Source organism: Oratosquilla oratoria, chromosome 33 (genome assembly GCF_046742065.1).
Source record: "Oratosquilla oratoria isolate Oo_2021 chromosome 33, ASM4674206v1, whole genome shotgun sequence".
Classification (NCBI taxonomy): Eukaryota; Metazoa; Arthropoda; class Malacostraca; order Stomatopoda; family Squillidae; genus Oratosquilla; species Oratosquilla oratoria.
This window is the reverse complement of record NC_134809.1, coordinates 46,943,109-47,087,287: the sequence shown is the minus strand read 5'-3', so window position 1 is coordinate 47,087,287 and position 144,179 is coordinate 46,943,109. Positions and strand designations below refer to the sequence as shown.

Here is a 144,179-nt window from a genome sequence, read left to right as displayed (position 1 = left end):
CATTTTGTCATCGACAACAGACTAGGCATAAAAAAATACTGTTACATTTTATTAATTGCAAAACATAAAAATACAAAATGTAAGGCAAAATTAGGATTCTTTTTATTTCAACAAAACACATTCTTTTCGTTTAAGTACTGTACCGAACATATTGTAATCGACAACAAACTAGCCTTGGCATAAAAAGTTTGTTATATTTTATTAATTGCAAAACATACAAAAATACAAAATGCAATGCAAAATTAGGAAACATTTTACTTCAAACAAACAAAATTAAAGAATATTTAGCTGGCTGGGATGCTGATGCTGCCGGCAGCCTGCCAAAACTATCGTATTCGCGTCTCGCAGCGTGCGGAGTAATGTACTGCACTGCCAGGCATAACATTGCAATTCTATTACTCTATTAAATGTTAGATATTATTGCACCATCTCGTGGTCGTAAAGTCGATCAGTCGTAAGTCGCATAGGTCGTAAGTCGACGACTACCTGTACCGGTATATACTGTACCCTAGGTAGTTTTTGCAGCTTGCATGATGGTAATGTAGACCTAAGCTTCAGAACACTTTACCTCACAGCTAATATCCACCGTACAAATTCATCTATAACATCATACAAATTTGCCTCAGCCAACATATCATACATGACGTCGTAACTTCGGGAGATTTACGTTAAACGAATATTGGTCTGTCTTAAGCCCGTCGCTACTCCGCGTTGTCGTTAACCGAGTAGGTCGTTAAACGAGGAGTGGTTGTACTTATAAAATATCATACCCCAAAAGATACGTTTTTACCGCGTAGAAAAATTCTACGCTAAAGTTTCAGCTTTCTTTTAGCAATAATAATATAAAAAAATAATTTTTATATCTTACAGAATATGTTAGGGCATGGGGGCCTTATATACATTCAAGAATAAAAAAAATTAGAACCAACATTTTGTCAAAGTTTGACAACTATATCTTGCTATGAAAGTCTGCACACGCTCAAGAAAAATGTATGCCCTGGTATGGCAACACTCCCATTCTACAAGGCAGTGTAGAAAACGCGGCAACCCTGGCTGCCACCACTGTCCTGCGTGCATACCTTCCGACATTTACAGTGAACGTAATAAAAAATACAGTAATGTACATTTACATGCCTGTATTACAGTTATTACAGAATTATTAGTATTATAGCATTATTATTACAGTGTTAGAGTATTATTTTTGTGTTTCTATGCCATATACATTACCTATATGTATACCATTACGAAAATCTACGGGTGTTAGGGCGATATTTTCGATGACCGGACTTTTGGCATGACCGGACCACCCTTCCCCCCAATTAGTCCGGGCTTTCGAGGTTCGACTGTATATATAAATGATATGGACCATGGACTAAAATCTACTGTTTCCAAATTTGCTGATGATACAAAACTGTGCAGAATTGCAAATGATCACTTAAACCAATTAGATATTCAAGAAGATTTAGATAAATTACAGAAATGGTCTGAAAAGTGGCTAATGCAGCCTTGCAACACTGCCTCTGATCCAGGGCAGTGGACAAGGTGCAGGGATGACCCATCATCCAGTAGGTGCTAAGATAAGAGGAAGGGTGGAGGGGAGTGGAGTGTATTTAGGGATGGAATGGGTGGGAATGATTTTATGCCTTTTTCTTTTTGGCTACCTCCCTTGTAAGGGGGAAAAAGCTTTTGGTATATGTATGTAAATGCAAGGTGCACATATGTAAAAATAACAGTAAGTACGATTACAAGTTATTTGGAAATTCATTAACAAAAGTGGATAGTGAAAAAGATCTCGGCGTAATTATCTCAAATCATCCAAGCAGTGTATTTCAGCCTCTGAGAAAGCAAATAAGATTGTAGGACCGATTGCGCGATCTTTTGACTTCAAAAGTCCATCACTCATTAACATACATATACCAAAGGCTTTTTACCCCTTACAAGGGAGGTAGCCAAAAAGAAAAGTCATTAAAACCATTCCCACCCATTCCATTCCATCCCTAACACACTCCACTCCCCTCTACCTTCTACCCTCCCTCTTATCTTGGCTCCTCCTGGATGACAGGTCATCCCTGTATCTTGTCCACCACCCTGGGTCAGAGGCAGTGTCTCCACTCACCTCTGTCCTCTCCCTTCCTTCCTCAACAGACATTCCCCTCTTCCCCAAAGCCCCCTTCACCCCATCCATCCACCTCATCCTAGGACCCCTCATGTTCACTCCCTCCACATCTGCCTTCCATACCTCTTTTACTAGTCTTTCTTCACTCATTCTTTCCATGTGTCCAAACCATCCTAATATTCTTTCATCAACCCTATCTCCCAAATCCTTTTTCACCCCTGTTCTCCTCATTTCTCACTCTATCCAGCCTAGTAACCCCCACCATACTTCTCAGACACCTCATCTCAAACACATTCAAACTCCTTCTCTCTTCTTCTCTTATGTTCCACGTTTCTGCACCATACAGTGCTGTTGGCACAATCACTCCTTCATATAGTCTCCTCTTCGCATCCATTCCCAAATGTCTATTCCTCATTACACTCTTTAAACCACCAAGGCATTTACTCGCTTCTCTCAATCTACATTCTACCTCCACCTTCACTCCACCTTTTCCTGCTACACTTGCACCCAAGTATCTAAAACTATCCACTTCCTCCAGTCGCTCTCCCTTAATGTTCACTTCCAGTCTACTGCCACTTTCACCCCTTGTACATCTCATCACCTTACTTTTACCCACATTTATCTTTAGCTTTCTTCTATCACATACTCTCCCAAACTCTGCCACCAGCTTCCTCAATCCCTCCTCTGACCCTGCCACAAGCGCAGTGTCGTCCGCAAACAACAGCTGGCTCACCTCCCACTTTTCTCCATTTTCTTTAACCATCTCCAATCCCTGACCCACTACCCTAGCATTCACCTCTCGCACCACCCCATCCATGTATAAGTTGAACAGCCAGGGCGACATAACGCATCCTTGACGAAGTCCCACCTTTACTTCAAACCACTCACTCTCTCCATTTCTAATCCTGACACATGCTCTACTACTCTCATAAAAACTCTTGACAGCTCCCAAAAGCTTTCCTCCTATCCCATAAATCTGCATAACCTCCCACAATGCCTTTCTGTCTACCCTATCATAAGCCTTTTCCAGATCCATAAAAGCCCAAAAAACATCCTTCCCCTTTCCTATAGCTTTCTCACATATCTGTCTTACCTGTAGCCCCTATGCATTTATTTATTATTTACATTATTATAGTTTTTATTCATTCATTTATTTATTTATCATTATTATGATTTTTTTGCAACTACCCTAGATATGGACCAAAAGGACTCCTGTCGACATGCTCTGGCTTTGTAATCCCTTTGTATTATTTGTCAACAACACCTTCTATGTACTACGACTACGACAAACAAGAGTAAGTATCAGAGAATCTCAATATGTCGAGTAGGCATTTTTGGCAGCAAATGCACAGTTGTATCATCACCAATGATTTCAAAGTTGCTCATTTCCAGGAGAAAAGAGGCTAAAGAACACAAACATCACATTAAATAGTTCATATATTGGTTCCTTACAATTAGATTTCCACTCAGAAAACTAATTTCCAATGGCTAATATAAAAATTTGCGTTTAAATTGGTGAAAATCAATATAGTTTTGAAGAACTGGGCAAACATTTGCAGAGCAGCAAGACAATTTGAAAATCCTGCACATGTGCTGAGCATTACAAGCATTTAAACTGAGGCATACCAATTCAAACGGGTAGCAAGAAATGGTGGGGAAAACAATACACCTGCAATGGTGGCACCATCCGTGGTTTCCCATGTACTTATCTTTTCTCTAATTTGCAACACAAGATAATTTTCCCCTGATTAGCCCTGAGCGCTGGGCAAGGAAACAGTGTTTGTGGGCAGGTCCTCAAGATTCCTGTGCCCATCCGAACAATGTTGATTTCTTTATGATAAGAATATTATAAAGAAGGCCCCTCATTATTTCAACAAGTTTGGAGAGGTGCATTTAACTGAGGAAAAAAAATATTTAACTATATTATCCTGACCATTTACCAGTACCATAATCTGTCTTCTGTAATGACTACATCCAAGGCTTGGTCCAAGGCAAATAGGGGCAGTTACCTGGCCAATTTTCCCGTTGGTATTGAGTGATGGGCGATGACCCTAGGCCTAGAGGTGGGCTTTTGACTTTATATGCTTGGTAAATTTTTACATATATAAAGCATATTTATGCATTAAAATCATGGTTATACAATAAAATGCAAGCACTCATGGCTTGTATCATTATCATACAACCTGTATTATACAGGTATGATAATGATAGTGTATAGTCAGTGAAGTGTATGTCTACAGTGCTCTTTGAAGTCTTTCAAGGCCGTTTTGTCTTGAGAATGTTTTCAGTGGTTTATGCATCTCGAGACTTATTTTCTCTCCTTTATACTTAAAGGACTACCTGATTTAATACTGAAATTCATAATCCCATGAAAATTTTCAAAATCACCAATCTTAATTTATATAAATTCAAAACTATGTTGAACTGGAACATTATAACACATCATGATTTCCACCAAAACAACTAGACACCCACTTATATATGAGTTTGTTTTACATATTCACAGTTATTTCTTACCTATCTGGAACTGAATTTCTGCCTTTCCCCATTTCACCAGCTCACCAAAACGTCCTATGCTTCCACACGACAAAACGTATTTGAAACCGCCACGAATCTGTGCAAAATGTAAACATTGGTGGAACTATGTTGCCAATTATTGTATTTTATCGTTAGCCACTTTACTGATATGATCCACTACATAAAATAAGACAAATTAATTAGAGTTTACATTATTATACAAATAATAACCAAAATGATGATGAAAAAGTGGTATCACGACGAAAAACATGAAGAAATATAACCGAACAAGTCTAACTGATTACCAATGCACTTGTTCCTCAGCTGATCAGTGACGTATATTTAAAAATATATATGTATCACAAATATTTACCTTGAATCTAGATGCCAGTTATTTCCTCAGTTTCAAACATAGCATACAATTTCTTAATATTTGTTTTGGCTAAAGGTCCTATGGTATTCATATGCATTCCAATTAAATCACACGTTGAGAAAGGCATTTCCAGCCGTTGCATGAAGGATGCATTGACCCAACAGGTATAAATTTTGAACAAAACCATTTGTCCTTGAAATATAAACTAAGTTCCTTAACTATTCGTAACAATATAATGCAAAAGTGATGTTTACTGGCGATTATGTTTTACATTGGCATGTATTGATAATCATTTTACACATGTTTGAAAATTAATTGCAGGCTAGAGATGCCGTTACAGTAACGTTTCCATACGTACTTACCATGTGAATATTGCTATAGATTGCGCAGTAGAACCTTGGATATATCAAGTATTTGAGATTCTAATTTCTTTGGTCACATGATGTGTCTGATCTTTCATATTACATGTTGAAATAAAGTTATTTTTACACACATACATATACTTACATACATGCATATACGCAAAACAAATCACTAAGCACACGTGACAACAATACTTGCAGAAACCACTTGGAAAATAAAAGAAATGAATACCGAACGTTTTCGTCTATTCAAGACATCATCAGGGTGGCATGACTCAATTATGTTCCGTTCTACAATATTATGACATGATGTAATAACTTTTGTGTTTTCCCAGTCAATACTATGGGAGAGCTCTTTTTGGTGGACGAAAAGTCCGCTTGACATTTGACCCGTTCTTATGTTGTATTTATGTTGACTAATCCTTTAGTTTAAATATTTTCCTGTTTGGCTTATGTACTTTAAATCACACACTTTACAAGGTATACTGTAGATACATCCTTCTTTTTCATTTGGAGAATTCCTAATAAGATAGTTCTTAACAATATTGTTGTTATTAAATATCACCTGAATACCAAAGCTTTAAATATTTGAGGAAGGGTGATAAAATTTTCATGATATGGAATTGCTAAAATGTTCTTCAATTTAAATTCGTTTACTTGAGAGGTGTTAAAATATGTTCTTCTGTTTTTTTCTTGTGCTCTATCCATCAGATATTTTGGATATTTTAATTTTTGACCAATCTCATAAACAAATTTTACTTCATCTTCAAGATACTCAGGAGAACATACTCTAAACGCTCTCAAGAACATAGAAGATAAAACAGATAACTTCGTATTTTGATGATGGTATGAATAGAAATGAATATATGAGAGAACATTAGTTGGTATTCTGTAGATATTAAATTTAAAATACCTACCACATCGATGAATACTTACATCTAAGAAAGGCAATGTGTTGTTCTCTTCTGTCTCAAATGTGAATTTTATAGACGGAACCAAACTATTTAACTTTAACACAAACTCTTCCACAGGTTTATCACAAGGCCAAATACATAAAATGTCGTCAACATATCTGTACCATATTACATTAGATGGCAAAATATTAGGCAATAAATCTCTTTCGAAAACCTCCATATATAGATTACTTAAAACCGGAGACAGACAATTCCCCATAGCCATACCAAATGTTTGTAAAAATTCCCATTAAACTCAAATTTCGAGTCAACAACACATAACTTGATTAAACTAATAATTGTATGGGAAGAAAGTATGAGATCATATTTCTTTAATTCTTTTTCAAGAAAACTTACCAAGTCAAAAACCGGAACTCGAGTAAAAAGACTTGTTATATCAAAGCTAACCAATTTGAAGTCAAAGGAGATATTGTGTCCAAGTAGTTTGTCTTTCAAATCAACATCATCCTTAATATGCGAGTTTGAAATTGTCCCAACAAGAGGACTTAAAAGAGACACTAGCCATTTTGATAACTTATAGCTACACGATCCAATAGAACAAGTAATGGGCCTAACTGGATTGTTGATTTTATGGGTTTTTATTAATCTATACATGTATGGAAGTGACGGGGACACTGTAGAATTTTTTTTTATCAGTTCATTGTTACCTTTTAAAATGTTCTTAAGATTTTTGTTGAAATCACTATTTACACTATCTAAGGGGTTTTTGATAATCTCAACATAAGTTTCTTCATCACTTAACAACAAATCCATTTTCTCTAAGTAATCTTTCTTGTTCATAATAACTACACAATTGCTCTTATACGCCTTCGTGATGTGTAGTTCTTTGTCATTTTTAAGGTTCTTATATGCAGTCAGGAAACGTTTAGGCACACTTGATGGACAAGGCGTAGATAGAGCATTGTACACAAAACCTTTACATAAATTAATGTCTTGTGCTGACAAATCACTATTTTTGTCCAAATTACAAAAACTCTTGGCAATTCCTACATAGTTCACATTTTGATTGTTAAAAGCAAATTTCAATCCATATCTAAGCGCACATTTAACGTCATTACTCAAAGGTTTGTCCGAAAGGTTGAGCACGAACATGGAATTGGCATCTTTGTTCCAATCACTATGATTAATTAATTGTTTTAACTTCTTATTTAGTTTTTGTTCCAAAAACCCCTTAGATAGTGTAAATAGTGATTTCAACAAAAATCTTAAGAACATTTTAAAAGGTAACAATGAACTGATAAAAAAAAATTCTACAGTGTCCCCGGCACTTCCATACATCCCTGACGAAGTCCCACCTTTACCTCAAACCACTCACTCTCTCCATTTCTAATCCTGCCACAAGCTCTACTACTCTCATAAAAACTATTGACTGCTCTTAACAGCTTTCCTCCTATCCCATATGTCTGCAAAACCTCCCACAGTGCCTTCATGTCTACTCTGTCATAAGCCTTTTCCAGATCCATAAAAGCCCAAAAGACATCCTTACCTTTTCCTATAGCTTTCTCATATATCTGTCTTACCACAAAAATCTGATCTACACAACCCCTACCTGTCCTAAACCCACACTGTTCCTCACCAATTACTCCCTCTATTCCTCTTCTAATCCTCTCAATCAAGACCCTCCCATAAGCCTTCCCAACTACACTTAACAAGCTGATCCCTCTGAAACTACTACATTCACACTTGCCCCATTTTCCCTTGTAAAGTGGAACTATAAGGCACTCCTCCAGTCCTCCGGTACTCTACCCTCTCTTAAACAAACATTAAATAACCTCACCAGCCAGTCCACCATCAATGTACCTCCTTTTTTCAGACATTCTGCATAACACCCATCCAACCCAGGAGCCTTACCTGCTCTCATCATCAAAACAGCTGCCTTCACTTCATCCTTCCTTATTTCTCCTCCATTTTCCTCACTCATCACTGTCATCTTCTTAGCACTTCCCACTACAACTACCTTTCCCTCCCTATCCTCCTTCACATTTAGCAACTCCCTAAAATACCCTGTCCACCCTCCTCTCACTGCCTTCTCTTCCATTATCGTCTCATTATCTGCACCTTTTACCTTTTGTTCTCTACTTGAATCGCCTCCTCTTCCTCTATTAATTTCTTTCCAAAACATTTTTATTACTTTCAAAATTGTCTGTCATACTCTTACACCATTTCACATATTCATCTTATGCTTTACTTCTCTTCTCTTTACTTTGTACCTTTCATATGATTCCCTCGTTCTGATTTGTAACCAATCTATGAAAGCCTGCATCTTCTCTTCTACACCCTTGATTTTCTCTTTTTTACTTCAATACAGGGTCATGCATCATTCAGTTGTGATTCACTTAAGAAGGCTGCTGATCATCAATATTCTTAAATTATGCTAACTACCGCCAGAAGATTATATTCGGCTCAGGAAAAATCCTCTCGACATAAGTTAGGAGAGTGATGGATAGGATACTGATGAAAAAATACCCAATTTGTAGAGTCTACACTCGTAGAAATATGTCGCTCTCTATCCAATAATGGAGTAAATGTATTTATGTCGTCCGTATAAAAAAAATTCGTTATCTTTTATTCTAGAAATGAATGCATCCGCACGAGGAACTTTTATTCAACATATTCGTTAACAAATGTTTCATTTACTGTATGTCTACCTCCCCTAATGAGGATTTAAGTATTCTTCTCCGAAAACTTTTTTTTTTTTTTTTTTTACTATCCTGATTCAATATGTTGTCTGCAAAATCTAAGTTCGTTATTTATAGCAACTTTAAATATATACAAAAAGCCTTCTTCTTAACCCATTCAACTCCGATGACAAGATGTCTTGTCATTTGGTCAAATAAAACAAAAAATCATAAAACACCAAAATGTTTGATCAAACACCAGAAAAATATGACGTCAATCCTCGCTTCGCTGCGAGCGAAGCGAGGATTGACGTCATATTTTTCTGGTGTTTGATCAAACATTTTGGTGTTTTATGATTTTTTGTTTTATTTGACCAAATGACAAGACATCTTGTCATCGGAGTTGAATGGGTTAATGAGAGGAGCCCTTTGTCTCAACCGCCGACGCCGGCCACACCGGAAATGTCTGCTTTCCTGGTCGGTCCAACCCAGACTGATGACGTCACCAACGCGAGCGGAGGCGTATTCACTCGTCAATGTTCACAGCTCGCTTACGGAGACCACAGCCAAAGGGAAGGCGATCAATCGGAAGGCTTGACGTTCCGACGGGACCCGTCCGTGATCCTGCCACAGGGTTTATAAGAACGGCCTCTTGCCAACCGAAATTGCCAGGGATACCTGCTTTGAAAAAAAACAAACAAACAGGGAATGGTACAGTGAGGCCTCATCTCCATCGTCGAGCCCATCATCATCATCGGAGACCTCTGACGACAACGAGCACCATGGATAACATGCCTACAGTGCGCTCGATCACCCGGACTATTCGCTTTCTCCAATGGGACATCCTTGGATACAAAGCGAAACAGTCACTTCTGCAAGCCATCACAAGGCAAAAGGAAAAGCAAGTCATCCTCCTGCAATAGACCCTGGTAGGGGAGGAAGAGTTCAGGATCCCTGGGTACCACGTATTCGTGTTACCCCAAACGGACACAAGCAGAGGTTGTATGACCCAAGGTAAAACGAATACTATAAGGTGCGTTAGCGGGGGGGGGGGAGAGAGCCAGAAAACCTCTCCACTGTGCAGGTAGATTATGACGTCAACGGAAATATCGAGACCAGGGTTCCGCGGGTCGAGAGCTGTCAGTCACTCACACACCAGTGTGTGGAGCGAAGCTCTATCTTCTGATTAAAGGGGTAGCTAAGGCAGACAAATAACATATAAAAATGCCAACAGTTTGTATAGTGCATAAGTGCAATGCCGTTAGACTGAAAGGTGATAGAATATACATTTCTTTTTACTACCCAAAGATAAAGAACTTAGAAAGAAATGGATTGAATTATGTGGCACACACAATACTCGGTCATCTGGATATGTAAGCAGCCGTCATTTTGAAAGTAACTATTTATTAGCAACATTTCCTGAAATTTTCATTCAATTGCAAATAAACAGACTAAAGAATCCGGTTAAAACATAACTGAGCTTGGTGGAGATAAAGGTCTACATATAAATTGACATATCATCCCATCTAATAACTCGTCATAATAATATAATTCACCTAATGTGAAAGCATGGAAAACATTTTTATAACTTTTCTGGCGGTTATATCTCAGATACTGATAATTTGAGGATAAGAAAGTGATACTGCGTAATTTCAGTATTATGTGAACATCATAGTGTAATTTTAAAGTTTACCATACATGCAGATGGTTTTCTTTAAAGTTTACATTTTCTACTACCTCTCACTCTCTCCCCCTCTGAATTTCCTATGACGTCACGGTGGTGGTGCGCGGAGGGGGGGGGTGCTCAACGTACCTTATGGTATTCGTTTTACCTTGCCCATGCGTCCATCCCGTGTTCAAGAATAGACCCACCAAAAGAATGCGGGGAAGACGTGGAGGTGCTCGCAGTTCAATTGCACTTCTCCCACGTAACAGTCCACGTGTATAACACCTACAAGGCCCCTCGGCGTGGGCACTTGGACCTGGGGGAAGTATGCACCGTCGCAGAGGACGAGCAGTACATCATCGTAGTAAATTTCAATGCTCACCACCCCATATTACACTCAGTGGCACCTGCAAACACGTCAGAGCGACACGTCGAAGAAATCGTGAGCAACAACCCGGGTGTGGTCCTCCTGAACGACGGGTCGCCGACGCATGTTCGGCACGGGAGGCTCGATCTCTTCATCGTCTCCTTCTCATTGTTACATCGAATGTCGTGGCGCATCAACGACACGGCTACGAGCGATCACTTTGAAATAAACATGTCGCTCACCATAGTCCCACCACCTCCAATGGCCCACAGAGCAGGAAGGTGGAACCCGCGCAAAGCTAATTGGCCGCTGTTCAAAGACAGAATGACTCACTGGGTCACCGCTGACGCTCTGGACATGGATGAGTTGGATGATGCAGAGGCCTCCTTGGTCTCTGCCATTCATGCAGCAGCAGAGGAGGCAATTCCTAAGGCCGCCCCCAACAGGAGGAAACATCGTGATGGTTGGTTCTACAACCTGGAGATCAGAGATGCCAACAACAGGGTCAACGTCCTACGTAAGATAGTGCGCCGACATCACAACTCTGCCAACCTGGCTAACCTTCTGAGTGCCATCGAAGAGGCCAAAGGGATAGCTCGATGTTTGCGTAGCGAAAAGTGGCTGGAATGGTGTAAAAGCTTTGGCGAGTTCACCACGCTAAAGGAACGGTGGAGCAAACTCCACATAGCTACAAGCCGCGCTCCACCTCGGCGTGCTCTCCGGGCACCACAGTGCGAGGCAGAAAGTCTGGCGCAGGAGTTTGCCAGACGTACGCACCCGTCGAGCTGCAGCAGAGGCGGGCTATGTTACACCAGCCAAGAAAGGCCAGGGTACAAACGGCCATGGGTTGTCCGGGTGACACGGACACACCATTCATCGTCCATGACCTACAAGCCTCACATAGGAGATCCTCCGACACTGCTCCGGGGAGCGACATAGTGACACACTCTATGATTGCACACCTAAGTGAAGCAGGTGAACAAGCATTCCTCCAGATAGTAAATAGTAGTTGGACCTCTGAAAGGCTTCCATCCAACTGGAAGCAGGCCGACATCGTGACTATCCCCAAGCCCAGGGAACCCGGAAAATACCGCCCTATCCCCCTGACGAGCTGCCTGGGGAAAACCATGGAGAGGATGGTTCTCAGAAGACTACTATAGAAACTGGGACCACCATCGGAGAACCTCTATGGATTCACCGGAGGGGTAGGCACGGGTCAGTACATCTCGACGCTCTTGAACCATGGTCACACCATGGTCGTTTTCTTTGACTTGGAGAAGACATTCGAGCTTGCCAGTCCCGCTGCAATATTGGACAGTATTGTCGCCATAGGGATCCAGGGGAAGCTGTTACAGTGGATAGCGGACTACCTCTCCAATAGAACTGCCAGAGTCCATCTACAGGGAATGGAATCCTGCTATCACCCCCTGGAAAATGGTGCACCTCAGGGTGAGGTTATAAGTCCCATCTTGTTTAACGTGTTGATGGCGAAATTGATAGCCACCCCTCTACCTACAGGATGCTACCTGTTATCCTACGCAGGCGGTGTCATGCTGGAGTAGGAGGCAGAGGGACCAATGCCAGGAAGACGCAAAAGTGCCTGGACAGAATTTCATTAAAATGGGAATAGCTTGGCCTCAAGATTTCGCCACCAAAGTCCAAAGCCATGTGTTTTGGCACTAGCATGACACCGAGGACCAGGCTCCTGCTGCAGGGACACGAGGTAGAGTGGGTCAGTACGCAGATGTACCTTGGCGTCTGGCTTCACTCCAGGCTGCCTTTCCAGACAGAAGTGGCCTACATCCGCGGAAGGGCTCTTAGCTGGATCAACATTTTGAGGTTCTTGGCGATCAGAGAAGTAGGAGCCAACAGCGCTATCCTCCGGACATTTTACGTCAGCGCAATTCGACCACTGATAGACTCTGCCAGCAGTGGTCTGACTGGTTTATCCGAGTCACAGTTGGCCGGATTGGAGGCAGTGCATAACCAGGCGCTGCGTTGGGCTCTGATCGCCAATAGGCAGCAAGAAACGGGACTGCTGCCTATCAGTGGTAGCCTTCCCCACCAGTCATTCAGAGGGTACATGACTTGTTCTTACAGCGAAGGCCAATCAGCACCCTCCAACACAATCCTGATCTCTTCCCGCAGAAGAGGTGGCCAGCGAAGTTTGTACGCCGCATAAGGAACCTTTACCTGTATGACCTTATCCTTCAGAAAAGGAAAGATGTACTGGATGAAGGTCACGTGCAGTCTCCCCCCTCGGAGAGTCTGCCGGCCATAATCTCAATAATGGTGTCGAGGCGTGGTACGACGCTGCCGCGGCTGCGGGCGGACGCAGAGGACACGATGAGATCCGTCACCCCCGAAAACTATGTAGTGTATTACACTGATAGTTCGGTAGACACAGAATACAACGTGGCAGGTGTAGCGTTCGTTACGGAGGACGCACAACATGGAGTAAGGGTGTTGGGCACTCGCTGCTCAACGCAAGCAGAGGGTGTTGCAGTGGGTCTAGCACTGACCTATGCACTCAACACTCACCAGAGTAATGTAGTTGTACATACTGATAGCTTTACTTCAAATAGTTTCTAGAGATTATCATAATGACCACAGCTCAAGGCCCTCCGTCAGCAAGGGAGATTAGTCGTTCTGAATTGGGTGCCGGACCACATTGGAATCAAAGGCAATGAAGCGGCAGACAGGGAGGCTATAAGAACAGCAACAGAAGCCATGGACCGCGGAATTGGTGTCCTCCCGAGTCGGACAGAGATCTTGGCAATTGCAGCAAGAACAATGGCCAAGAGGGAGCTGCAAGCACACAGGAGGCTGACAGCCCCGAGGTCCTCAGCTCGTTGGTATCATGGTGCCACAGCGTATGAATGGTTGGCCTGGAGTGCGATGGCCCATGGCCCAGGAAGTCGTCCTTCACCGTCTCCGGCTCGGATATCGGTGCCTCTGGGAGGTGAAGGGACAACCGGAGGACTGCAAACACTGTGGAGCAGCGGGAGCCAACACGCTGAGCCATTATGTAGCTGTCTGCCCAGCGACCGGTTTCCTCCGTGCGGACCCCCGGACTTCGGCGGAGGGACTGATCCGTAGACTGACGAGAACGCTCACTTCGTATCAACTGGGATGCCTCCCTCAAGTGCCGCCCCCCAGATTGTTACGGACTGGTTTTGTATAGTTGTTTTTATTTGCACATTTTGATATATGACGATAATACGTCAGAATAAATCTATTGTCAAGGACTGATACCATCTGCTTTCAGCTTAGGTAACTGCGAAAGATGACCTGGACTGAACGGATAGGACGCAACGGACGCAGTGGAAACAACCTCGTCGGCAGGACCGAGAAGGCCCACAAGGACCATTTAGCTCGATGAGGAATCGGCAGAAGAATGTTTAATTAAATGCAATAGCACACATGACGTAATAACTAATGTAAAAGACATACTTGTATGCCTTCTTAGGATTAGTGGGTAGAGACCCACGCAAGTTATATCTGTACATCTTGTAATAACTAAAAACAACAACAACAACAAAAACGAGATCAGAACAGTCTCACCAACCGTCGCAGCAACAACTCGCCTTCAGCTCCAAGACCTTTTCTCTCCTAACATCGATGGAGGACCTCGAGCTCCAGATTTTAGGCTCGCCATATACTCATCTTATTCGGTGATTAAAAGAGATAAGGTTACCCACATTTATCATAAAGTTCCTCCTTCTTTGGTTGTCCATACCAGTTCACTACACCAGCCAAGGCATGGCCTTCTTTATGAAGGCCGGACGTTTTGGCCGCACGAAACTGTTGCAGTGTAATGTTCTGGTATGGACAACCAAGGAAGAAATCAATCTCCTGACTACACAATAATCTTCACCTCTTTTAATCACCAAATCAGGCGAGTACAGACAGATTTCATGTAACGTATCAGCTGCATTCTCAATGCACTTTTGCCAGCGATGAACGAGAACCTTGATGCCTCGGTCGTAAAAGTCAGCCCCTACCGAGGCGGTCCATTTTTTCACGGCTGCGATTACGGCGTTGTTGTTGGGGAAACGCTGCCCACGTAATGCGTCCTTCAGAGGTTCGAACAAGTGGAAGTCTGACGGTGCCAGGTCGGGTCTATACGGTGGGTGAGACAGCACCGTCCAGCCGAACTTTGTCACACATTCCGTGGTCTTCAAACTTGTGTGTGGCCTGGCGTTGTCGTGTTGCAAACGGAATGTTTTCCTTTTCTCCGGCCCACATCCAACGCTACACGCATTTCATTCACCGTCATCCGCCGATCAGCGCGGATGAGTTGATCGAGGCGCACTTTGTTTTCCGGGATGGTGGCTGTGCATGGGCGTCCGGAGCGCACTTTGTCACTCACATCTCTGTCACCACTCTGAAATCGACGAACCCATCTCCTAACTGTGCTGACATCAACTGCATCGGCTTCGTAAACGTTCACCAGGCGCCGGTGAATGTTGATTGGTTCAATTTTTTTCTGCATGGAGGAATTCAATGACGCATCTCTGCTTCTGACGCACGTCCATGACAGGGATTGCTTTCTTAGAGTGTCACACCATCAATATCTGCAACAGAGATGAAATTTTCAGGTCATGAGTGCATAAGTTCAGTCATCATAACAATGCAATTTGCAATCCCCTCGGATCCCTTCGGGCGGAATAATAATAACAATAATAATAATAATAATAATAATAATAATAATAATAATAATAATAATAATAATAATAATAATAATAATAATAATAATAATAATAATGATGATGATAATAATGATAATAATAATAATAATAATAATAATAATAAATAGGAGGCATTACTTAGAGGCATTACTTTTGGAACGACCCTCGTATTATGCCCATACCTACCTATAAATACATGGATCGCTGAGTAAATGCTATAATTTTGTTTACTTTAGCTGTAGTGAAGAAATATGAAAATGTGACCCCATACAAAATAAGCAGAGTATTTTTTTTTTTATAAAACTATTTATAGTGAAACTACAAATTCAGATATCAATATAAGAACCATTTATTTATAGTAATACTAAAAATACAAAATTTCAAATTCGTAATAAACTTACAGGTTTGAAAGGAAACGTAAGAGAGATGCCAGTCAGGAGAGCCACTCTTCAGTCAGAAGGAAACGGAATGTCGATACTGAGAGTATTTTTTATATTAACAATTCAGAAACTACAGTTGATACATTGTTCAATCATATGTTAATGGCAATCATTGGTGTCTGCAAATATACAGTAGACACTGGTTTTGTGCCTACTGCTTGGAGGCAAGCAAACGTTGTTCCTGTTTTTAAGAAGGGAGATAGATCGTCTATATGCAACTACAGGCCATTTTGACATCGGTTATAGGAAAAATGCTTGAATCAGTATTAGTAAATAGACTCAGAGAACACATCGAAAGACATAATTTAATTCGTGATTCACAGCATGGTTTCTCCAAGGGTAAGTCATGTGTGACTAATCTTTATCCTTTTACACTAAAGTATATAAAGCGTCAGATAACAATGATAATTACATTATTTACCTTGACTAGCAAAGCGCTCGACAGGGTGCCACACCAGAGACTACTAAATAAAATCAAAGCCCATGGCATAGGAGGAAAAGTGTTAGAATGGATTAGAGCTTGGATTAGTAACAGAAAACAGCGGGTCATCTTAAATGGAGTAAAATCTAGGTGGGGCAATGTTACTAGTGGGGTCCCCCAGGGCTCGGTTTTGGGTCCCTTGTTGTTCATTATGTACATAAATAACTAAGACGATGGGATAAATAGTGATGTTGGTAAGTTTGCGGACGACACTAAAATAGGACGCCTAATTAGGTCAGGAGAAGACGCAGAGATTCTGCAGGATGATCTTAACGAATTGTTCACATGGTATGTGAAATGGCAAGTGAACTTCAATTTTTCTATGTGAAGCGTGTTAAACGTAGGGCTACACAACCCCGACAATAGATACAGCTTAGATAACACGGTTTTAGATAAAACTGAGTGCGAGAGAGACTTGGGAGTTCTAGTGAGTCCGGAACTTAAAACCAGGAAACAGTGCATTAGCGCTAGGAATAAAGCAAACAGAGCATTAGGTTTCATTGCTAGGACGGTAACGAATAGAAGTGCAGAGGTAATTATCAAACTCTATCTAGCTATAGTTAGACCCATCCTTGACTATGCGGTACAGTTTTGGTCTCCGTCCTACAGAATGGACATCAATTCACTAGAATCAGTACAGAGAAGAATGACCAAAATGATATATGGACTCAGAAATTTGCCTTACGAAGAGAGGCTTAAGCACCTTAATTTATACTCTCTGGAAAGACGCAGAGTGCGGGGTGATCTTATAGAAATGTTCAGGTGGATCAAAGGCTTTAACAAGGGTGATGCAAACAAGGTCATCATATTAAAACAACAGGGCAGGACTCGCAGTAATGGTTATAAACTGGACAAATTTAGATTTAAAAGGGAAATAGGCAAGAATTGGTTTACTAATAATGTGGTCGACAAATGGAATAAACTTAGTAACCATGTAGTAAGCGCTGAAACTATCAGTTGTTTTAAGAAACGATTAGACAAGTTTATGGATGGGGATGACAGGTGGTTATGGATACGGAGCTGCCTAGTGTAGGCCTTGTGGTCTCTTGGAGTCTCCTTCATTCTTATGTTCTTATACACACTTTATGCACATATGTGTAAAAATACATAAAAGTATACAAAATAAGCTTAGATCTGTAGTTGCTAATCTCTGATCTCAAACAGTACTTACGAGACAACTTTAATTTTGCCAAGCATGCATCAAATTATCAAACCTAGATTAAATAACAATTGCTTTTTCTACATACTTTTTTGAACAACATATACATATGGTGGTTACTTGATATTCTTAATAGTCTAGGTGACAATTAACTAGAAAATCTATCAAAATGCATTGGAACATCACAAAGCACCTATACTTTGTTCAGGAGAGCATACCCCTGCCTCATCGAAATGTATACCTCAATTTCAACATCTCCGTTTCAATATCACATTACCCTAAATCTAAATTCAAAGAAAAAAAATTACAGCTTGGAACGTTGGTTTTAAAGTAACTTTATCAATTGATTAATTTAGATGACACCTTGCCGCAGTTCTTATTATGTGTATTTCAGACCAAGAACCAGACAAAGCCATGAAGACCGAATTTGAGGAGTTGAAACAGCAATATCACCACATTCATACAGATTTTGTACATTTCCGACAAGATTATTACTCACTCAGGGATGAAAATGTTGAGCTCAAGAAGCTGGATATGAATGAGTTCGGTTATCATTGTTTAAAAAACAGACAACAAATAAAAGTTTTTCCCAGGCTTGCCTAACATTGTACATTTCACTGGCTCTTGGAGATTTTCACACGTAACACACATTTAGTCAACAAGATCACTTGCTTGTACTGTTGTTGAAACTGAGATTGGGTATAAGCAATAAGGATATCGCTTACAGGTTCCATATATCTGTGTCTTCTGTGTCCAGAATATTACAAATTAATTTGCTAACCAATACTATCCGGTGTGTTGAAGCCACTAATTAGATGACCTAGTAATGAGGCAGTACAGAAGAATATGCCATTTGTGTTTAGGAAAACATTTCGCAGATGTCGGTGTATTAGAGATTGTACAAAAATTATCATTGGCCGCCCCACAAATCTAACTGCAAGGGCTCAAACATGGTTACATGGTCAAACTATAAGCATAATAACATTTAAATATTTGGTAGGTATTATCCCTGCTGGTGCTATTTCATTCTTATCCCCAGGATGGGGAGGCAGAGTTTCAAAGAAAGAACTGTGAAGTCAAGATTTGTGAACAAAATAAAAATGCCATTGTGAAGCCAATTAAGTTGAAATAAGACATCACTTGAAAAGGGTATATATGAATGGGGCCGAAACGTCCGAGCACGTTTCTTTATGTGGCATCCACCCATTTGTTTCCCTTCTAAGCTCACAAAAGAAATATATTGAGATATTTTTTAAACGATCTGAATATCAATAGCCGGATTATTGATCGAATTACATCTCCATAATCTGTTCTGTTTTTGATGGATGATATTTGTTTTTGATGCACTAAATACTACAGATTCATCATGAGTTCGTGTGCACTGTCCTTATTTGTGCATTTTATACATTTTCTTTGTCTTGCATTCAGAAAGCGTGTGACCTTAGGTACATTTTGTATATTTCTGTTCCTTAGTGGTTTCCTGTCCTGTTTCTGAGTTTTATGTGTTATAGATATACTAGATACATTATGTATCAGTAGATAATTGTAGGGTTTTTGCATATTTTTTATATTTGCCTTATATTCAGAAATTTTGAGAATATAGCCCCATCTTGCATGTTTCTGCTTATTAGTACAATTTCTGTTACTGTGTCGGAAACAACTGGCTCGGAAATGTTGAAAGACACAATTAGTGACATTGTCTTATACTACTAGGTCTCAGTGTAAATATTGTTTCTTTTCTTTCACTTTGCTTCATGAGTTATTTATTCTTTTATACACGCCTTAAACCCGTCTCAGACCACAGATTCTTGTCAACTGTTTAGAGTTCGTGTGGGTAGAAACGACTTCGGTTACAATCTCGCTTTTCCAATTCCCAAATGCTAACAAACGTGTCATACTTACTAACTTAGAAGCTGAAATACAAATTATACCTATACAAGTGTGTTGAAATAGTCATGGGAAATCTAGAATACTGTAAGCGAAGTCTTCTTTTAGATATTCAAATTCACAATAATCTATATGAATTTGATGTGGGCAGAAACAACTTCGTCAACCGTGTAGTTAATGAATGGAATAGACTTCCTGCAGAGGCAATGCAATGTAGTTCAGTTCGAAGCTTTGAGATTAGTTTAGATAAACATCTAAGCAAGATGCTGTAATGACTGACATTTATTTTATATTGTTTGTTTGTCATTGTCTTTATTATTTGCTTGATTTTCATTTATTATCATTCATCTGTCAATTTATTATTATTTACTCTCTACCTATTTGTTTATTAGTTAACTACCTATGCATTTATTTATTATTATTTATATTATATATTTGTTTTATTTAATTTTTTATCATTGTTATATTTTTTCGCATCCGACCTAGTTATGGACCAAAAGGTTTCCTGCCGGCATGCTCCGCCTTTGTAATCCTTTGGACCCAGTGTGAAATAGGTTCCCGCTCAAATCCACGAGTTACCTATATTCTCCGCTAGATAACACCACTGTGGCTGGCGCTGTCTATTTGAATGCAATGGATTACATCCTCCCTTTCTTCCAAAATATAACTCTACGTTTATTTTGATAATTGTATAATTATTCCTTATTTTCCCTTCCATGTAGTGGAAAACAATTTTTATGTTAGTCAATAGCTGTACATTTCGCCAGATATTCTGCTGATATGATTTATAAGGTGATAAGTTCTGTGACCAGTACCCCCAGATTTTTTCGCCTAATTGTTGTATACAGGAATGGAATAACGTTCGCTGGGTCCCGTCTTCTGCTCTCCAATTCATCATGTTTGTGTTTGTGTGTGTGTGTGAGCGCTTACCTGAGTTACTGGGTCCCGTCTTTGCCCCCACTTATCATAAAAAAAATTGTACATAGACATGGGGAAGGAAAGCACATGCCTCTCTATTCAAAACCTGGAGCACCCAGGACTCTTCTTCCCTCCGGAAAAAAAAAAAAAAAAAAAACGGCGCCAGAATATTTGTGTATGTGTGCGTGCGCGCGCGTGCACGACAGGTCTGTCTGGTGGAGTGCGTTGATCTCCCAACCACCTGTTGCGCGGGTACTTTGCAACAGTTCCACCATCTCGCCCTACAAGGATCACGTGGTTTCAGTCCATGTGGCGGTTTGTGTATTGCACACAAATTAGTGATTATATTGTTTGGAATGCCATTGTGATATTCACGACTTGTTTCAGGTCACGTGACGTTTCACCGATGCAGGACTTGTCACATCTCTTGCACGGAATATTTATAGACAAATATGGAGGAGGAAAAGGTTGAGGACATCGATGAAAAACGTCACGCGACCGAAAACATGCAAACATGCAACTTAGGTTTGCTCTCATTATGTAATTAATCTTGCTACAGTTATGTGAGCATTTGTCCTGGAGCATTTGACGTGGAATCGTGCGTCATGTGTGTGTATATCAGTGTTTATATGTATGTATGTCTTTATACGTGCGTAGCTTCTTGTGAACACTGTTTATCCAACTTGTATATCTACACCTTATATCTATATAACTTGTAAATGTATGTATGTCTTTATACGTGTGTAGCTACCTGTGAAGACTGTTTACCCAAATTGGATATCTACACCTTATATCTATATGATGATGATATGGTTTAACGTCACAAACTCCCCCCTATCGGAAGGCTAGGACGGTGCCCCTTACGGAGGACTTTGTAGCGTGGAATTTAATGAACCATGACCTTGGTTCAACTTCGCCGATGGCTGCTCCTACTGGTCACAAAAATATGTATATACTATTACTTTGTGATAAAATTTACTTTTCTGTGAACAAATATTGTAAATGCTTAAATACTTATATATAAACTATTAACGAAGAGCATTTTGTAAGCTATTACTTCCGCTCTCTCCTTTTCAACAAATTAATTTTCATATGTATGTACTGTATGTTTAGACCAGGAGTTCACGAGCCCCCAGGGCTTTGAGGGACGGTTTACTGGAATTACTTAGGGAAGCTCGCTGGTTAAACGAGTTAGGGCATCTTTACTTGCAGTGAAGGTCAAGGGGATGGTGGTTCGAATCCTGCCACTGGCGATGTTGAACCAAGGGCATAGTTCATTAAATTCCGCACTACAAAGACCTCTGTGAGGTGCACCGTCCTAGCCTTGCGGTAGGGGGGAGTTTGTGACGTTAAACCATATCATCACTTAGATGACTAGCGAAGGATTACATTTAAATCTGCGGAGAGAGATAATGACATATATGTGCGCACCGTATCATGTCATTATAATTTGAACCATTTGATATGCATTGCGGTACAATTTTATATTCAATTAGTCTTAATATATCATCCTTCTACATTCTTTGCCAGGGTAATGGGGATATGGGTCAATGGTCTGATGATTTCGGGGTACGTAACAAATCTGCGGAGAGAGATAATGACATATATGTGCGCACCGTATCATGTCATTATAATTTGAACCATTTGATATGCATTGCGGTACAATTTTATATTCAATTAGTCTTAATATATCATCCTTCTACATTCTTTGCCAGGGTAATGGGGATATGGGTCAATGGTCTGATGATTTCGGGGTACGTAACAAATTTAATAGTAGACAGGATTTCCATAAAATGGTGATAACAAAACTTATAACATTATATTATCTCTTCAGTATTCACACTACAGACTTTATACATTGGGCTTGTGTTAACGTAAGATACATAAACGGATTAACATTTTAATACTTTGACACAGTAGAAAGATACAATTTGCCTTACGATGTATAAGAGGAGAGGCTTTTTGAAACTTCACACCTATTTGGCAGATAAGGGCTACATAAAATAAAAACAAATCTAAGCAAAAGAGTATATCTACATTTTGCCAGGACACTATAGCAATGTGAAGAGGGTAATGATTATGGGGCACTCAAAAAATATTTACACAACTGTGAAATGCGCCATGGTTAACATGACGCATTTCACAGGAACCTCTAATCGCTTCAACCTGGAGTAATCCTATCGAGTCTGAGGAGAGTATCTGCTAGTAGAGGTATTTACAGGCCTGCCCAGGAGGTAGTGCAAGGAGTGAGCCACTACATCTGGTCTCACATAGACCTCATCCACTTTGGAACAGAGTGACGAGGAGGTTGTTGAGCGACTTGACGTCATCGCTACCAACCTTCTCCATAGCAGGTGGGATGATCTGGGCAGACTGACGAACTCCAGAAGTTTGCAGATAAAAAGATTGACCAAGAGTCCTAGGCGGATGGATACAGGATTGCCTACCACTGTATCCAGAGAATAGACACATGGGTATATACCAGTTAAATCATAATGAGTTTGCAGTGATCCGAGGAGTTCGGAGTTCGTCAAATTCTTGTCTGTTGGAGGAAAAGATACCTCATTTCGCCGGTCAGTACAAGATTGGGGGCTTTGCCTCGACAAAGAATGTCCGTCTTTATTGACCAATGACCAAACTCTAGGCATCCACGTGACTCTCCTACCAGTCAGAGCTGACAGAGGCCACTGGAATTTAAAACATGTTACTTGGGGAGTGAAGTAATTCGGATGTAAGCTGATTGTTTTCAAAGTTGGGTGGCAATAAGGTTGAAGATACGTTGCTGGCGTGTTGAAATCATCTATCTGATCGTGGACTTGCTTGGGGCCGTAAAGACCCACCCCCATCCCCACGACTTAAAACAGGTGTGTGGTCCTCTTTTATAGAGGGAGGATTTTCTGAGTCAACTACAGTAGTAGTATTTTGACTTCTCTTTGGGATAAAGAAATCTCGGTTTGGCGTGGGTACAGGTTTAATCAGATTACCTGGAATAGGTACTTATTACGTTGGTCAGCATAAGTCTAGGCTATAAGACATCTTGCATTCCTTGAAGGGCCCTGCATTGGCGATCACCGCAAAGGCGATCCCCCGGTTTGACTTATCAATGAACGCTCCTTTCAGTCTGGAGAATGAGGGCAGGTCTGGGTGAGGATAAAGGATCAGCAGGCATTTGTAGTCCGTTTGTTCCAGTCTAGGTGTGGAATCTAGGTCTGGTTGAGGTCACTGGATTTGAAACCAAATTACTGGGAGAAATTCGGACTTCCGCTACACGCTGATGGTTGTCAAAGCTAGGTGATGGACAAGGTGGTGAAGAACGGTACTGGCGTTCTGAAACCTTACAACTTGGATGTTGGTTTGTTTGAAGCAATTGGAACCTTTCCCCTTCAGTGAGACCAGGCGAGTAGTCATGTCCACTAGGATGAGGACTTGTCGAGCTAACTGTAGTAACAATGCCAGTAGTTCCCTGCCTTTTCCTCGAGTGGGTTCTATTTGAAGAGTGAACTGATGTCCTTGTTACTTCAGACTGGGGCAGGTTTCCAAGAGTATAAGGTTGAGCACTGCATAAGCTTTGGCCAGGTAAAGAAAAAGATACTCGGGCTCGCTGGAGAGTATAAATTTTGGGAGACTGAGATCTCAAACTTCTTGGAGAACTCTGCATCGGTGAATATTGCAAACGTCAAGTTGACTGGTCAGTGAACGCGGATCAGGCATCTGTGACCCAACTTCTCTGGTCTAGAAAGTGACGGCGGGGTTGGTTGAGGTTACCGGAATTGAAGTCACGATACAGGTGGACTGAAATGTTTCGGCTGCTTGCTGACGATTGTCCAAGTTAGGTGACGGCAAATGGACGAAGAAACACTAATGGCATAGATTTTTTTTTCCTAGCTGTGTATGGGCTTATTTGGGTCAGTGGAAAAATGTCTCCTTCAGTGACTGCTGGAAGGAAGCAGGCATGTCCAGTAGAGACTAGCGTTTCCGAATTGACGCTGTCTTTTTATGGAAAGAGAAGATAAACCTTCGTGTGGTGAGAGAACAGATGTCGAAGTCATTCCAGTAAGAGGCAGATTTCCTGGAATATTGCAATTGCGCTTCAATGAACGAACAATAAAGTATGAATTACTAGAATGGCGACTTCCTCGAGCCAGCAGTGCAAAATTCTCTCCTCTTGAAGGCGAATGTGCCATTTGGTCGGGCGTGAAATCTGGAAGAGGCCATGGTAGGTAACCAGTCTTCCTGCTTATATTCTGTAGTTTATTATAAAAAGAATTATATTTTAATGTCATATTTTGTAGTATGTAGTAATGCCACCCCGTTTATATCTTTTAGCTAATTGTAATATATTTCTATATTTTAGTGTCATATTTGGTAACATGTTTTAATGTCATTCTGTATATTTTGTAGTTTGCCATAAAAAGGCAGAACACATTAACTAAAAATGAGATTTTCGCAATTTTGGTATCTATGGAATCAGCAGATAAAAGGCGAACCTTATTCTTAAGGTGAGTTAATCATGTCTTACCATTATATTGAGGTCTCAACAAGCAGGCTGCATTAACTCTACATGTTTTCTACCTTATTAAAAGGCATAACGCATTGTGACCGTACTTACGTGTAAGAATGGATCAAATCCATAGTGTTAAGGACATGATGCATTCTGTCTAAAAATGTGATAAGTGTATGATGGATATTAGGCATTATGCTTTGAATCTGATTATGCTATGAAAACAACCCAGCTTAGTAACCCCTATCATACTTCTCAGACACCTCATCTCAAACACATTCAAATTCCTCTCTTATGTTTCATGTTTTTGTCCCGTACAGTGCTGTCGGCACAATCATTCCTTCATATAACCTCCTCTTAGCATCCATTCCCAAATTTCTATTTCTCATTACACTTTTTAATCCCCCAAGGCATTTACTCACTTCTCTCAATCTACATTCTACCTCCACCTCCACTCCTCCCTTTCCTGCCACATTTGCACCAAAGTATCTAAAATTATCCACTTCCTCCAGTCTCTCTCCCTTAATACTCACTCCTAGGCTGCTGCCACTTTTTCTCCTTGTACATCTCATCACCTTACTTTTACCCACATTTATCTTCAACTTCCTTCTTTTGCACATCTTCCCAAATTCTGTGACTAATTTCCTCAATCCCTCCTGCTACAAGTGCAGTGTCATCAGCAAAAATCAACTGGCTTATCTCCCACTTTTCTTCATTTTCTTTAACCATCTCCAATTCCTGACCCACTACCCTTGCATATATACTTACCTTTTCCTATAGCTTTCTCACATATCTGTCATACTACAAAAATCTGATCTACACAACCTCTACCTAAACCCTCACTGTTCCTCTCCTAATCCTCTCAATCAAAACCCTCCCAGAAGCTTTCCTAACTACATTTAACAAGCTAATCCCTCTGAAACTACTACATTCACACTTGTCCCCTTTTCCCTTGTAAAGTGGAACTATACAGGCACTCCTCCAGTCCTCTGGCCCTCTACCCTCTCTTAAACAAACATTAACCTCACCAGCCAGTCCACCATCACTGTACCTCCTTTTTTCAGACATTCTGCATGGTATCCATCTAACCCAGGTGCCTTACCTGCTCTCATCATCTTAACAACTGCCTTCACTTCATCTCTACTTATTTCTCCTCTATTTTCCTCACTCATCATGGTCATTTTCTTTGCACTTCCCACTGCAACTACCTTTCCCTATCTCCCTTCACATTTAGCAACTTCCTAAAATACTCTGCCCACCTTCCTCTCACTGCCTTCTCTTCCATTATCATCTCTCCATCTGCACCTTTTACCTTTTCTTCTCTACTTGATTCACCTCCTCTTACTCTCTTAATTTCTTTCCAAACATTTTTTATTACATCCAAAATTTTCTGTTATACTCTTACCCCATTTCACATCTGCTCTCCTCTTTGCCTCCTTTATCTTATGCTTTACTTCCCTTTACTTTGTACCTCTTATATTCCTTCCTAATTTGTAACCAATCTATGAAAACTTGCTTTTCTTCTACACCATTCCTTACTTCTTTATCCCACCACTCACTACCCTTCCTTCTATTCCTCCCTTCTTCCTTGTTCCACACACCATCTTTGCACACCTTATGACTCCCTCCTTGAACTATCCCCATTCCTCCTCCACTCCTAATTCTACTTTATCCTTCACTCCCTCCCACTCCTCTCTCAGCATCTTCTTATACTCCTCCTTTTCTCATTTAAGCAGTTCACTCTAAGTACCTCTCTACCTTCTGCCCTTTTCCTCTTTCTCCACTCTGAACTTACCTTCCAACAAAAAATGATCTGATATTCCCTCACTCTCTCCCATTAGAACACGTACATGCTTAACTCTTCCTAGTATACTCCTGGTTACCACTATATAGTCCATTAACACTGTATCTACTACCCTTCCATCCACTACCCTCTCCCATATATACTTATGCTTGACTTTCTTCTTAAACAATGCATTTGCTATCATCAACTCTCCTTCGAGACACATCTCCACCATCAACTCTCCACTACGATTTTTTCCTGGAACTCCACATTTCCCAACCACTCGGTCTATTGGTTCATTTCCTACTCTAGCATTAAGGTCTCCCAACACCACTACATTGACATTTCTCCCTAATCCCTCTATGCACTCATTTTAATTCATCCAAAAAGCCTCCTTTTCTCTACACTCTTCTCACTACCAGGCTGATATGCACTTACAAAAACCCACATCTCCCTTCCCAGCTTCACCTTCATCCACATTAACCTTGAAGAAATCTCCTTCACTCCACTACACACCTATCTCTTCACTTACTAGTATAGCTACCCCTTCTCTCCCTTGTCCTCTCTTTAATCCTGAGAACCTCCCAACTACACTCCCAAACTCACACTCGCCCCTCCCTCCCAACTTTGTTTCACTCAATGCCAACATCCATCTTCTCACAAACATACTGCCTATCTCTCCCCTTTTACTCTCATCTGTAACACACCCATGTGCATTAAAAGACCCAAACCTTAGGGTGCTGGTTGGAAAATTCCTAGACCCTTTACTTTTCTTTTTTCTTTTTTATTTTTTTATAGAAATGTCCCCTTTGGGGCTACAGGTAGCAGGACTCCTAGTCCTATCCCCATCCCATTTTTTGTCGCCTCGTACGACTCAAGTGGGAAGACTTGGTGACATCATTCTTTTCCCCCACCACAGGGTTAGGCAAAAAAAGGAAATGAATATTCAGAGAAATTGTACAGGACAGTAACAAGGGGTGGGGGGACAGCATAACGAAGGAACAGTCGCAGTATAATAAAAGTGTCATAATTTCTCTGTGAACAGAGATTTCCTCTATCACAGACAAAATGATGTGTGGTTCTGGTCCATAGGGGCACCCCATATAGACCCAAAAGTATCAGCTGCATGCTACTTTGCCATAATAACATGTAGCCAATACCCCAGTCCAATCAACTTTTGCAACTTCTTACAGAAACAATCAAAAACAAAAATCCCAAATTCATACACTATAATCCTACCTGTAAACGGATATCTCTATATTATAAAAATATATGTATTTACCAAAATTAACTAAAACTTACTATTATATTTAACATTACACATACTAACACATTCTTGTTAAAAACCAAGTAATATTGTTAGGATGTCATGTCTTCAGTAAACAAACTACATATAGAAAAGAGATCCCTGAACTAAAGTGACATCAATTCTCTTTGAACAGAGAAAGAATATAATCAGTGCAAGTGATAACAAAAATCTTCTCATTGGAAAGACAATGTATGTGTGTGGTGATTGGTGTGACAATGACAACATCACCACTGGTTGATACTAAAAAGTGTGATACTAATTTCTATCATTGCATTGCGCGCGGGGCCCCTTCTCGAGCCATAAAAACCTTCTCGAGTCATAAACACCATTTCATTCTTGCTGAGGTCAGGCTTTCTTAATGGACAACATGACACCTAGTGAATGAGGCTCTGTTTGAGGAAGGCATGGATGTCTACGAAGAGACATGTGTCCTATTGGCTAGATATAGTAAACAGAAGATTCAAGCCAATCAAAATTGGTTGTAGGTGGAGCCTATCTCTTCCAGAGGTTTCTTGTTGGCCAGCAGCAGTCTAGTTCAGTTCTTTCAGTTTAAGTAAAAGTATAAGAGTCAAAGCAACTCTCTTGTAGTCTACAAAGTCTTGAGTATCGAAAGCCAAGACTGGCCCGGAGTAACATAGAGAGGGTCGGTATTAATTAATAAGTCCAGCCTCCCTCACCCCACATACTCAATTTACACTTATTCATTAAAGTGCAAATAATAATAACAAATAAGTCATAGATAGGAGAAATTAGTCTCGTTCAACACAACCATTGTGAGATAAAAATGTGATACTAAAACTATATCAAATTGTTTGTGTTTCTCTGATCTAACCATCTTGGCCACAGCTACCACCACCTATTTATATATATGTAATCAGGGAGCATGACGATGTGCAAGTGAAATTTTTTTTACATAGCTTTATTGAACACATCCAAGATATGATGTACATAAACCCCCTTTTTTACTCGTTCAAATCAATTTTACAAGTCAATGTCTCCCACTAACAACTTGACAAATTATCACATCTTCATATTCTTTTTGCAATTTTGTATGCCAAACCCCACTGTCATGACCTTAACCCAAGGTACATACCTTAAAAAGTTGGGGAGGCAACCACACACATGCAACATGGTACTCATTTTTGGCAAGACCTCCAATCTTGCAGACTCACTGATTTCCAAATCTCAAAACACCTGGCTCATTAATGTAAAGTAAGATAATAGGATGCCCCTGCAGTGTCACAAGATGCCTAATGTCACCAGACCCATGGAATCCTTTCTCATACCTAACCCAATTACATTACCATAACTTAATATATATATATATATACATCATATCTAACCACATCCACCAACCATACAACTAACCACTATATAATGGAACTAACACCCATGCCTATATTTGATGACTAACACATCTCATATACAGCAACCCACAAAACCTATCCATCACCCCTTTACTACCAATGGCTGTGCTGCTGAGAGAGAAGAGTGCAGATGTCAAGGCCAAGCATGAGGAGTGCCTAGGTCACGTACCTAGCACTAGGGCTGCCTAGGTCAAGGACCTAGTTGTACATAATCTTCGTACCTGAGAATAAATCCAAGAAAGTCCAACCGGGGATTTACATCACTTGCTAAATCACCATTACATGTAGCAAAACATTTGTTTTGTCACATAGATCTCTCCAAACAGAAATACTGTGTATATATATATATATATAAATGAAAATTAAACCAATTAAAATCATAAATACAAATGAAAAACATACATATACCAAAGGCTTTTCCCCCCTACACGGGGGGGTAGCCAAAAAGAAAAAGGGATAGAAACCGCTCCCACCCATTCCATTTCCCATACATTCCACTCCCCTCCACCCTCCCTCCCATCTTGACACCTCCTGGATGACAGGTCATCCCTGCATCCTGTCCACTGCCCTGGGTCAGAAGCAGTGTAGGAAAGAATAATGTTATAGAAATTTCAAATTGGAAATAAAATAAAGAGACCGGGATGAGCAAAATCCAGGAAAATAAATTAGTGGTGAAATCTAGGACTAATACTCTTAATTTCAACTGAGGAAACATATTCAAACTCAAGAGAACAAAAATGTCCTTGTAGCTATCACAAAAGGATATTGTGAACATTAACATATACCAAGGGCTTTTCCCCCCTTACAAGGGAGATGGCCAAAGTCAAAAGGCATAAATCCATTCCCACCTCTTTCATCCCTACCCATTCACCACACTTCCCTCTCTCTCTCTTATCTTGGTTCCCCTTGTATCTCACCCCATTTGCTCTGGGTTAGTAGCAATACAGCGAGATACAGCACATCCACAGCAAGGCCACTTCATTTTATTGGTGACCCTCTTCTCTGTCCCCTCGTGCAGAAAAAGAGAAGATGAGGAGAAATCCCTTCAGGCTGCGTCAAAATACCACTTACACATAAACACCCCATCCCTTCCATTCATAACAGCATCATCCATACACAACCATTCTCCACTCACCCCTACTTTCTGTCTTCTCCCTTCCTTCTTCAACAGACACCCCCCTCTTTCTCAATGCCCCTTTTACCCCCCTCCATCCATCTCATCCTTGGTCACTCCCTCCATCTATCTCTGCCTTCCACACTTTTTACTAATCTTTCTTCTCTCATTCTTTCCATCTGTCCAAACCATCCCAATACTTTCATTATCCTCTACTTTCCACCTCCAGTTTCTTCACCTTGTTTCTCACTCTAACCCAGTAACTCCTACCAAACTTTGGACATTTAATTTCAAATGCATTTAAACTCTTCCTTTCTTATGTTCGATGTTTAAGACCTATGAAGTGCTGTTGGCACAATCCTCCTTCATACCATCTCTTAGCATCTATTCCCAAATGTCAATTTCTCATTACACTTTTTAATCCCCCAAGGCCTTTACTTGCTTCTCTCAATCTACAATCTACCTCCACTCCCACTCCCTTTCCCACCACATGAGACTCTAAGTATCTAAAACTATCCACTTCCTCCAGCCTCTCCCCTTTAATACTCATTTCCAAATACCTGCCATCCCTCCACTTGTACACTGTCACCTTACTTTTACCCACATTTACCTTCAACTTTCTCCTCTCACACACCTTCCCAAACTCTGTCACTAACTTCTGTAATCCTTCCTCTGGCCCTGCTACAAGCATATCATCAGCAAACAACTGACTTATCTCCCATTTTTCTCCATTATTTTTAACCATCTCTAACCCCGTCCATTACCTTTTCATTTACCTCCCGCACCATCCATGTGCACATTAAATAGCCATGGCAATATGATACATCCCTGGCGAAGTCCCACATTTACCTCAAACCACTTGTTCTTTCCATTTCTAACACAGGCTCTACTACTCTTGTAAAAATGCTTAACTACCCTTGAAAGTAAAACTTCCCACAGTGCCTTCCTGTCTACCATGTCATAAGCTTTTTCCAAATCCATAAAGGCCTGAAAAACATCCTTACCCTTTGCCAAAACTTTCTCACATATCTGTCTTACCACAAAAATCTGATCCTCACCCCATTATATTCCTCAGCAATTTCCCTCTGTTCCTCTCAATCAAAACCCTCCCAACAAACCGATCCCTCTGAAACTATTACACTCACATTTGTCCCCTTTTCCCACACAAAACTATACAGGCACTCCTCACTCCTCCAGCACTCTACCCTATTTTAGACAAACATTAAACAACCTCACCAGCCAGTCCACCATCAGTGTACCTCTCTTTTTAGACACTCTGCATAACACCCATCTAACCCAGGTGCCTTGCCTGCTCTCGTTTTAATAACTCCTTCCAACCTCATCTTTTCTTGTTTCTCCCCCATTTTCCTACATACAGTGAAAAATATAAGCACCCCCTTTTATTCACTTCAAGATATAGGAAAATGTGTTTAATATACATGATGATGATATGGTTTAACATCACAAATTCCCCCCTATCAGGAGGCTAGGACGGTGCCCATTTACAGAGGGCTTTGTAGCTTGTTATTTAATGAACCATGCCCTTGGTTCAACTTCGCTGGTGGTGGGGTTCGAATCGTCATCTCCTTGACCATCACCGCAAGTAACGATGCTCTAACCTGCTCGGCTAGCGAGCTTCCCCCATGAAAACAAATAAAAAAGGCTGACTATGGTTTTCACTCTCAGTCCACACCAAGACACACTAGAACACCTTGCTGCAGTATACTAAAAATATACATACATTTACCAAAGGCTTTTTCCCCCATACATGGGAGGTAGCCAAAAAGAAACAGGCATAAAATCATTCCCACCCATTTCATCCCTGAATACACTCCACTCCCCCTCTTATCTTAGCACCTCCTGGATGATGGGACATCCTTGCACCTTGTCCACTGCCCTGGGTCAGAAGCAGGGTTGCAAGACACAGCACATACACAGCAAGGCCGCTTCATTAAATCGGCAACCCCCCCTCTCCGTCACCTCATGTTTAAAAGGAGAAGACGGGGAGAAATCCCTTCGGGCTGCATCAAAATTTGCTCACACATACTACCTCACCCCTCATCCCCCCACCCATTCCACCTCATGCATCACAACATCATTCATATACAACCATTCTCCATTCACCCGTCTTTTGTCCTCTCCTGTCCTTCCTCAACAGACATTCCCCTCTTCCCCAAAGCCCCCTTCACCCCATCCATCCACCTCATCCTAGGACGTCCCCTCATGTTCACTCCCTCCACATCTGCCTTCCACACCTCTTTTACTAGTCTTTCTTCACTCATTCTTTCCATGTGCCCAAACCATCCTAATACTCTTTCATCAACCCTATCCCGTTCTCCTCATTTCTCACTCTATCTAGCCTAGTAACCCCCATCATACTTCTCAGACACCTCATCTCAAACACATTCAAACTCCTCTCTTATGTTCCATGTTTCTGCCCCATACAGTGCTATTGGCACAATCACTCCTTCATACAGTCTCCTCTTAGCATCCATTCCCAAATGTCTATTCCTCATTACACTTTTTAATCCACCAAGGCATTTACTCGCTTCTCTTAATCTACATTCTACCTCCACCTCCACTCCACCTTTTCCTGCCACATTTGCACCTAAGTATCTAAAACTATCCACTTCCTCCAGTTGCTCACTTCCAGTCTGCTGCCATTTTCATCCCTTGTACATCTCATCACCTTACTTTTACCCACACTAAAAATATATTATATATATGAAGAGTCTAGGGACCACTGTTGGTGACTATGGGTCTATGGACACTCAATGAATAAAATCAATCTATCAATCCAATGATTAGAGCAGGTAAGGCACCTGGGTTGGATGGATGTCATGCAGAATGTAAAAAAAAAAAAGTGCCTGTATAGTTCCACTTTACAAGGGAAAAGGGAACAAGTGTGAGTGTAGTAGTTTCTGAGGGATTAGCTTGTTAAGTGTAATTGGGAAGGGCTGGGTTCTTGAGAGGATTAAGAGAGGAACAGAGGGAGTAATTAGTGAGGAACAGTGTGGATTTAGGATTGCGTAGATCAGATTTTTGTTGTAAGACAGTTATGTGAGAAAACTTTAGGAAAAGGTAACAATGTCTTTTGGGCTTTTATGGATCTGGAAAAGGCTTATGACAGAGTAGACATGCAGGCACTGTGGGAGGTATTGCAGATATATGGAATAGGAGGAAAGCTTTGAAGAGCAGTCAAGAGTTTTTATGAGTAGCAGAGCTTGTGTTAGGATTAGAAATGGAGAGAGTGAGTGGTTTGAGGTAAAGGTGGGACTTCATCAGGGATGTGTTATGTTGCCTTGGCTGTTCAATTTATACATGGATGGGGTGGTGCGAGAGGTAAATGCAAGGGTAGTGGGTCAGGGATTGGAGATGGTTAAAGAAAATGGAGAAAAGTGGAAGATAAGCCATTATTGTTTGGTGATGACACGGCTTGTAGCAGGATCAGAGGGACTAAGGAAGTTAGTGAGAGAGTTTGGGAAGGTGTGCAAAAGAAAGGTGATTAGATGTACAGGGAGAAAGTGGCAGCAAACTGGATGGGAGTATTAAGGGAGCGAGACTGGAAGTGGATAGTTTTAGATACTTGGGTGCAAATGTGGCAGGAAAGGGAGGGGTGGAAGTAGATTAAAATGCATAGGTATAGTTAGATAATAAACAAACAGGTAAATGGTAAATAATAATAAATTGACATATAACTAATAATAAGTGAAAATCACAGACAAATGATAACAAAACAAAAACAAGACAAATGATAACAAAACAATTAGTTATATGTCAATTTATTATTATTTACTATTTACCTGTTTGTTTATTATTTAACTATACCTATGCATTTATGTATTTTATTTGTTATTTACATTATTATAGTTTTTATTTATTAATTTATTATCATTATGATTTTTTTTTTGCATCCGACCAAAAGGTCTCCTGTCGGCATGCTCCGCCTTTGTAATCCTTTGTAGAATATAGATTAAGAGAAGCAAGTAAATGCCTTGGGGGATTAAAAAATGTAATGAGAAATAGACATTTGGGAATAGATGCTAAGAGGAGATTGTATGAAGGAGTGTTTGTGCCAACAGCACTGTATGGGCCAGAAATATGGAACATAAATAGAGGAGTTTGAATGTGTTTGAGGTATGATAGGAGTTACTAGGCTGGATAGAGTGAGAAACAATGAGGTGAGGAGGAGAATGGGGGTGGAAAGGGAGTTGGAAGATAAAGTTGATGAAAGAGTATTGGGATGGTTTGATTGATTTATGGAATTTTTTACTCGAAGGCCAAGCGCCGGAGCCGGTAGGCCATTCAGCGCATATTTATCTTTTAGATAAAAATTCAAACAAAACGGTTAAAACAATAAACATTCATGAACACACATCAACAACATACACTCACAAGCATTCATATACACAATTTTAAATTTCATAAAATAAATTCATGTCTTTTAAAAACTTTAAAACATTCTTCACACGAATTTTCTCCCCTAAAATTTCTTTAAAAGATAAATCTGTTAAAAAATTTGCCCTGCGCTTATTAGAGAATGCAAGGCACTGAACTAAAATATGTTTAATTGTTAAAACTACTTGGCAAGTGGGACATTGGGGGGCCAGCCTTTCTGCTCCACTTGCCATAAAAAATCTATGAGTGATGTAGGAATGGCCAATTCTTAATCTTGTCAAGACAATACTTGACCTTCTGTCCAAAGGAGGACACTTCCAAGGGTTCACCAAGGGGTGAATCTCTTTTAGTTTATAATTGCCGTCCAGCCTTGTCCATTCTTCTTGCCACTTCCCCATTGTGTAACAATGAATCATTCCTTTGAAGTCCGTATGTGGGACTTTTCAGTCTGTTACATGGTTGTTGTTGTTGTCGTTCCCTAGACTGTCTGTCCGAGCAGTCCCGTCTCCCCAAGGAAGGCCACAGCCGAAACTGGGTTTTCCCACAAATCCTTTATAGAGTGTATGTTGTGTTGTTTGCGTGCATGATTGTGTATAATGCAGTCTTCCATTATGTGTTGTATGGTATGGGGTGAAGTGTTACATCCTGGGCAGCTGTTCACAACACTGTCGTCCAGCCTCTTCTGGTAGCTTAGAAGTGCTGGGTGGTGACCGCATCGCAGTCTGGCCAAGTGGACTCTGTCCTTTCGTGGGAGAGAGGATTCAGAAGGGTGGATATCAGGGGGTCTGGCATGCAGCAGTGTGTTGTCTTTCAGTGTGCTAATGGAGCGGTGAGTGATATGATTATGAATATGTTTCCGGAGGCTGGTATTTGGTGGTTGTGGAGGAAGAGAAGAGAGTATCTGTGCGTAATAAAGGTCTTTGGGTGTAGTTTTAATGTTTCTTGGTGTGTGTGGGTGTTCTGCTATGTAGTGTAGTGGGTGTGATGTGTTTGTGGTGGCTGCAGCAAGTGTTTGTGTGCCTCTCATGTCGAGGTGGTCCTTGACTTTGAGGACTTTTGTTTCATGGTGTAAATGGTCTGTAGGTGATGTATTTGTGCAGCCTGTAATTGTTTTTAGGGCTTTGTTTTGTATGATTTGAAGGGTGTTGTGGTGTGTCTCACTGAGATTAGGAGCCCATGCAGGACTCGCATAATTCATCACTGAGTGTATGCATTGTTTGTATATTGTTATATTAGTTTCTTTGTTTTGTCCAAATGTTGTTACATGGTTGTTACATGGTTGAGCCTAGTGGCGGCTTTGGCTGCAGCATCGGCCTGTTCATTTCCAGAGATACCCACATGGGACGGCACCCAGCAAAAGTTTACTTTTATTTTCTTTCTGTTGTTGATTAGAATTAACCAGTCCTGTATTTCTTGGATTAAAAAGTGAAGAGGCAAAAATGTATTTACAGAGGTTAAAATGCTCATGGAGTCTGTAAAAATAACAACGTTCTTGTTGCATGGAACAGAATTAAAAACAAATTTGAGGGCGTTGCTGACTGCCTGCAGTTCAGCCGTAAAAACAGAGCTAAAATGGGGCAATTTTCTCTTTAAAACTGTGCTATCAGATACAACAGCACAACCAACACCATCTTGGGATTTTGATCCATCTGTATAAATAAAAATTGCATCAGCATGTACTGATAAATGTTCTAAAAATTCACTTTTTAGCTCTACAGCAGTTCTATTTTTCTTCTTTTTAAGAGGACATATTTCAGTGGGGCATCGGTTCCAAGGAGGGAATTTGGGAGGCGTGATCTCAGCAATTGTATTAGGAACAAGTCCTACCTTCTCTGTCCCAACTTCACATCTCACTTCTAAAGGTTTTGGCAGAGTACTTTTCCTTGGAGCTCTGTCTACCGGCTGCTTTACAAATTTGAAGTTTGGATTCTGTTTGGATGTCAAGACACGAGATATATATCTAAGGCTTAATTCCTCCCTGCGAATATACAGGGGGTGAATTCCTGCGTCCACATACAAGCTATCCACTGGAGATGTTCTATAGGCTCCCGAACAGATCCGTAAAGCCATATTGTGGACTATATCAAGCTTCTTCAGTGAACTTTTACATGCCGATCCATAAATTTGACATCCGTAATCCATTTTGCTAAGGCACAATGTTTGGTAAAGCCTTATTAAAGTAACACGATCTGCTCCCCAGTTGAAACGAGACACTACCTTTAGTATATTAAGTCGCTGTTTAACAGTGTATACAACCTCGTTTATGTGATTTGTGAATGTCAACCTTTTATCCAAAACCAGACCCAAGTATTTTACTTCATCTTCATACGGTAATATGACACCCTCTAAGAATAGTGTTGGTATTTCTTCCTTGCGTCTTAGTCTGGAAAACCTTATGGCTTTGGTTTTTTCAGCAGAGAATCTGAAGCCCCTGCAATTAGCCCATGCTGTTGCTAAGTTAATAACCTCTTGAATCTTTTGGCCCGTTTCTAATGTTGTCGATTTGCTGCACACAATAGCGAAGTCATCAGCATAAGCCAATCCATGAACTCCTGTGGGAACTTGTTCTAATAAACTATTAATGGCTATGCTGAAGAGTGTAGGACTCAGAACACTTCCTTGGGGAATCCCTTCCTCTTGAAGATATGCACAAGAGAAAGAAGAGCCCACTCGGACTTTTAGATAACGGTCAGACAAGAAGTCCTTTAAACAATTGAACATATTACCCCCGATACCCCACTCTGCAACTTACTTCAGAATGCCTCCCCGCCAGGTAGTATCGTAGGCATTTTTCAAGTCAAAAAACACACCAATGCTAGAGTTCTCAATTGCGAAGGCATTCTGAATCTCACGAGTGATAAAAAGTAAGGGGTCCAGAGTGCACTTACTTCTTCTAAATCCAAACTGTCTGTTAGATAGGAGATTTTTAGATTCCAAAAACCAAATTAAACGTGTATTAACCATTCTTTCATAGATCTTACAAATGCAGCTAGTGAGAACAATAGGTCTGTAACTTTGTGGGTCATGAGAGTCTTTTCTTGCCTTTAAGATTCCTATGATGATTGAAGTCTTCCAAGATTTAGGAGAAGATCCAGAAGACCAAAATTTGTTCAGCACATTTAAAAGGAATTTCTTCGATGATATGGATAAGTGACCAACCATGGAATAAAGAATGTCATCCTCTCCAGGAGAGGTTGGGGAGGATAAAGATAAAGCATGATCCATTTCTTCCAAGGTGAAGAGAAGATTATATGCCTCCGAGTTCGTATTGGTAGGAGGAATAATCGTGGTCTTGGCTCTAATTCTTCTGAAATTATCTGAATAATGTAGTGGGCTTGAAATATCAGCATAATGTCTTCCAAAAGCCTCTGCTACTTCTCTTGTATCTGATATAAAAGAGTCATTTATCTTCAGAATGGGTAAAGGAGATGGAGTAAACTTTCCTTGTAATTTTCGAATCCTATTCCATACTAAGGTAGGGGAAGAGTCATATTTCAATTCGCTAATATATTTAATGAAGGATTCCCTCCTTTCTTTCTTGAAGATTTTCTTCTGCTTTGCTCGAGCTCTTCTGTACATTATCTTGTTGACTAGACAAGGGTATCTCCGATATCTCTTATAGCAAGTTCTTGTAATCTTTCTGCTTAAAGTACATTCATCGTTCCACCAGGGGACTACTGGGCGTTGAGGTTTACCAGCTGTCCTAGGAATGGAAGAGAAAGCACCAGAGAGTATCATGTCTACCAGGTAGTCATATGCATCAGAGTTACTACCAAAATCACTAGTCTTATAATTAATCTCTGTGGATCTCCATAATAATTCCCAATTAGCCTCTCCTGTCTTCCATTTAGGTAAGCAAGAGGAGGGAGTGTTCTTTAAATATTTGATATGGATAGGCCAGTGGTCGCTACCATGTAAATCTTCATCTATTGACCAACTGTAGTCTAATCTTAAGGCTGATGAACAAATAGTTAGGTCTATAGCAGAACTTGAGTTGTGAAAGACATCAAACCTAGTTTTGGAACAGTCATTCATCAAAATGACATCGTTATCAATAAATTCTTCAATTATATTGCCCCAGGGGTCACACCTTGGTTCACCCCATAGAGGATGCTTGGCGTTAAAGTCACCCATTAGAATAAAAGGCTCAGGGAGCTGGTCAACCAAAGATTGTAGGTCATTTAACTCAAACTGATGTGGGTGGTTATATATGTCTACGAGTCGATCTTCCAGTTCAGGTTCCAAATATAAAGAACATAAAGTGATCCATTTAGTGGTAAAGATTTGTACTGCACAAGCCTGCAACACCGAATGTAGCTGGACACTTCTGTGGTTTACAGATTTCTCAACAATGATACCAGTACCTCCATGGGCACGGCCCCCAATCATAGGAGGAGATCTGTAAAATTTATAATTAAGTCCAACATTAGGGGATAAATTTCCAAGCATAGTTTCTTGCAGACAAAAAACAGACATATCATGTTCTTTAAAGAGAATCCCAACCTGCTCTCGATGAGAATTAAAACCTTGAATATTCCATTGAATTATGGACATTATACCGTTTTCTTTTTTCTTTTTTGGGTCTACTGGTCTGGTAAGAGAAGTCTGGGAGAGAGAGGGTTTACAAGGTGGGTTCTTTTCTAATTTCTTTGCTTTCGTGGGTGGCATCCTCCTCTCTGACAATGGTCCGACTGACGATGTAGAGTCCGGGTTATTAGTTTCTTTCTTAGATTGCTTATCACGATTTGGGGAAGATGGAGATGAGGGTGGACTGTGGAGTCTTTTACTGCGCACAGCTTCAGACTACATAGCTTCGCTTCTGTGTGCCGCAACTGAGTGAGGCACATCAGTCCGTGATCCCTTTATTGGGGAGCCCCCCCGAGTTTGGAAGTTTGACTGATTGAGAGGAGGCTTTATTAGAGGAACCCTGTGGGGTCCCAGCAATGAGAACTTTAGGGGCCCCTCTAGATGGGGCAGGAGGCATTCCCTCAACTGGGGATGGGAGAACCTCCGCAGAGGAGGGTTGACGAGTACTACAATTTCCAACTTGTGGAGAAGAACGATTAGGTCTAGTAGTGACTCTTTCACGCTGAGGCTTGGGTTCAGCATTTCTTTGATCCTCATTGCTTCTGTGCACCTCTACTGAGTGAGGCACACTAGTCAGCAATCCCTCTACTGGGGAGTCCCCCAAGTCTGGAAGAGAGATTGCCTGAGAGGAGGCTTCATTAGAAGAAGCCTGTGAGGTTTCTACAATAGAAACCTTAGGTGCCCCTCAGATGGGGCAGGGGACACCCCTTCAACAAGGGGTGAGGAAACCTCTGCACAGGAGGCTTCAGAAGTACTAGAAATTCCTACTTGAGAAGAAGAAAGACCATTAGGTTTCATAGTAACACTTTACACTGAGGCTTGGGTTCAGTGTTAACAGAAGAATTCATATTGGCATTTTTATTTCTATTGCCTTCTACTGTTGGCTGATCCACTTTACTATTTGTTTTAACAACATCACTGTATCTTTTGGAATTACTTAATAGTCTTTTAGCATGTCCTACACTTATATGTTCTGCATAAGCTTTTAGTAGTATTTCCTGTTCCTTCTTATAAATTACACAGTTCTTATTTCTGGCATCATGCTCTTCTTTACAATTTATACAAACTGTTGGGCGGGAACAATCCCCATGTTCAGGCTGAGCACATATCAAACACACTTTGTCCCTTGCACATCTGCGGGAAGGATGGCCAAAACCATAGCAGTTAAAGCACTGAAGGGGACGGGGCTTAAACTGCTTCACATAAACAATCTCTTTTTCTATCTCTACATAATGAGGTAGATCTTCACCACAAAAACTTAGGATAATCATAGAAGAACGAGGGATTTTAGCAACCTTCCAAACATTAGTTGGGCACATTTCTAAAATTTCTTCTTCATCAAAGTCATACAGATCTCTATTAAAAATTACCCCTTTGGCATAACTAAAGGTATAGTGGGGTTTAACTTCCTTAATGTCCGATTTCTGTTTCAAGTTAAGCACCATGGCAGCTTGTTCATAAGATTTTACATGAATTAAGAAGGAATTTCTTCCAAATCGTGATACCTGTGAGTTATTCAAATTACCACAGCCAAGGTGACTCTTCAAGAATCTTCTAAACTCGAACAAGTTAGCACGTTCTTTTGCAAGAGTGATAATGAGCCACTTAGCTGGGTTGGGAGGTCTCTGCACACTTTCCTTCCTTTCCTCTACCGGGATTTCTGGATAAAAGATATCCAAGTTAGGTGGCACTCTACCAACAAGTTGGGCTGAAGATTCATTCTCATTACAATTATTATAATCCAAGCAGGCAGCAGCTGCATCCTGATTAGAAAGAAATGAGATTCAGACTAGCCAAGCTTTAAAGTTCAGTTAGTTAAACTCTGATCTCTTTAATTTGTCCAAATTTACGGAACTTTTCGTATAAGTCTGTATAACTCTTATCAAGAGAGACATATTGTAAATGTAAGATTCTATGACTTTTAGGGGCCGTATTTGATTGATTGATTTTATCGAAGTCCTTTTTCAAGCCGGAGTCGTCAACTGGGGTTTTTATTTTTGTCGAGTCAATATTGTCAACTTTAGGATTGGCAATATTAGGAGAGGGATCGGGGGGTTTAGGAGGAGGATCAGGTAGTGGTGGAGGTTTAGAACATTCAGTTTCAATAGCCACCATGATCGTGTATATTTATGAGGCCACACCATATATTAAGAAAGAAAGAGCAGTGCATGGAAGAAGATACTGCAGTTGCCTGATGCTGCACGCAATAAAAGAAAAGTCTCTGCAGAGTCGGGAAGTTCCAGAAACGACTATTTACACATGCAGGGCCTCGGAGGTGAGTTAGAGACTTTGTCAACCCGGGGTTTGTTCTCTTTTGTTTTGTCCCATTTAGGATGGGTCTGACGTAGTCACTCTGCATGTGTACTGGATAGGGAGAAAGGAAGTCTGCAGCCTAGTACCTACCTCACAAACATGCATTCCCCAGTCGGTGGGCTTTCGGCCCTCGCAGGGAGTAGTGACCTCGCGGTATACATCCCCACTTGACTGGGTTCAGACATGTAGCTTGGAAAGCACCAAGATACCAGAACCTTCCTTAACAAGTATTAGAGAAAGATGGTGAAAAGGAGAGTAGGGTAGCAAATATGAAGGATAGGGATAGGGGAATTCACAAAGGAAAAGGGTGAGGGACCCCCTATCTATTCACTACCCCAAAAACCTCATCCTAAAACAACTGTCATAGGATGAGGGCGACAAATCCTTCGAGTATTCCAGTCCATAATCAATACCAAGCTAGGGTCGTCAACAAAAAGACTTTTGGCTCAGTTTTCGTCTGGTAGCTCGGGGCTGACCTCTCCAGTATGGTTGCACCTGGCTGGCACAGCTCAGCCCGTCCTTACTAACACGGAAGCCCCCCCCCACTACATCAAAGTACTGGGCCTCGGGGGGGTATTGGGATGGTTTGGACACATGGAAAGAATGAGTGAAGAAATAGTAGTAAAAGAGGTGTGGAAGGCAGAGGTGGAAGGAGTGAACATGAGGGGTCGACCTAGGATGAGATGGATGGACAGGGTAAAAGGGGTATTGGGAAAGAGGGGAATATCTGTTGAGGAAGGACGGGAGAGGACAGAAGATAGTGATGAATGGAGAATGGTTGTGTATGGATGATACTGTGATGCATGAGGGGGAGTGGGTGGGGGATGGGGGTTGAGGGAGTATGTGAAAAATAAAATGATGCAACCTGAAGGGATTTCTCCCAGACTTCTTATATGCACAAGGGTAGGGGTTGTTGATTTAATGAAATGGCCTTGCTACAGATGTCCTGTCTTGCAACACTGCTGACCCAGGGCAGTGGGTGAGATGCAGGGATAACCCATCATCCAGGAGATACCAAGATAAGAGGGAGGGAAGGGGGTGGATGGGAGTGGAGTATGTTGGGGATGGAATGGGTGGGAGTGGTTTTTATGCCTTTGTTTTTTGGCTACCTCCCTTGTAATGGGGAAAAAGCCTTTGGTATATGCATCAATCCAATGCCCTTGGTCTCTCTTGCAGAAGACCCATGACCTTCAGGTAGCTAGCACCTTCCTCCAGGTGGGACTGTAAACCACTCAGGGAAGATATATTGTGTTGTTGTCTACATATTGTTAATGTAGGGCATTAGTAGTACAAGGTGTTTGGTGCCAAAAAGAAGTTATCATTCTTATGGGTACTTGTTGAGTGAGTGGGTTAATGCATTGCTACTTGTGACAACAGTTCAATCCCTACCACTGGTGAATTGGACGATGGGCACAGTACATTATATTTCACATTACAAAGTCCTCTGTAAGGGGCACCATCCTAGCATACTGATAGGAGGGAGTGGTAGGAGTTTTGCAACATTACTCATAAATTAAATCATCATTATTGTGCAACATTAAATCAAATCACCATTATAATATGTGGCATAGATATAAACACATGGAAAACAGATACAAAGTTTTATTTACTACCTTACATAGTTTGCACACCTTTCAGAAGTTATGATTGCCTGGCCTAAACTTTGACAGATTAAGAATTTTAAGTTTCCATGCCTTCCATGACCAAAGAAGGAAGCATACTTTAAAACTTGGGTTATATGGCCAAGTGCCAACATCATATTATAGTGAGGAAAAAAAAAAAGAAAAAAAAAAAAAAAAAAAAAATGTTGTTGTGCATAAAGTGGTAGCATTTTTTTTTCCTAATCAATGATCACTTAATTTTATTCTCATACCAGATACTATAGTGCTCGTCACAGCATTTTGCCAGGTGAGCCCTCCAGCATAACGCCATGACAAAAAACAATGGCCTACTGTACAGGGGGTCTTTTTCTGTCATGGCATTATGCCAGGTACCAGCCATTAGCATGACGTCACTGCCTCCCAACAAACTTCACATACTGACTCAGTGACAGTGTGGCTACTAAGGTGAGAGGAAGTGTTGTGCCTTTGTTCTCTTATTTGCTCCATCTTTTGTCTGGGTTCCCTTGGTTTCTGGGCTATACATTGATGACTATGGGTAAAAAGAAGTCATCAATGCCTGTAACTATAGCTCAGATAGGGTTTCACAAAACTGGACTCCAGACAAGAGAACAAGTGTCAAATGTTGGTGTGAGTGAGCAATCTGAGAGAAACTGGGTGAACCGTTTCAAGGCCAATGGTGGTGTCGAGTTACCGTCTGCTAAACCTCGGCCTGGCCTCTTCAAGAAGACATCTGTATGTACTTTGACCATGCTCAAAAAGCAGCTAGAGAATTGAAAAAAAAAAAAAAAAAGTCTGCTTCCTGAGGTGTCCATAAGAACAGTCAACAGGCGGGTCAAGCTGGGCTACAGTAGCTACTAGGAAGTTAAGAAATCCATCCTTATCAAGTGGCAGAAGAAATGTAGGCTGGATTTTGCACTTAAATATCATAATTGGACTCCTCAACATTGGTCTGAAGTACTTTGAAGTGACAAAACCACCTTCACCATCACCTGTAACTGTGGTGGACCTGTGTACAGGACCTGAGGTAGCAAACTAGACCCATGGTACACCTGTGTGACCACCAAACACCCAGACTGGCTCATGGTTTGGGGATGTTTCACTACTCAAGTGTTGGTGAACTCATAGTACTCCCCAAAAACCAGTATATGAACCCATATAATTATCTGGAAGTGTTGTGTGACAATTTACTTGATGCATTTGACAAGTGTGGCTACGGTATTTATGCAGGATGGCGCACGATGTCACACCACTAGATCTGTAGTTGGGTTGTTTAACCACTTCACTCCGGACTTAAATCTCGCGGGCAGCAGCCAATGCCAGCCGTACGACGTGTCGTAATAATACTCACATCATAAAATATAGTCACCGCTTATATCGATCGTTCTCTCTTTCACCCGCGAATTTTGAAAACCACAGAGAACGGGATTCAGGGCACATTTGGAAGAATGTAAAAACACAGGGGCGACTACAATAAATATAATCAAGACGCCGATATGGCAGCGTCGCGAATCCACTTGCTCCTCATGACGCCTACGTGTGTGGCACCGTATGGAAGGGGTTAAGGACTGTGATGTGAGCTTCTTTAACCCCTTCCATACGGTGACGCCTACGTAGGCGTCATGAGGAGCAAGTGGGTACGCAAGGATGCCGATGTCGGTGTCTTGATTATATTTATTGTAGTTGTACCTGCGTGACCCCCATACTCTGTAAACTGGCTTCATCATATTTTCTATCGTTATCAAAATTCCGGGTGAAAGAGAGAACGATCAATACAGCCGTGACTATTTTTTATAATGCGAGTATTATGACACAACATCGTACGTCTGGCAGCTAATGTTGCCCGCGAGATTTTGGCCCACAGTGAAGTGGTTAATGACTGGCCATGCAATTCCCCTGACCTGAACCCCATTGAAAACCTGTGATCAATAGTGAAATGAAGTTTGATGAGCAAAGATATTAGTTCTATTCCATGGCTCAAATCTGATGTACATGAGGCATGGATTAACATACCTCCCCAGACCCTCTTCCTAAACAGCTGAGGGATGTGGTGAAACATAAGGGAGGCAGCACTAAGTATTAGAACCTTTGCAAGTGTGCAAATATATTTTTATGGTATGTGTTTGTGTTTTGGTAAGTGCGAATGGGGTGGCCTGCATAATCCCGTGATGAGCACTGTAGATTTTTACAGTTGGTCATCATGGAATAAAATTGACAAGAAGAATGTAGAAAAACCAGTTGAAGGTTGACTAGGTATCGCTATATTAACACCTTTTGATGTGTGATGTTTGGGTGTGACATAATTTGATGTTGAGTCACTTGTATTATGTTGATGCTATGGCTATTTCTACCATGTCTGCATTTAAGACATCTGCCCAAACCTTAGCAATAATATAATTACAATGCCCATTCTAAATTCCAACTGAAAATTGCAGGTCAAATTTAAGCCAAATGTTAAAAATAATGTTAACAAAACAAATTAACATGGGACTAAAAGGGCAGCATTGTTTTCTTTTGTAAAAAAAAAAAAAAAAGATAAAAGGGAGAGAGAGGAGGGGGGGGGACCAGTGTATTTTAGGTACTCAAAGCAAACTGTTTTCAGTTCTAGGGTTTCCTTCCAAAATCTCAAAAAGGTCACACAAGTGTGAGTGATTAGCCTGAACTTTTAATCCTTATGAATATGACAACAATGGTAATTTGGCACTGTGTGCATATCACCAAATATGTAAAGCTAAGGAGAATTTAACAAAATAGTACAAAATAAGAGTAGCTTGATGCATTTCCTGTTCACATACAATAAATTATGACCCAAACTTGTTGTGTTTCAGGTTCCTTTAACGAGTCCAAGGGTATTCTTTGCCGTATTGCCTCTTGAGGTAGATTTGCTGTGCATCTCGTTCCAATTCTTGCAATTCATGTACTGCCGGAGCCAGCTGTTCCACATGGGTTTGGTAGTTTGAACCTAGATAAACAAAATTTCCATTGAGAAAATCAGAGGATTAAAATAAACATGGCCAAAGCTAGAATATGTGTGTATATATATTTTAGGCTTTTATAGATTTGGAAAAGACTTATGACAGGGTAGACAGGAAGGTACTGTGGGAGGTATTACAGATATATGGGAGAGGAGGAAAATTGTTGAGAGCAGTGTGAGAGGTAAATGCAAGGGTAGTAGGTTGGGGATTGGCGATGGTGAAAGAAAATGAAGAAAAGTGGGAGACATGCCAGTTGTTGTTTACTGATGATACTGTGCTTGTAGCAGGATCAGAGGAGGGATTGAGGAAGTTAGTGACAAAATTTGGGAGGGTATGCAAAAGAAGTTGAAGATAAATGTAAGGTGATGAGATGTGCAAGGGGAAAATGGCAGCAAACTGGAAGTATTAAGGGAGCGAGACTGGAGATAGTGTATAGTTTTAGATACTTGGATGCAAATGTGGCAGGAAAAGGAGGTATAGTAGAATGCTGATTGAGAGAAGCAATTAAATGCCATGGGGGATTAAAAAGTGTAATGAGAAATAGACATTTGGGAATGGATTCTAAAATGAGATAGTTGTTGTTGTTGTCGTTCCCTAGACTGTCTGTCCGAGCAGTCCCGTCTCCCCAAGGAAGGCCACAGCCGAAACTGGGTTTTCCCACAAATCCTTTATAGAGTGTATGTTGTGTTGTTTGCGTGCATGATTGTGTATAATGCAGTCTTCCATTATGAGATAGTATGCAGGAGTGATTGTGCCGACAGCACTGTATGGGACAGAAACATGGAACATAAAGAGAGGAAGAGAGGACAAGTTTGAATGTGTTCGAGATGAGGTGCCTGAGAAGTATGATAGGGGTTATTAGACTGGAGAGAGTGAGAAACGAGGAGGTGAGGAAGAGAATGGGGGTGGAAAGGGAATTGGGAGATAGGGTTGATGAAAGAGTATTGGGATGATTTGGACACATGAAAAGAATGAGTGAAGAAAGATTATTAAAAGGTGTGTGGAAAGCAGAGGTGGAATGAGTGAACATGAGGTGACAACCAAGGATGAGATGGATGGATGGGGTACAAGGGGCATTGGGAAAGAGGGGAACATCTGTTGAGGAAGGACGGGAGAGGACAAAAGATAGGGGTGAATGGAGAATGGCTGTGTATGGATGATGCTGTGATGCATGAGGGGGAGTGGGTGGGGGAATGAGGGGTGAGGGAGTATGCGTGAAAAATAAACTGATGCAGCCTGAAGAGATTTCTCCCTATCTTCTCCACATATGCATGAGGGAACAGAGAGGGGTGGTTGCCAATTTAATGAAGTGGCCTTGCTGTGGATGTGCTGTGTCTTGCAACACTGCTTCTGACCCTGGGCAGTGAGCGAGATGCAGGGATGACCAGTCATCCAGGAGGAGCCAAGATGGAGGGAAGGGGGTTGATGGGAGTGGAATATGTGGGGATGGAATGGTTGGGAGTGGTTTTTAGATGTTGTTTTTTTTTTTTTTTTTTTGCTACCTCCCTTGTAAGGGGAAAAAGCCTTTGGTGTATGTATGTGTGTGCGTGTGTGTGTATTTACCTAGTATTATACAGGAAGGGGAGCTATGCTCGTGGTGACCCGTTTTTGTATCTTGCAAGATCAAGTTTTTTCTTAAATTATTGTATCGTGTATGCACACACTATTTCTTCATCCAATTTGTTCCATATATCTATCACTCTGTGGGAAGCTGTTCTTTTTCAGGTCTCTTCTGTAGTTATCCTTTTTGAGTTTCATTGCATGTCCTCTTGTCCTCTGTCCCACTTTAATAAGTCTTCTCTATCAAGGCATTCTTTTCCTTTCATAATTCTGCAGATGTTTATTAGGTCCCCTTGTTCTCTCCTTTGTTCCAGGGTTGACAATTCCAGTTTGGCCAGTCTTTGTTCATATGTCAGGTTTGCAAATGTTGGGACCAACTTTGTTGTTGCTCTTTGTTTTCTTTCTAATTTTCTTATATATTTTTTTTTGTACTGGGTGACCATATCAGCACTGCATATTCCAGTTTTGGCCTTATCAGTGTTTGTAATATTTTCTTGATTATTTCCTTATCCAGGTATTTACAGGCCACCTTTGTTGATCAACAAATTGTATGTTTCTCCATTTTATTTATATGTTTATCTGGCGACATGTCTTTGGTGATTACTCCTAGGTCCCTTTCAGAATTTACTTTTTTTACTTCTTTTCCATCAATTTTATACTGTCCTGTTATTCTCATCTTGCTTTTTCCAAATTCAATTATACTGCACTTCTTGATATTGAATTCTACCTCCCATCTCTTGCTCAACTCTGAGACTTTGTTCAGATCACTCTGCAATGAGTCACAGTCTATTTCGGAGTTTATTCTCTTTAATAATTTTGCGTCACCTACAAAGCAGTTCATGTAACTTTCAATGCCTTTGTCCATGTCATTTACATATATAGCAAACATTATTAGAGCTAGTACTGACCCCTGTGGGATGCCACTATTCATTTCTTCCCATTTTGAATATTTGTCTCTGAGCACCACTCTCATTTTTCTTCCTTGAAGTCAGTCCTCCATCCATTTCAATAGTTATCCATGTATGCCTCCTATTGTTTCCAGCTTATATAGTAATTTTCTGTGCGGTACCTTATCAAATACCTTTTGTAGGTCTAGCAATGCACAGTCTGCCCAGCCATCCCTTTCTTGCAATATATCTATCAATCTTGAATTAAATGATTTTCTTTGTCTGAATCCAAATTGCCTCGGGTTTCAGTATATTATTCTCCTCCAGATATTTTGTCCATCTATCTTTGATGATTCACAAATTTTGACTATTGTACTTGTTAGGGACACCGGTCTATAATTTGTTGGGTCTTCCTTATTTCCCCCTTTATATATTGGCACTATATTGGCATTTTTCCAATCTCCTGGTAGTTTTCCTTCTATGAGAGAGCATTCTATTATTTTGTATATTTTTCCTGTTAGTTTGTCTATACATCCTTCAGTATCCATTTTGCAACTCTGTTCCATATGATTTGTTAATGTCGAGCTTTAGTATTTGATTCTTTATTTCTAAGTAATGTTTATTTTCTTCAGTGGAGGAAATCTTACTTCAATTTTTTTATCACAGTTTTGTAGATTTTCCTCCTCTTTGGTGAATACAGATTTGAAATGTTTGTTCATAATATCTGCCATATATCTTCTGTGTATTCTCTATTACCTTGACATAATTTGTGTATTTCCTGTTTATATTTTAGCTTGCCATTTACATATCTATAAAATAGTTTGGGTTGATCTTTACATTTATCTATTATGTCCTTTTCATAATTTCTTTTTTCTTCTCTACATAATCTTACATATTCATTTCTTAGTTTGGTATATATTTTCCATTTCACATTTTTTTTTTCTTCTTCCATCTTTTCCAGGCTTTATCTCTTCTGTATTTTGCCTCTGCACTTTTTATTACACGGATTTTATATATACCCTTTCATGTTTTTGTCTAGGTACATACTTATTCACACCCTCATTATAATTTCCTTCCAAATTGTCCATTTCTCTTCCACCTTTGTTTCTTCATTATTAAAATTCTTCCAATTTGCTTCTCAAAAGAATTTTCTAAGTTTCTCATAATCTGTTTTGTTGTACATTAATCTTCCTTTTCTTTGTTTTTCTTTAATTTCTATATTTGTTTCTTCATTCAATTCTAGTTCCATTAGTATGTGTCTTGTATTCAATTTTATCAACAATTTCGGGTTCTGATGTGAATATCAAATCCAATCTTGAGGGTTCATTGTTATTTCTATATCTGGTGTATTTCTTGACCCATTGCGTCAATGTGTAATCAATGGTCATTTCCAGTAATATGTTTCCCCAGTGATCTTCTTCACCTTTCACAGTCATATCTTCCCAACATATTTCTTTCGAGTTAAAATCACCCATAATTACCAGATTTCCTTCTTTTTTTTTTTTTAGTATTTCATTTAGTGTATTTCTTGTGTCTTCCAGCATTTTAGAGTGGTCACTTTCATTCCATGTGTGAGTTTTGGGTAGGACATAAATCACTGCATATTTTCTATTTTACATATATTTTTTCATCCTCAACTCTTATCATAATCAATTCCACAATGTTCTCTCCTTCTGTAATTTTTGTCACATCTAGGTCTTTCTCCTCCACCCTGCTTTGTTTCTCTATTTCTGTACCAACAATTATATACTCCTTGTCCTACACTATTTGGTGGTAATGATCCTTTCAATTTTGTCCCTGCAATCCCCATTATATCTGTTTTTTCTTGTTCTAGATAGTCATTCATCTCTTCCTGATATCAATATCAATCTGTATGTTGGTATATGATATCTTTAATTTTTTTCCCTTTTCTTCTTTCTCCTGCTTTTCCTTTTCTCTTATGTACCATTTCCTCAGTCTCAAGTCTATCACTCTCCAAAAAAACTCCTTCCTTTCTTTTTCCGTTCTCTTCCTTAGCTTCCTCCTTAAGTATTTTTCATTTTCTTTTTCCTCATCATTCAATTCCTTTTTTATCCCTAGATTTTTTATCCCATTATATCGTTTTTTCTTGTTCTAGATAGTCATTCATCTCTTCCTGATATCAATATCAATCTGTATGTTGGTATATGATATCTTTAATTTTTTCCCCTTTTCTTCTTTCTCCTGCTTTTCCTTTTCTCTTATGTACCATTTCCTCAGTCTCAAGTCTATCACTCTCCAAAAAAACTCCTTCCTTTCTTTTTCCGTTCTCTTCCTTAGCTTCCTTCTTAAGTATTTTTCCTTTTCTTTTTCCTCATCACTCAATTCCTTTTTTATCCCTAGATTTTTGTAGTTTTTACTTTTTGCTAGTTTCCCTATGTTTGTTAATATTTCTTCTGCTATTCTCTGTGAAAGCTAAAGATAAATGTGGGTAAAAGTAAGGTGATGAGATGTACAAGGGGTGAAAGTGGCAGAAGACTGGAAGTGAGCATTAAGGGAGAGCGACTGGAGGAAGTGGATAGTTTTAGATACTTGGGTGCAAATGTGGCAGGAAAAGGTGGAGTGAAGGTGGAGGTAGAATGTAGATTGAGAGAAGCGAGTAAATGCCTTGGTGGATTAAAGAGTGTAATAAGGAATACACATTTGGGAATGGATGATAAGAGGAGACTGTATGAAGGAGTGATTGTGCCAACAGCACTGTATGGGGCAGAAACATGGAACATAAGAGAAGAAGAGAGGAGTTTGAATGTGTTTGAAATGAGGTGTCTGAGAAGTATGATGGGGGTTACTAGGCTAGATAGAGTGAGAAATGAGGAGGTGAGGAGGAGAACAGGGGTGGAAATGGAGTTGGGAGATAGGGTTGATGAAAGAATATTAGGATGGTTTGGACACATGGAAAGAATGAGTGAAGAAAGACTAGTAAAAGAGGTATGGAAGGCAGATGAGGAGGGAGTGAACATGAGGGGACGTCCTAGTATGAGGTGGATGGATCGGGTGAAGGGGGCTTTGGGGAAGAGGGGATTGTCTGTTGAGGAAGGACGGGAGAGGACAGAAGACAGGGGTGAATGGAGAATGGTTGTATATGGATGATGATGTGATTGCATGAGGTGGAATGGGTGGGGGGATGGGGGGTGAGGTAGTATGTGTGAGCAAAATTTGACGCAGCCCGAAGGGATTTCTCCCCATCTTCTTCTTTTATGCAATCGGGGGACGGAGAGGGAGGGTCGCTGATTTAATGAAGGGGCCTTGCTGTGGATGTCCTGTGTCTTGCGACACTGTTTCTGACCCAGGGCAGTGGACAAGGTGCAGGGATGACCCATCATCCAGGAGGTGTCACTATATTCTTCTCTTTTCCCCTTTGGAACCTAATTAGACCATGCTATTCTTTGATACCATATATTAATTTTTTTTTTATCTATTGTGTCTGTCACCCAATCTCTTTTTTCTTTTATTACTTCTATTACTGTGTCCTTTGTACTTTAGTTCATTTGTTCTTTGATTTTTCTTTAAATATCAATATTATTTTTTTTTTGTTTTGTCTTCATTCATTTGGTTTTTAATTTCCATCACATTTGATTTTTTTTTATATATTTTCACCAACTTTACCTGCTTCTATTAATATTTTTTCATTAACTTCCTTCAACAAAGTTTCATTTTTAATTGTGTCTTCATTTTTCATCTTTTCATTATCATTTTTTACTTTAGCCAGTTCCTTTTTTATTTCTTCCAATTCCCTAACTAATAGTACATTTTCCTTCCTCAATTCACTCATCTCTTTATATAATTGTGTTCTCTTTTCCTTTCTACAATATCCCTTTTCATTTCAAGTATTTCTTGGCTTATTAATATATTTTTGAGGTCGAAACCTCTTTCTGCTTTGAATCCATGAAATGATTCGTCTTCATATCTGGGGCTATGTTACATAATTTCTTTCTAACTACTCCCAAAGGTGTTTCGTACTTACTCATATCCAATCTTCTTTTGGTTGTCTCTGCATAAGTTGGTTTATCATCCATTTTCCTTCGTTTTACTGTTCTTGTTACACTTAAATCACTTTTCTACATTTCGGTACCATTTGACATAGCCCCCCCTCCGATTTGTTTACAACTAGGTAATTCGTTCTTGGACACATCCGATCCGTTTGACTGTCTGTGTGTGTGTGATTGTGCTAGCAGCACAGTACAGGGCAGAAACATGGAACATAAGGGAGAAAGTGAGGAGTTTTTTTGTGTGTTTGTGATGAGGTACCTGAGAAGTATGATAGGTGTTACTAGGCTGGATAGGGCATGAAATGAGGAGGTGAGGAGGAGAACAGGGGTGGAAAGGGAGTTGGGAGATATGTTTGATAAAAGAGTATTGGGATGGTTTGGACACCTGGAAATAATGAGTGAAGAAAGATTAGTAAAAGAGGTGTGGAAGGCAGAGGTGGAAGGAGTGAACATGAGGGGTTGACCTGGGATGATATGAATGGATGGGGTAAAAGGGGCATTGGGAAAAAGTTATGTCTGCTGAGGAAGGATGGGAGAGGAAAGAAGATAGGGGCAAATAGAGAATGGTTGTGTATGGATGATGCTGTGATGGAATGAAGGGTGAGGGAGTCTGTATAACAAATAAATTGATGCAGCCCAAAAGGATTTCTCCCTGTCTTCTCCTTTTCTGGATGAGGGGATGGAGAGTGGGGATTACTGATTTAATGAAGCAGTCTTGCTGTGGATGTGTTGTGTCTTGTGGCACTGCTTCTGACCCAGGGCAGTGGACAAGATGCTGGGATGACCCGTCATCCAGGAGGTGCCAAGATAAAAGGGAGGGAAGAAGGTAGAGGGGAGTGGAGTATGTAGGGGATGGAATGAATGGTTTCATTGCTGGATATTACATATAAAAATGCAGAGGTAGTTATCAAACTATCTGGCATTAGTTTGACCCATCATTGCTCTTTGTCCTATAGAATATCAATTCACTAGAATTAGCACAGAGGAAAATGACCAAAATGATGCATGGGCTCAGAAATTTACCTTACATAAACAGGTTAAGGTACTTTAACTTGTGCTCTCTGAAAAGATGCAAAGTGCAGGGTGACCTAATAGAGGTGTTCAAGTGGATCACGGGCTTTAACAAGGGTGATGCAAACAAGGTCATCATATTGAGATAACAGGGTAGGATTTCCAGTACTGGATTTCAATTGGACAAATTTAAATTTAAGAAGGAAATAGGTAAGAATTGGTTTACCAATAGTGGTCAATGAATGGAATAGACTCTGTAACCATGTAGGAGTGCTGAAAATATTGGTTGTTTTAAGAAACTTTTAGACAACTTTATGGATGGGGAAGATAGGTGGTAATGGACATGGAACTACCTAATGCAGGCCTTATGGTCTCTTGCATTATCCTTCATTTCTATGTTCTTAAGTTTGCTCCATAAATATCAAGTGGATGAAGGGGGAGGGGTCACTGTGTCACAAGGCAGAAGGGGTAAACCTACACCAGCAGTCAGGCCCTGTATGAATGTGCTGTGTCTTCCTGCACTACCTGACCTGAGCAGTGTGGTATAGGACTGGGATGACCTTTTATTCACAGGGTGCTCTTCACAGGAGGGACATACATTGGGTTTTTGGGTAGGCGTGGGATGGGTGTAAGGTGGTGTATGCACTCTACCACTCCCTTATTGGGGGGAAAAGGTATTTTGTTGTATTATATGCTTTAAAATAAACAACTCTTCTTTTCACTTACCCATCTGAGCTCGTTTGGCACCATAGCTGACCTTGCCATCAAATTCGTCCAAAGGAACTTTCATGTCTTCATCCACTTGCTGGATTGTCACACCCAAGTGCTCCTCGATATCAGCAAGGTACTGCAGTTATTATAATCATCATTAAAGCAATAAATTGGTGTTATGTATATTAAGATACAAGACATAGTTACCTATCTTGATAAAATTAGTATTATCTTTTATTATTATTAATTTTCATCAATATCATAATATTTTTTCTTTATTATTTTTACCTCATCTGGGTTTTGGCTGCATGTTATTGTGCAGTATAAACTGCTCAGTAGCATGCAGCTGTTGCTTTTGGAACTATATGGAGTGGAATGGGTGCGAGTGGGTATGTGTCTGTTGACACGAATACTTCCCTTTTAAACTCTTTGATACAGTGATGCCTATGTAGGCATCACGAGGGTCGAGTGGGTATATGAGGATGCCAGCGATGGAGTCTTGATCAATTTATTTTGTAGTTGTAGCTGATTGATCCATGAATTCTGTGAACTGGTTGGATCATGTTTCTGTGTTTATTACTTAGAGTGAAAGAGAACTAGTAATACAGCAGTGACTTTATATATGTAGTGTGATGCAAATTACATTAGGCATCTAATACTGCACATCAGAATTTGAATTTTATTGAAGAAGTTATGAGGGAAAAAGCCCCAAGTATATACATACATATATATATGCCAATGGCTTTTTCACCCTTACAAGGGAGGTACCCAAAGTCAAAGGCAAAAATCCATTCCCATCCATTTCATCCCCACATACTCCACTCCCATTCACCACCCCTCCCTCCATCTTTTCTTGTTTCCTCCTAATGACAGCTCATCCCTGTATCTTGCCCACTGCCCTGGGTCAGAAACAATGTAGCAAGACACAGCACATCCACATCAAGGCCACTTAATTTAATCTGTGAATCCCCCTCTCTGTCCCCTCATGAAGAGAGAAAATGGGGAGAAATCCCTTCAGGCTGCATCAAAATATCATTCAAACTTCAAACATACTCCCTCATCCCCCCTTTCTTTACTCCCTTCCATGCATCACAGCATCATACACAAAAAATTATTCTCCACTCAGCCCTATCTTGTCCTCTCCCTTCCTTCCTCAACAGACATTCCCCTCTTACCTCATCCATCCATCTTATCCTTGGTTGCCCCCTCATGTTCACTTCCTCCTCCTCTGCCTTCCACACCTCTTTTATTAACCCTTCTTCATTCATTCTTTCCATTTGTCCAAACCATCCCAATACTCTTTCATCAAACCTATCTCTCAACTCTCTTTCCAACCCTGCTTTCCTCCTTACCTCCTCTTTTCTTACTCTACCCAGCCTAGTTACCCCTATCATACTTATCAGGTACCTAATCTCAAACACACGTAAACAAGACACCGAAGCGAAAGGAAGTGCAGCGATTGAGCTACGTTCTAGCGGTTTTGTTGCCGACATGAAGGAAACGACTAGTGTAGGATGTGTAGGATATGTTTCTCGTGTGACTGACAAAGTTAAATCGAGTTCTTGAAAGAAGTATAGTTGGCACAATGGAGAAGGAAAAAGATGAAAAAATATTGAATGAACTAACAAAGAGAGGCCTAGATATAAGGCTGAGTCACCAAGAATAAATCAAAGGTGGGAGAACAACAGTTTTTCAGGTTTTCAAAGAAATCCAGGAGAAATAGGTAAAGGCTTGGATATAGATAGAGAAGTTAGATATAGCAATGCATTAAGAAATTGTGAAATAAACAAATTCTTGGTAGAAATCATAGATTTAAAATTGGACTACTGAGCTGCACTTAGGGCATTGATTACTTTGCGTAGGAGTAATGAGCAAATGATTAGAGAATTAAGTGACCTAAAGAGCGAAATTGATATGTTCAAAAGAGAAAATGAAGGAATGAAAAATGAGGATAAAAATAAAAATGAAGAACTGAAAAAAGAGGTCCAAGAGCAATTACAGGTGGTGACCGGAAAGGTGGAAGAGTCAATCAAGGAAACAGACCTCCTTGAAATAATAAAATCAGTGGAAACAAGAACAGAAAAACAAAAAAATATCCTTTAGAGAAATAGTACAAAAGCAGATGGAGGAAAATACAAAAGAAACAGTTATGAAAGTAATTAAAGAAAATGAAAATTGGGTGAGAGATATAGTTGACAAAAGTAAATGCATTGTGGACCATGGCATCCAAGAAAAACACGATATGTATAAATACATACCTACATATATATCAAAGGCTTTTTCCCCCTTACAAGGGAGTTAGCCAAAAAACAAAGGCATAAAAACCATTCCCACCCATTCCATCCCTAATACACTCCACTCCCCTCCACCCTCTACCCTCCCTCTTATCTTGGCATCTCCTGCATTTTGTCATAAGAACATAAGAATAAAGGAGACTGCAAGAGAACATAAGGCCTACACTAGGCAGCTCCGTATCCATCACCACCTGTCGTCCCCATCCATAAAGTTGTCTAATCGTTTTTTAAAACAACTGATAGTTTCAGCGCTTACTACATGGTTGTCCACTGCCCTGGGTCAGTGTTGCAAGACACAGCACATCCACAGCAAGGCCGCTTCATTAAATCGGTGATCCCCCCCCACCTCTGTCCCCTCATGCAGAAAAGAAGACGAGGAAATATCCCTTCGGGCTGTGTCAAATTTTTTTCACACATACTACCTCATCCCCATCCCAAACCCATTCCACCTCATGCATCACATCATCATCCATATACAACCATTCTCCATTCACCCGTTTTCTGTCCTCCCCTGTCCTTCCTCAACAGACATTCTCCTCTTCCCCAGAGCGCCTTTCACCCCATCCATTCATCTCATCCTAGGTCACCCCCTTATGTTCACTCCCTCCACATCTGCCTTCCATATCTCTTTTACTCGTCTCATTCTTTCCACGTGTCCAAACCATCCCAATATTCTTTCATCCATTCTATCTCCCAATTCTCTTACCACCCCTGTTTTCCTCCTCACCTCCTCATTTCTCACTCTATCAAGCCTAGTAACCCCCATCATACTTCTTAGACACCATCTCAAACACATTAAAACTCCTTCTCTCTTCCTCTCTTATGTTCCATGTTTCTGTCCCATACAGTGCTGCTGGCACAATCACTCCTTCATACAATCTCCTCTCGTCCTCCATTCCCAAATGTCTATTCCTCATTACACTTTTTAATCCACCATGGCATTTATGCGCTTCTCTCAATCTACATTCTACCTACACCTCCACTTCACCCTTTCCTGCCACATTCACACCCAAGTATCTAAAACTATCCACTTCCTCCAGTCTCTCTCCCTTGTACATCTCATCACCTTATTTTTACCCACATTTATATTCCCTGTGGTGGGGGAAAAGAATACTGCCACCAAGTATTCCCACTTGGATCGTAAGAGGCGAGAAGAAAGGGACGGGGATTGGGACTAGGCATCCTTCTCCCTGTAGCCCCACGGGGCATATCTCCTAAAAATAAAAGTGAAGGCATAAGGGGTGCTGGAGGGCCTCGGACCAGCACCCTAAGGTTTGGGTCTTTTAATGTGCGTGGATGTGGTACAGATGAGAGTAAAAGGGAAGAGATAGGTAGTATGTTTGTGAGAAGAAAGATGGATGTGTTGGCTTTGAGTGAAACTAAGTTGAAAGGGAAGGGTGAGTGTAAGTGGGAGGTTATCAGGAGTGAAGAGAGGGCGAGGGAGGGAAGGGGTGGCTATTCTAGTAAGTGAGGAGATAGGTAAACAGGTAGTGGAGTGGAAGGAGGTTTCCTCAAGGATAATGTGGATGAAGGTGAAACTGGGAAAGGAGATGTGGGTCTTTGTAAGTGCATATGGGCCTGGCAGTGAGAAGAGCGTAGAAGAAAGGGAGGCCTTTTGGATAGATTTAAATGAGTGCTTAGAGGGTTTAGGAAGAAATGTCAATGTAATAGTACTGGGAGACCTTAATGCTAGGGTGGGAAATGGTCCCATCGATGGAGTGGTTGGGAAGTGTGGAGTTCCAGGAAAGAATGGTAGTGGAGAGTTGATGGTGGAAATGTGTCTAGAGAGTTGATGATAGCAAATACAGTGTTTCGGAAGAAAGTCAGCATAAGTACACATGGGAGAGGGTGGTGGAGGGAAGGGTGGTAGATAGAGTGCTAATGGATTATGTAGTGGTAAATAGGATTATGATAGGAAGAGTTAAGGATGTACATGTGCTAAGGGGAGAGGGTGGGGGAATATCAGATCATTTTTTGGTGGAAGGTAAGTTGAGAGTGGAGCATAGATGGAGAAAGAGGAAAGAGACAAAAGGTAGGGAGGTTCTTAGAGTGAACTCCTTGAATGAAAAGGAAAAGGAGAAGGAGTACGGAAAGAAGCTGAAGGAGGAGTGGGAGGGAGTAAAGGATGGAGTAGAGATGGGTGTGGAGGAGGAATGGGGATGGTTCAAGGAGGGAGTCATAAAGTGTGCAAGGATGGTGTGTGGAACAAAAAGGACAGGGGGAAATAGAAGAAAGGGTAGTGAATGGTGGGATGAGGAAACAAAGAAGGTTGTAGAAGAGAAGAAGCAAGCATTCACAGATTGGTTACAAAAGAGGACGAGGGAGTCATATGAGAGGTACAAAGAAAAGAAAAGAGAAGTAAAGCAAAAGGTAAAGGTTGCAAAGAGGAGAGCAGATGTGAAATGGGGTAAAAGTATGACAGAAAATTTTGAAAGTAATAAAAAGATGTTTTGGAAAGAAATTAAGAGAGGAAGAGGAGGCGAATCAAGTAGGGAAGAAAAGGTAAAAGGTGCAGATGGAGAGATGATAATGGAAGAGAAGGCAGTAAGGGGAAGATGCGCAGAATATTTTAGGGAGTTGCTAAATGTGAAGGAGGATAGGGAAGGAAAGATAGCTGCAGTGGGAAATGCGAAGAAAATGAGAGTGATGAGTGAGGAAAATGGAGGAGAAATAAGGAAGGATGAAGTGAAGGCAGTTGTTAAGATGATGAAAGCAGGTAAGGCACCTGGTCTGGTTGGATGCCATGCAGAATGTCTGAAAAAAGGAGGTCAAGTGATGGTGGACTGGTTGGTGAGGTTATTTAATGTTTGCTGGAGAGAGGGTAGAGTGCCGGAGGACTGGAGGAGTGCCTGTATAGTTCCTCTTTACAAGGGAAAAGGGGACAAGTGTGAATGTAGTAGTTTCAGAGGGATTAGCTTGTTAAGTGTAGTTGGGAAGGCTTATGGGAGGATCTTGATTGAGAGGATTAGGAGAGGAACAGAAGGAGTAATTGGTGAGGAACAGTGGATTTAGGACAGGTAGAGGTTGTGTTGATCAGATCTTTGTGGTAAGACAGATATGTGAGAAACCTTATAGGAAAGGGGAAGGATGTTTTTTGGGCTTTTATGGATCTGGAAAAGGCTTATGATAGGGTAGACAGAAAGGCACTGTGGGAGGTTATGCAGATATATGGGATAGGAGGAAAGCTTTTGGGAGCTGTCAAGAGTTTTTATGAGAGCAGTAGAGCTTGTGTCAGGACTGGAAATGGAGAGAGTGAGTGGTTTGAGGTAAAGGTGGGACTTCGTCAAGGATGCGTTATGTCTCCCTGGCTGTTCAACTTATACATGGATGGGGTGGTGGGAGAGGTGAATGCAAGGGTAGTGGGTCAGGGATTGGAGATGGTTAAAGAAAATGGAGAAAAGTGGGAGGTGAGCCAGCTGTTGTTTGCGGACGACACTGCGCTTGTGGCAGGATCGGAGGAGGGATTGAGGAAGCTGGTGGCAGAGTTTGGGAGAGTATGTGATAGAAGAAAGCTAAAGATAAATGTGGGTAAAAGTAAGGTGATGAGATGTACAAGGGGTGAAAGTGGCAGTAGACTGGAAGTGAACATTAAGGGAGATCGACTGGAGGAAGTGGATAGTTTTAGATACTTGGGTGCAAGTGTAGCAGGAAAAGGTGGAGTGAAGGTGGAGGTAGAATGTAGATTGAGAGAAGCGAGTAAATGCCTTGGTGGATTAAAGAGTGTAATGAGGAATAGACATTTAGGAATGGATGCGAAGAGGAGACTGTATGAAGGAGTGATTGTGCCAACAGCACTGTATGGGGCAGAAACGTGGAACATAAGAGAAGAAGAGAGAAGGAGTTTGAATGTGTTTAAAATGAGGTGTCTGAGAAGTATGGTGGGGGTTACTAGGCTAGATAGAGTGAGAAATGAGGTGGTGAGGAGGAGAACAGGGGTGAAAAAGGAGCTGGGAGATAGGGTTGATGAAAGAATATTAGGATGGTTTGGACACATGGAAAGAATGAGTGAAGAAAGACTAGTAAAATAGGTATGGAAGGCAGATGTGGAGGGAGTGAACATGAGGGGATGTCCTAGGATGAGGTGGATGGATGGGGTGAAGGGGGCTTTGGGGAAGAGGGGAATGTCTGTTGAGGAAGGGAGAGGACGGAAGACAGAGGTGAGTGGAGAATGGTTGTATATGGATGATGTTGTGATTGCATGAGGAGGAATGGGCAGGGGGGTGGGGGTGAGGTAGTATGTGTGAGCAAATTTTGACGCAGCCCGAAGGGATTTCTCCCCGTCCTCTCCTTATATGCAAGGGGGGACGGAGAGGGGGGGTCGCCGATTAAATGAAGCGGCCTTGCTGTGGATGTGCTGTGTCTTGCGACTCTGCTTCTGACCCAGGGCGGTGGGCAAGGTGCAGAGATGACCCGTCATCCGGGAGGTGCTCAGATGAGAGGGAGGGTGGGAGGGGTGTGGAGTGTTTTTATGCCTTTCCCTTTTTGGCTACCTCACTTGAAAGGGGGAAAAAGCCTTGGTATATGTATGTATGTATGTATGTACATTTATATTCAACTTTCTTCTTTCACACACTCTCCCAAACTGTCACCAACTTCGTCAATCGCTCCTCTGATCCTGCCACAAGTGCAGTGTCGTCCGAAAACAACAGTTGGCTCACCTCCCACTTTTCTCCATTTTCTTTAACCATCTCCAATCCCTGACCTACCACCCTTTTGCACCACCCCATCCATGTATAAGTTGAACAGCCAGGGTGACATAACACATTCCAGATGAAGTCCCACCTTTACCTCAAACCACTCACTCTCCAATTCTAATCCTGACACATGCTCTACTACTCTCGTAAAAACTCTTAACAGCTCCTAGAAGCTTTCCTCCTATCCCATATATCTGCAAAACTTCCCACAGTGCCTTTGTCTACCCTGTCATAAGCCTTTTCCAGATCCATAAAAGCCCAAAAAACATCCTTACCCTTTCCTATAGCTTTCTCACATATCTGTCTTACCACAAAAATCTGGGGCAGAAACATGGAGCATAAGAGAGGAGGAGAGGAGTTTGAATGTGTTCGAGATGAAATGCCTGAGGATAGGGATTACTAGGCTAGATAAAGTGAGAAATGAAGAGGTGAGGAGGAGAACAGGGGTGGAAAGGGAGTTGGGAGATAGGATTGATGAAAGAGAATTAGAATGGTTTGGACACATGGAAAGAATGAGTGAGGAAAGATTAGTAAAAGAGGTGTGGAAGGCAGAGGTGGAAGGAGTTAACATGAGAGGGCGTCCTAGGATGCGATGGATGGATGGGGGTAAAAGGGGTATTGGGAAAGAGAGGAATGTCTGTTGAGGAAGGACGGGAGAGGAGAGAAGGTGGGGTGAATGGAGAATGGTTGCGTATGGATGATGCTGTGATGCATGTGGGGGAGTGGGTAGGGGATGGGGGGTGATGGAGTATGTATGAGAAATAAACTGACACAGCCCAAAAGGGATTTCTCCCAGTTTTCTCTTTTTCTGCATGAGGGGACAGAGGGGGGGGGGGGGTCGCAGAATTAATGAAGTGGCCTTGCTGTGGATGTGCTGTGTCTTGCAATACTGCTTCTGACCCAGGGCAGTGGACAAGATGAAGGGATGACCTGTCATCCAGGAGGTGCCATGGTAAGAGGGAGGGAAGAGGGTAGAGGGGAGTGGAGTATGTAGGGGATAGAATGGGTGGGAGTGGTTTCTATGCCTTGTCTTTTTGGCTACCTCCTATGTAAGGGGGAAAAAAGCCTTTGGTATATGTCCTTTTCCTATTTATCAATCTATCCTCCACTATCAACTTACCTTCCAACAAAAAATAATCTGATATTCCCCCACTCTCTCCCCTTAGAACATGTACATCCAAAACTCTTCCTACCCATTTCCCGGTTACCACTATATAGTCCATTAAAGCTGTTTCAACTACCCTTTCATCCACCACCCTCTTCCATGTATACTTATGCTTTTCTTCCTAAACACTGTATTTGCTATCATCAACGCTCTTTCTAGACATATTGACACTATTATCTCTCCACTATGATTTTTCCCCAGAACTCCACAATTCCCAACCACTCCATCTATTGGTTCATCTCCTACCCTAGCATTGAGATCTAATACCACTACATTGACACTTCTCCATAAATCCTCCATGCATCTATTTAAATCTATCTAAAATGCTTCCCTTTCCTCAACACTTCTCACTACCAAACCCATATGCACTTGAAAGAATTGAATATGTAAACATACGCAGGAAAGAAAAAAAGAGAATATGAAAGGGATATCATAGACAAATGTAAGGATCAACCAAAACTCTTTTATAGATATATAAACGACAAACTAAAGGATAAGCATGATATTGTAAAATTGCGTGAGAGTAAAGAGTACATAGACGACACAGGGATGGCAGAAGTTATGATCAGACATTTCAGGTCTGTTTTTACAATTGAGAGCTCACAACCCTGCAAGGACGAACAACTAGAAAGTTCACCCATGATACATACATATACCAAGGCTTTTCCCCCTTACAAGGGAGGTAGCCAAAAAGGAAAAGGCATAAAATCATTCCCACCCATTCCATCCCTGAATACACTCCTCACCCCTCCACCCTCCCTCTTATCTTAGCACCTCCTGGATGACGGGTCATCCCTGCACCTTGTCCACTGCCCTGGGTCAGAAGCAGTGTCACAAGACACAGCAAGGCACCTTCATTAAATCGGCGACCCTCCCACTCCATCCCCCCCATGCATAAAAGGAGAAGACTGGGAGAAATCCCTTCGGGCTGCATCAAATTTTGCTCACACATACTACCTCACCACCCATCCCCCCCGCCCATTCCACCTTATGCATCACAACATCATCCATATACAACCATTCTCCATTCACCCCTGTCTTCTGTCCTCTCCCGTCCTTCCTCAACAGACATTCCCCTCTTCCCCAAAGCCCCCTTCACCCCATCCATCCACCTCATCCTAGGACGTCCCCTCATGTTCACTCCCTCCACATCTGCCTTCCATACCTATTTTACTAGTCTTTCTTCACTCATTCTTTCCATGTGTCCAAACCATCCTAATGCTCTTTCATCAACCCTATCATATCACTCACCGCTCCATTAACACACTGAAAGACAACACACTGCTGCATGCCAGACCCCCTGATATCCACCCTTCTGAATCCTCTCTCCCACGAAAGGACAGAGTCCACTTGGCCAGACTGCGATGCGGTCACCACCCAGCACTTCTAAGCTACCAGAGGAGGCTGGACGACCGTGTTGTGAACAGCTGCCCAGGATGTAACACTTCACCCCATACCATACAACACATAATGGAAGACTGCATTATACACAATCATGCACGCAAACAACACAACATACACTCTATAAAGGATTTGTGGGAAAACCCAGTTTCGGCTGTGGCCTTCCTTGGGGAGACGGGACTGCTCGGACAGACAGTCTAGGGAACGACAACAACAACAACAACCCTATCTCCCAACTCCCTTTCCACCCCCGTTCTTCTCCTCACCTCCTCATTTCTCACTCTATCTAACCTAGTAACCCCCATCATACTTCTCAGACACCTCATCTCAAACACATTCAAACTTCTTCTCTCTTCCTCTCTTATGTTCCATGTTTCTGCCCCATACAGTGCTGTCGGCACAATCACTTCTTCATACAGTCTCCTCTTAGCATCCATTCCCAAATGTCTATTCCTTATTACACTTTTTAATCCACCAAGGCATTTAATCGCTTCTCTCAACCTACATTCTACCTCCACCTTTTCCTGCCACATTTGCACCCAAGTATCTAAAACTATCCACTTCCTCCAGTCGCTCTCCCTTAATGCTCACTTCCAGTCTACTGCCACTTTCACCCCTTGTACATCTCATCACCTTACTTTTACCCACATTTATCTTTAGCTTTCTTCTATCACATACACTCCCAAACTCTGTCACCAACTTCCTCAATCCCTCCTCCAATCCCGCCACAAGCGCAGTGTCGTCAGCAAACAACAGCTGGCTTACCTCCCACTTTTCTCTATCTTCTTTAACCATCTCCAATCCTTGACCCACTACCCTTGCATTTACCTCTCGCACCACCCCATCCATGTATAAGTTGAACAGCCAGGGCGACATAACGCATCCTTGACGAAGTCCCACCTTTACCTCGAACCACTCACTCTCTCCATTTCTAATCCTGACACAAGCTCTACTACTCTCATAAAAACTCTTGACAGCTCCCAGAAGCTTTCCTCCTATCCCATATATCTGCATAACATCCTACAATGCCTTTCTGTCTACCCTATCCTAAGCCTTTTCCAGATCCATAAAAGCCCAAAAAACATCTTTCCCCTTTCCTATAGCTTTCTCACATATTTGTCTTACCACAAAGATCTGATCTACACAACCTCTACCCGTCCTAAATCCACACTGTTCCTCACCAATTACTCCCTCCGTTCCTCTCCTAATCCTCTCAATCAAGATCCTCCCATAAGCCTTCCCAACTACACTTAACAAGCTAATCCCTCTGAAACTACTACATTCACACTTGTCCCCTTTTCCCTTGTAAAGTGGAACTATACAGGCATTCCTCCAGTCCTCCGGCACTCTACCCTCTCTCCAGCAAACATTAAATAACCTCACCAGCCAGTCCACCGTCACTGTACCTCCTTTTTTTTTTAGACATTCTGCATGGCATCCATCCAGACCAGGTGCCTTACCTGCTTTCATCATCTTAACTACTGCCTTCACTTCATCCTTCCTTATTTCTCCTCCATTTTCCTCACTCATCACTCTCATTTTCTTAGCATTTCCCATTGCAACTATCTTTCACTCCCTACCCTCCTTCACATTTAGCAACTCCCTAAAATATTCTGCCCATCTTCCCCTTACTGCCTTCTCTTCCATTATCATCTCTCCATCAGCAAGGTGATGAGATGTACAAGGGGAGAGAGTGACAGCAGGCTGGAAGTGAGCATAAAGGGTGAAAGACTGGAGGAAGTGGATAATTTTTGGTGCGAATGTGACAGGAAAGGGAGGAGTGGGGGTGGAGGTGAAATGTAGATTGAGAGAAGCGAGTAAATGCCTTGGTGGATTGAAAAGTGTAATGAGAAATAGACATTTGGGAATGGATGCTAAGAGGAGGTTATATGAAGGAGTGATTGTGCCGACAGCACTGTATGGGGCAGAAACATGAAACATAAGAGAGGGAGAGAGAAGGAGTTTGAATGTTTGAGATGAAATGTCTGAGAAGTATGATAGGGGTTACTAGGCTGGATAGAGTGAGAAATGAGGAGGGAGAACAGGGGTGGAAAGGGAGTTGGGAGATAGGGTTGATGAAAGAGTATTGGATGGTTTGGACACATGGAAAGAATGAATGAAGAAAGATTAGTAAAAGAGGTGTGGAAGGCAGAGGTGGAAGGAGTGAACATGAGGAGGCGTCCTAGGATGAGATGGATGGATGGATGGGGTGAAAGGGGCATTACAAAAGAGAGGAATGTTTGTGGAGGAAGGACGTGAGAGGACAGAAGATAGGTGTGAATGGAGAAGGGTTGTGTATGGATGATGCTGTGATGTATGAGGGGGAGTGGGTAGGGGATGGTGGGTGAGGAAATATGTATGAGAAAAAATTTGATGCAGCCTGAAGGGATTTCTCCCAGTCTTCTCTTTTTCTGCATGAGGGGACGGAGAGGGTGGGTCGCCGAATTTATGAAGCGGCCTTGCTGTGGATGTGCTGTGTCTTGCGACACTGCTTCTGACCCAGGGCAATGGACAGGATGCAGGGATGACCCGTCATCCAGGAGCTGCCAAGATAAGAGGGAGGGAGGAGGGTGGAGGGGAGTGGAATATATAGGAAATAGAATGGGTGGGAGTGGTTTCTATGCCTTTTCCTTTTTGGCTACCCCCGTGTAAGGGGGAAAAATCCTTTGGTATATCTATGTATATACATAAATGATATGGATGAGTAAATTGTTACACAATTTTTTTTACAGACAATGCCAAATTACTTACGAGAGTGAAAACAGAAGAAGATTGCAGATCGCTACAAGATGACCTGGATAAAGTATGGGAATGGAGCCAGAAATAAGAGATGAATTTCAACATCAAGAAATGTAGCATAGGGTATGCATACCAATGGAGATGCACTTGCCCTATGCAGACACATTTGACACAAAAAAATTCTACCTGCCGATGGTGAATAGATAGGAGCATAATTATAGGCTCAAAAAATCACTTAACTATTCCCTGCATGCAATGGGAAGCAGTTTCTGATGCACAAGTGTACATAAAACCATGCACAAGCTACCTGCAAAAAATGGAATAAAAATCTGTTAAGGAACAGTAAAAAATTCTTAGGTTTTCGTAAGGATTCTTTCAAAAACAGTACTTTTTTTATTTCTTCTCCTGCAGTCACGTACCTATTTGGATTGGGAAGGTAAGACTATGTCACATTATGAGGGGATAGTTAAGTGATTTTTTGAGCCTATAATTATGCTCCTATCTATTCACCATCGGCAGGTAGAAGTTTTTTGTATCAAATGCGTCTGCATAGGGCAAGTGCGTCTCCATTGGTACGCCCCTAATGGAATTTGGAAGAGGCAAAAATAGAGTTTCGGGAAAATATACAATTGGAAACAAAGTAGTAAAGAAAGTGAACTCAGAGAGGGACCTAGGAGTAATCATCTCAAGTGACTTGACACCTGACAAACATGTAAATAAATTATTTGGAGAGACTTACAACTTATTAAGATCAATGAAAGTGGCCTTCGGCTACATGGATGAAGGGATGGTTACGAAAATAATTATTACATTGATAAGACCAAAACCAGAATATGCTATATCAATGTGGGCACCAAGCACACAGAAAAATACAAAGATATTAGAAAGAATCCAAAGAGTGGTGACAAAGATGGTACCCACACTATCAAATTTGACATATGAACAAAGATTGGAGAAATTACAGCTGTCAACATTAGAGCAGAGAAGGGAAAGAGGTGACTTGTTGACCATCTTCAGAATTATGAAAGGGATGAAGTTCTCGATAGAGATGACCTAATGATATGGGACAAGAGAGAAACAAGAGGACACGGTAAGAAGCTAAAGAAGGACAGTTACAGAAGAGACCTGAAAAAGAACAGTTTCCCACACAGAGTGATCGATGGCTGGAACAAACTAAACAGTGAATGCCAAAACTATACACATACATATACCAAGGCTTCTTCCCCCTTACAAGGGAGGTAGCCAAAAAGGAAAAGGCATAAAATCATTCCCAACCAATTCCATCCCTGAATACACTCCACACCCCTCCACCCTCCCTCTTATCTTAGCACCTCCTGGATGATGGGTCATCCCTGCACCTTGTCCACTGCCCTGGGTCAGAAGCAGTGTCGCAAGACACAGCACATCCACAGCAAGGCCGCTTCATTAAATCGGCGACCCCCCCTTTCCGTCCCCCCATGCATAAAAGGAGAAGACTGGGAGAAATCCCTTCTGCCTGCATCAAATTTTGCTCATACATACTACCTCACCCCCCATCTCCCCGCCCATTCCACCTCATGCATCACAACATCATCCATACACAACCATTCTCCATTCACCCCTGTCTTCTGTCCTTCCTCAACAGAAATTCCCCTCTTCCCCAAAGCCCCCTTCACCCCATCCATCCACCTCATCCTAGGACGTCCCCTCATGTTCACTCCCTCCACATCTGCCTTCCACACCTCTTTCACTAGTCTTTCCTCACCCACTCCTTCCATGTGTCCAAACCATCCCAACACCAATTCATCAACCCTATCTCCCAACTCCCTTTCCACCCCGTTCTTCTCCTCACCTCCCCATTTCTCACTCTATCTCGCCTAGCAACCCCCATCACACTTCTCAGACACCTCATCTCAAACACATTCAAACTCCTTCTCTCTTCCTCTCTTATGTTCCATGTTTCTGCTCCATACAGTACTGTTGGCACAATCACTCCTTCATACAGTCTCCTCTTAGCATCCATTCCCAAATGTCTATTCCTCATTACACTCTTCAATCCAGCAAGGCATTTACTCGCTTCTCTCAATCTACATTCTACCTCCACCTTTACTCCACCTTTTCCTGCCACATTTGCACCCAAGTATCTAAAACTATCCACTTCCTCCAGTTGCTCTCCCTTAATGCTCACTTCCAGTCTACTGCTACTTTCACCCCTTGTACATCTCATCAACTTACTTTTACCCACATTTATCATCAGCTTTCTTCTATCACATACTCTCCCAAACTCTGTCACCAACTTCCTCAGTCCCTCCTCCGATCCTGCCACAAGTGCAGTGTCAAAAGCAAACAGCTGGCTCACCTCCCACTTTTCTCCATTTTCTTTAATCATCTCCAATCCCTGACCCACTACCATTGCATTTACCTCTCACACTACCCCATTCATGTTTAACCACTTCACTCAGGGACTTAAATCGCGCGGGCAGCAGCCAATGCCAGCTGTACGACGTGTCGTAATAATACTCGCATCATAAAATATAGTCACCGCTTTATCGATCGTTCTCTTTCACCCGTGAATTTTGAAAACCATAGAGAATGTGATTAAGGGTAGATTAGGGAGAATGTCAAAACGCAGGGGCAACTACAATAGATATAATCAAGACGCCGATATGGCAGCGTCGCAAATCCACTTGCTCCTCATGACGCCTACGTGTGTGGCACCGTATGGTAGGGGTTAAGTTGAACAGCCAGGGCGACATAACGCATCCTTGACGAAGTCCCACCTTTACCTCGAACCACTCACTCTCTCCATTTCTAATCCTGACACAAGTTCTACTACTCTCATAAAAACTCTTGATAGCTCCCAGAAGCTTTCCTCCTATCCCATATATCTGCATAACCTCCTACAATGCCTTTCTGTCTACCCTATCATAAGCCTTTTCCAGATCCATAAAAGCCCAAAAAACATCTTTCCCCTTTCCTATAGCTTTCTCACATATTTGTCTTGCCACAAAGATCTGATCTACACAACTTCTACCCGTCCTAAATCCACACTGTTCCTCACCAATTACTCCCTCCGTTCCTCTCCTAATCCTCTCAATCAAGATCCTCCCATAAGCCTTCCCAACTACACTTAACAAGCTAATCCCTCTGAAACTACTACATTCACACTTGTCCCCTTTTCCCTTGTAAAGTGGAACTATACAGGCATTCCTCCAGTCCTCCGGCACTCTACCCTCTCTCCAGCAAACATTAAATAACCTCACCAGCCAGTCCACCATTACTGTACCTCCTTTTTTTAGACATTTTGCATGGCATCCATCCAGACCAGGTGCCTTACCTGCTTTCATCATTTTAACAACTGCCTTCACTTCATCCTTCCCTATTTCTCCTCCATTTTCCTCACTCATCACTCTTATTTTCTTAGCATTTCCCACTGCAACTATCTTTCCCTCCCTATCCTTCACATTTAGCAACTCCCTAAAATATTCTGCCCATCTTCCCCTTACTGCCTTCTTTTCCATTATCATCTCTCCATCTGCCCCCTTTACCTTTTCTTCTCTACTTGATTCGCCTCCTCTTCCTCTCTTAATTTCTTTCCAAAACATCTTTTTATTACTTTAAAAATTTTCTGTCATATTCTTACCCCACTTCACATCTGCTCTCCTCTTTGCCTCCTTTACCTTTTGCTTTACTTCTTTTTTCTTTCCTTTGTACCTCTCATATGACTCCCTCATCCTATTTTGTAACCAATCTGTGAAACTATACACGAGTTCAAGAATAAACTGGATGTGGAGAGATACGTAAACAGGTCACAATGAGCATAGCTCCTGTCCCATAAAATACAACTAGGTAAACACATCTCCCTTCCCAGGTTCACCTAAGTATATAGATAAGAATATTTCAAGGAGTAATTTACATAGGTCTGAAACATCTTATTGTTTTTGTCACTGTGGGAATAATTGAGTGAATGATGTAACACCATTCCTCACTTGACACTTTCCAATGCTCTCCTCAACAATTTGAAATTTAATATTTGAAGGTATCTCACAACATGCATAAGGTGACTGAATCCCTTCTTTTAAACTATTAGGGTATCAATTTCACCAAAAGCCTAATTCTTCTATATATGAAACCATATGATGCAATAACATGTACTCTCCTACTCATGTCCCAAAGATTTAAAATACCAATTGCTGACAAAATGGTCAGTTGTATACTTGAAAAAGCTTCACAAAGTGAAACACACATTTAATAGAGGTTTCCATTCTCACATGGTGTCTACTCTGACCAAGGCACATACTCATGCAATATTACATTGTAGTTTATATCATGCACAAAGCTGATCCTAACCTGAGGTTCATTGTACCAGACGCAGCAGCCACTTTCTGTGGTAAGACGTGTGTTGTGGCAGTTGCGGCCTCGTGTAGCACACCATTCCCCGTGGTACCAAACCTGTGCAAATCAAAGGTTTAGTAAACATTAAGTACAGCTTATTAACAGGTCTTTAAGCCTAGGGTATGCCATTTGTACAGAACCTCAAACAGCATCATTCACACCAAAACCTACAGAATACTTCCATATTTGAAAGGTTCAACCATTTTCTATCTATAAACCAAGGGCTTTTTTCCCCCCCTTTTTTTTGGGGGGAGAGGTAGGCAGCCATTGCATGCACCCACTCCCATCCATTCCAATCCTATTGTTTTGCTTTCATCTTAACTCCTCATGGATGAAAGGTCATCCCTATCACCTGCCCACTGTCCAGGTCATACAATACAGCAAGACACAGTACACCCAAGTCTCTTAATCCAACACTCACTGACCACCACTTGTGCAGACATTTGGGCCCAGGACATAAACCCTCTTCAGGAATAGGCCAACATAAAGCACCAATTCCAGAAGTGGGTTTATGTCCTGGGCCCAAATGTTTGCAAATGTGGTGGTTGGCGAGTGCTGGATTGAGACCTAGTGTACATTCGTGGCAGGACAGCTTAATTTACATAGCGACCCTCTTTCCATGTTGCCTCATGCAGAAAATGGAGAAGTGGAGAAATCCCTTCCAGCTGCATCAAAATATCATCCATACACAACCATTCTCCACTCACATCTATTTTTTGCCTTCTCCCTTCCCTGCTCAACAGATATTCCCCTCTTACTCAAAATCCTTTTCATCACATCCATCCATCTCATTTTGGTCATCCCCACAAGTTCACTCCATCTATGCTTTCCACACTTATTAGCTAATTTTTCTTCACCCATTTTTTCCATATAACCAAACCATCCCATTAACCTTTTTTTTGTCAGCTCCCTTTGTAGCCCCCACTCACCTGTTCATTTCTCACTCTATCCAACTTTATAATCCCTACCATACTTTTCAGACACTTCATCTCAAACACATTCAAACTTCTTTCTGCTTCTTTTAACTTCTTCAATACGAGTCAAGTTCTTGTGGGCAGCATCAACTGCCTGATGTACAATGATTCAATGAGGCATCACAATACTCGCATTATACATTACCAAAGGGATTTTTCCCTTACAAGGGTGGTAGCCAAAAAACAAAGGCATAAAATCCACTCCCTCCCAATAATCAGCAAAGTCTGAATATTAACAGAAAATATGATCAAGCCAGTTGACAGAATGTGGGGGTCACTCAGCTACAACTACAAAATCAATATAATCAAGACGCCAATGCTGGCATCCTCATATACCCACTCGTGCCTCATGACACCTATGCAGGTGTCATCTTCTCTTTGAATCCATTCCCAGATGTCTCTCATGACACTTTTCAATCACCCAAGACATTAACATTCTTCCTTCACTCTACAGTTTCCCTCCATCTCTACTCCTCCAATTCTTGACACAAATTTTACAAATTCAAAAGTACTTATTACCTTCTCAGGCACATCTGAAACAATGGAGATGGCAAGACCCATTCGCTCTGCTCGACCAACACGTCCAATACGATGCACATAATTGCTCTTCTCATCTGGTAAGGTGATGTTGATCATGAATGGAAGCCCTCCAACATCTGAAAATAAAAAGTAAAGAAAATTAAGCAGGTTTAACCTCTTCAGTACAGGCCTTAAGTCTCGCGGGCAGCAGCCGATGCCAGCCGTATGACGTGTCGTAATAATACTCGCATCATAAAATATAGTAACCGCTTATATCGATCGTTCTCTCTTTCACCCGTGAATTTTGAAAACCATAGAGAATGTGATTAAGGGCAGTTTATAGAGTGTCAAAACGCAGGGGCGACTACAATAAATATAATCAAGACGCCGATATGGCAGCCTCGCATATCCACTTGCTCCTCATGCCACCTACGTATGCGGCACCGTATGGAAGGGGTTAAGATCTTGCACACACCCTCTCTTTTTCTTTGAAAATAAAAAGTTTAGTTCCTTGCTTACCTATGCCTCTTGCTGCCACATCAGTACAGATGAGGAATTTGACTTCTTTCCTTTTAAAGCATTCCAAATTGGCCTTCCTTTCGTGTGGTTTACGGTCACCATGGAGACAGACGCAGGAGTAAGGGTTATTACGATTCTTGGGTCCTCCACCTACAGGTCAATATTAAAGTGTATATTACAAATATTCAAAATGTGAGATTCATTTGTATTCATTAGGTACAGTTATGTTGTGGTTTCCATTTTTTTTTTGGGGGGGGGGGCTATTATTATAGAAAATGGAGAAAAGTGGGAGATAAGCCAGTTGTTGTTTGCTGATGACACTGCACTTGTAGCAGGATCAGAGGAGGAATTAACCCATTCAACTCCGATGACAAGATGTCTTGTCATTTGGTCAAATAAAACAAAAAATCATAAAACACCAAAATGTTTGATCAAACACCAGAAAAATATGACGTCAGTCCTCCTCGCTTCGCTCGCGAGCGAAGCGAGGAGGACTGACGTCATATTTTTCTGGTGTTTGATCAAACATTTTGGTGTTTTATGATTTTTTGTTTTATTTGACCAAATGACAAGACATCTTGTCATCGGAGTTGAATGGGTTAAGGAAGTTAGACAGAGTTTGGGAAGATGTGCGAAAGAAGGAAGTTGAAGATTGCATTGGCTATTCAATTTATATATGGATTGGGTGATGTGAGAGGTAAATACAAGGGTAATGGGCCAGGGATTGGAGATGGTTAAAGAAAATGGAGAAAAATTGGAGATGAACCAGTTGTTGTTTGCTGATAACACTGTGTTTGTGGCAGGATCAGATGTGGGATGAAGGAAGTTAGTGACAGCTTGAAAAGGTGTGCGAAAGTAGAAAGTCGAAAATAAATAAGAACATAAGAATGAAGGAGACTGCAAGAGACCATAAGGCCTACACTGGGCACCTCCATATCCATTACCACCTATCATCCCCATCCATAAAGTTGTCTAATCGTTTCTTAAAACAACTGATAGTTTCAGCACTTACTACAAGGTTACCAAGTCTATTCCATTTGTTGACCACCCTATTAGTAAACCAATTTTTGCTTATTTCTTTCTTAAATCTAAATTTGTCCAGTTTAAAACCATTACTGCGAGTCCTGCCCTGTTGTTTTAATCCATTAAACTCCAATGACTGAAAAATATGACGTCAGGACTGACATATTTTTCTGGTGTTTGATAAAACATTTTGGTGTTTTATGATTTTTTGTTTTATTTGACCAAATGACAAGAATCTTGTCATCGGAGTTTAATGGGTTAATATGATGACCTTGTTTGCATCACCCTTGTTGAAGCCTTTGATCCACTTGGACACCTCTATTAGATCACCCCGCACTCTGCGTCTTTCCAGAGAGCATAAGTTAAGGTGCCTAAGCCTCTCTTCGTAAGGCAAATTTCTGAGTCCATGTATCATTTTGGTCATTCTTCTCTGTACTGATTCTAGTGAATTGATGTCCATTCTGTAGGACGGAGACCAAAACTGTACCGCATAGTCAAGGATGGGTCTAACTATTGCTATATAGAATTTTATAATTACCTCTGCGCTTCTATTTGTTACCGTCCTAGCAATGAAACCTGATGCTCTGTTTGCATTATTCCTGGCGCTAACGCACTGTTTCTTGGTTTTAAGGTCCGGACTCACTAGAACTCCCAAGTCTCTCTCGGTTTTCTCTAAAAGTATGTTATCTAAGCTGTATCTATTTTTGGGGCTTGTGTAGCATGCTACATTTAAAGATATTGAAGTTCATTTGCCATTTCAGTGACCAAGTGAACAATTTGTTAAGATCATCCTGCAGAATCTCTACGTCGTCTCCTGACCTAATTTGGTGTCCTACTTTAGTGTTGTCCGCAAATCTATCCCATTGTCTAAGTTGTTTGTGTACATAATGAACAACAAGGGACCCAAAACTGAGCCATGGGGGACCCCACTACTAACATTGCCCCACCTAAATTTTACTCCATTTATGGTGACCCGCTGTTTTCTGTTACTAATCCTATATCTAATCCATTCTAACACTTTTCCTCCTATGCCATGCGCTTTGATTTTATTTAGTAGTCTCTGGTGTGGCACCTTGTCAAACGCTTTGCTAAAGTCAAGGTAAATAACATCATAATCATTATTGTTATCCGACGCCATTAATGTGGGTAAAAGTTGATGAGATGTGCAAGGGGAGAATTTGGCAGCAAATTGAAAGTGATTATTAAAGGAGAGAGACTGAAGGAAGTGGATAGTTTTAGATACTTGGGTGTGAATGTGGCGGGAAAGGCAGGAGTGGAGGTAGAATGTACACAGAGAAGCAAGTAAATGCCTTGGGGGATTAAAATGCGTAACGAGAAATAGACATTTGGGGATGGATGCTAAGAGGAGATTATGCAGGAGTGATTGTGCCTACAGGACTGTATGGGGCAGAAACATGGAACATAGAGGAAGCGAGGAGTTTGAGATAAAGAAGTATGGTATTGGTTACTAGGCTGGATAAAGTGAGAAATGAGGTGAGGAGAACAGGGGTGGAAAGGGAGTTGGGAGACAGGGCTGATGAAAGAATATTGAAATGGTTTGGACACATGAATGATGAAAAATCAGTATAAGAAGTGTAGGAGGCAGAGGTGGAAGGAGTGAACATGAGGGGGTGACCAAGTATGGGATGGATGGAAGGGTGAAAGGAGTACTAATAAAGAGGGAAATGTCTGTTGAGGAAGGGAGATGACAGAAGATAGAGGTGAGTGGAGAATGGTTATGTATAGATGATGCTGTAATGCATTGAAAGGAGTGGTTGGGGGATGGGGGGTGGAAGAGTATGTGTGAATAATATTTTGATGCAGCCTGAAGGGATTTCTCCTCATCTTCTCTTTTTCTGCATGAGGGGCCAGAGTGGGGGGGTGCCAATGAAATTAAGTGGCCTTGCTGTGTGTTGCTACATTGCTTCTGACCCAGGGCAGTGGGCAAGATGCAGGGATGACCCATCATCTAGGAGGAGCCAAGATAAGAGGGAGGGAGAGGGGTGAATACGAGTATAGTATGTAGGGGATGGAAAGAGTGGGAGGGGATTTTATCCCTTTGTTTTTTGGTTACCTCTCTTCTAAAGGGTAAAAAGCCATTGGTGTATATATATATATATATATATATGTATATAAATTCTTTTATCAATAGAGGAATATATGTTTAGCAATAAAATGTAAAACTTGTACATATACCAATGGCGTTTTCACCCTTACAAGGGAGGTACCCAAAGTCAAAGGCATAAATCCACTCCCACCCATTTCATCCCCACATACACTCCCATTCACCACCCCTCCCTCTCTCTTTTCTTGGCTCCTCCTGGATGAGGGGTTATCACTGCAACTTGCCCACTGCCCTGGGTCAGAGGCAATGAAGCAAGACACAGCACATCTGCAGCAAGGCCACTTCATTTAATCAGTGACCTCTCCCCTCTCTGTCCCCTTATGCAGAAAAAGAGAAGACTGTGAGAAATCCCTTTGGGCTACATAAAAATATCATTCACACTTACTCTCTCACCCCTGCATCCCCTCCCTTCCATGCATCACAGCATCATCCATGCACAACCATTCTTCACTCACCTCTATCTTCCATCTCATCTTTTCCTTCCTCAACAGACATTCCCCTCTTTCCTAATGCCCCTTTGATCTCATCTGTCCATCTGATCCTTGGTCACCCCCTCATGTTCACTCTTTCCACCTCTGCCTTCTACACCACCTCTTTTACTAATCATTCTTCACTCAGTCTTCCCATGTGTCTAAATCATCCCCATACTCTCATCAGCCCTATCTCCCAACTCCCTTTCCACCCCTGCTCTTCTCTTCACCTTGTTTCTCACTCTATCCAGCCTAGTAACCCCTACCATACTTCTCAGGCATTTCATCTCAAAACACATTCACACTCCTCCTATATTACTCTCATAAAAACTCTTATAAAAAGAGAGATTGTATTTTAGGTATATATGGGCCAGGGTGAAGGGATAGTTGTGGGCATTAACCAATTATATAGTCATGCCCAAAAGGAGGATTAGAAGAATTATGGATGTACATATGTTCAGAGGAGAGGGCAGTCAACAAACCCAATTGATTCATGTAGCGTTCCATGTTGTCACAGTCAAGCTTGGTGCGACAGAAGATGAGAGCCTGGTCCATCTTGTGTGTGTCGATGGCTTTGATACACAGTTCACCCTTCATCATTTTCACTGCTTCACTCAAGGTCTCTATTGTACACAAACAATCATCATTTAAGTAATTGAAATTGCTGATAACAAACAACATAATGAAAAACTATACATCCTTCTGAATTTGGGTTTTAAATAAAACTTTGTAAAATGTAAAAATGTGTAAATAACCAATTCTAGTTTTAAAATAGCATCCCTTGACATGACCAATCATAATGGTTCTTAGATAAAAGTACAGTTCAAATGTATAATGTATATCAAAGTCTATCAACTAATCTTTTATTTATGGTGACCAGCAATAATACTTCAAACTACTCTATTACTTGTTCCTTCAAATGTACTTAACTGCTAATTTCTTTACTATCTAACCCTGACAGTACTCCCACTATAACCCCATGTCACCTTGCAACAATAACCACCAACACACCTGGTGTATTATTGCCTGGCCGGACGTTATCCCGACTGTGGACTCCATCTGTTTGGACATGCTTCCTCAGATTGGTCCACGACTGGTTGTTACGTGGGTCCACCTTCACAACAACATGGTGCACTGTCTCAGGAACAGAGTCCTGTCCCTTCAGGTCAATCCATGTTGGGAAGTGCATCAAACGTTCCTGGCACAGAAGTACAAGTCGTTATATACATACAACACATACCTTTCAAGAGGATGACTGAGTCAAAGCACTCTATATGCATGAAATCCCATTTCATGTCCCTCTAATCTCAGCACCATAATTATGGATTATCCCTGTCCCCCACCATTGTTGCTCAGGCCAAAGGTAACTCTGTGAGAACTCTTCAAAGCAGGGCTCAGCCATTCCCCCTCCTCATGTACTCAACATAATTTAGAGAACATTAGTGAGGATGAAATATATGATCATTCCAATCTCACAAACTGGCTTTCCTGTACTTACTGCCATACGTTTGACTTCAAAGGAATGTAACGTAGCTGAACACACCACCATCTGAAGACGTTTCCCATCGGGAGTGATTTTAGGAATGGCACTGTGAATTCTGTTGATAAGATTCTCATGGCCCTTCAGAGACAGAGAGAAATTATTTCTTTAATATTGCCTACATTTACTTTCACCTTCCTCCTCTCATATACATATATCACCAAGTCACACCTGAAAGAACAGTTTGTTCACACTTCATTAGAAACACCTTTGTCAAATAAAATGTTATTTACAAGACTTCAATTTATAACACTAGTTTTGTTATGTTATCAGTTTTGTTATGTTATCATGCCGACAGGAGACCTTTTGGTCCATATCTAGGTCGGATGCAGGGGAGGGGGGAATACACACTTGTAGTCCTGTTAATGTAATCATGTAAAAGCTTGTATCTGTGTCTGAAAAAAAAAAAAAAAAAAAAAAAAAAAAAAATAATAATAATAATAATAATAATAATAATAATAATAAAAAAAAATAATAATAATAATAATAATAATAAAAAAAAAAAAAAAAAAAAATGCTATTTTCACTGGATCATGCTAAACTAAAAAGGCACAATAAGAAACAGCATAATTAGAGTGTTACCTGTACAAGGCTTTCTGGCACGACTTTATACATACAACAGGCCAGGAAAGCCTAGTCAGAAACACTTGTTTTCTGGTACAATGTTTGATCAACCCAGATAATTTGAACAATCATAAGTTTGTATTATGGAAAAAATCACTAGTAGATATGATTTATAGTCAAACACCTTTTATTTGACCTTCGAACATCTAACTAGTTCAAACATCCAACTTTTTTCTTCAATGTCCTAAATCGGATAAAAGTTGAATTTGTCCAAATGGATGTTTGGACAAATTCAACTTTTATCCGACCATTAGGTGATTATTTAGTTGTTGCTATCACTGCTACCGACTCATGGTGCTCAGGTCAGCTGTTATTTTTGTGGCTTTGTGGGGATTTCAATGTTTGTTTAAGTTTGTCTTTTGGTGGTTATTTCTCCTCCACCCTGCTGTGTTGTTTATTATGCTTTATTGTAACGTAATTAAGTGAAAATGTCTAAAACCAGTGAGTTTTTTCCCCTTAATATTTTAGTGTACATCCAAGTATCCAACGTTTCCAAACATCCCATCTAGGGTAGGTCCCACCAAGATCGAATAAAAGGAATTTTACTGTATTTCAAACAATCAGGCTAGGCCATCATGAAGTTATAAATGTAGGCCCCTCTGAACACGATGGTACTGCACGAGACTCATGCTCAGAGGGACCTACATTCAGAGCTTTGCAACGGCTGGGGCCTGCCTGATAAATCTGTATGTTTACCAAATTCCTCACCCTCTATTACCCATAACATCTATCTATATACCAAGCATTAAATGTGTACATGGATGGGGTGGTGCGGGGGGTACAGGCAAGGGTAATGGGCAGATAATTAGAGATGGTTAAAGAAAATGGAGAAAAGTGGGAGGTGATCCAGTTGTTGTTACCTGATGACTGCACTTGTGGTAGGGTCAGAGGGGGGTCTAAGGCAGTTAGTGACAGAATTTGGGAAGATATGTGATAGGAGAAAGTTGAAGGTGAATGTGGGTAAAAGCAAGGTGATGAGATGTACAAGGGTAGAAAATGGCAGTGAGCTGGAAGTAAGTCTCAAAGGAGAGAAGCTAGAGAAAGTGCATAGCTTTAGGTATTTGGGGTCACACACAACAGGAAATGGAGGAGTGGAGGTGAAGTTAACTTGTTGATTGAGAAAAACAAATAAATGCCTTGGGGGATTAAAAAGTGTTAGGAGAAAGGCATCTGGGAATGGATGCAAAGAGTTTATATGAAGGGGTGATTGTGATGATGGTATTGTATGGGGCAGAAACTTGGAATCCAACCTCTTCAATATGAGTCAATGATGATTGATGTAAGACGATTTGATGATGCATCACAATACTCGAGTTATAAAATATGTTACAGCTGTATTACTTTATCTCTCTCACTCTGAATACTAATACATACATACATATACCAAAGGCTTTTTCCCCCTTACAAGGGAGGTAGCCAAAAAACAAAGGCATAAAATCCACTTGCATCCCCACGTACTCCACTCCCATCCATCCCCTTCCCTCCTCCTTATTTTGACACCTCCTGGATGACAGGTTATCCCTGCATCTTACCCACTGCCCTGGGTCACAAGCACATCCATAGCAAGGCTGCTTCATTAAATCAGTGAACCCCCCTCTCTGTACCACCATGCAGAAATGGAGAAAAAGAGAAATTCCTTTGGGCTGTGTCAATTTTTCACATATACTTCCTCATCCCCTATCCCCCACCCACTCCCACTCATGCATCACAGCATCATCCATGCACAACCATTTTCCATTCACCCCTATCTTCTGGTTTCTCACGTCCTTCCTCAACACATTCCCCTCCTTCCTAATGCCCCATCCATATCATCCTAGGTTGCTCCCTCCTGTTCACTCCTTCCACACCTTTTACTTATCTTCCTTCACTCATTCTTTCCATGTGTCCAAATGATCCCAATACTTTTTCATCAACCCTATCTCCCAACTCCCTTTCCACCCCCATTCTCTTCCTCACCTCAATGTTTCTCACTCTATCCAGCCTATAACCCCTATCATCATATTTCTCAGGCAACTCATCTCAAACACATTCAAATTCCTTTCTTATGAATATTAATAACCACAGAAAATATTATCAAGCCAGTTCACAAGATATGGGGGTCACTCAGCTACAACTACAAAATAAATATAATCAAGATGTCAACACTGGCATCCTCACATACCCACTCACGCCTCACGACGCCAATGTAGGTGCCATTAGGGTTAACCATTTCAATACAACTCAAATGCTCACGCATAGCATTGGCTGCCATATGTAATTTGTATCATACTACTTGCATTATAAAATAGTCAGTGCTGTATTACTGTATCACTGCATGATCAAACCAGTTCACAGAATCCAGGAGTAAATCATGTACAACTACAAAACATATATAATCAAGATGCTGATGCTGGCATCCTCACGTACCCACTTGCGGCTCATGACGCCTACATACGTGTATTTACCTAGTTGTATTGTACGGGAAGGGGAGCTATGTTCGTGGTGACCCATTTTTGTATCTCGCAAGATCAAGTTTATTCTTAAATTCTTGTATTGTGTTTGCATACACTATTTCTTCATCCAATTTATTCCATATATCTATCACTGTGTGGGAAGCTGTTCTTTTTCAGATCTCTTCTGTAGTTATCCTTTTTGAGTTTCATTGCATGTCCTCTTATTTTTCCTCTGTCCCACTTTAATAGGTCCTCTCTATCGAGGCATTCTTTTCCTTTCATAATTCTGTAGATGGTTAGTAGATCCCCTCATTCTCTTCTTTGTTCCAAGGTTGGCAATTCCAGTTTGGCCAGTCTTTGTTCATATGTCAGGTTTGAAAGTGTTGGGACCATCTTTGTCATTGCCCTTTCTATTCTTTCTAATTTTCTTGTATTCTTTTTTGTACTGAGTGACCATATCAGTGCTGCATATTCCAGTTTTGGCCTTATCAGTGTTTGTAATATTTTCTTGACCATTTCCTTATCCAGGTATTTAAAGGCCACCTTTACTGATCTTGAAAAATTGTATGTTTCTCTGACCCAGGGCAGTGGACAAGGTGCAGGGATGACCCGTCATCCAGGAGGTGCTAAGATGAGAGGGAGGGTGGAGGGGTGTGGAGTGTATTCAGGGATGGAATGGGTGGGAATGATTTTATGCCTTTTCCTTTTTGGCTACCTCCCTTGTATTGGGGAAAATCCTTGGTATATGTATTTATGTATCTGGCACCATGTCTTTGGTGATAATTACTCCTAGGTCTCTTTCAGAATTTACTTTCTTTACTTCTTTTCATACTGAAGTGGTTGAGAGGCATAGAGTTTAAATGTGTTCGAGATGAAAGGTTTGAAGGATAGTAGGGTTACTAGGTTGGATAGAGTGAGAAATGAGGTGAGAAGGATAGGAGTGGAAAAGATGGCAGATAGGGCACATGAAAGATTATTGGATGGGGTGAAGGGGGCACTGAGCAAGAGGGGAATGTCTGTCAAGCAAAGAAGCTAAAAGACAGGAGATAGGGATGAGTAGTGAGTGACTGTATAGATGATACTATTATGCAAGGAAGGGAGGGGTGGGTGATGGGGGTGCTTATATGTGAATGATATTTTGATGCAGACTGAAGGGATTTCTCCCTGTCTTCCCTTTTTCTGCATAAAGGGATGGTTTTTTTTTTTTTTTTTGCCAATTAAGTGAAGCGGCCTTCATGTGGATGTACTGTGTCTTACTACATTGCTTCTTACCCAGGGAAGTGGGCGGGATTCAAGTACAACCTGTCATCCACGAGGAGCTATGATAAGGGAGGAAAAATGGGTGGATGGGAGAGTAATGGGTTTAGGCACGTGCCTTTGACTTGGCTACCTCCTTTATAAGGGGGAAAATATCTTGGTATATACATACATACATATACCAAGGCTTTATCCCCCTTACAAGGGAGGTAGCCAAAAAGGAAAAGGCATAAAATAATTTCCACCCATTCCATCCCTGAAAACATTCCACACCCATCCACCCTCCTTCTCATCCCTGCACCTTGTCCACTGCCCTGGGTCAGAAGCAGTGTCGCAAGACACAGCACATCCACAGCAAGGCCGCTTCATTAAATCGGCGACCCCCCCTCTACGTCCCCCCCATGCATAAAAGGAGAAGACGGGGAGAAATCCCTTCGGGCTGCGTCAAATTTTGCTCACACATACTACCTCACCACCCATTCCACCTTATGCATCACAACATCATCCATATACAACCATTCTCCATTCAACCGTCTTCTGTCCTCTCCTGTACTTCCTCAACAGACATTCCCCTCTTCCCCAAAGCCCCCTTCACCCCATCCATCCACCTCATCCTAGGACGTCCCCTCATGTTCACTCCCTTCACATCTGCCTTCCATACCTCTTTTACTAGTCTTTCTTCACTCATTGTTTCCATGTGTCCCAACCATCCTAATACTCTTTCATCAACCCTACCTCCCAACTCCCTTTCCACCCCTGTTCTCCTCCTTACCTCCTCATTTCTCACTCTATCTAACCTAGTAACCCCCATCATACTTCTCAGACATCTCATCTCAAACACATTCAAACTTCTCTCTTCCTCTCTTATGTTCCATGTTTCTGCTCCATACAGTGCTGTTGGCACAATCACTCCTTCATACAGTCTCCTCTTAGCATCCATTCCTAAATGTCTATTCCTCATTACACTTTTTGATTCATCAAGGCATTTACTCGCTTCTCTCAATTCACATTCCACCTCCACTCCACCTTTTCCTGCCACATTTGCACCCAAGTATCTAAAACTATCCACTTCCTCCAGTCGCTCTCCCTTAATGCTCACTTCCAGTCTACTGCCACTTTCACCCCTTGTACATCTCATCACCTTACTTTTACCCACATTTATCTTCAGCTTTCTTCTATCACACACTCTCCCAAACTCTGTCACCAACTTCCTCAATCCCTCCTCTGATCCTGCCACAAGCGCAGTGTTGTCTGCAAACAACAGCTGGCTCACCTCCCACTTTTCTCCATTTTCTTTAACCATCTCCAATCCCTGACCCACCACCCTTGCATTTACCTCTCGCACTACCCCATCCATGTATAAGTTGAACAGCCAGGGAGACATAACGCATCCTTGACGAAGTCCCACCTTTACCTCGAACCATTCACTCTCTCCATTTCTAATCCTGCCACAAGCTCTACTACCCTCATAAAAACTCTCGACAGCTACTAAGAGCTTTCCTCCTATCCCGTATGTCCGCAAAACCTCCCACAGTGCCTTTCTGTCTACCCTGTCATAAGCCTTTTCCAGATCCATTAAAGCCCAAAAAACATCCTTCCCCTTTCCTATAAGGTTTCTCACATATCTGTCTTACCACAAAGATCTGATCTACACAACCTCTACCCGTCCTAAATCCACACTGTTCCTCACCAATTACTCCCTCTATTCCTCTCCTAATCCTCTCAATCAAGATCCTCCCATAAGCCTTCCCAACTACACTTAACAAGCTACCCTCTGAAACTACTACATTCACACTTGTCCCCTTTTCCCTTGTAAAGTGGAACTATACAGGCACTCCTCCAGTCCTCCAGCACTCTACCCTCTCTCCAGCAAACATTAAATAACCTCACCAGCCAGTCCACCACCACTGTACCTCCTTTTTTTAGACATTCTGCATGGCATCCATCCAGACCAAGTGCCTTACCTGCTCTCATCATCTTAACAACTGCCTTCACTTCATCCTTCCTTATTTCTCCTCCATTTTCCTCACTCATCACTCTCAATTTCCTAGCATTTCCCATTGCAGCTATCTTTCCTTCCCTATCCTCCTTCACATTTAGCAACTCCCTAAAATATTCTGCCCATCTTCCTCTTACTGTCTTCTCTTCCATTATCATCTCTCCATCTGCACCTTTTACCTTTTCTTCTCTACTTGATTCGCCTCCTCTACCTCTCTTAATTTCTTTCCAAAACATCTTTTTATTACTTTCAAAATTTTCTGTCATACTCTTACCCCATTTCACATCTGCTCTCCTCTTTGCCTCCTTTACCTTTTGCTTTACTTCTCTTTTTTTTTTGTACCTCTCATATGACTCCCTCGTCCTATTTTGTAGGCAATCTGTGAAAGCTTGCTTCTTCTCTTCTACAACCTTCTTTGTTTCCTCATCCCACCATTCACTACCTTTCCTTCTATTTCCTCCTGTCCTTCTTGTTCCACACACCATCCTTGCATACTTTGTGACTCCCTCCTTGAACCATCCCCATTCCTCCTCCACATCTAGCTCTACTCTATCCTTCACTCCCTCCCACTCCTTCAGCTTCTTCTTGTACTCCCTTTCCTTTCATTTAAAGAGTTCACTCTAAGCACCTCCCTAACTTTTGTCCCTTTCCTCTTTCTCCATCTATGCTCCACTCTCAACTTACCTTCCAACAAAAAATGACCTGATATTCCCCCACCCTCTCCCCTTAGCACATGTACATCCTATCACAATCCTATTTACCACTACATAGTCCATTAACACTCTATCTACCACCCTCTCCCATGTGTCCTTATGCTTGACTTTCTTCCAAAACACTGTATTTGCTATCATCAACTCTCTTTCTAGACACATTTCCAACATCAACTCTCCACTACGATTCTTTCTTGGAACTCCACATTTCCCAACCACTCCATCAATTGGATCATTTCCTACCCTAGCATTAAGGTCTCCCAGTACTATTACACTGACATTTCTTCCTAAATCCTCTATGCACTCATTTAAATCTATCCAAAATGCCTCCCTTTCTTCTATATTCTTCTCATTGCCAGGCCCATATGCACTTACAAAAACCCACATCTCCTTTCCCAGTTTCACCTTCATCCACATTATCCTTGAGGAAACCTCCTTCCACTCCACTACACGTTTACCTATCTCTTCACTTACTAGTATAGCCATCCCTTCCCTCCCTTGCCCTCACTTCACTCCTGATAACCTCCCACTTACACTCCCAAACTGACACTCACCCTTCCCTTTCAACTTAGTTTCACTCAAAGCCAACACATCCATCTTTCTTCTCACAAACATACTACCTATCTCTTCCCTTTTACTCTCATCTGTACCACATCCACGCACATTAAAAGACCCAAGCCTTAGGGTGCTGGTCGGAAAACTCCTAGACCCTCTTATGCCTTTACTTTTTTTAGGAATGTCCCCTGTGGGGCTACAAGGAGAAGGATGCCTAGTCCCAATCCCCGTCCCTTTCTTCTCACCTCTTACGATCCAAGTGGAATTACTTGGTGGCAGTATTCTTTTCCCCCACCACAGGGAAGATCTTGGTATAGATATACAGAAGGTCTTTTCCCCCTTATTAGGAAAGTAGCAAGCCAAGGCAAGCAATCACTCCCATCCACTGCTAAATTGGTTCCCTCTCATCTTAGCTCATGTTTTTGCACAAAATATAATTAAAAAGAAAATAATTTCTTACCTGTTTCAAGAGCCCGTCAGCTTCATCAAGTACGAAGAACCTGCAGCCCTGAAGGGAGAGCTGCCCAGTGTTGATCAGCTCCTCCAAACGTCCAGGAGTCCCACTTACAATATCAATACCTACGTAATATAAAATTATGTAATAAAGAAAACAGTCCAAGGACAATGGACTGACATATATAAAATAAAAATGTATCCATTGCCATGTTAAGCCTTCAAATGTGGGAAATGAACGATAGTCTTCATGCACATAAATCAATCCATTATTTCATTTCTCTCTTATACAAAACTTTTATGCCCCAGGTAGCTGCCCAAGGCCTAAGTTTGGCTTACTAGTAAGTTAGTAAAGAGATTTTGTCTTGTCAATAAGAAATTAGAAGATCAGTGTAGTATTAGGTGTCCTTAGTCTTGTGTGTGGATAGAGTGAGAAACAGAGATGAGGCAGAGAGCAGGGATAGAAAGAGAGCTGGCAGACAAGGGCTAATCAAAGAATACAGAGATGGTTTGGGCACATGGAAACAATATGTGAAAAAAAGACTAACAAGAACAGTGTGCAGGGCAAGGCAGGTGGTGGGTGAAGTAAGCTTCAGAGGAAGATCAAGAATGGGATGCATGGAAGGCTTGCCCAAAGTGGCTTGACAAAGAAACTGGAGGAGGGAGAGGAATAATAAGTGCTCAGGTGCACCTAATGACTATCAAAGCATCCCTTGGCATGACAAATCATGTAATAATAAAGATATATATATATTAAAAAGAGAACGCAATATGAAGTGAATATCGCTGATAAATCCAAATATAATCCCAAAGAATTCTATATTTACATTAGATAAAAAGGTTATTAGAAATAATCTGCTGACGGTCAACTTGAATATTCAAATGAAGGAATGTGTGATATTTTAAACAACTATTTTAGCTCAGTATTTGTAAATGAAATGCCTCAAAGTGAACTCCAAACTGAAACCTGTGAAAAGCCTAGGGTGAACTTATATATATACCAAAGGCTTTTCCCCCATACAAGGGAGGTAGCCAAAAAACAAAGGCAACTACACCCAAAGACCTTTATTACGCACAGATACTTAAAACTACACCCAAAGACCTTTATTACGCACAGATACTCTCTTCTCTTCCTCCATAACCACCAAATACCAGCCTCCGGAAACATATTCATAATCATATCACTCACCGCTCCATTAACACACTGAAAGACAACACACTGCTGCATGCCAGACCCCCTGATATCCACCCTTCTGAATCCTCTCTCCCACGAAAGGACAGAGTCCACTTGGCCAGACTGCGATGCGGTCACCACCCAGCACTTCTAAGCTATCAGAAGAGGCTGGACGACCATGTTGTGAACAGCTGCCCAGGATGTAACACTTCACCCCATACCATACAACACATAATGGAAGACTGCATTATACACAATCATGCACGCAAACAACACAACATACACTCTATAAAGGATTTGTGGGAAAACCCAGTTTCGGCTGTGGCCTTCCTTGGGGAGACGGGACTGCTCGGACAGACAGTCTAGGGAACAACAACAACAACAACAACAAAAACAAAGGCATAAACCATTCCCACCCCTTCCATGCCCAACATACTCCACTCCCCTTTACCCTCTTTCCTCCCTTTTATCTTGGCACCTCCTGGATGACGGGTCATCCCTGCATTTCACCCAGTGCCCTGGGTCAGAAGCAGTGTTGCAAGACACAGCACATTCACAGCAAGGCTGCTTCATTAAATCAGCAACCCCGCACTCTCCGTCCCCTCATGCAGAAAAAGAGAAGATGGGGGAAAATCCCTAAGGGCTGCATCAATTTATTTTTCATATATACTCATTCATCCCCCATCCCCCACCCACTCCTCCTCATGCATCACAACATCATCCATACACAACCCTTCTCCATTCACTCCCATCTTCTGTCCTCTCCCATCCTTCCTCAACAGACATTCCCCTCTTTCCCAATGCCTCTTTTACCCCATCCATCCATCTTATCCAAGGTCAACCCCTCATGTTCACTCCTTCCACCTCTGCCTTCCACACCTCTTTTACTAATCTTTCTTCACTCATTCTTTCCATGTGTCCAAACCATCCCAATACTCTTTCAACCTATCTCGCAACTCCCTTTCCACCCCTGCTCTCCTCATTTTTCATTCTATCCAGCTAGTAACCCATATCACACTTCTCAAGTACCTCATCTCAAATACATTCAAACTCCTCTCTTCCTCTCTTTATGTTTCATGTTTCTGCCCCATACAGTGCTGTCAGCACAATCACTCCTTCATATAATCTCCTCTTAGCATCCATTCCCAAATGTCTATTTCTCATTACACTTTTTACCACTTCCATACGGTGACGCCTACGTAGGCGTCATGAGGAGCAAGTGGGTACGCGATGATGCCGATGTCGGCGTTTTGATTATATTTATTGTAGTTGTACCTGCGTGACCCTTATTCTCTCTAAACTGGCTTCATCATATTTTCTATGGTTATCAAAATTCCGGGGTGAAAGAGAACGAGCGATTAAGCAGTGACTTTATTTTTTATAATGCGATTATTATGACGCAACATCGCACGCCTGGCAGGTAATGCTGCCAGATGTGCAATGTGCCCCGGAGTGAAGAGGTTAATCCCCCAAGGCATTTACTCTCTTCTCTCAACCTACATTCTACCTCCACCCCCACTCCTCCTTTCCTGCCACATTCGCACCCAAGTATCTAAAACTATTCACTTCCTCCAGTCTCTCCCTTAATACTCACTTCCAGGCTGCTGCCACTTTCACCCCTTGTACATCTCATCACCTTACTTTTACCCACATTTATCTTCAACTTCCTTCTTTCACACACCATCCCAAACTCTGTTACTAACTTTCTCAATCCCTCCTCTGATCCTGGTACAAGCACAGTGTCATCAGCAAACAACAACTAGCTTATCTCCCAATTTTCTTTAACCATCTTCAATCCCCAACCCACTACCCTTGCATTTCCCTCTTGCACCATCCCCATCCATGAATAAATTGAACTGCCGGGGCGACATAACACATCCCTGATGAAGTCCCACCTTTACCTCAAATCACTCACTCTCTCCATTTCTAATCCTAACACTAAGCTCTACTACTCTTGTAAAAACTCTTGACTGCTTTTAACAGCTTTCCTCCTATACCATATATCTGCAGCATCTCCCACAATGCCTTCCCGTCGACCCTGTCATAAGCAGTCTCCAGATCCATAAAAGCCCATGTGGGGTATTGGCTGCATGTTATTGTGGCAAAGTAGTATGTAGATGATACTTTAGGGTCTATATGGGGTACCCCTATGGACCAGAGTCACACATCTTTTTGTCTGTGATAGAGGAACACTCTGTTCATACAGAAATTATGACACTTTTATTATATTGCAACTGTCCCTCTGTTATGCTGTCCCCCCACCCCTTCTTACTGTCCTGTACCATTTCTCTAAATATTATTTTCCTTTTTTTGCCTACCCTGTGGTGGGGGAGAAGAATGCTGCCACCAAGTCTTCCCACTTGAGTTGTACGAGGTGACAAAAATCAGGACGGGTATAGGACTAGGAATCCTGCTACCTGTAGCCCTAAAGGGAGCATTCCTAAAAAAAGTAAAGCCATAAGGGGGTTTAGGAGTTTTCCATACAGTACCCTAAGATTTGGGTCTTTTAATGTGCATGGATGTGGTACAGATGAGAGTAAAAGGGAAGAGATAGGCAGTGTGTTTGTGAGAAGAAAGATTGATGTGTTGGCACTGAGTGAAACTAAGTTGAAAGGGAGGGGCGAGTGTGAGTTTGGGAGTGTAGTTGGGAGGTTCTCAGGAGTGAAGTGAGGATGAGGGAGAGAAGGGGTGGCTATACTAGTTAGTGAAGAGATAGGTAAGTGTGTAGTGGAGTGGTAGGTTTCTTTAAGGTTATTGTGGATGAAGGTGAAGCTGGGAAGGGAGATGTGGATTTTTGTAAGTGCATATGGGCCTAGTAGAGTGAAGTGCATAGAGGAAAGGGAGGCTTTTTGGTTGGATTTAAATGAGTGAATAGAGGGGTTAGGGAGAAAGGTCAATGTAGTGGTGTTGGACAACCTTAATGCTAAGGTAGGAAATGAAGCAATAGACAAGTGATTGGGAAGTATGGCATCCCAGAAAAAAATTGTAGTGGAGAGTTGATGGTGATCTGTCTCAAATGAGAGTTGATGATAGCAAATAGTGCTTAGGAAGAAAGTCAAGCAAATGTACACATGGAAGAGGGTGGTGGATGGAAGGGTGGTAGAGTATTAATGGACTATATAGTGGTAACCAGGAGTATAGTAGGATGAGCTTTGAATATACATGTTCTAAGGGGAGAGTGGGGGAATATCAGATAATTTTTTGGTGGAAGGTAAGTTAGGAGTGGAGAATAGGTGGAGTAAGAGGAAAAGGGCAGAAGGTAGGGAGGTACTTAAAATGAACTGCTTAAATGAGGAAAGTAGGAGTATCAGAAGCTGAAAAAGGAGTGGGAGGGAGTGAAGGATAAAGTAGAGCTAGGAGTAGAGGAGGAATGTGGATGGTTCAAGGAGGGAGTTATAAGGTGTGCAAAGATGGTGTGTGGAACAAGGAGGACAGGAGGGAATAGAAGGATGGGTAGAGAGTGGTGTGATGAGGAAGCAAAGAAGGGTGTAGAAGAAAAGAAGCAGGTTTTCATATATTGGTTACAAAATAGGACAAGGGAATCATATGAGAGCTACAAAGTAAAGAGAAGTAAAGCATAAAAAATAAAGGAGGCAAAGAGGAGAGCAGATGTGAAATGGGGTAAGAGTATGACAGAAAATTTTGAAAGCAATACAAAATGTTTTGGAAAGAAATTAAAAGAGGAAGAAGAGGCAAATCAAGTAGAGAGGAAAAGGTAAAAGGTGCAGATGGGGAGATGATAATGGAAGAGAAGGCAGTAAGGGTATTTTAGGGAGTTGCTAAATGTGAAGGAGGATAGGGAGGGAAAGATAGTTGCAGTGGGAAGTGCTAAGAAAATGAGAGTGATGAGTGAGGAAAATGGAGGAGAAATAAGGAAGGAAAAAGTGAAGGCAGTTGTCAAGATGATGAAAGCAGGTAAAGCATCTGGTCTGGATGGATGCCATGCAGAATGGCTAAAAATAGGAGGTACAGTTATGGTGGACTGGCTGGTGAGGTTATTTAATGAAAGATTGTATGTGAATAATATTTTTGTGGTGAGGCAGATATGCAAGAACTTTTTAATATTATCATTATTATTACAAAATGTTTAAGAGAGGGTAGAGTGCTGGAGGACTGGAGGAGTGCCTGTATAGTTCCACTTTACAAGGGAAAAGGGGACAAGTGCTAGTGTATTAGTTTCAGAGAGATTAGCTTGTTAAGTGTAGTTGGGAAGGCTTATGGGAGGATCTTGATCGAGAGGAATAGGAGAGGAATAGAGGGAGTAATTGGTGAAGATCAGTGTGGATTTAGGACGGGTAGAGGTTGTGTAGATCAGATTTTTGTGGTAAGACAGATATGTGAGAAAGCTATAGGAAAGGGGAAGGATGTTTTTTGGGCCTTTATGGATCTGGAAAAGGCTTATGACAGTGTAGACAGGAAGGCACTGTGGGAGATTTTGCAGATATACAGGATAGGAGGAAAGCTTCTAGGAGCTGTCTAGAGTTTTTACGAGAGTAGTAGAGCATGTTTCAGGATTAGAAATGGAGAGTGAGTGGTTCAAGGTAAAGGTGGGACTTCGTCAAGGATGTGTTATGTCACCCTGGCTGTTCAACTAATACATGGATGGGGTGGTGCAAGAGGTAAATGCAAGGGTGGTGGGTCAGGGATTGGAGATGGTTAAAGAAAATGGAGAAAAGTGGGAGGTGAGCCAGCTGTTGTTTGCGGATGATACAATTTACCTTCAACTTTCTCCTATTGCACACCTTCCCAAAATGCCTTAATCCCCCTCTAACCCTGCCACAAGTACAGTGTCATCTGCAAACAACAACTGGCTCACCTCCCACTTTTGTCTATTTTCTTTAACTATCTCCAGTCCAATGCATTTACCTTCTGCACCACCCCATCCCTGTACAAGTTGAACAGCCATGGTGACATGACATCTCTACCTTTACCTCAAACCACTCGTTTTCTCCATTTCCAATTCTAACACAGGCTATATTACTCTCAAACTTTTAAATGCTCTTAACAGCTTTCCTCCAATCCCATATATCTGACATACCTACCACAAGAACTAAATGCATTAAAATATTACAATTCAGTGCAACTAACCTCCATTTAGAGCTGATATTTGATCCTTCACAGGAACACCACCCACAATGAGAAGATCCTTGACAACAGGATTATCTAGGTGCTTACGGAAAAGTTGTATCTGTTTCAGGGTTTGTTCAGCTAACTCACGGGAAGGCTGTGAGAAAAAATCGCTGTGTTAACAAGACATCATCAAGGATTAAAGGATATGGAATACTTTAAAAATTAAGTACTTTGCCCCTTTCATATACTGTATATACATTTCTCTCACCTTCAACTGAATCCCTACAATTTCCTTATCCTTAGGTGAATTGACTTTCAATTTCCTCCTCACCATCTTCTGTAGTCACTCTATTTATCTGCATACCAAAAGGTTCCTTACACTTTGTATAGGAGGTAGCCAGCCAAGAAATGCACCCATCCCACTCCCACCCATTTCCCTTTTATTTTAGCCCTTTGTGGATGATGGGTTTCTGTCCTCAGCCCACTGGATCAGAAGCAATGCAGCAAGACACTTCTGACTCTTCTAACAGAAAATCATCATCCACATACAAAAGGCTTTTGAAAAATACTAGTGCACAGTCATACCTCAATAATGATAGCCTGTGGTGCATTATTTATAACCTTCATCTTCTGATCACCTCCTGCTCCTTTGACATCACTGTTGACAATGCATTCTTTGGTGGCCTCACAAACAGCAATGTAACCATTTTTGGGGGGATGCTTGAAGGGTTGTGCACCAAAATTGAAGGCCATTTCTGCATTCTGTAGACACATACATATATATATATACATATACCAAAGGCTTTTTCCCCTTATAAGGGAGGTAGCCATAAAACAAAGGTATAAAAACCACTCCCACCCATTCCATCCCTGACATACTCCACTCCCCTCCACCCTCTTATCTTGGCACCTCCTGAATGACAGGTCATCCCTGCATTTTGCCCACTGCCCTGGGTCAGAAGCAGTGTCGCAAGATACAGCACATTCACAGCACCAACTTTTTCCCCCTTACAAGGAAGGTAGCCAAAGTCAAGGGCATAAATCCACTCCCACCCATTTCATCCCCACATATTCCTTTAAATGCACTGAAAAATTTACCAGCAAATATAGACATTTATTCAAATAAACCATACCTATGCATTCAGTATATGAGCAAGACAGTTATATGTCTCTGTATGTGTGTGTTTGTGTATTTACCTAGTTGTACTACCGTATTTTACGGCTTGCAAGACGCTGCATCTTGGAAGACGCACCCTAATATTTGAAAGAAATTTCCAAGAAAAAAAAAAAAAAAAAAAAAGTCATTCTCATACAAGAACACATTCACCATATACCCGACCACTGAACACAAAAACATAAGAAGCAAGGACGACACGTATTGGACGTATTGTTTACATTACGAAATCACTTGTCCGATTTTGTTTGTATGGCGATGATACCGGTTGGTGATTAGTAAATATACTATACATTTTTCATTGTCCAAGGGTGGTTTTATTTTCATAAAAATAAGATAAAAATTTCTAAAATATGGATGTAGATATATAAAACTCCACTGCCGAATCATTTTTTCGGTAGGCGGTGGTCCAAAGTGTCTTTCTGCTGCTCTTTTACAGTGTTCTTTGGCATATCGTACAACTTGTAGCTTGTATGCGATAGTATAACTAAACTGTTTTGAACTAGCCATGGGTGATAATTTTCAGGACAAAAAATCTTATGACACGTGTGATAGCCTGGTGGTAACTGATAAAGGCACCTGGCATTTGCGTGCATTTGTGTGCATGTGTGTGTGTGTGTTGCTATGAGAAGAGGGAGCGGCCTGTTTTCTCCACACGCCGAGTAGGCTCCAGTAAGGATTATGGTATTGGAAATACTTGTAACAGCTAAGTACTAAGTTTACATAATATAAAAGGTTGAATTAAATAGTACTTAAGCTAACATCATAGTGTAATGACTCAACATACAAATCCAGGTCACTATCGGTCAAGTGTCCAAGCTTACATGAGCCTGGGTGTTGCCTTGCAATACAACATTCATCTTGGAAGACGCATTAGCATTTTTCAGGGTATTTTTTAGGAGAAAAAGTGCGTCTTGTAAGCCGTAAAATACGGTATACAGGAAGGAAAGCTACGCTCACAGTGTCCCGTCTCTGTATCTTGTCATATCTAATTTGCTCAAATTCTTGTACTGTTTTCTGCACACACTACTGTTTCATCTAGTACATTCCATACATCCACCACTCTGTGGGGGATTTTTTTTTTTTTTTTTTCTTCAGGTCTCTTCTATAACTCTCCTTTTTGAGCTTCCTTACATGTCCTCTTGTGTTTCTCTTATCCCAATTTAGCAAGTCTTCTCTATCAAGGATTTCTATACTTTTTATCATTCTGTAGATGGTCTACAAGTCACCTCGTTCTCTTCTTTGTTCCACGGTCGGAAATTCTAGTTTTGACAATCGTTTTTCATAAATGTGTGTACTTACCTAGTTGTATCTTACTGGATGGGGAGCTATGCTTGTGGTGTCCTGTCTTTGTATCTTGCAGTATTTCAGTTGTTCTTAAATTAATGTATGGTTTTTGCACACTATCATTTTGCCCAGTTTGTTCCATACATCCATCACTCTGGGGAAAGCTGTTTCTTTTTTCAGATCTCTTCTATATCTGTCCTTTTTGAGTTTTCCATGTCCTCTTGTATTTCTCGTATCCCAATTTAAAAAGTCTTCTCTATCAAGGAATTCAATACTTTTCATGATTCAGGGATGGAATGGGTGGGAATGGTTTTTATGCCCTTTTTTTTGGCTACCTCCCGTATATGTATTATTATAATTTTAGTTATCAATAGTGTTATCATCATCATTATGATTTTCATTTTTGTTGACATTTTAATTCTTGACTGTAGTTCTTGTTTGATCTCATAAATCACTTATGGTATTTCTAAAGTACCATTGTCACAGTTTTCGTGTTTGTGGCAATTTGCATATAGTTTGTTTTGTTTCAAGTATGGTAATTCCTATTTACTCTGCATTACTATATCCATAACAATGTTGAATTATATATGCTATCCATGCTTTCATACATACATACATATACCAAGGCTTTTTCCCCTCTTACAAGGGAGGTAGCCAAAAAGGAAAAGGCATAAAATCACTCCCACCCATTCCATCCCTGAATACACTCCACACCCCTCCACCCTCCCTTTCATCTTGGCACCTCCTGGAGGATGGGTCATCCCTGCACCTTGTCCACTGCCCTGGGTCAGAAGCAGTGTCGCAAGACACAGCACATCCACAGCAAGGCCGCTTCATTAAATCGGCGACCCCCCCATGCATAAAAGGAGAAGACAGGGAGAAATCCCTTCGGGCTGCGTCAAATTTTGCTCACACATACTACCTCACCCCCCATTCCACCTCATGCATCACATCATCATCCTTATACAACCATTCTCCATTCATCCCTGTCTTCTGCCCTCTCCCGTCCTTCCTCAACAGACATTCCCCTCTTCCCCAAAGCCCCCTTCACCCCATCCATCCACCTCATCCTAGGACGTCCCCTCATGTTCACTCCCTCCACATCTGCCTTCCATACCTCTTTTACTAGTCTTTCTTCACTCATTCTTTCCACGTGTCCCAACCATCCTAATACTCTTTCATCAACCCTATCTCCCAACTCCCTTTCCACCCCTGTTCTCCTCCTCACCTCCTCATTTCTCACTCTATCCAGCCTAGTAACCCCCATCATACTTTTCAGACACCTCATCTCAAACACATTCAAACTCCTTCTCTCTCTTCCTCTCTTATGTTCCATGTTTCTGCCCCATACAGTGCTGTTGGCACAATCACTCCTTCACATAGTCTCCTCTTAGCATCCATTCCCAAATGTCTATTCCTCATTACACTTTTTAATCCATCAAGGCATTTACTCGCTTCTCTCAATCTACAGTCTACCTCCACCTTTTCCTGCCACATTTGCACCCAAGTATCTAAAACTATCCACTTCCTCCAGTCACTCTCCCTTAATGCTCACTTCCAGACTACTGCCACTTTCACCCCTTGTACATCTCATCACCTTACTTTTACCCACATTTATCTTCAGCTTTCTTCCATCACACACTCTCCCAAACTCTGTCACCAACTTCCTCAATCCCTCCTCCGATCCTGCCACAAGCGCAGTGTCATCCGCAAACAACAGCTGGCTCACCTCCCACATTTCTCCATTTTCTTTAACCATCTCCAATCCCTGACCCACTGCCCTTGCATTTACCTCTCGCACTACCCCATCCATGTATAAGTTGAACAGCCAGGGCGACATAACGCATCCTTGACGAAGTCCCACCTTTACCTCGAACCACTCACTCTCTCCATTTCTAATCCTGACACAAGCTCTACTACCCTCATAAAAAATCTTGACAGCTCCCAGAAGCTTTCCTCCTATCCCGTATATCTGCAAAACCTCCCACAGTGCCTTTCTGTCTACCCTGTCGTAAGCCTTTTCCAGGTCCATAAAGGCCCAAAAAACATCCTTCCCCTTTCCTATAACTTTCTCACATATCTGTCTTACCACAAAAATCTGATCTACACAACCTCTACCCATCCTAAATCCACACTGTTCCTCTCCTAATCCTCTCAATCAAGATCCTCCCATAAGCCTTCCCAACTACACTTAACAAGCTAATCCCTCTGAAACTATTACATTCACACGTCCCCTTTTCCCTTGTAAAGTGGAACTATACAGACACTCCTCCAGTCCTCCGGCACTCTACCCTCTCTCCAGCAAACATTAAATAACCTCACCAACCAGTCCACCTTCACTGTACCTCCTTTTTTTTAGACATTCTGTATGGCATCCATCCAGACCAGGTGCCTTACCTGCTTTCATCATCTTAACAACTGCCTTCACTTCATCCTTCCTTATTTCTCCTCCATTTTCCTCACTCATCACGGTCATTTTCTTAGCATTTCCCACTGCAGCTATCTTTCCCTCCCTATCCTCCTTTCATAGTTGTGTAAAATAATAGAAAACCTTCAGCATTAGAAAATGACTCGCAAGAGTAGAAACATTGTACTTTTATAGTTACACAGTTCACCAAACTGGATTTTGGAATTTTGTTTTATAATTTTCCAACTACTAAGGAAAGTTTTTAGTTTGTTAACCCCTTCCATACGGTGCCGCACACGTAGGGCGTCATGGACTTAGATCTCGGTGGCAGCAGCCAATGCCAGCCGTACGACGTGTCGTAATAATACTCGCATCATAAAATATAGTCACCGCTTATATCGATCGTTCTCTCTTCACCCGTGAATTTTGATAACCATAGAAAATGCGATTACAAAAGAATTAGAAAGAATGTCATTATGGAGGGGCGACTACAATAAATATAATCAAGACGCCGATATGGCAGCCTCGCGAATACACTCGCTCCCCATGACGCCTACGTGTGCGGCACCGTATGGATGGGGTTAAATTAAAAGGTTGAATAAGAAGTTTATATATATACAACACATATATATCATAAAATGATTATGAAAATTAATAATTGCAGTAGTAGCATTTTGCATTAGTAGCAGCATGATGCTTGAAAGAGAACACAAAGGGAAAAGAATATATATGGGCATAATACAATTTATCTTAATATGACATCCCTTTTTTCTGAAAAAAATATGGACAATTTATGGACAACATTAATGAGAAGGATGTGCCTAATGGGCATCAACAAGGTTGTAGATTAGTAAGTTTTAGTCGTTGTCTCCACGTTCCTCCACACTCAGTTTGCTCCTCTGCTTTGTTAGAATTTCATTTACATGGCTAAAACCAGCTTCAACCACTTCACAAAACTGAGGATATTTAGCAACATTGTTTTCAGTGCTCCAAAAATCACGTAGACTTTTTGTTTTGAATAATGCACTTGCTTCGATATCCATACTCATGTCAATAAATTCTTCCTGCAGCTGTGGGTCAATGCCTCCATTTTCTATTTTGACATTACCTTATTTTACGGCTTACAAGACGCACTTTTTTCCTAAAAAATACCCTGAAAAATGCTAATGCGTCTTCAAAGACGAATGTTGTATTGTAAGGCAACACCCAGGCTCATGTAAGCTTGGACACTTGACCAATAGCGACCTGGATTTGTATGTTGAGTCATTACACTATGATGTTAGCTTAAGTACTATTTAATTCAACCTTTTTATATTATGTAAAATCAGTACTTAGCTGTTACAAGTATTTCCAATACCATAATCCTTCCTGGAGCCTACTCGGCGTGTGGAGAAATCGGGCCATTCCCTCGTCTCATAGCAACACACACACACACATACACACGAATGCATGCAAATGCCAGGTGCCTTTATCAGTTACCACCAGGCTATCACACGTGTCATAAGATTTTTTGTCCTGGAAATTATCACCCATGGCTAGTTCATCAAAACGGTTTAGTTATACTATTGCATACAAGCTACAAGTTGTACGATATGCCAAAGAACACTGTAAAAGAGCAGCAGAAAGACACTTTGGACCACCGCCCACCGAAAAAAATGATTCGGCAGTGAAGTTTTATATATCTACATCCATATTTTTTTGAAATTTTTATCTTATTTTTATGAAAATAAAACCACCCTTGGACAATGAAAAATGTATAGTATATTTACTAATCACCAACCGGTATCATCGCCATACAAACAAAATCGGACAAGTGATTTCATAATGTAAACAATACGTGTCGTCCTTGCTTCTTATGTTTTTGTGTTCAGTGGTCGGGTATATGATGAATGTGTTCTTGTATGAGAATGACTTCTTTCTTTTTCTTAGAAATTTCTTTCAAATATCAGGGCGTAAAATACGGTAAATGGTGTAAGGATCCATTCAGGCACTTGCATTTTCTCCAGGTCTTCAAACCGCACTTTGAAGTCTTCAATTAATTTGTCCAGACGAGTTATTTATGTCTCTAGGTCACCATTTGAAACATTTTCATTTTTTATCAATTGTTGTAAATTTGAAAAATATTGGAAGTCTGCGTACCAAAGAAGATTTAAACAGGGTTAGTTTGCCTTGGAAGCCTAGTAGAATTGATCTGGCTTGAATAATGGTAACATCTTTACCTTGCAGACATTTCTATGACTTGTTAAACTTTGAATACAGGTCTGCCAAATATAACAGAGCATTTTTACACTTTTTTTACTCTTCACATAAAAATGGGTCTATATATGCCAGAAACTGTACAGTTGAACTGTACAACTTTGCAAGTCTTTGTAAGCTTTGGCCCCTAGAGAGCCACCTTACTTTAGTGTGCATGAATAATTGGCAAAAAACTCCATCATTCTCTTCACATAGCAATGCAAACAATCGTGAGTTAAGTGGATATGCCTTTATTTTGTTTATTGATCTGATGCACACTTTTAAAACATCATGAAGTTCACTGCTGAGTTTCTTGGCTACAAGGTGTTGCCTATGCAATACACAAAGAACAGTGTCACCTTTTCCTTGAGTAAAGCTGCAAATCCTCTATATGGCCAACCATTGCTGGTGCTCCATCAGTAACCACTGTAGTAACATTGCTAAGAGATATATCATGCTTCTTTAAATACTCCTCCAAGCACTTAAAAATTCTCCCCTTTTGAACCAGTTGCAAGATACTTGGCAAATAAAAATTCATCAATGATGCACTTTTGCCTTTGACTGCAATACCTCACATATGCCATGAGAAGATTTGTGCGGTCAAAAGTTGATTCATCAAGTTACAAAGAAAACGTCCTGCATTGAAGTTCAGATGTCAAGTTTTTTTTATACATCATTTGACATTTCATCAATTTGTCTCTGTACAGTATTGTTACTTAATGGCAGTTTCTTAAGAGCAGATTGAGAATCTTTCTTCAATACAGTTTCAACAAATTCTTTAATTGCTGGAATTGTGATTTCATCACCAATTGTATGTGGTTTGCCTTTCTTTGCTATCATGTAGGATATATTGTATGATGCTGTTAAGCCTCCTTCATTATCAACACTAGCAGATGATTGAAGAAAGTCCTGATGTTTGATTGATTTTTAATTTTTTTTTTTTTTGCAGTGACAAAATATTCAAGGTCTTTGGATTTTTTTTTGTCAGTAAATACTTTCAAGATGGTCTTTCATCTTTGAAGGTTTCATGGCATTACTTTTGAAAGTCTTTTCACACAGAAGGCACAATGGCACAGTTTCATTGGTAAAGGAAATAGTGAAACCATATTTCAAATATTCTTGTGAATATTGTCGGCTTCTTCGCATCAGCAGCAGCCATTATTTCTTCTACACACAATATTCAAGTCAAAATAATAATTTCCTTGGCACAACTGACAGTGCTATGCAAGTTGAGAATGTACTGAACTACAGGCTCCCATCTCTTCAGCAAGAGAGGGGTGGGGTGGGGGTTGGTTGCAACATGTCATACCGTGTAGCAGCCTTGATGGCATCACCAGGGAAAGAAAACTTCATTTGTTTACATTTTGATGGGGAACTTTTCACTCGATTATATTTCATTTTTAGTAGATTCATTATCCAAAGTCATGCATTATCATCATTTTAAGGAAAAAGAAAGAAAAAAAAAAGTCAGATTAAAACCTAGAATGATTTTTCAGCAAGAAATCGGGGGAAAAATGAAAGCTGAATAAGTTGCAAGAAAATTTGTATCACCATATCACAGCGCATTTCAAAGTCTCAGAGTGAGATTCCAATTATAACTATTTCATTGAATAGCTTATAATATAAATATCTGTGTGAGCATATGCCCACCATGTGTAGTAAGCCATTATAACTGTTAGTATCCTTGGATTTTACTTATTCTATTCGTTTTTTTTTTTTTTCGTTTTTTTTTTTTTTATCCATTACAAACGGGCTAAATGGCAACATTCATCAAAGCGACAGTGTTCCAATAATGATACAGACACTTTCACATATACATAAACATAAGCGTTTCAAAATAAATATTTACAATCTACCAGTAGCTTTAACCCCTTCCATACGGTGCCGCACACGTAGGCGTCATGGGGAGCGAGTGTATTCACGAGGCTGCCATATCGGCGTCTTGATTATATTTATTGTAGTCGCCCCTCCATAATGACATTCTTTCTAATTCTTTTGTAATCGCATTTTCTATGGTTATCAAAATTCACGGGTGAAGAGAGAACGATCGATATAAGCGGTGACTATATTTTATGATGCGAGTATTATTACGACACGTCGTACGGCTGGCATTGGCTGCTGCCACCGAGATCTAAGTCCATGACGCCTACGTGTGCGGCACCGTATGGAAGGGGTTAACCTCTTCCATATGGTGCCGCCTACGTAGGCAGCACGAGGAGCAAGTGGATACGCGAGGCTGCCATATCGGCGTCTTGATTATATTTATTGTAGTTGTCCCTGCTTAACTGACATACTCTCTAAACTGGCTTCATCACATTTTCTATGGTTATAAAAATTCACGGGTGAAAGAGAGAACGATCGATATAAACGGTGACTATTTTTTAAATGCGAGTATTATGACGCAACATCGTACGTCTGGCAGCTAATGCTGCCCGCGAGATTTTGGCCCGCAGTGAAGTGGTTAAGAGTGATATTACATATTCTTTATTATATTACTATATGTAATATTCAAGCCAATAATATTACACAAGCTATCTCGATGTTCATTCACGATGTGGTTGTGTGCATGTGAGATTCTCCCTACATGCACAGAATGGGGAGAATTTTCGACTCAGTGAAATGCCATGGTTTTTCTTTAAGTTTAGATATTAGTTGGTTGATCATTCTCCTTGTTTCAGTACGGGAGGAGAACAGGATCATTTCATGCTAACCATTTGATTTTAAAGACTGACTTTCTACCCCATAGTAATTTACTAACCCTTTTCGAGCCCCTAGCAATCTACCGACCCCCTTTTGAACCCTTGGATGGTCTCATCGACCCCTAGCAATCCACTGACCCCCTTTCGACCCCTGGAGGTCGATATCGACCACTTTGGGAACCCCTGCTTTACAGTTTGTACCCATTCTATGCACATCGTCGATTTCCTTCTCAAATTCCTGACCCTTGTCCTGAACCACTTTCAGCATTTTCTTCACAATTTCTTTCTCTTCTCTTTCTTTGGTATTTGTGTACATTATGTTTTTCTTTGATACTGTAAACCACAATGCACTTCTTTTTATCCACTGTGTCTCTCACCCAGTTTTCCTTTTCTTTGATTACCTTAATTACTGTTTCTTTTGCATTCTCTTCTACCTGTTGTTGTACTATCTCTTTTAACCTCTTCAGTATGGGCCTTAAATCTCGCGGGCAGCAGCCGCTGCCAGCCGTACGACGTGTCGTAATAATACTCGCATCATAAAATATAGTCACCACTTATATCGATTGTTCTCTCTTTCACCCGTGAATTTTGATAACCATAGAAAATGTGATTAAAGGCAGTTTAGAGAGTATGTAAAATTGCAGGGGCAACTACAATAAATATAATCAAGACTCCGATATGGCAGCCTCGCGTATCCACTTGCTCCTCATGCCGCCTAAGTATGCGGCATCGTATGGAAGGGGTTAAAGAGATTTTTGTTATTTTCATGTTCCTGTTTCCACTGATTTTTTATTTCAATAAAATCTGTCTCTTTGATTCTCCCATTTTTTCAATCACTGCTTGTAATTGTTCTTTGACCGCTTTAGTTCTTCATTTTTGTTTCTATTCTAATTTTTCTTTCATTTTCTTTTAATCATATCTAGTTCACTTTTTAGATAATTCAATTCTCTGATTATTTCATCGTTGGTTCTGTGTAAGTTTGACATCTCTAATTGCAAAGCTCTATGGTCTAATTCTAAATCAATTAATTCGTCTACCAAGTCATTGATATCTTGATTTCTTAGCACCCAGCTAATCCTAGTATTCTATGTCCATAATTTTTTCTATTGCTCCACTTTTCCCTCTGAAATCCCGAAAAACTCTATTGTCATACCACTGAGTTGTCTTCCGAGTAATGTTTATACACATTTTCTTAGGGATTACTCCCAGTGGTGACTCCACTCTACTCATGTCTAATCCTCTCTTTGTTGGTTTGTTTCTTTTCTTCTTTATTTTCCTCCATTTTGTGCTAAAACTATACTTATTTAAGTACTGGATTAGATACCTTACCAGTCACTGAGAACACAACACTACATCTCAAAAGACAACTAAAAGGCATTTTTCCTGAATCCAACAACAAAGTGCTAAGTCGGAGCTCAATTGTTGACCCTCCTTCCTCTTTGACGATGAAGCAGCTAGTGTATGTGTGTGTGTATAATTATAAATCTACCATAACCATGACTGGGGAAAACTTACCTTCAAAACACATGATGGGAAGAGAGTAGCATTCTTAAAGTCACTTCTCAGTGAAAATGCTTTACCCAGGTCAACACCATTCTTGGAATACCTCATCTCCATACCCTCCATGTCAAGGTAACACCCTATCACATCATGAAGACCAAAAGCTTCACCATAGTCGTCAAACTGACGACAATTGGATTTCTTGCCTGTACCTCCAAAGCCAAAGCCCCACTTGCAGGTACCCAAGTCAAGTGCAGCCTGTAAAAGCCCAGAGTAATTATTACAGTGAATCAGTGCTGGGGATAACCAGCCAGAGTTAGTGATGAGGTGTAACCCTTGAATTGTTGCAAGATGGAATGACAGGGATGAAAGTGATGGGTGAGACAAATGGGGAGGATTTTCCTCTACCATGACTAGTTCTCACTTTGAGTAATGGCTGAGTGTAAGGGAGGGGGGCAATGGAACAAAGGCAAGAAGGAAGAGGAAAAGGAGACGAAGAAGAGAAAAAGAGTTCATGTAAAAACAAAAATGAACAAGAACAACCGTTCAATCAGCTGTTATCTGCAAATCAAGGTAAGGAACAGGAAAATCTTCACCCACTTCATAGTTAATGAAATGTATAGACTAAGGTCATGACTTGTTCCACAAAAAAGCTGAACTGGAAATTATTATCATTACACCTTAATCTCTTCCACATCATTAATGTACATATCACTAATACCTCACCTGTCTTGTTGACCAGCCAACTCGACACAATCCTTCATCAGATACAGTTGCTTCATAGTAATATTTTCCCTTCCCAGTAACACCCTTTGTGCACCGGACACCCTGCCAGGCTTTGGGCTCACGGGACTGACAGCGTAAGCCATCCGGTGTTACAGCCATCCCAGTATCTCTATCAAAGAAGCTTAGAAGCCAGTGTGGGGCTGGAAACAGAAATAAGAAAGAATTATTAATCAATCAATCAATCCATTTCCTCTGGTCTCTCCCATGGCCTCCTGGAAACAGGCAACGGCCTCCAGACAGGACCATAAGTCATTTAGGGAAGAGATATTTATTATTGTTTGAAAGAAAAAAATATAATAAGGATCTCTAGTCCTCTCAAGGCAAGAATTGGTTTACAAATAGGGTGGTCGATGAATGGAATAAACTTAGTAACCACGTAGTAAGCGCTGAAACTATCAGTTGTTTTAAAAAACGATTAGACAACTTTATGGATGGGGACGACAGGTGGTGATGGATACGGAGCTGCCTAGTGTAGGCCTTATGGTCTTTTGCAGTCTCCTTTATTTCTTATGTTCTTATGTTCAAATAGTCACCTTGTATACACATGGGAACATGGTAGTAGTGGAGGTAGAAAGAAAGGTCAGTCATAGCATACATCAATAAATCAATCTTAGCAACCATGCTGTAGAGACATAGTTAAGTGTGGTTCTAATGAATTATTTGTGTATGCATTGTACCTATGTTTTGTTTTTACTGAACCTGTAAATGTTATGATAATTATGTATTAATATTATTTTTTTAGGAATGCCTTTGGGGCTACAGGGAGAAGGAAGCCTAGTCCTATCCCCATCCCATTTTTGTTGCCTCATACGACAAGTGGAAAGACTTGGTGGCAGTATTCTTTTCCCCCACCACAGGGTTTGGCAAAATGTGAAATGAACATTCCGAGAACTGGTACAGGACAGTAACAAGAGTGGGGGACAGCATAGTGGAGGGACAGTCGGAATATAATAAAGTACCATCATTTCTCTATGAATAGAAATTTCCTCTACCACAGACAAAATAATGCATGGCTCTGGTCCATTGGGGCACCACAGATAGACCTTAAAGTATCAGCTGCATGCTACTTAACAGCTTTTAACCCCACAACAAGCAGGAAATAACCCCAGACAGGGATGAATGTGTGGGATTGGTTTTCATGCCTTTGTTTTTTGGCTACCTACCCTTGTAAGGGAAAAATCTTTTGGTATACGTTTTTTTTCCAACACACTTCAAACTGGTACAAAAATGTTCTTTAATGAGGCTTCTGTGGGAGAGAGTCAATCATTTGCAATTTTAAACATTCTGGTTTTTGTTATCCTATGCAAATGGCAAAAACTGAGTGTTATTAGTTTCCATATGCTGTCCTAACCTCCTGACAGAGGGGGTTCACAATGTTAAACTGAATCACTGTCCAAAGCCTGTGCTTGTGAATGTGTGGGGCGAAGGCCATTAAGGGTTATTATATCTGATTTTAAGAATTCAACATTCAATGGAGTCACTGAAACAAATTCAATGTGTACTTACAAACTTCTTTATTAACTTTATTTGATTTTCCTTGTTGTATATCTTTGAGGGTTTCCCACACAATCTGGAGGATGGGGAGACAGAATGCTCCTGTCTTACCACTACCAGTCTCAGCTGCCATGAGTGTGTCTCCACCTCCCAGGACAAGAGGAATTGCTTCAGACTGAACATCTGTTGGTAGACTGTAAAAGATGGAAAAATGTAAGTTACCTGTAACTATCTTAAGGCTACATGTAATATCTATATACTAAAAGGCTTCTTATCCTTTATAAGGGAGGTAGCCAACCAAGACAAGCACTCCACCATCGACAAAAATATATATATATATTTTATGACCGGTCGAAATGAACAAAGGGTGGACTTCTCAAGCAAAGTTCCCTATTTGTCTGGTAGGTGGCAGTGATGGCTGTACACGTGTACTCAAACCCGGCCCAGTCAAGCCGCTGCCAGGGCTGTCGTTTCGTAGAATTTTGTACCAAAATGTAGTAAAATAGCGGCAGTGGCAACTGCACAAGGACATGAGGAATTTCTTTCTACATAGCGGGCTGTTAAAAACATTCAAAAACTCAAACTTTTGTTTAAAAATCATAGAACTAGTTATCAGATAATAAATGGTACAGACGCTCCTCAACTTACATTTTAGTTACGTGCCGAATGGCCGAACGTAAGTTGAAAATGAAAGCAAGTTGTTACTGTACGTTCTAGTATTGTATGACCGTTCATACTGTACTATACATCCGTAAATTCTATTACCGTATCTTATAAAACACCCCTAAATCATTAATTATACACAACATTGTAAAATACAGTAAACATCCACTTATCCGAACTCCAAGGAGGATTAGAAATGTCCGATTAACCAAAATGTCCGGTTAATCCGACTTTGTATGGTTCATTCCCATAGGGTTTTATGCAATAATGTCAGCTGCAATATTCGTACCTGTAAACTTAACATACACATGGAAATACTTAAAATAGTTCATAAACATATTCTATAGAGTATAAACAGCCGATCAGGTGTAAACATGGAGTGTGCTGCCACCGTGTGAGCACTTAGTGAAGCTTGCGGGTGGCGCGGGGGTGGCGGAAGAGGCGGCGGGGTGTTTGAATGTTCGGTTGAGATCCAAATACGTTCGGTTGAAGCGATGGCTACCGTATTGAGAAAATGTTCGGATAAAACGATGGCTACCGTATTGAGAAAATGTTCGGTTAATGCGATTATTCGGTTAAACGCGTTCGGATAAGCGCGAGTTTACTGTAACATTAATTTCAAATAAATTAAATTCAAGCAACATAAATGGAGATGGTGGAGGAGGAGGGGAGGAGGAGGAGGAGGCAAGGCACGTTCAGTCTGTCGTTTGTGCCATGTAAACAATGGATGCAGCGTCATGCGCAAGTATCGTTTGAACTACGGAGAGCGCGCTAAACTAAAAAATTCACTCAAATTTTTTTTCTAACTTTTTTTTAGTCAGTTCAAACGTAAAATCGAAAAAACGTAAAATGAATGAACGTAAGTAGAGGAGCGTCTGTACATCAAAACATGACTTTTATTGGTAATTGTGTTACTCATAAAATACCATACCCCAAAAGATACGTTTTTACGTTATAGAAAAAAATTCTAAGCTAAAGTTTCAGCTTTCTTTTAGCACCCGGGCTGCCGTTTCGTAGAATTTTGTACCAAAATATAGTAAAATAGCGGCATGTGGCAACTGCACAAGGACATGAGGAATTTTTTCTACATATCAGCTGGCTGTTAAAAACATTAAAAAACTCAAACTTTTGTTTAAAAATCATAGAACTAGTTATCAAATAACAAATGGTACATCAAAATATGACTTTTATTGGTAACTGTGTTATAAAATATCATGCCCCAAAAGATACGTTTTTACGGTGTAGAAAAAAATTCTACGCTAAAGTTTCAGCTTTATTTTAGCGATAATAATAATAATAAAAAAAATAATTGTTATATCTTACTGAATATGTTTGGGCATGGGGGCCTTATATACATTCAAGAATAAAAAAACTAGAACCAACATTTTGTCAAAGTTTGACAAGTACAGTATATCTTGCTATGAAAGTCTGCACACTCCCGAGAAAAATGTACGCCCCGGTATGGCAACACTCCCATTCCACACGGCAGTGTAGAAAATGCGGCAACCCTGGCCGCCACCACTGTCCCGCGTGCATACCTTCCGATATTTACAGTGTACGTAATAAAAAATACAGTACAGTACACTGTATGTACAGTACATTTACATGCCTGTATTACAGTTATTACAGAATTATTATAATTATTATTACAGTATTGTTATTATTACAGTGTTAGAGTATTATCCTTGTGTTTCTAAGCCATATCATACATTACCTATACGTATACTGATACAAAAATCTACGGGTGTTAGGGCGACATTTTCGATGACCAGACTTTTGGCATGACCGGACCACCCTTCCCCCCAATTAGTCCAGGCTTTCGAGGTTCGACTGTATGTGTATATATATATATATATATATATATATATATATATATATATATATATATATATATATAAATATAGAATAATAATAATCTTCCCAACCATTGCAAGGCACCAAGATAGAGCATATCCACAGCAGGGTTGGGCATTTCATTAACATATCCTTCCCTTTGTGTCTTTTCATGTGTAAATGGAGATGCTGTGTCAATCTATTGTCCCATTCACTATCATTTCCCACTTATACCCATCTTCTGCCTTCTCCCTTCCCTGCTCAATATACATCCCCCTTTTACTCAAAGACATTGCTGTTTTACACATGCTGTTGTTGCCCCTGATTGCATCACCATGTCCTCCTCCACTGTGTCCCAACCTCTGGAAATTTGCACTTGTCTACAAATTGCTGTCTCAGTCGAACAGCGTGTCCTGTGAGTCATGATTCTTATGTAAATAGTTAATTTCCCATGTACATACATATACCAAGGCTTTTTCCCCCTTACAAGGGAGGTAGCCAAAAAAGAAAAAGGCATAAAATCATTCCAACCCATTCCATCCCTGAATACACTCCACACCTCTCCACCCTCCCTTTTATCTTAGCAACTCCTGGATGACGGGTCATCCCTGCACCTTGTCCACTGCCCTGGGTCAGAAGCAGAGTTGCAAGACACACATCCACAGCAAGGCCGCTTCATTAAATCGGCGACCCCCCCTCTCCATCCCCCCTGGCATAAAAGAATACGGGGAGAAATCCCTTTGGGCTGCATCAAATTTTACTCACATATACTACCTCACCACCCATCTCCCCGCCCATTCCACCTCATGCATCACATCATCATCCATACACAACCATTCTCCATTCACCCGTCTACTGTCGTTTCTTGTCCTTCCTCAACAGACATTCCCCTCTTCCCCAAAGCCCCCTTCACCCCATCCATCCACCTCATCCTAGGACGTCCCTTCATGTTCACTCCCTCCACATCTGCCTTCCATACTTCTTTTACTAGTCTTTCTTCACTCATTCTTTCCATGTTTCCAAACCATCCTAATACTCTTTCATCAACCCTATCTCCCAACTCCCTTTCCACCCTTGTTCTCCTCACCTCCTCCTTTCTCACTCTATCTAGCCTAGTAAACCCCATCATACTTCTCAGACACATTCAAACTCCTTCTCTCTTCCTCTCTTATGTTCCATGTTTCTGCCCCATACAGTGCTGTTGGCACAATCACTCCTTCATACAGTCTCATCTTAGCATCCATTCCCAAATGTCTATTTCTCATTACACTTTTTAATCCATCAAGGCATTTACTTGCTTCTCTCAATCTACATTCTACCTCCACCTTTTCCTGCCACATTTGCACCCAAGTATCTAAAACTATCCACTTCCTCCAATCGCTCTCCTTTAATGCTCACTTCCAGTCTACTGCCACTTTCACCCCTTGTACATCTCATCACCTTACTTTTACCCACATTTATCTTCAGCTTTCTTCTATCACACACTCTCCCAAACTCTGTCACCAACTTCCTCAATCCCTCCTCCAATCCTGCCACAAGCGCAGTGTCGTCTGCAAACAACAGCTGGCTCACCTCCCACTTTTCTCCATCTTCTTTAAGGGGACCAGCTGATCAAAAGATAAAAATCTTTATTAATTGGGTTATTGCACAGAAATTTATGCCAGGAGTTAGGGACACCATATACATCTTTCCTACCGAAAAAAACTAATCTGCAACCCTTTCATGTTTTGCCCCCCCCCCACACCTACCTTTCAAAAAAATTGATAATTTTGAAATGGCTACTCCTATAATAATTGCTCTACATGAATGAAATTAATATGGTGGAAGGACCTCATCCAGACCTTCAAACTAATAGAGAGAAATTTTAGTTAAATTAGTTTGTGGAATTTTAATTTTTATATTTTTCCCACCCTGTCCCCCTTCAAATAGGGGATTTTTTTTTTTTGGGAAAAATGAACCCTTTCAGATATTAAAAATAACTTCTATTTCATCAATCAGGCAGATTTAGACATATCATGTGTGAATTTTCATTGAAATTGATTAAGATGTTATGGAGGAGTAGAAGTTTGAAGGTATAAAACTTAGGTTTTGAGATACAGGCCGTCAAAGTTTTCACTAACTTTGAACCCCTACATACTAATATAAATAAGGGATATCATGGCATTTCCTTATTTAGTTTTTTAGGCTTGACTATTGATAATATTTAGAATAAAATTTATTCATATTCATTCATATATGTTGATGTTCAGTCATAGGTATAGTTAGATAATAAACAAACAGGTAAATAGTAAATAATAATAAATTGACATATAACTAATAATAAATGAAAATCAGACAGACAAATGATAACAAAACAAAAACAAATAATACAAAATAAATTATAATCATTACAGCATATTGCTTAGGTGTTTATCTAAATGATTCTTAAAGCTTCGAATTGAACTACATTGTACCGCCTCTGCAGGAAGTTTATTCCATTCATTAACTATACAGTTGGCAAAGTTGTTTCTACCCACTTCCAAATTGAATCTATTTCCGGACAGTTTGAGACCATTGTTTCTTGTCTGATTCTCATTCAATGTGAAAATTTTGTCACTTTTGATGTTGTCAATTCCCTTTAAGATCTTAAAGACCTGTATCAAGTCATCTCTGAGTCTACGTTTTTTTAGGGAAAACAGATTCATATGTTTTAGTCGATTTTCGTATGATAGTTAGACCCATCCTTGACTATGCGGTACAGTTTTGGTCTCCGTCCTACAGAATGGACATAAATTCACTAGAATCAGTACAGAGAATAATGACCAAAATGATACAAGGACTTGGAAATTTGCCTTACGAAGAGAGGCTTAGGCACCTAAACTTGCACTCTCTGGAAAGACGCAGAGTGCGGGGTGATCTAATAGAAGTGTTCAAGCGGATCAAAGGCTATAACAAGGGTGATGCAAACAAGGTCATCATAATAAAACAACAGGGCAGGACTCGCAGTAATGGGTATAAACTGGACAAATTTAGATTTAAGAAGGAAATAGGCAAGAATTGGTTTACTAATAGGGTGGTCGATGAATGGAATAAACTTAGTAACCATGTAGTCAGCGCTGAAACTATCAGTTGTTTTAAAAAACGATTAGACAACTTTATGGATGGGGATGACAGGTGGTGATGGATACGGAGCTGCCAAGTGTAGGCCTTATGGTCTTTTGCAGTCTCCTTTATTCTTATGTTATTATTTATTTTTGATATTTGGAATCAGTTTTGTGGCTCGCCATTGTACTTTTTCCAGTCTGTCAATGTCTTTAATGAGATTCGGTGACCATACGGAAACAGCATATTCCAAATGTGGACGAACTAACGATTTATATAGCTTGTTAATGAGTGATGGACTTTTGAAATCAAAAGATCGCACAATCAGTCCTAAAATCTTATTTGCTTTCTCAGAGGCTGAAATACACTGCTTGGATGATTTGAAGTCGTTACTGATAATTACGCAGAGATCTTTTTCACTATCCACTTTTGTTAAGGAATTTCCAAATAACTTGTAATCGTACTTACTGTTATTTTTACCTATGTGCATTACCTTGCATTTACTTGTGTTAAATTTCATTAGCCACTTTTCAGACCATTGCTGTAATTTATCTAAATCTTCTTGAATATGTAATTGGTTTGAGTGATCATTTGCCACTCCGCACAGTTTTGTATCATCAGCAAATTTGGAAACAGTAGATTTTAGTCCATAGTCTATATCATTTATATATACTATGAATAGAAGTGGTCCAAGAATGGAACCCTGAGGAACTCCACTTGTAACATTTTTCCATCTAGAAGATTTTCCATTTAAAACAACTCTCTGTTTTTGACCATTCAACCAATTACTAGTCCAACCTAATAGGCTACCACTTATTCCATGTAAAGCTAATTTAGTAAGTAGTCTTTCGTGTGGGACGGTATCAAAAGTTTTTGCAAAGTCTAGATATAGTAAATCTATATTGTTTCAATTGTCATAATTCGAGATAACTGTGTTGTAGAATTCGAGTAAGTTAGTCACGCAAGAACATTTCCGTCTGAAACCATGCTGGCTATCACTTATCAAATGGTTACTTTCTAAATGATGTTCGATAGCATCTCTGATGATAGTTTCCATTATTTTTCCTACGATTGAAGTCAAACTTATAGGCCTATAGTTATTTGGCTTCTTTTTGTCACCTTTTTTGAATATGGGAGTAACGTTAGCTAGCTTCCATTCTCTTGGCACATCTCCAGATATGATGGATTTCTTGAAAATAATTTCTAATGGAACAACAATCTCATTTTTCATTTCCTTTAAGATTTTTGGATGCCAACCATCAGGCCCTGGTGTTTTATTAACTTTGAGTTTATCTATACACCTTTTAATTTTTTCTTTTGTTATATTTAGCATAGTAAGTTTACCCTAGACTTTTCACAGGTTCAGTTGAATTTACTTTGAGGTGTTTCGTTTATGAATACCGAGATAAAATAATTGTTTAAGATATTACACATTCCTTCATTTGAATATTCAAGTTGACCGTCAGCAGATAATAGTGGACCAATGTGATTCCTAACAACCTTTTTATCTCTAATGTAACTATAGAATTCTTTGGGATTCTCTTTGGATTTATCAGCGATGTTCATTTCATATTGTTGTTTTCTTTTTCTTATTGTCTTTTTTAAATCTCTCTGTATTGATACATAACTTTCATAGTCATTAGATGCACCTGAGCACTTTCATTCATCATCTTTCATATACCAAGGCTTTTTCCCCCTTCCAAGGGAGGTAGCCAAAAAGGGAAAGGCATAAAAACACTCCCACCCATTTCATCTCTAAATACACTCCACACCCCTCCCACCCTTCCTCTCATCTGAGCACCTCCTGGATGACGGGTCATCCCTGCACCCTGCCCACCGCCCTGGGTCAGAAGCAGTGTCGCAAGACACAGTACATCCACAGCGAGGCCGTTTCATTTAATCGGCGACCCCCCCTCTCCGTCCCCCTTTGCATATAAGCCTGTCTCTTTTTAGCAATACTTTTTTCAGTTTCTTTGTCAAGCCACTTTGGGCGAGCCTGATTTGGGAGATGTCTGTCCATAAAAGGAATGCAAGTTTGAATCATCCTAGTGAGCATATTTTGAAATATTTCCCACATCTGATCTACAGGCCTTTTGTTTAATTTTGCCTCCCAATCTGTAAGCTGAAGCTCCTAACGTAGTCCTATGAACTGAGCTTTACTGAAATCGGGTATTTTAGAAACACAAGTATCTATTCTAAAATTGTTTAGGAGTTTGAATCTAACTAAGTTGTGATCGCTATTTGCAACAGATTCACCGACTTCTACATCAGTTACCATGCTTTCGCGGCTAGTGATCAATAGATCGAGTAAGTTTCCATATCTTGTGGGCTCTTTTATATGCTGAATTAAGTAATTGTCACCAAGAAAATCAATCAAGCAACTACCTATATGGCCATGTTCAAGGGTCATCCAATCAATGTCAGTAAAATTGAAATCACCCATTATCAATAAATCCTGGTTGCAGAAACTAGACAGTTCTTGAAATAACAGTTTGTCGTCTGCTAATGATAAATGTCTTTGGCCTATATATTACACCTAAATTCCTTTTTTGTCCATTTGTTTGGGTTAACTCAACCCACAAACATCATATGCATCCTGTTTCACTTTCTCTAAAACACAAGCATGAACGTACAACAGAACACCCCCACCTTTCTTGTGGTTTCTATCCTGATGAAAGTGTTTAAATCCCGCAATATTAAATTCAGCTTCGAACTCTGTACTGTTTAACCATGTCTCAGTTATTCCTATCTTATCGAGATTTTCGCTTTTGACATACGCCTGTATTTCTTGAAATTTGTTTCTAATACTACGAGCATTAAAGTACATACATACATATACCAAGGCTTTTTCCCCCTTACTAGGGAGGTAGCCAAAAAGGAAAAGGGATAAAATCATTCCCAACCATTCCATCCCCGAAAACACTCCACACCCCTCCCTCCCATCTTAGCACCTAGATGACGGGTCATCCCTGCACCCTGTCCACTGCCCTGGGTCAGAAGCAGTGTCGCAAGACACAGCACATCCACAGCAAGGCTGTCTGAGGTATTGGCTGCTTGTTATTGTGGCAAAGTAGCACGCAGTCGATACTTTAGGGTCTATATGGGTCGCCCCTACGGACCAGAGCCGCACATCGTTTTGTCTATGATAGAGGAAAAACTCTGTTCATAGAGAAATGATGACACTTTTATACTACGACTGTCCCTCCGTTATGCTGTCCCCCAACCCCTTGTTGCTGTCCTGTACCATTTCTCTGAGTATTCTTTTTCTGTGGTGGGGGAATTCCCTGTGGTGGGGGAAAAGAATACTGCCACCAAGTATTCCCACTTGGATCGTAAGAGGCGAGAAGAAAGGGACGGGGATTGGGACTAGGCATCCTTCTCCTTGTAGCCCCACAGGATGCATTCCTAAAAGTTAAAGCAAAGTGAAGGCAGCAGTTAAGATGATGAAAGCAGGTAAGGCACCTGGTCTGGATGGATGCATGCAGAATGTCTTAAAAAAGGAGGTACACTGATGGTGGACTGGTTGGTGAGGTTATTTAATGTTTGCTGGAGAGAAGGTAGAGTGCCAGAGGACTGGAGGAGTGCTTGTATAGTTCCACTTTACAAGGGAAAAGGAGACAAGTGTGAATGTAGTAGTTTCAGAGGGATTAGCTTGGTAAGTGTAGTTGGGAAGGCTTATGGGAGGATCTTGATTGAGAGGATTAGGAGAGGAAGAGAGGGAGTAATTGGTGAGGAACAGTGTGGATTTAGAACAGGTAGAGGTTGTATAGATCAGATCTTTGTGGTAAGACAGATATGTGAGAAAGCTATAGGAAAGGGGAAGGATGTTTTTTGGGCCTTTATGGATCTGGAAAAGGCTTACGATAGGGTAGACAGAAAGGCACTGTGGGCGGTTATGCGGATATACGGGATAGGAGGAAAGATTCTCGGAGCTGTCAAGAGTTTTTATGAGAGTAGTAGAGCTTGTGTCACGATTAGAAATGGAGAGAGTGAGTGGTGTAAGGTAAAGGTGGGACTTCGTCAAGGATGCGTTATGTCACCCTGGCGGTTCAACTTATACATGGATGGGGTATTGCGAGAGGTAAATGCAAGGGTAGTGGGTCAGGGATTGGAGATGGTTAACCACTTCACTACGAGACTTAAATCTCGCGGGCAGCAGCCAATGCCAGCCGTACGACATGTCGTAATAATACTCGCATCATAAAATATAGTCACGGCTTATATCGATCGTTCTCTCTTTCACCCGTGAATTTTGAAAACCACAGAGAATGGGATTAAGAGCAGATTAGGGAGAATGTAAAAACACAGGGGCGACTACAATAAATATAATCAAGACGCCGATATGGCAGCGTCGCGAATCCACTTGCTCCTCATGACGCCTACGTGTGTGGCACCGTATGGAAGGGGTTAAAGAAAATGGAGAAAAGTGGGAGGTGAGCCAGCTGTTGTTTGCGGACGACACTGCGCTTGTGGCAGGATCGGAGGAGGGATTGAGGAAGTTGGTGACAGAGTTTGGGAGAGTGTGTGATAGAAGAAAGCTGAAGATAAATGTGGGTAAAAGTAAGGTGATGAGATGTACAAGGGGTGAAAGTGGCAGTAATCTGGAAGTGAGCATTAAGGGAGAGCAACTGGAGGAAGTGGATAGTTTTAGATACTTGGGTGCAAATGTGGCAGGAAAAGGTGGAGTAAAGGTGGAGGTAGAATGTAGATTGAGCGAAGCGAGTAAATGCCTTGGTGGATTAAAAAGAGTAATGAGGAATAGAAATTTGGGAATGGATGCTAAGATGAGACTGTATGAAGGAGTGATTGTGCCAACAGCACTGTATGGAGCAGAAACATGGAACATAAGAGAGGAAGAGAGAAGGAGCTTGAATGTGTTTGAGATGAGGTGTCTGAGAAGTATGATGGGGGTTACTAGGCTGGATAGAGTGAGAAATGAGGAGGTGAGGAGGGGTGGAAAGGGAGTTGGGAGATAGGGTTGATGAAAGAGTATTAGGATGGTTTGGACACATGGAAAGAATGAGTGAAGAAAGACTAGTAAAGGAGGTATGGAAGGCAGATGTGGAGGGAGTGAACATGAGGGGACGTCCTAGGATGAGATGGAATGGATGGGGTGAAGGGGGCTTTGGGGAAGAGGGGAATGTCTGTTGAGGAAGGATGGGAGAGGACAGAAGACAGGGGTGAATGGAGAATGGTTGTATGTGGAAGATGTTGTGATGCATGAGGTGGAATGGGCGGGGGGATGGGGGGTGAGGTAGTGTGTGTGAGCAAAATTTTTGACGCAGCCCGAAGGGATTTCTCCCCGTCCTCTCCTTTATATGGGGGGACGGAGAGGGGGGTCGCCGATTTAATGAAGCTTTAATGAGCATTAAAGTACATGGTTTTAAGAAACTCGTGATTATTTCTTTTTGACACATTTTGAGTTTCAATATCATGTCTTACATTATCATTTTGTTTTTTATTTATACCTTGCTCTATATTATTATTTGGTCCTTCATTGACATTCAATGCCTCATTAACATTTCTCCCATCAAAATTAACATTAACATTTCCCCCATCACAGACATCTGGTCAATCACGGTCATCCGATCTCTTTTGTACATTTTGCCTCCCTACGTCACCGTGATTCATGCCGGCCTCCCGTCGTTCATTGACATTATGTCCGGCATCCCTTCCTAAAATTATATTTTGTCCTCCAGTGACATTATATCCTACCGTGATGTTTTTTCCTCCACTATAATTACATCCCATTGTGATCTTTTGTCTTCCACTGTCATTACATCCTATCATGATATTTTGGCCTTCATTGACATTCTGTCCGGTATCCCTTCCTAAAATTATATTTTGTCCTCCACTGACATTATATCCTACCGTGATATTTTCTCCTTCATTATCATTACATCCTATCATGATAATTTGTCCTCCACTATCATTACTTCCCATCGTGATCTTTTGTCCTCCACTGTCATTACATCCCATTGCGACATTTTGTCCTATGACATTACATCCTAATGTAACATTTACACTTTTCTTTGTTTTTTCAGTTTTGGGTTTCTTCTTCCTCAGACTCATCAACTGTCTTTGATCTTCCTGCATCGTTAGGGAGTGGTCAAGGGATGCAGTGGCATCTACCCATGCTGGGGTCTATATATAACCTCTGTTACAGAGACAGAGTTGCCAGAAGTCACTAGCAATAGCACTCAATCATTACAAATTATTGTTATTTATTGCAATGATATATACAGTCGAACCTCGAAAGCCCAGACTAATTGGGGGGAAGGGTGGTCCGGTCATGCCAAACGTCTGGTCATCAAAAATATTGCCCTAACATCCGTAGATTTTCATAGCGGTATACGTATAGATCAGTGGGTCCCAAACTTTTTTTGTTGCGGAACCCTTTGACATTATTTATTTATTTATTTATTTATTTATTAAAAAAAAAAAAAAAATGGAACCCAAAATAAAACATACTATATTGAAAAATGAATTTATTTTAAACATACTTTATACTCAAAATAGTAAGTTGTACATAATTTCCTTAAAACAAACTATACTGAAAAATGAATTTATTTTAAATAAACATACTTTTTACTCAAAATAGTAAGTTGTACAACATAATTTCCTTAAACATACTATACTGAAAAATGAATTTATTTTAAACATACTTTTTACTCAAAATAGTAATTTGTACATAATTTCCTTAAAAATACTATAATGAAAAATGAATATATTTTAAATAAGCATCTTTTTTACTCAAAATAGTAAGTTATACATAATTTCCTTAAAAAAATAACTAATGGGAAGAATGCATCTGTTTCTTGGACATCATTATCCTCTTAAAATTTGGTTTAATGCTAGATAATTGAATTCTCATATCCGGTGTAGCATCCAGTTTGCTTCGATATTTAGTTTTCGTGCTAGCATATCTTGAAAATCCTGATTCGCACAAATAAGTTGTCGCAAATGGTAAGAGTACTCTTACGGCTCGTTTGGATATTTATCACTTAGATTCCCCCCAAAAAGATCTAATGGCACTTCTTCAAACTTGGCCTATCAAGTGTTCATAATCCACTGCTGGAAATCCTGTTGGTTTTTCTGTTACTTTGAATGGATTTTGTACCCAGTAATGGTCTTTGTTCTTCAAGTTAGGAAAATACTCAATAAGAGATTCTGATAAGCTGTTGAGATGTCCCTTAATATCACTGAAGGTTTCGGTATCTAAATCCACTTCAAATTCTTGTAGAAATTCAGTAAGAAGCGGAAAGCAGTCAAAATTATGATTTTCTACTTCTGAAGTCCAGCATTGCAATTTACGTGATAGAGATATTATGTTATCTTGAGCTCGAAAAATGTTTGTTTCTTTCCTTTGTAGGGACAGGCATGTTTCATTCAGTTTTGAAAAAATATCTGCTAAATATGCAAGTTTTGACAACCATATACTATTTCTTAATCGTTCAGACAATCTAAATTTATGATCAAGAAAATAAGACAACAATTCTTTTCTCAACTCAACCATTCTCACAAGAACGTTTCCTCTCGAAAGCCATCTAACTTCGGTATGTAAAAGAAGAGTCGTATGATGACTTCCCATATCTTCACATAAAGCCTTACATATTCTTGATTGTAATGGCCGAGTTTTAATAACATTTATAATCTACACTGCTTCATCCAAAAATGTCTTCAATGAAGCTGAAATCCTTTTTGTTACTAATGTATATCTGTGAAGAATGCAGTGATTACTGCTGCTGTTCTTTGCAACATTCTTGATTCTAGTTATGGCACCAGATAATTTTCCTGTCATCCCCTTTGCTCCATCTGTGCATACTGAAATGCATTTTTCCAAGCCAATATCATGAATTTTTATGAAATCATCCATGCAGTTAAAAATATATTTTCCTGTGGTATGCAGCTCTAAACTTTTACAAAAAAGGATAATGTCCTCAATTTTTTTTCTTCAAAATCGTATCTGACAAACACAAGTAAAATTGCTAGCCCAGCCACATCTGTAGACTTATCCATTTGCAATGCGTAAGCATCACACGTATGTAATCGTGAAATAAGTTCATTTTCAATGTCATCAGCAATATCTGTAATATGTATTGACACCGTATTGTTAGAAAGAGATATAGCTTCAACCTTTTGAACAGACACAGGATACTACATCTTTCAATATAGGTTTTATAAGCGATTCGCCAATAGTATGTGCTTCACCATGAAGAGAAATGTGGTAACTTGCTTTATATGATGCTTCTGTTGCATTCATTTTCTGTTTTTAATTTTTTTAACAAGACACTTTTAGATCTCAAGTTCTCTTTCGAAAAAAGAAATATCTTCATGAAAATCCATGTGAACAAGTTGTATAGACACGGTAAAGGAAACATGGACTGGAGGTGAAGCTTTATTCCTGACGTTTCGTCTAACGACTTTCTCAAAGGAATGAGCATACTAGAAACATACAGAGATTATAAACCCGCCTTATGGCTCAAGGGGGTGTGCGAACGTATAGCGCTGCGTCCTGATTGGCCCGCTGAGACAGCCAATCACGAAGCGCTATATTAGCTGAAGATTTGGCCCAGGTGAAGCTCCCAGCCTTATTGTTGATATTCGGACGAGTGGTGATGTACGCAGCTTCTATAGATTTTCTGACCTTCTTATCCATACCTTCGTGTAGAATCTCGGCTCGATTCCATTGTGGGAGGTGCCCAGAATCGTCAACATGCACCACCATTGCGTTGGTGAGTCTATGGTGACGGAGGTCGGCCTTATGCTCCCTGATTCTAGTGTTAAGGCCCCTCTTAGTCTCTCCGTAGTATGCTTTATCGCATGATGTGCATGGGATCTTATATACGACGCTGTCTTCTCTCCCCCTCATCTTAGTCCCGCTTTTTATCATGTCACCAATCTTCGTTCCCGATGTTACGGCTGCTTTAACTTCCGTGCTCCTGAGCATTCTAATAATGTCTCCTACCTTCTCAGAGTTAGGAAGCGCCATGTATGATGTTTTTGTGGTGGCGTTGCCTTCTCTTAACCTGCTTGTGTGGATTATTTCTTCCGCTCTTCGTCTTAAGCTCAGGATTAAGCCCTTGGGGTAGCCAAGCTTCAAGAAGGCCGCGATGATGTATTCGATTTCCTCCTCCAGGAATTCCTCGCTGCATATCCTGTAGGCACGCAGGAAGAAGCCCATGACGAAACGTCAGGAATAAAGCTTCACCTCCAGTCCATGTTTCCTTTACCGTGTCTATACAAAATATATTTACCTTTAAAAGTACTATGCTTTGTTTCCATATGTCTTTGTAACTTAGCTGGTGCCAACTAACTGTTAGCTAATATTGTGTCACAAAGTATGCAAATAGCGTCTGGGGCTTCTTCATCACCAATTCTAGTAAAGCCATATGACAAATACCGAGGATCATACTTACGCTTTTTCTTTGCTGGCTGCTGTTTAGAACAAAAGGAAGCAGATTTTATATTTTGCACATTAGTCAAATTAGGCCTAGTAGTTGTCGACGGTTGTGCTGCAGGTTCAGAAACCTCTGTATCTTCCACAGATGATATTGCTTTACTTTCTTCATTTCCAGTAATTCCAGCCTCTTTGCGAATTCCAGTTTTTTTTAACCATCGATCCATTGAAGAACTTGGGAAATAGTAACTAAAATATATAAGAATAAACTCGTTGACAAAGAGCGAACAATAACATACACTCAGGATACAACAGAGCAAAACTTATCCACCGTACAAGAGTTGGTGCTAACTGAAGTGTGAAAAAAAAAACCCGAGAGAGAGTTAGCCAGGGTTGCCAGATCTTTCTCAGAGCATAACACCAAACATAATGTATAAAAATTAATTAAAAAAAGGGTTTCCAAAATTACAAAACCAAATTACATTGAAATTAAATTTGGTATCCAAATTGCACTTTCCAATACCAAACTAAATTTCCAATACCAAAATTGTTCAAAATTTGGTATTGAGAATACCAAATGGCAACTCTGGAGTTAGCTGTACGGCAGGATTCTCAGTTCTGAGGAATTTTTAATATTATGGATTTCCATTTTCTTTCAACTTTTAATTTTAAGGAATTTCCTCTAATGAAGAAGTCTACTGCCTTTTAATCATATTTTTTAATAAAATTTCCTCAAGTTAAGGAGATGAGGTATTTGAATGGAAAATATAAGGAAGTATCATGTTTCCAAAGTTAAAGCTCTGATGTGCGCTCATCAGTGCAACACTCTTTGCATGTCTGGTGAACTTTAGCTTACGACCTACGGAACCCCTGGCCTAGCTTCACGGAACCCACTTTGGGAACCCCTGGTATAGGTAATGTATGATATGGCATAGAAAAACATAAGAATAATACTCTAATACTGTAATAATAACAATACTGTAATAATGCTATAATACTAATAATTCTGTAATAATAACTGTAATACAGGCATGTAAATGTACTGTATATACAGTGTACCGTATATACTCGTCTATAGGTCGATCTCGTGTAAAGGTCGACCCCCCCATTTTTAGCCAAAAAATCTGGAATTTTCCATATACCTCATGTATAGGTCGAGTGGCTTGTTTTTGTTTTGATGCTGTGAGCATTCCACTGTCTTAATGCTTTGAAATGGCGTGGCTTGCCTGGTATAGCAATTGATTATTATGGTTTTTCACTTCATTAATTCTGATGTATTTTGGTTTGTTTTTTTCAAGTTCACTGATTTTAATATCTAATAAGTTTCACTGAAGTTGCCATTTCAGCAGAGTGAAAAACTTGAACAGATTACCAATTTTTTTTTTTTTTTTTCATGAAAGTAGCAGTTGCCGACAAGACTGACGAGTTAAACACCATATGAGGATGGAGCCTTTATTTGTACGACGTTTCACTTATTACAGCCTTTTCAAGTACAAGTTGAGATATATATGCTTGAGATTAAATAAGGGGAAAGGAGGGAACGGGGAGGGAAAAGAAGTAGGGGGGAAGGGAGAGGAGGAGGAGGAGGGGGACTGAACACAGGAAATGGTTGAGAATGCTGGCCCAAACAGTCGGGGGCAAAATGTTCACAAAGGGTGGTTTAAATATTTAAAAAAAAATTGCTGGCCATGGGTATTAGGGGAATTATGTGGGGCGAGATGTTGAACATGCCCCTATTTTGTTCAATAGTGTGTTCGTTCCTTGAATGATCGCTGCTTCTAAACACTTCCTGTGGATTTTGTATGGTTCTCGTATCAGCAGCTCTGCATTCTTCCAGTCCATAAGATGGTTTTCCTTGTTTCTATGTGTCACACATGCATTGGTGGTGACATCATGCCTAACGTCGTAACGGTGTTCACGTATTCGTGTATTCAGGTCGCGTGACGTTTCTCCGATGTAAACTTCATCACATCCTGAACACAGAATACGATAAACACCAGCTTTGGTGCCCGGTGTTTGGTTGTTGTGTATCTTTGTCTTCGTGATGTCTTTTATCGTCCTGCTTGTCTGGCACACAACTTTCAAATTGGTGGTTCTTAAAATATGTGTCAGGTTGGTGGCAACGTCACTGGTTGGCAACACGAGACGTCTTGTTGTGCAGCAGGACAGCACAACAAGACATCTCCTTTCAATTATGTTTACATTTAATGCACAAAAACTTTTGTATCCGTCAATAAAAAAAAAAAAAAAATGTGCCTTACATTTTTTCTGCTACCCTATGGTAAAATATCTGATAACAGTAACAAGCTGGCAATACTGAACAGTTTGTTTTCGTGATGGTGAGATCCATGCATTGTTTTGGTAATGGTAACAATAATATATACCATAAAGAAAGCTAAATTTAAGAATATCACAGCATTTTATTATTTTTTTAAACAACTATGGGTACTATGATAGTATACATGATATAATAAGCTTGCCTGTGCTAAAAATTTTAACAAACAGGTAAAACCACAGTATGGGGTTACTGTATCTAGAAGGAATTTCACATGTTTTGGTACGTACTGTGTATTTTATGTCCCCATTGTTTACTGGTAGTATCTAGTAGGTAAATATTTTGATTTCTGAACCTAAAGAAAAGGTAAGAGTTCTTCCTAGCCTTTCTTGTCATGTCTGGATTTCAACCTAACAAGATTATTACTTGTGTATAGGTCGACCCCTAGGTTTTGGCCTAAAAAAAATTCCTTAAGATTTCGACCTATAGACGAGTATATACGGTACTGTATTTTTTATTCCGTACACTGTACATATCAGAAGGTATGCACGTGGGACAGTGGTGGCGGCCAGGGTTGCCACGTTTTCTACACTGCCGTGTGGAATGGGAGTGTTGCCATACCGGGGCATACATTTTTCTCGGGAGTGTGCAGACTTTCATAGCAAGATATACTTGTCAAACTTAGACAAAATGTTGGTTCTAGTTTTTTTATTCTTGAATGTATATCAGGCCCCCATGCCCTAACATATTCAGTACGATATAAAAATTATTTCTTTTTTTATATTATTATCACTAAAAGAAAGCTGAAACTTTAGCATAATTTTTTTTTCTACATGGCAAAAACGTATCTTTTGGGGTATAATATTTTATAAGTAACACAATTACCAATAAAAGTCATATTTTGATGTACCATTTATTATTTGATAACTACAGTAGTTCTATGATTTTTAAACAAAAGTGAGTTTTTGAACGTTTTTAATAGCCCGCTGATATGTAGGAAAAATTTCCTTGTGTCCTTGTGCTGTTGCCACATGCCGCTATTTTACTACGCTTTGGTACAAAAATATACGAAACGGCAGCCCTGGTGGCGGCTTGACTGGGCCGGGTTTGAGTACACGTGTACGGCCGTCGCTGCCACCTACTGGACAAATAGGGAACTTTGCTTGAAAAGTCTGCCCTTTGTTCATTTTGACCGGTCATACGAGGGTCCGGGCATTCGGGGTCCGGGGTTTCGAGGTTCGACTGTACAGGTAAACGTCGACTTACGATGGCCGTGACTTACGATTGTTCGACTTTACGATGACGATGATGACGACGACGACGATATGATAATTTGACCCTTTCCATACGGTGCCGCACACGTAGGCGTCATGAGGAGCAAGTGGATTCGCGACGCTGCCATATCGGCGTCTTGATTATATTTATTGTAGTCGCCCCTGTGTTTTTACATTCTCTCAAATGTGCCCTGAATCCCATTCTCTGTGGTTTTCAAAATTCGCGGGTGAAAGAGAGAACGATCGATATAAGCGGTGACTATATTTTATGATGCGAGTATTATTACGTCACGTCGTACGGCTGGCATTGGCTGCTGCCCGCGAGATTTAAGTTTCGTACTAAAAATACATATTATAGTGTTTGAATATGGTAAAAAGGATAAAAATAATTAAATAAACTACTGTACATGTTTAATAGGCTATATTCAGTATCTCTGGTGGTTAATATACAGGTAGGCTAGGTACAGTGACCACGGAACAGAGTGATACACAAATTGGGGATCGACTTACGATGAAATCGTCTTACGATGGCTCTATCGAAACCTAATGCCATCGTAAGTCGACGTTTACCTGTATATTGTACTGACCAATACGTATCATAGGGCCGAGATGGGGTCGAGTTGGGGAGAGGAGGGGGTTTATTTGTCATAACTACGAAAATAAGGCGAATTTTGATTACATACTCCGCATACAGACTGTCGATTGCCATACACAGATGTAGAAAAATTTCCCCAGTTTTTCATTTTTTTCCCAATTTTCATCGATTCTTGACCAGCCGGTCCCCTTAACCATCTCCAATCCCTGACCCACTACCCTTGCATTTACCTCTCGCACTACCCCATCCATGTATAAGTTGAACAGCCAGGGCGACAAAACGCATCCTTGACGAAGTCCCACCTTTACCTCGAACCACTCACTCTCTCCATTTCTAATCCTGACACAAGAAAAAACTCTACTACTCTCATAAAAACTCTTGACAGCTCCTAGAAGCTTTCCTCCTATCCTGTATATCCGCATAACCTCCCACAATGCCTTTCTGTCTACCCTGTCGTAAGCCTTTTCCAGGTCCATAAAGGCCAAAAAAACATCCTTCCCCTTTCCTATAGCTTTCTCGCATATCTGTCTTACCACAAAAATCTGATCTACACAACCTCTACCCGTCCTAAATCCACACTGTTCCTCACTAATTACTCCCTCTGTTCCTCTCCTATTCCTCTCAATCAAGATCCTCCCATAAGCCTTCTCAACTACACTTACCAAGCTAATCCCTCTGAAACTACTACATTCACACTTGTCCCCTTTTCCCTTGTAAAGTGGAACTATACAGACTCCTCCAGTCCTCCGGCATTCTACCCTCTCTCCAGCAAACATTAAATACTGCATGGCATCCATCCAGACCAGGTGCCTTACCTGCTTTCATCATAACAACTGCCTTCACTTCATCCTTCCTTATTTCTCCTCCATTTTCCTCACTCATCACGGTTATTTTCTAAGCATTTCCCACTGCAGCTATCTTTCCCTCCTTCACATTTAGCGACTCCCTAAAATATTCTGCCCATCTTCCCTTCCCCTTACTGCCTTCTCTTTCACTATCATCTCTCCATCTGGAGGAAAAAAAAAAAAAAAAAAAAAAAAAAAAAAAAAAAAAAAAAAAAAAAAAAAAATAATAATAATAATAATAATAATAATACACATACCAAAGGCATTTTTCCCTTATATGGGAGGTAGCCAAAAGACAAAGGCATAAAAACCACTCCCACCCATTCCATCCCTAACATACTCTAATTCCCTCCACCCTCTTATCTTGGCACCTCCTGGATGATGGGTCATCTCTGCATCTTGCTCACTGCCCTGGGTCAGAGGCAATGTCGCAAGACACAGCACACACACAGAAAGGCTGCTTCATTAAATTGGCAACCCCCCCTCTCCATCTCCTCATGCAGAAAAGATGGGGAGAAATCCCTTTGGGCTGCATCAATTTATTTCTCACACATACTCCCCATAATTATTTAAAACTATCCACCTCCTCTAGCCTCTCTCCTTTAAATCTCACCTCTAACTAACTGCCACCCTCACCCCATGTCCATCACCTTGCTTTTACCCACATTTATCTTCAACTTCCTTCTTTCACACACCTTCCCAAACTTCCTCAATCCCTCCTCTGATCCTGCTACAAGAGCAGTGCTGTCAGCAAACAACAGCTGGCTTATCTCCCACTTTTCTCCATTTTCTTTAACCATCTCCAATCCCTGACCCACTACCCTTCCATTTACCTCTCGCACCACCCTATCCATGTATAAATTGAACAGCCAGGGCAACACAACACATCTGTGACAAAGTCCCACCTTTACCTCTAACCACTCTCTCCACTTCTAATCCTAACACATGCTCTACTACTCTCGTAAAAGCTCTTGACTGCTCTTAACAGGTTTCCTATCCCATATATTTGCAACAGTCCCTTCCTGTCTACCTTGTCATAAGACTTTTCCTGATCAATAAAAGCCCCAAAAAATCCTTACCTTTTCCTATACTTTCTCACATGTCTTATCACAAAAATCTGATCTACGCAACCCCTACCTGTCCTAAACCCACACTGTTCCTCACCAATTACTCCCTCTGTTCTTCTCCCAATCCACTCAAGACCCTCCTGCTTTCCCAACTACACTTAACAAGCTAATCCCTCTTAAACTACTACTCACATGTCCCCTTTTCCCTTGTAAAGTGGAACTATACAGGCACTCCTCCAGTCCTCCGGCACTCTACCCTCTCAAACATTTTGTAATAATAATATTAAAAAGTTCTTGCATATCTGCCTTACCACACAAACATTATTCACATACAGTCTTTCCTAAAGCCACATTGTTTCTCCTCAATTACTCTTATGAAGTATTGACTGCATGGAGGTTTGGGATTGATTGTGGCAGCAAGAGGAACTAGGAAAATGACTTGTAATGGGAGAGGGAAATGACAGGGCATTTATGTAACTATTTACTATCAACGTGTCTACTTACGTCCAGTCCATTTCCTCTACTGCCTTCGCAATTTCTGGCATCACACCCATCTCTGAATTAGGAAAGAAATAAAATATAAAATCCAAAACAGTCCTCACATAACTTCCTTGAGTCCATAAAAAAAAAAAAAAAAGTTATATAATCACTGAACTGTATTCAATAGATACTGATTTGTACCTTCAAATGGGGTCAATGAAGCAATGGAAAGGTTCCAAAGGAACAGTATCCCCCGAGGAAATGAGGAGGAGAAAGGAGGAGGGATGAGGATGAGGAGGAAGGGGGATAAAAGAGGAGGAAGGGGGATAAAAGAGGAGGAAGAGGTGTACAATGAGAAGGAAGGAGAGGGAAGGAGGAGAAAGGAGAGGAGGAAAAAAAATATATATATATATATATTAGGTACTTAGGTTGCATTAGGTTAGGATGAACCTAATACTCTACCGAAGGCATTACATACAATTTTTTTTTTAAGTTTAGTCATTTATATTTTCAAAAGTTTTTATTTCAAAGTTTAACAATTAGCTTCATTTGCCATACACATGCATCTTAAAATTTAATTTGGTTTACTACAAATTCATAAATATAAATCTTTATAAAGTCAGTATCAGTACATAAGAGAAGAAGAGAGGAGTAGTTTGAATGTATTTGAGATGAGGTGTCTGAGAAGTATGGTGGGGGTTACTAGGCTGGATAGAGTGAGAAATGAGGAGGTGAGGAGGAGAACAGGGGTGAAAAAGGATTTGGGAGATAGGGTTGATGAAAGAATATTAGGATGGTTTGGACACATGGAAAGAATGAGTGAAGAAAGACTAGTAAAAGAGGTATGGAAGGCAGATGTGGAGGGAGTGAACATGAGGGGATGTCCTAGGATGAGGTGGATGGATGGGGTGAAGGGGGCTTTGGGGAAGAGGGGAATGTCTGTTGAGGAAGGAAGGGAGAGGACGGAAGACAGAGGTGAGTGGAGAATGGTTGTATATGGATGATGTTGTGACTGCATGAGGAGGAAGGGGCGGGGTAGTATGTGTGAGTAAATTTTGACGCAGCCCGAAGGGATTTCTCCCCGTCCTCGCCTTATATGCAAAGGGGGACGGAGAGGGGGGGTCGCCGATTAAATGAAGCGGCCTTGCTGTGGATGTACTGTGTCTTGCGACACTGCTTCTGACCCAAGGCGGTGGGCAGGGTGCAGGGATGACCCGTCATCCAGGAGGTGCTCAGATGAGAGGAAGGGTGGGAGGGGTGTGGAGTGTATTTAGGGATGAAATGGGTGGGAGTGTTTTTATGCCTTTCCCTTTTTGGCTACCTCCCTTGGAAGGGGGAAAAAGCCTTGGTATATGTATGTATGTACATATCTATCAATATGAAACAGCAAAAAGAGTATATAAGCCATAACAAATTCTATACAACATGATAAATAAGTATATTGGATCCCCAAAGAAACACTTGATCTACCCCTAATGGACCAGGGGTTTTGCATAGCTGTGAAGTAGGCAACTGATAACAATTATGTTTACTACACATTTTTAAATTGAATTGGTATTTTGTTTTTTAAGAAGTGCACACCTATGTGATATAGCATTAGAAAATTATTTTGTAAATTATAAAAAATCAATGTAATATACATTTTTCATAGAAGAAATCAACAACAACAAAAATTCCTGAAAGCAAATATACTACCAAACAAAGCTGTGAACATAGCACTGAGATGCCCCAATCCAGTCAATGTCAGTTAAGACAATGGCTTTCATGTTTGTGCACCAGGTGTTCAACTCCAGGTGACGTTAATAAGTGCTGTTACAAAGACAAAACTGGGCTTCCTTCAGGCTATGCAACAACTGCAGTCTGATCGAGTACAGTACTTAATCAGGCCATCAGCATCCATGACACGACAACAACGACCCAGGCGATCTTTAAAATTACAGGTACTACATTACTAAATACAGCTTAGGTTGTGTAGGTTAGGTAGGTTTGTTAAGTAGGTTAGGTTAGATCAGAATGGACTAATTTATCCTTTCATTTCTTTGACCTCTGCATCTATCAAAACAAACATGGCATATCATTCACCCACCACTTACACTTAGATGACTTCTGTCAGTGATCGACGCAGCTAGACTGGGGTCCCACTGTGACCAGGCAGCTCCCTCACATCAGTTGTCCAATCCATTAGTCGATTGGCGTTGGTGCTGGTGCATCCTGGTGTTGGCGGCTGGTCTGGTATTTTGGCCAATCATATATCCAGATGTTTTTTGAAGGTGTCTGGAGACACTCCTGTTATGTTTCTCAGTTGAGACAGGATGCAGTTGAACAATCTTGGCCCACTGAACGAGAAGCTGTTATGAATTCTGGACTTGATGCTCAGTGTTGATCCAGGAGTGGTCCTCACATAACACAACCTCCCTCTTCTTTGGTGGATTGTTACTTGAATACCAGCGTTGGGCACTCTCTTTTCTAGCACCTTCCTGATGTAGATGATGATGTAGCGTTCCCTGCGCCGTTGAAGAGAAAACAGTTCCTGGAGCCCATGTATTTTGCTGGTAAAGGTCCTTTGGGGCCCTTCAATCTCCGTGATTTCTGATATTTTCTGGGGAGACTAGAGTTGGCAGCAGTATTCTAGGTGTGGTAACACTAATGATTTCCACAGGGTCAGCATACATCTTGGACTTCTTGTCTGGAAGGTACATAGGATCCACCCTGATAGATGCCTTGCTTTTAATGTTGTTTGGTTTATGTGATGATAGAAGGAGGCATCACTGCTCATACTCACTCCCAGATCTTTCACTACATCCTTTGCAATGATCTCTTGTTGGCCACAACAGTAATTTGTTGAGTTCTTGAGATCCAGATGGTGGCCATAGCGTAAAAGTTCAAACTTGTCTCCGTTCAGTGCCATGTTGTTCTCCTCTATCCACCTCAGGATTTCAATAAGGTCTTGCTGTAGGTTATCGGCATCTTGTTGTGTACAGATCTTCATTCGCGTGTCATCGGCGAAGGATGTAGATGTAGTGTTTAAGGTCTCTGTCTATGTCCCCTATCATGATGAGGAACAGTAAGGGACCCAGTACAGTACCTTGGGGAACACCGCTAATAACACTGCTTGCATGTGAAGGATTTCCCTGTACATTGACCCGCTGTTTCCTATCACATAAAAAGCTGTGTAGCCATTTACCTAGGACTCCGCATATTCCAAGCGCTCATAATTTGTGTAAAAGGATCCCATGGTCCACCATCTTTGGTGTCATCCAGTATTCTATCATAGTGGGCGAGTAGTTGTGAGAGGCATGAGCGTACTTGTCTGAATCTATGTTGGCCATTGTTAAATGCCTCTATGGTTTCCAGACATTTAACGATTGCTTTCCGCACTACTCTTTCCATTATTTTCATTAAATAGGATGTTAGTACCACTGGTCTGTAGTTTTTGGAAATGCCCTTGCTACCCCCCTTGTGTATGGGGGTGGTTGTGCCATATTTGTGGGCTTGTGGCACATGTCCTGCTTGAAGAGACATATTCCATAGCAGTTTCAGGGGTAGTGCTAGTTGATGTTTGCAGTTCTTTAGCAGTTGGGCATGGAAACCATCTGGTCCTGCTGCTGCATTTGGTGTGATCTTGTTGATGGCCACTATTATTTCTTCTGTAGAGATATCTACTGAAGATAATTGGTGTGGCGTCACCTGGGGTTCGTTGAAGAAGGTGTGTGGATCGATTACCTTCATATGGTCTTTCGGTTGGCTAAACACACTCTCGTATTGCAGTTTGAGCAACTCTGCCATTTTTGTTGGGTCGCTCTCGAGTTCCCCAGCTGGATTTATAAGTGGTCCTATGGTTGGTGTACTCTTTAGTTTCTTGTTAGCATATGAGTAAAAGAACTTGCTATTTATTTGAATATTAGAGATAGCTCGTAGTTCTTCTTGAGCCCTCTGGTCTTTGTGGGACTGAATGAGTTTTCTCTCGATTTCCTCTAGTTCTCTTTGGATGTTGGTGGTGGTTGGTAGATGGATGGTCTTTTGGAGTTTGACTCTTAGCTTTGTTCTCCTCTTCATCAAGTTTTTCCTGTCTCTTGGGGTAATTTTTCTTTGTTTCTTGGTATTTGTTGGTTTGGGAGGCACCATTGTTTTACAGATTTCAAAGCATCTTCTCTGTAAGATGTCTAGGGCTCCTTCAGTGTCTTTGTCTTGGAAAAGAGTTGCCCAGTTGGACTGCTGAAGAAGTTCAGGTCATGGAGAGAGGAACAAGAGAAGTGTGCCTTTTGTTGAGCTATTTGTTGTTTAGTAAAATGTGTTGTCATAACTTTGATAAGACCGTGATCAGACATTGTTGTCTTGGTAACTTCATATGAATGTACCAGGTCGTAGTTGTTACTGAATAACAGATCAAGTATGTTGTTGCCTCTTGTTGGATCCTCAATGAATTGCTTGAGATAGGCTAGATCAGCTAGGCTGATCAACTCCATTGCTTGCCTCTGTTCATTTATTGTTCCTCCTCGTATATTCCTAGAGGGCCAGGTTATTATTGGTAAATTTAAATCACCTGCAAATATGACTTCAGTGTAGGGGGATGGCAGTTTGGGGGTCAATACAGGGTTGCAATGAATAGGTCAAGCTTCTTTACATGTACAGCTAGTAACTCTGTTGTGTTGTTTGAGAAAGCAGTAAGAACTTCTGTGTTTGCTGCTAAGTCCTCCCGTAAGTATAATGCTACCCCTCCATGACTTCTATCTACCCTATCGGCTCGTTTGTTTATAAATTAGTTTTTGATACTTTCTAAATTAATTTTGCCAAGAAAAATGCATATTACATTGATATAGTTAGGTAGGTCAAACACCACCAGAGGTGCCACCGTCGATGACGAGCACAATAGCGCGTCATTTTATGCGCACGCCGTTCAAACGGCCAAATTTACATACCGCGGGAAATTCAATTATTAAAAATGTTGTGAGTGTATTTACTACGATCGTAATAAATTTCAAACATTCACATCATGTTACATGTCGGTCAATAAAAACATTAGATAAACATGGCAGCCTGCATTCAGCAGTAGATTAAAAATTGGTATATGTTTCAACGTAAAAAATGAGCTAACAAATTTATCGTGCGGGCAACTGACCATAATGAACCAAAACTAATAGTATCGTGGATTATTCTAATACCAAAATAAAGTCAGTATGTTACGGTAGAGCTGAGAAATTGGTTGTTTAAATTAGTTTTTTTTTTCTATCGGGTCGGATTATCGGATAACAACATCAACATCCATCCCGCCATCTTATCTATCACTGGTGATATGGACCAAACTTCACTCTATTAAGTTTCTTACTATTATGTTATTAGTGTAATAGACTTATAGTTGAATTATTTTAAATATTTCCTTTAAAATGTGTGATTTTCATGTAATTTGATCGAAGAGAAGTTACGTTTTCATCCTCCGTAATATTACGGACCACAGCTACGATTCGTCCTGCCCGCTATCTATGATCACTGGTGGTATGGATCAAACTACACTATTAAGTTTGTTACTATTGGGTTATTAGCGTAATACCTTGCATATAATTGAATTATTCAAATTATTTTCTTTAAAATGTGTGATTTTCATGTAATTTTACGGTATTCGTAGCTGTGGTGGGTAATTTTGCAGAGGATAAAAACGTAATTATATGATCAAATTACATGGAAATCACACATCTTATAGAAAATAGGTCAAATAATGCAACCATATGCTAATTTTTTATATAAAATTGTGCCTGTCAGTAAAAACTGTCATTGTTTACGTTTGACCGGCGATCAGTCAGACCGCATGTTTCGGCCCGATTTCCTCGGACAAAATAGGCCCGATTTAATTCCATTCAAAATGCAATATCTCGAGAACTAGGACAGCTAGATGGATAAATCAAATTGCATTATACTCATAGCGACTTTTTCCATCCCATGAGAACTACTTCAGCTCAAATATCAGGAATTCCATTTTCATATTGACCTAGCTAATATAGTAAGTTTATTTGGCATTGCATCAATATACATGAAGTGCAGATAATGAAAAGAACACATAGTTCAAAATAACAATTACAATTGCCAAGGATAACAAAAAAGTATGCAAGTTTATATCAATTGTGGTCCTCATTAGACTGATTTTCTACACAAAGTTACACAGACAACATGCGTAGGGGTTAAGGGGACCAGAAACAGTCATGAGTGATACCAATTAGTACATATATGACACAAACATTATTATAGATTTGCTAATACTACTAAAATGTTCGTAACACACAGGATATTGAGACCAAAACTTGAGCACCGTCACATTAAGAAACATTGCATTATGCATCATGAACAAAAAATTTTACAAAATTATTAATTTTCTATGGCTATATCACTTAGGTGTGCACTTCTATAAATTTACTGTTGAATTTTTTTTATTAACTACATATATATCGATCAGAAACAACTATAACAGTATACAATTACAATACAAATGATAATCATAATACTCAGAAACAACAATAACAGTATATTAAACATAATACATGATAACATGATAAATAGCTACACAGGACCCCCCCAAAAGTCCAAACGAAAGAGTACAATTCATTTTACCAGGTAAATCGAGCATTTACTGTGACCCATTATTTCTGCTGGTACATCAGCAGTGTGGATTCATGCTGCTCTTCATTTGGATGTGGGGGGTAGCTAGGAAGCCCACCAGACCAGGTAAGAAAACAGAACCAACAGTGATGTAGACTAGATGAAATCTATATTGCTATGGTGACTACAATGTGTGGCTTTCTGTCACCCCTCTCTTAAAGACAGATTATCAGAATAAATACAATAATGACCTCTAAAACAACCAAATTCATGACAACGAAAAAAATCTGACGCCGGGAGAAGCAATGAAATTGCAAAAAATATTACAAACAACATCTCAAAGCATATTTATCATGGAATCCCTTGCCTTTAATATAAGACTATCATTAAACAGCAACAAACCTTCAAATGCAGTCATCGTTGTAATTTTACTATTCTACGTAGTACAAGGAATAATAACTTTTCCTCCTCGGCATACCCCGATGTAAACTACTCCCAGGTCCCAACTCGACAGCACTACAACTTGCTGTAGCGAACGTATGGAAAAGATTGCTGAAATAGAAATAACGAATGTATCATATCTATCTAACATTTCCTAATACGAGACAAGATAATATACATAATTATACTGACGAAATTAAATTAGAATTAAATTTACATGCAATTTTATCATCAATTGCATTACGTTCTCATGCTACTGTCATCTACTGAAAAAACGGAATAGGGTTCAATTTGATTTGGGGTCCCTATTCTTCAAAAGGGCAAAACTGGGACCCCTATTGTTCAAAATGTCTTATTTACATATTTGTGATAAAAGATAACTTAGGTTAGGTTGTGTATTTTTACATAAGAATAAAGGAGACTGCAAAAGACCATAAGGCCTACACTAGGCAGCTCCGTATCCATCACCACCTGTCATCCCCATCCATAAAGTTGTCTAATCGTTTTTTAAAACAACTGATGGTTACAGCGCTTACTACATGGTTACTAAGTTTATTCCATTCATCGACCACCCTTATAGTAAACCAATTCTTGCCTATTTCCTTCTTAAATCTAAATTTGTCCAGTTTAAAACCCTTACTGCGAGTCCTGCCCTGTTGTTTTATTATGATGACCTTGTTTGCATCACCCTTGTTATAGCCTTTGATCCACTTGAACACTTCTATTAGATCACCCCGCACTCTGCCTAACAGTATATTTTTTGCGTAATGTAACTTATACTGTACAGTGGACAGACTGAAGGCTGGACTGGATAAATTCCTATCATCAGTACCAGACGAACCACCTGTACCAGGATACACTGCTGGATGCCGGTCGACAAACACCATGCTAGACCAAGTGACCTTAATTAAAGAAATTGGACACCAGGAATGGTAACAGTGGCGGATCACCGTGACTGTGAAGAGGTCTGCTAGACATATCCAAGTAAAGTAAATTATACATATAATACAGTACGTTTACCTTTACATAAAAACTTAATATGATTTATTGATAAATTTGATGATAAACAAATAATTTTATTTCTGTTGTTGTTTTTTCCTTAAATGGAACGATTATTCTTCATAAGGGCAATTTTAAGACAGCTGTTGTTCAAATAGGGCATTTATGTATACCCGGGCAGAAACGACGCAGGCCTACGACCTAGGGTCAGTGAAAAGTGAGTGAGCTGCTTGCGTTAGTTGCTTGCAACTTACTTAATATTCCCAAATACCACTTAACGTTGACTCTTATTCGCTCTATCCACACGCGTAATCATGGTGACCCACACCATTGTAGTGGCGGGGCTCCACCCGCCAACATCGACCGTGCCTGAGACACCCGTTTCCCATGCAGACCGAGCCGGAACTGATGACGTCACCAACGCGAGCGGAAGTGCGCGCACTTACCAGCGCTCGCAATGGGACCTTTCGCAGTAAGGCTCGTAGATTCCTATTAGCGCAAGAATTTTCAATTGTCTCGGATTTCACGAGGCAAAGGGGTGACTTAGCTAATTTGGAAACCGATATTAAAAAAAAAAAAAAAAACGATATAAACTGCTGCATAAGTGTATTCAAAATTAAAAACATGACTCTTAATGTTATAATTTTTACTTACTGGTGTGTGATAAGGCTTTGTTAATTAAATTAAAAAAAACTAAAAATAGGTAATTATTTTTACTGAAGTAAGTATGAGCAGTAAAAATAAGAGGATGTTAAATTCTGTTTGTGCATTTTATCTGAGAGTGTTGAAAAATAATGGATATCACTGTCACGTCCTGTATATGAAGATAATCAGTGAGGTGAAATATAACAACAGTGGTGGCGGACGTACGAGGTGAGCGACGTTTGTGTAAACAATAGCCTCTTAGATCTGCTGGGAGCTATTTTCAAACAAATATGACTAATTTTACGTGTGCCGTGGCAGACTGCACGTCAGATTCAAGAAAAAGTAAGAGAAAGACAAACCGTAATCGTACCGGAAAAATTAAGTCTTCGATGCAAAATTATATTTTCTATACATTACATGGATTTGCCTATTGCTTGGTGCATTCAAATGAAAGTATATATCAGTATACGTCCATTGAAGTCGGTAGAAAATGACAAATTGCTTGGCTTGATACAATTATAGGCTGTTTTACGAATATCATCTGTAATTATAAATAGAGGCTCAAACAATGCTATATGCCGTTTGCAATCATGAAATTAATTGACTTAAATTTCAGACACAATAATGTACAACGATACACCTCTGTAAGCTTATAAAACTTGCCCAAAAAAGTATTTATTTTCCGGCAAGAATTACAAAATCTGGCGGTGTCTGGTATCAAATCGCTCACTGCGAAAGGTCCCATTGGCCCATAGCCAAAGGGATGGCGACCAATCAGAAAACTAGTCAGAAACCGGGACCTGACTTTGAGCCGCTACCAGGATTTAAAAGACGGTCTCTTGCCAACGGAGGTTAAAACAGCTCTGTGCCTCCACCCAAGGTCATCAACCCTCTGAACTACTCTGCACACTCCCCCAAACACCTAGCTGACCTGGCGTCAGCATGGAGTGAGGTCTTTAAGCTCCATACTGTGCAAGGGCCACATTGCTTTAGCACCTTGCACACTGTTAACTCTTTCGTGAATAGCTATAGTGACCTTATTCCCGACGAGATTGTTGATCTCTCTCAGTTAGATGAAGATGATCCTCTTATCTGCCCCATCGTTTTGGAGGAGGTAAAGGGGGTTATCTCGGCTTTAGAATTAAAATCCCCTAGCCTTTCAGGCATCGATGCACAACTACTCAAATGTATGGCAGACAACATAATCTCACACATGACGACACTATAAAATAGCTTACTAGCCTCTGGGTACTTCCCACAACGTTTCAAGGCCTCAAATACTGTTCTCATTCCCAAACCCCAGAAACCCGTCTCCGCCCCCCCCCCCCCCCCCTTTCATACCGGCGTGTTTGAGCACGTCCTCTGCCGCCGCCTGACCGGGTAACTGGATACGGAGAATGTGCTGAGGGACTGCCAGTTTGGTTTTCGAACGGGGCGCGGTGCAGACGACGTAATTTCCATGATCACTCAGTGGGTTCAAAGACAGCCGGACGGTCGCCCTGGTAAAGGCCATTTTGGTTTGTAAGGATGTACAGAAGGCATTCGATACTGTCTAGCATGAAGGCCTTAAGTACAAATTGTACCACAATTTCGACTTTGCCCTGCCGTTCACAATTACCTGGATGACAGGACAATAAGAATAAAGTGGCGGGGCTGTCTGTCCCAACCTTAGTGCCGAAGGCTGGAGTACCGCAAGGGTTAGTCCTTGCCCCCACTCTGTACAATCTATATACGAATGACCTGCCAGAGCCGGCTTATCCACGCAACTGAGCTCTTACTCTTTCTTATGCGGACGACACTAATCACATTAGCAGACACAAATCTCTGAAAAAAAAATAAAAAAAAAATGGATCAAGACACAATTGTCACATCTCCTTTCAAAATATGGAAGGGGAAATAGGTTAAATGAAAAACTTTCATGTATATGGCTCAGATAAGATCCCAAACATCTAAGATCAAATGCAATGAAAGCCTGGGGCTAATCATTTCAACCAGTCCTGGCTGTACAATAGATTTCCAATAATCCGGAAAAATCCCATTTAATACCCATATAAAAACTAAACTAACCACCTAGAAACCTGGTATCCTACAGACCAACTTCATTACTGGTAACAAGATCCAAGATGATGGAAAGCATAAGAGGAGAAAAAAAAAAAAAACATAATCCACTCACTTTCCTAAACCAAAATAGATTCAAGGTGGGCTACTCCTTTAGCAAACTTCTCACAAACATCACCTAACAAGTTCCACCAGTTAGAATGGTCGGGATAGCAGTGGACATAATTAAGGAATTTGATAAAGTTCCTTCATAAATTCAGATACCAAAAGGTCCTTTTCTCCTTATAGGAGGAATAACCCAGCTAAAGCATAGACCCACCCTTCAGCCATTCCTATTTCCTGCCACTGTTTTTTTTTTTTTTTTTTTTTTATCAGACACAATACAACAAGACCAAACACTTCCACAGCAGGACTCAGCAACCAAAGCTGGTTTACCCCCACTGCTTCATCACATGATGACACTAGGGTTCTGGTTGGAGACATCTCCATTTTTTTTTTTACAAAGGATTACAAAGGCGGAGCATGCCGACAGGAGACCTTTTGATCCATATCTAGGTCGGATGCAAAAAAAAAAAAAAAAAAAAAAAAAAAAAAAAAAATTATAGACACACACATATACACATATATATATATATATATATATATATATATATATATACACATACATATATATATATATATATATATATATATATATATATCATAATAATAAATTAAAACTATAATAATGTAAAAATAACAAATAGAATACATAAATAAATGCATAGGTATAGTTGAATAACAAACAAACAGGTAAATAGTAAATGATTATAAATTGACATATAACTAATAATAAATGAAAATCAGACAGACAAATTATAACAAAACAAAAAACAAATAATATAACATAAATTATAATCATTACAGCATCTTACTTAGGTATTTATCTAAATGATTCTTAAAGCTTTGAACTGAACTACATTGCACTACCTGTGCAGGAAGTTTATTCCATTCATTAACTACACGGTTGGCAAAGTTGTTTCTACCTACTTCCAAATTGAATCTATTTCCGGACAGTTTGAGACCATTGTTTCTTGTCGGATTCTCATTCAATGTGAAAATTTGGTCACTTTTGATGTTGTCAATTCCCTTTAAAATCTTAAAGACCTGTATCAAGTCACCTCTGAGTCTACGCTTTTTTAGGGAAAACAGATTCATGTGCTTAAGTCGATTTTCGTATGATTTATTTTTGATATTTGGAATCAGTTTTGTGGCTCGCCGTTGTACTTTTTCCAGTCTGTCAATGTCTTTAATGAGATTCGGTGACCATACGGAAACAGCATATTCCAAATGTGGACGAACTAACGATTTATATAGCTTGTTAATGAGTGATGGACTTTTGACATCAAAAGGTCGCGAAATCAATCCCAGAATCTTATTTGCTTTCTCAGAGGCTGAAATACACTGCTTGGATGATTTGAGGTCGTTACTGATAATTACGCCGAGATCTTTTTCACTATCCACTTTTGTTAAGGAATTTCCAAATAACTTGTAATCGTACTTACTGTTATTTTTACCTATGTGCATTACCTTGCATTTACTTGTGTTAAATTTCATTAGCCACTTTTCAGACCATTGCTGTAATTGATCTAAATCTTCTTGAATATCTAATTGGTTTGAGTGATCATTTGCCACTCCGCACAGTTTTGTATCATCAGCAAATTTGGAAACAGTATATTTTAGTCCATGGTCTATATCATTTATATATACTATGAATAGAAGTGGCCCAAGAACGGAACCCTGAGGAACTCCACTTGCAACCCTTTTCCATCCAGAAGTTTTTCCATTTAAAACAACTCTCTGTTTTCGACCTTTCAACCAATTACTAGTCCAACCTAATAGGCTACCACTTATTCCATGCAAAGCTAATTTAGTAAGTAGTCTTTCGTGTGGGACGGTATCAAAAGCTTTTGCAAAGTCTAGATATATTAAATCTATATTGTTTCTTTTGTCATAATTCGAGATAACTGTGTTGTAGAATTCGAGTAAGTTAGTCACGCAAGAACGTTTCCGTCTGAAACCATGCTGGCTATCATTTATCAAACGGTTACTTTCTAAATGATATTCGATAGCATCTCTGATGATAGTTTCCATTATTTTTTCTACGATTGAAGTCAAACTTATAGGCCTATAGTTATTTGGTTTCTTTTTGTCACCTTTTTTGAATATGGGAGTAACGTTAGCTAGCTTCCATTCTCTTGGGACATCTCCGGATATGATGGATTTCTTGAAAATAATTTCTAATGGAACAACAATCTCATTTTTCATTTCCTTTAAGATTCTTGGATGCCAACCGTCAGGCCCTGGTGTTTTATTAACTTTGAGTTTGTCTATACACCTTTTAATTTTTTCTTTTGTTATATTTACCGTAGTGAGTAAGTTTACCCCAGACTTTTCACAGGTTTCAGTTTGGAATTCACTTTGAGGTGTTTCGTTTACGAATACCGAGCTAAAATAATTGTTTAAGATATTACACATTCCTTCATTTGAATATTCAAGTTGACCGTCAGCAGATAATAGTGGACCAATGTGATTCCTAACAACCTTTTTATCTCTAATGTAACTATAGAATTCTTTGGGATTCTCTTTGGATTTATCAGCGATGTTCATTTCGTATTGTCGTTTTCTTTTTCTTATTGTCTTTTTTAAATCTCTCTGTATTGATACATAACTTTCATAGTCATTAGATGCACCCGAGCACTTATATTTCTTATAAGCCTGTCTCTTTTTAGCAATACTTTTTTCAGTTTCTTTGTCGAGCCACTTTGGGCGAGCCTGATTTGGGGGACGTCTGTCCTTAACCCATTCAACTCCGATGACAAGATGTCTTGTCATTTGGTCAAATAAAACAAAAAATCATAAAACACCAAAATGTTTGATCAAACACCAGAAAAATATGACGTCAGTCCTCCTCCTCGAGGAGGACTGATGACGTCATATTTTTCTGGTGCTGTTTGATCATCAAACATTTTGTTGTTTTATTATGATTTTTTGTTTTATTTGACCAAATGACAAGACATCTTGTCATCGGAGTTGAATGGGTTAAAAGGAATGTAAGTTTGAATCATCTTAGTGAGCGTATTTTGAAATATTTCCCACATCTGATCTACAGGCCTTTCGTTTAATTTTGCCTCCCAATCTGTAAGCTGAAGCTCCTGACGTAGTTCTATGAACTGAGCTTTACTGAAATCGGGTATTTTAGAAGCACAAGTATCTATTCTAAAATTGTTTAGGAGTTTGAATCTGACTAAGTTGTGATCGCTATTTGCAACAGATTCACCGACTTCTACATCAGTTACCATGCTTTCGCGGCTAGTGATCAATAAATCGAGTAAGTTTCCATATCTTGTGGGCTCTTTTACATGCTGAATTAAGTAATTGTCACCAAGAAAATCAATCAAGCGACTACCTATATGGCCATGTTCAAGGGTCATCCAATCAATGTCAGTAAAATTGAAATCACCCATTATCAATAAATCCCGGTTGCAGAAACTAGACAGTTCTTGAAATAACAGTTTGTCGTCTGCTAATGATAATGTCTTTGGCCTATATATTACACCTATATTCATTTTTTGTCCATTTGTTTGGGTTAACTCTACCCACAAACTGTCATATGAATCCTGTTTCACTTTCTCTAAAACACAAGCATGAACGTTGTTTTTAACGCACAGTAGAACACCCCCACCTTTCTTGTGGTTTCTATCCTGATGAAAGTGTTTAAATCCCGCAATATTAAATTCAGCTTCGAACTCTGTACCATTTAACCATGTCTCAGTTATTCCTATCATATCGAGATTTTCGCTTTTGACATACGCCTGTATTTCTTGAAACTTGTTCCTAATACTACGAGCATTAAAGTACATAGTTTTAAGAAACTCGTGATTATTTCTTTTTGACACATTTTGAGTTTCAATATCATGTCTTATATTATCATTTTGTTTTTTATTTATGCCTTGCTCTATATTATTATTATTTGGTCCTTCATTGACATTCAATGCCTCATTAACATTTCTCCTATAAAAATTAACATTTCCCCCATCATGGACATCTGGTCGATTACGGTCATCCGATCTATTTTGTACATTTTGTCCCCCTACGTCACCGTGATTCACGCCGGCCTCCCGTCGTTCAGTGACATTATGTCCGGCATCCCTTTCTAAAATTATATTTTGTCCTCCAGTGACATTATATCCTACCGTGATATTTTTTCCTCCACTATAATTACATCCCATCGTGATCTTTTGTCTTCCACTGTCATTACATCCTATCTTGATATTTTGGCCTTCATTGCCATTCTGTCCGGTATCTCTTCCTAAAATTATATTTTGTCCTTCACTGACATTATATCCTACCGTGATATTTTCTCCTCCATTATCATTACATCCTATCGTGATATTTTGTTCTCCACTATCATTATTTCCCATCGTGATCTTTTGTCCTCCACTGTCATTACATCCCATTGTGACATTTTGTCCTATGACATTACATCCTAATGTGTCATATCGTCCTCTAGCGACATTACATCCTATCATGATATTTTGGCCTTCATTGACATTCTGTCCGGTATCCCTTCCTAAAATTACATTTTGGCCTTCAATGACATTATATCCTACCGTGATATTTTCTCCTCCATTATCATTACATCCTATCGTGATATTATGTTCTCCACTATCATTACTTCCCATCGTGATCTTTTGTCCTCCACTGTCATTACATCCCATTGTGACATTTTGTCCTATGACATTATATCCTAATGTGACATTTCGTCCTCTAGCGACATTAAATCCTAAAATTATATTTTGTCCTATACTGGTACATTGTTCTACATTAATGCTATACTCTACACTGTTTTCCCAAGTACATTCTATTTCCCCTTCCCTTTGGCCTTCTACCCTAAAAAAGGGGCTAGTTCATTACAAACTCCCACAATGAGGTTTGTAAGAACATCTTTGCCTCTGCGGGTAAGGTGGATCCCATCAGAAGCGTAAAGGTCATGGCGCCTAGAAAAGAGATACCAAGGATCAAGAAAGTGGTATCCCAATTGTGTGCACAACTGCGATATCCTATCATTGATCCCTATGGCTCTACTGTTCCAACACGAACCTGCGTAGATCCTCGGGAGGATCCCACAGACTACGTGACGGCTCCCACGTTCCTTCATCTCCTGAAGGAGGACCTTGTAATTCCGAACAAGCTCCTCTGATCTCACCCTACCTACATCGTTACTTCCCGTATGAACAATCGTAACCGTGTTCTTCCGTCCTTGCTCCCTGATGGACCGGGTACAATCATAAATTCTAAGAAAGAATTACATCTATATACGAAAAGGCCTTTCTCCTTTATATGGGGGTAGAGGTGGTCCAGGCAAAGTATACACCCATCTTTCAACCATCCAAACCAATTTGTTTTCCCTTCCATTTTAGCTCCTTGTGGATGGAGGAGGGTCATCCCAGTCTCCTGCCCACTTCTCAGGTCAGAAGCAATGCACCAAG

At 40.5% G+C, this 144,179-nt stretch overlaps 2 protein-coding genes across 4 annotated transcripts in view; both read right to left on the bottom strand.

Annotated features, from left to right (window-relative positions):
- The window catches only part of LOC143017897 (uncharacterized), a 630,413-nt gene extending 625,661 nt beyond the window's left edge, over positions 1-4,752 (bottom strand). For both annotated transcript variants that reach the window (XM_076172937.1, XM_076172938.1), the window contains exon 1: positions 4,634-4,752. In XM_076172937.1, the coding sequence (XP_076029052.1) occupies positions 4,634-4,665 (32 nt within the window). In that variant the 5' untranslated portion in view covers positions 4,666-4,752. The remainder of the gene's footprint in view (positions 1-4,633) is intronic.
- Positions 4,753-46,080: 41,328 nt separating this feature from the next.
- LOC143017896 (ATP-dependent RNA helicase Ddx1-like) lies at positions 46,081-135,048 on the bottom strand. 2 transcript variants are annotated; one of them, XM_076172935.1, is made up of 16 exons: positions 134,908-135,048; positions 127,942-127,993; positions 106,417-106,598; positions 104,851-105,050; positions 104,140-104,382; positions 93,408-93,584; positions 92,841-92,976; positions 86,586-86,704; positions 78,507-78,629; positions 78,020-78,206; positions 77,491-77,631; positions 73,391-73,540; positions 72,872-73,008; positions 71,334-71,435; positions 54,727-54,847; positions 46,081-46,522 (listed from the first exon to the last, which is right to left on the bottom strand). In XM_076172935.1, the coding sequence occupies exons 1-16, from the start codon at positions 134,921-134,923 to the stop codon at positions 46,395-46,397; spliced, it is 2,214 nt and encodes a 737-aa protein (XP_076029050.1). In that variant the 5' UTR covers positions 134,924-135,048; the 3' UTR covers positions 46,081-46,394. The 2 variants fall into 2 exon arrangements, with proteins under 2 accessions (XP_076029050.1, XP_076029051.1); XM_076172936.1 differs by having other exon boundaries at positions 134,518-135,020.
- Positions 135,049-144,179: the final 9,131 nt, after the last annotated feature.

Bases quoted from the DNA above. Each gene is read 5' to 3' on its own strand.
- LOC143017896 (XM_076172935.1), bottom strand. The intron at 78,630-86,585 runs GTAAGAAATTAT...CTGTCTCTGAAG, and splicing joins CTGACGGGCTCTTGAAACAG to GGCCATGAGAATCTTATCAA. The intron at 78,207-78,506 runs GTAAGTACAGGA...CTTCTGTGCCAG, and splicing joins TTGAAGTCAAACGTATGGCA to GAACGTTTGATGCACTTCCC.